General features: G+C 41.2%; 8 protein-coding genes across 9 annotated transcripts in view; 4 read left to right on the top strand and 4 right to left on the bottom strand.

Moving 5' to 3' along the window:
- Positions 1 to 464: 464 nt before the first annotated feature.
- Positions 465 to 8,585, bottom strand: hb (zinc finger protein hunchback). 2 transcript variants are annotated; one of them, XM_018098008.2, is made up of 2 exons: positions 7,918 to 8,585; positions 465 to 3,542 (listed from the first exon to the last, which is right to left on the bottom strand). In XM_018098008.2, the coding sequence occupies exon 2, from the start codon at positions 3,526 to 3,528 to the stop codon at positions 1,072 to 1,074; it is 2,457 nt and encodes an 818-aa protein (XP_017953497.1). In that variant the 5' UTR covers positions 3,529 to 3,542; positions 7,918 to 8,585; the 3' UTR covers positions 465 to 1,071. The 2 variants fall into 2 exon arrangements, with proteins under 2 accessions (XP_017953497.1, XP_089115488.1); XM_089259362.1 differs by lacking the exon at positions 7,918 to 8,585 and adding an exon at positions 3,840 to 4,107.
- Positions 8,586 to 21,391: 12,806 nt separating this feature from the next.
- LOC108660378 (sterol O-acyltransferase 1) lies at positions 21,392 to 23,533 on the top strand. Its single transcript, XM_018113753.3, has 2 exons — positions 21,392 to 22,341; positions 22,403 to 23,533. The coding sequence occupies exons 1-2, from the start codon at positions 21,651 to 21,653 to the stop codon at positions 23,425 to 23,427; spliced, it is 1,716 nt and encodes a 571-aa protein (XP_017969242.1). The 5' UTR covers positions 21,392 to 21,650; the 3' UTR covers positions 23,428 to 23,533.
- On the bottom strand, positions 23,466 to 24,247 carry Cks85A (Cyclin-dependent kinase subunit 85A). The gene is made up of 2 exons (XM_018113754.3): positions 24,044 to 24,247; positions 23,466 to 23,982 (listed from the first exon to the last, which is right to left on the bottom strand). The coding sequence occupies exons 1-2, from the start codon at positions 24,100 to 24,102 to the stop codon at positions 23,760 to 23,762; spliced, it is 282 nt and encodes a 93-aa protein (XP_017969243.1). The 5' UTR covers positions 24,103 to 24,247; the 3' UTR covers positions 23,466 to 23,759.
- Positions 24,248 to 24,412: 165 nt separating this feature from the next.
- Det (baculoviral IAP repeat containing deterin) lies at positions 24,413 to 25,221 on the top strand. The gene is made up of 3 exons (XM_018100998.3): positions 24,413 to 24,721; positions 24,787 to 24,966; positions 25,033 to 25,221. The coding sequence occupies exons 1-3, from the start codon at positions 24,590 to 24,592 to the stop codon at positions 25,162 to 25,164; spliced, it is 444 nt and encodes a 147-aa protein (XP_017956487.1). The 5' UTR covers positions 24,413 to 24,589; the 3' UTR covers positions 25,165 to 25,221.
- Positions 25,222 to 25,281: 60 nt separating this feature from the next.
- Smug (Single-strand-selective monofunctional uracil-DNA glycosylase) lies at positions 25,282 to 26,371 on the top strand. Its single transcript, XM_018098202.3, has 2 exons — positions 25,282 to 25,723; positions 25,781 to 26,371. Exons 1-2 carry the CDS (start codon positions 25,433 to 25,435, stop codon positions 26,315 to 26,317), a joined length of 828 nt encoding a protein of 275 aa, XP_017953691.1. The 5' UTR covers positions 25,282 to 25,432; the 3' UTR covers positions 26,318 to 26,371.
- An 874-nt stretch (positions 26,372 to 27,245) lies between these two features.
- LOC108660360 (tRNA-specific adenosine-34 deaminase catalytic subunit ADAT2) lies at positions 27,246 to 28,040 on the top strand. The gene has a single exon (XM_018113730.3). It carries the CDS (start codon positions 27,370 to 27,372, stop codon positions 27,850 to 27,852), a length of 483 nt encoding a protein of 160 aa, XP_017969219.1. The 5' UTR covers positions 27,246 to 27,369; the 3' UTR covers positions 27,853 to 28,040.
- Positions 27,930 to 81,695, bottom strand: Mur89F (Mucin related 89F). Its single transcript, XM_089256473.1, has 5 exons — positions 81,432 to 81,695; positions 66,488 to 66,550; positions 46,864 to 47,027; positions 28,666 to 34,784; positions 27,930 to 28,598 (listed from the first exon to the last, which is right to left on the bottom strand). The coding sequence occupies exons 3-5, from the start codon at positions 46,994 to 46,996 to the stop codon at positions 28,311 to 28,313; spliced, it is 6,540 nt and encodes a 2,179-aa protein (XP_089112599.1). The 5' UTR covers positions 46,997 to 47,027; positions 66,488 to 66,550; positions 81,432 to 81,695; the 3' UTR covers positions 27,930 to 28,310.
- Positions 81,696 to 113,302: 31,607 nt separating this feature from the next.
- Positions 113,303 to 121,896, bottom strand: part of beat-IIb (beaten path IIb) — a 16,502-nt gene continuing 7,908 nt past the window's right edge. The window contains exons 2-6 of the mRNA XM_089256474.1: positions 121,058 to 121,272; positions 120,807 to 120,942; positions 119,553 to 119,686; positions 114,198 to 114,486; positions 113,303 to 114,046 (exon numbers count right to left, since the gene is read on the bottom strand). Of these exons, the coding sequence (XP_089112600.1) occupies positions 113,886 to 114,046; positions 114,198 to 114,486; positions 119,553 to 119,686; positions 120,807 to 120,942; positions 121,058 to 121,272 (935 nt within the window). The 3' untranslated portion in view covers positions 113,303 to 113,885. The remainder of the gene's footprint in view (positions 114,047 to 114,197; positions 114,487 to 119,552; positions 119,687 to 120,806; positions 120,943 to 121,057; positions 121,273 to 121,896) is intronic.

Genomic DNA, 121,896 nt, shown 5'->3' with positions numbered 1-121,896 from the left:
GCCGCTGATATCTGGCATCGATCATGAAACGTATATATGAATTTCTTTATATCGCATATTATTCTTTATTATATATATTACATAAAAACGTTTGGGAAACTCTATTTATTTATATTTTACTATACAGGTGTTTCTTCACACTGGGATTGTATATTACAAAGTCACTCAAATATTGTGACCTTGATTTACATTTACAGCTAGAAAATAATTAAACTTGAATTTTGATCCATTTGCTCAGATTGCGCATAATATTTTGTAAATATTTACTTATACAATACACTTAATATATCTATGTTTATTCAATTTAAAAATCGTGGGCATTTACACATTTTTGTCGAAAATGTCGAATTGTAAAATCTCTAGATTTGTACTTCTTTTTGATCGATATCAAAAATATTGTCATTATGCCGAATGAGTTGGACTTAAAATAATAAAGAATGGAAGAAAAACATAAAAACTTTAAATTATTCTTGAAAAAATGTTTGTTTATTGTGGCTTGACTTAAGATTGAAATTAGGCTAACAAAATACTGCAATATCAATGAAAAGAGAGCACTCGCTTATTTTTCTTCTTTTTTTTTTAAGACTAAACATTTATTTTGTAATGAAAATATAATAGTTATACACTAATCGCTGCTGTGTAACTGTGACTTTGGACTGATTGCTTACGAATTAAGTTAAGTTAATGTCGACTTAAACTAGGAATTTTTAAACCTTTTTCACGGTTTTTGTTCGGTTTGTGACGTTAGTTTTAGAGTGGGTTTGCTTTCGTTCGCTGGAAACTGAAAACTGAAAGGATACAGAGAGTAGAGAGAGGCTAGCAGAGAGTGGGGATAGTTACTACATAGTTGCATTAGATCTACTGTTAGAGCTAGACACGAATCTATGGGGCTCTGGGCTTAGGTCTAGAGTTAGTTGATAGCGTTTTGGCGCATTTTTGGCTTATGTACAATTCTCGACAACAAAATGAAAACTAAAATTACGAATATATACAATTTTGGACAACGAAATATGTTAATAATAATAAAAATATCTAATAACAATATTGTGGGCCGCCGGCGCTGGGAGGCTCTTAGGAGTGCGCATTGCGGGCCATGTGCACGAAGAGGCCGACGGGTCCGTCGCACTTCTCGCCGCACATGTTGCACTTGAAGACGTCGTCGCAGCTGTGATACCCCATGTGGATTGTGTAGAGCACAGCGTCCTTGAAGTAAATATCACAATACTTGCACTCGTATATGGCCGGAGCGCTGCTGCCCGTGGACGTGGCTGTGGAGGAGCTCGATACGGTGGCGGAGGTGGCAACGGCGGCAGCTGGAGCGGCATTGCTGCTGCTGCTGGCATTCGAGCTGTTGCCGGAGCTGGAGGCCGTGGAGCTGGCGCTCGTGTTGGCCTGCGGCACACGGCCCGTTTCCATGGACTCATCCGCGGAGCTGGCACCAGAGCAGGGATCATCCGCCAGCTGCTTGTTGGCGCTGCTGCCGGCAATGGGCGACGAGGCCGTGGGCAGAACACTGGGCGGCAGTTTCAGTTGCTGTTCCGGCGATGACATCGCGGCCGACTTCAGCTGCAGCAGCGTGTCCAGCTTGAGGACACGACCCTTGCGGCGGGAGGTGCTGCTGCTGCTGATCAGCGGTGTGTCATCGTCCTTCAGCTTCAGATTAATGGCCATGTGGTTGCTGTGGGGCTGAGGCTCCTCCTTGACCGGAGTGCCCTGTGAGAGATCCATGGCAGAGTCCACGGACTTGCGCTCGAAATCATCGTCATGCTCATCCTCCTCATTGTCGCTGTGCGTTGGCAATTGCTGTTGCTGCTGCTGCTGCTGTTGCTGTTGGTGCTGTTGCTGTTGTTGCTGCTGCAGCTGATCACGCATGCGCGGCGACAACTGTGCCAGAACTGCTGCCTGCTGCTGGGCAGCGAGCATCTGCAGATTGAGATTCCAGTAGGGGAAGAAGGCCATGTTGCGGTTCTGCTGAAGCAGGCTGGCCAATGGCGGCAGCAGCGCGCTGGACAGGCTGGGCGCCTGCTCAACGCTGGCCACGCTCTTGGCCGGCGACGGTGGGGAGACGGGCGCCACAGCTGCTGGTGCGGATGTTGCGGCTGCTGCTGCTGCTGCCGATGGGATGGGAAATCCTTGGAGCGCTGCGGATAGCTGAGATGTTGCGCTTGGTGGCAGCACAGGCTGTTGCGGCTGCTGCTGCTGCTGCTGCTGCTGTGGTTGGGGCTGCAACTGTTGCTGCTGGTGCTGCTGTTGCTGTTGCTGGGAGGCAGCTGATGCGGCATTGCTCCGCTTGCTGGAACCGCCACAGCTGGAGCTGCTGCCCGAGAAGGACTTGCTCTTGGGTCCGCGCCGTGTGCCATAGACATCGATGACCAGCGAGGGATTGGGCGTGCCATCCTCGTCCAGCACCATGCCGGGCTTGTGGCCATACTTGCGCAGATGCAGCTTGAAGCTGTGACAGTATTTGGTGGCATAGTCGCAGTCGGCACAGCGATACTGATAGACTGAGCTGTGCGACTTCCGGTGGGAGTTCAGCATGGACTTGTTGACGCAGGTGTAGCTGCACTTGTCGCACTGGAACGGCTTTTGGTTCTTGTGCTTGCGAATGTGGTACTCCAGATGATGCTTGAACTCCGTCACAAAGGGGCACTTGGCGCACTGCAGTATCTTGTCGGGCTTCATGTGGGTGCGCGTGTGCGCCCAGAAGTCCACCTTGGTGATGGCCACGACGCCGCACGTCTTGCACTTGTAGTTCTTCATCTTGCCGTGCGAGTTGTAGATGGGCATGCGTATGTTGCTGTCGTCGTCCTCGGACTCGGCCATGTACTTCATGTCCTCGCTCGAGTTCGACATCAGATCGTGCTCCTTCTCGGGCTCCACGCTCGATTGCTGCGACTTGGCCGGCGACTTGGGCGGCGTCACGTCCATTGGCGGCGTCAGCGCCTGCAGCTTGTCGCCGGTCTGTAGGGTCGTTCCCACCGCCGTGGGCAGGGCTGTGGGCGTGGGCTGTGGACTGGGCCGCATGCTGCTGGCATAGTAGTGCTGCATGGGATTGGGCAGACCCGGCGGCGTCAGCGGATTGAAGCCGCCCAGTGTGAGATGGTGATGCTGCTGCTGCTGATGCTGCGCCGCCTGAAAGTGTTGCTGGTATTGCTGCTGCTGCAACAATTGCTGCTGGAGTGTGCTATCGAAATGCTGTAGGCTGTTCTGATCATTGTTGCTCGGCGACGGCGTCATGGCAGCCGCACACATCGTATCCATTGGCTGTTGATGCTGCTGCTGCTGGTGCTGGTGCTGTTGCTGTTGCTTGAGGTACTGTTCCAGCTGAGTGCCAGGCGCATTGGGTGAGGGCAACGGCGATTGCCTTGGGCTGCTCGCTCCGCTGTTGCTGTTGTTGCCATTGTCGTGATGGTGACTGTGGTGATGCGACATCGGCTCCTGCTTGATGTTGGCGGCAAACATGCTGCTGTACCAGGCATTGTGCTGCTCGTAGTTGGGCGCCGCGGTGCTCGTCTCCCAGTTAGGCATGTTGCTGGTCACGGCTGCAAATGAAGGAACAAAGAGCACACGGTTAAGATTGTAATTTGAATGTCTGGCCAGTGCGCCTGCGTCGAGTTTTTTATGCTTTTTGTCTCGATTCCTTTTTTCTTGTTTTTTGCTTTTGTTTGCCTTTTTTCCAAGTGTTTTTATTTTTGCCACCCCTAAGCCGAGAGTGCCACCCTGCTGCCAGGAGAGAGCGCGTAGCGGGGTGGCAATTTGAGTGAGTTTTGCAGAGGACAAAATGGCTGGTGAGGCGGACGGGTGTGGGGTATGGGATATCCTTGGGTAATTGGTCTCACCTAGCGCTGCTCGTGCTGCGGATATTCGTGTTATATATTCCAATTATTGCGTGATTTGTGATTGTGCTGCAGTTGATCTGGAGCGGATGCTGTGCGTCTGGTCGCTGGACAAGCAAATTTGTGACTGACTGTCGAATTGCAAATGGTCGTTGCTTATATTTGGGCCAGGTAGGCGACACACGCGTCAAGGGATTAGATGGGAAAAAGGTGAGCGAAAGTCAGGTATCGGGTCGCGGAGTCGCGAGTCGCGCACTCGCCTCAACTTCTTGATCCATTCAAACTGGATTAGAGCGGCAACAAAAACAAAAGCGGAAAAATGCAAACACGAGAAAAAAGAAGAAAATTACGCGCATTGGATTTGGATGATCCGGGCCGCGAAACTTAAGCTATGCAGATTAGAACACAAAACGCAACGAGTTTTCCCCTCGCACACGGCACGCAGTGGATTAAAGTTAATCAGCGCGAGCAGCCAGGAGCGAGCATCGAGGATTGGATTAGAAGATTAGAAGGCGCAGCCTGCACCGACGAATTTCGCGTTTAATAATAAAAAGCAAAAGGATTTAAGTTAATTGTCCGCACTACGCGGTATATGGTTGAGTAACTGTATATATAACTGAATATACAGATATCCGTATAGTCAGGCATACTTGGCGAATATATTTATATAAATCTGAACAGCCCACAGCTGGCGAATTTGTCAGCTTAGACGATTATCACTATTAAACGGTGCATTTTAGTTTGCAATTTGTTATCATGGAAAGCACATAAATTTCCTTTTAATAGCAATTAAATTATTGTTATTTATACAAGTTTATTTTAATGAGATATTTTTGAAAAGCTGCACGCGAAATTTCACTGTATTTCGTTAAATTTCTATAAAAAGTTCGACAAAGCGATCATAGAACGCAAATAGAATTCCCAAACGCGAATGCAGAGGAAAAAAATTAAACAAAAATCTAAATCAACAATTGCATACAATGGTATTATACGGATTCTATGAATTCAACTCAATGCAATTCGCTTTTTGCAATAAAAAAAAATAAAGAAACTTAAAAACTTATTATGAGATCGGAGAAAAAAGCAAGAATCTTATATATATTAACAAATTCTTTTATAAATCTGTAAACTTTATAAATATTCTAATCCAAAAATAGTCAAATTTATATAAATTTTTTTTTTTAATTTTTTAGCCCACAAACTGGTAAAAAATGTATTTGTAAATAAATTTTACAAACAGAAAGCTAGACTTTGCAGAATTTATATTTATTTAGAACCTTTTTTCAGCTAATATGAAGAAAGCATTCAATAAATCGAAAGAGAAACCTATTTTTATGGATTCATAGAAATTGATATTTAAAGTGAAATAATATTTGTATATAAATATCAAATATTTCATACCAGATTTATTTTTTGCTTTTCTATGCTTTGTTAAGAGCTCTCTATTTTTGCCTCAATTTTTTGTGGTTTTTGTTTAAGGGTTTACTTTGATTTGCGTAGTTTTGAAATATACCCAATAAATTTTCTATATATTTTTTTGATTTTCCTTTTTGTTATTTTCATTTTTCCTATTGCAATTTCACTGCAGTTGCCGCATTTTTGGCCAATTGTTTGTGCTTTTAAGTAAATATTATTAAAAACGCAAAACGTCAGCAGCAGTCGGCTCTTGGTAATGGCAACGCAGCAGGGGCGGCAGTGGGTGATGACATGGTAATTGGGATTGGAGAGTGGGGATCGAGCTGGCTGCTAAAATATCTACAATACTTATGCATAATTGATGGTACAGGAAATTTGGCGCTGCAAAAGTTCTCTAGCAAAACAACAAAAGCAATATATATATATATATATTGTATAATGTGCTTAGCATATTTATTTAATTTAGCTAGTGATATTTTTAAGAACCCAAATTAATTGGCTTGTCAGTGCAACAGAAACAAAGAGGGAGGGGCAGAGAGAGGGAGAGGGGGGAGAGTGAAAAGCTTACGGGTTGTCTACTTTTTTGCACATCCAACAACAACGAAAAGAACAACAATAACAAAGGCAAAAACTAAAGGCCAAGTGTAAAATTAATATTATGCCGGCTACATGCCATGCAGGAGCATCAGCAGGAGCGGGCAAAGAGCAGGCACGAGCAGGGGGACTTACAAGGGTGGCGGGGTGCTGGGCAACGAGTGCGAAATGCAACGCAACCGAAACTGCAAAGTAAAGTAAACATGTGCTAGTCGTTTGGCCAACCCCCCTGCCGCCTGCCTTCTGGTCCCGCCTTTGCACACCCCTCGCCCCACACACACCCATAGTCGCTCCGCACACGAACCACAACCACAGACACCGCCCCCTTTGGAAAAATATCATGAAAATGGCAAAAATGGAAAATTCAGACGCAGAAAATGCGCCACAAAAAATGTTTTTGTTGTAAATGTGCAGCGGCAGGAGATGGACCAGGGGAAGTGAGCTGGCAGCGGTGGGGAAACTGCAGCGTTTGTCGATGAATGTGCATTATAAAAAATTATTTATATATTTAGTTGTTTAGTTTTTGTTGTAAAAGGCAATTTTTATTATGCATGAGTAAATAGATGTTTAAGCACAGAAACTGCATGGAAAATAGTCGAGGAAAAGCATTTTCAATGCCAAACGTAAAGCGTAAATTGTCAAAAGCAAAAAATTTATCATCTATTCGGTTCTTCGCTGTTCTATTGTCAGCAAACATTAAAAATATGCCAAAGCAGCTGACAATCATTTTTGCAAATAGTTGCCAAGAAAACAACACAAAAAAGAAAAGAATAACAAAAATAAATAAATATAAAATAGCTAAAAAGAAAGCAAAAAAGAAAACATTTCTTTCAGTTTTCATTCGTGCAGTGAGAACTATTTTGATATGCACTTTTGGCAGGCTCTAACAAAATGGACATTAAAAAATTGCACCGTTGACTTTGAATTATAGTTGAGTGTCTAAAATTAAATATTAAAAAATAAAAAGAAGAAATGTGAAAAGGCGAATATCAAAAGAAATTGCTAAAAAGCCAGAGGACGGCGCGAAAGAAAGGCGGGCAAAAAATACAACATGCAGTCGGACATGTAAACAAATAAAATTAGCTGCCAGGCAACGAACGAGCGAACAGGGGGCGATGCTGCGCTGGCCGGGGAGCGCCGGGCAGTGTCGGGGTGTGTGTGTGGGGGGCACCCGGTGGGGCGGTGGAGCGGCGATGGGGTGAGGCCTGGCAAACTGCACGGGCAAAAAACAAGTTCGCCAGATCGGCTAAAAGCCAGACAGATTTTGAAATATTGTTTTAGAATTTTTGCTGTTGCATTTTTAGCAAGCGATATGTAAGCAAATGCATGTGTGTGTGTGTGAGTGAGTGTGCCTGTGTGTCAGTGTGTGTGTGCTTGTGTGTTTGTCTTTAAGGTTAGACACAAAAAGAAGCGTTCGACAACAACAGAAACAATCAAGCGAAGAAAGCATTCGAAGACAGATTGCGTTTTATTACTAAGGGTATTCCCTTAAGTAGTTTACTAAATAATAATTTTAAGCTTAGCTAAACTAAAGCCAAAAGCATGTCTTTTTATGTTTTCTTATTAAAAACTAAACAAAATTATTTTAAAGTAATTTGTTTACCTTAAGTTCCCACTTTCAATTTATGTATATATATTAAATATAATAAAAATCAAGCTACACCACTTAACTACAAATCTAAAGCTAAATCAAAGGGAATATTTAAACATATAAAAATTTAAGTATATACTTATAACATTCGCATCACTTTTATTCGCTTAGATGTTATTTAGTATGCCCATTAAATTTGTTAAATCGAGCTTTATGTTTATCTGAATGCCTCAACATTTTGCGATTTGTGCTATTCCCTCGAAATACTATGCACTATTTAAAGGCGTTCGATTGTTTTTGTTTATTTCTTTAATCACTGCACCGTTGCTGTGCGGAGTGCACTTTGCTCTCTAACTGTAAGCCTATTACTATTGCTCTTGATTTATGTATGTATGTGCTGCCTTACCGCCTGCTGAGCACGCAAAATTTTGAAGGTTAACTGAGAGATAATAATAATAGTGGAAAGTGATATTTACATACCTTGGGCGACTGTGGGCAAATCTCAAAAAGTTTTGGTCCGAAACGGGAATCGGGAACAGGAGCAGCGGCTGCTGCTGCTGCTGCTTCTTTTTCTGCTGCTGGCGTGGAAGCTCTCGCGCTCTCTACACTTGACCGCGGCACCGTTAAATCAAACAAAACGGCGATAAAAGTGCGTGCGAAACAAAAACCGCGCACAGCACACAGGCGCACGTTCACACACACACGCACACGCACACGGAGTCGCAGGAGTGTTGGTGTGTGGTGGCTGCTCCTTTTTGGTCGTTTTTATCTCTTTTTTTGGTCTTTGCTTTTTAGCTTTTTTGTGCGAAGTTCGCGCATGTGCGAAAAAAAACTCTTCTGAAGGCTGGCCAATAATTTGTAAATTGTTTACGAACGTTTAATAATTGCTTGCGGCTGGACTTGACACAATCACTGGCAGTTGATTTGCTATGTAGTTTTTTATAGTGTTTTTTGTTGTTGTTTTTTTTTTTTTTTCGGGGGGTTTTTTATTTAGAGCTACTGTGTTTTTGGTTTCGCTTTCGTTTTAGTTGAGACACTCGTCGTCCTTTTTGAGATTGCTGATGGTTGCTCCAGAGCGACGTTCGGCTTATGCGAGGCACTGAGCACGACTGACACGGATTCCTGCTCAACTAGCACTAGTCATAGCTGAAAATCTCCGCATAGTGCACAGCTCTGGTCCAAAAGCCACTCAAATGCAAAAGAAACAAATGTCAAAAATGCACGAACAAAACCAAAAACACACGCACACACAAAATACTCACACACCAACACAACACACACAAACAGAAACAGAAACACACTCACACAAACGCACACGCACAGCGGGCCGTGCCGAGAGCCAGAGAGCGGAATATGCTCGAAAGAGCGAACTCAATTACAACGGTACAAGCAAAAACGCACTCAAATCGGCTGCTGGCTGTAACAGACTCAATGGCTCTGAGTGCTAACAGCCCCGTCCCCATAGACGGCGTGCATTGACTGGTCGCTGCCTCCCCAAGTGCTCTCTCTGTCTCTCACCGTCTCTGTTTCTCTCTCATCCTGCCCGCTCGCTGTCCCTCTCGCGCTCCCTCTCCGTATGCTTCTTCGGCGAGCGCACTCTCTTCGTCCTGATGCACGCGTCTAATACGCATCCTTTGGCTACGCGCTGCATTGCATTGTGCTGCAGCTCGCAATTGCAGCTGTCGTTTATTTTTGCCAAAATTCGCTTCACTATTGATTATCGATTTTCGGTCATTTTCGTCGGCCTTTGACCGCTGTTACATGGAGCTCCATGGAGCTCTCCTCCCCTGCACATATAGGTGGGGGCGGTCGGCTGCTGGACTTCCAGCTTAAAGCCAACTAAACAATGCTGATAGAAAGTAACATGCAAGCAATAATAAAGCATGTCATGGAGCTTGTTGATGCGACGCATCAAGTGTTGTACTTTCGCTTTCAAAGGGCAGCTAGAAGATTGTGCGCCATTGAAACTGAGATGATTGAGAGGAAATTAAAAAATGGCAATAGATAACTTGAATTATGGCCTCTTCTTTATATATATTTACTTTGACTTGCACCGAAATCTATTACCAAATCGAAAAATACATCGATATGGGAGGTGTACTACATCTCTTTAATACGTTAAATTGCCTAAATTCAATATATGTCGAATAATTTTAACAACAAATTTCATGTGAGCCTTGTAAATGACATTTGCAATTTGTTGGCAATATTTACAAAACAAACGATGTTCGAAAATGCAAACAAAGCGCGAACAGTATGCAAATGCATATGCAGAGCACACGCGCAGGACATGGCAGGACGCTGGCTGCGAGGCAGTGGCTGAACAGGTAGTTCGAGCAGAAGCAGGAGACGCGGCAGGCAGCCAGGCCTCGCATCATTGACGCTGTCAACCGGATTAGAAGTGCAACCGGACTTTGTACGCGGATTTGCGAGCACTGAAGAAAGGATTAAAGGTGCTGCTACCTGGACCGGCCGCTGCGTTCATTAATCCCGCGCTCTGCGAGCAAGCCGCGGCTGCCGGGAAACTAGAGCAGCAGCGACAGCAGTGGTCCAGAGCCAGAGATTTAAAAGTGATTTAAAAGTTGCAGTGGGCGACTGCATAATCCAACATTACGCACCGTGTTGCAGGATCAGGATCAGTGACTTTGATCCTGATCCGAGTGTTGATCATGTGATTAGCGCTGCTTAAGGCGGGCGCGGGCGGGTGTGTGGAGCCGCTGATCCGCAAGTTATGTAAAGTTGTCGCAAAGCCAACACAAATGTTCCTTAAGCCGCACTCCTCAGTCCTTAGTCCTTAGACTGCAAGTTCGCACATGTTCAGCGGCAACGCGTCACGCTTGACCTTTTAATTGATGATCGTGATAATAACTGTCATCTAATTTGGCCCGAGCACTAAGCTCAAGTGCTCTATGAAAATGATACGCTGGCTTGCCCTCAACCATTGTTCAGCCAATGTCAACAGACATCCTTGAGATTGAGCCTTAACATCCTTAGTCCTGCTTTGTTCCTCAGTGGTTGCGGTGGTGCTAGTGGTGGTGGCTCGGGATCAAGATCTCATATGCAAATGCGAATCTTGCGGTTGGCTGAGTTTCAATTGATGTGCCCATGCCCAGAATTCCACACCCCAAAACGCTTATTTCAGACCTCATTAGTTTTGTTTGCATTTGGCGCACTTTTCAGCTGACCTCATCGAACGGTTCCTCGAGTTTTTAAGCTGATTTCATGCCATGGATGATGTGGCATTTTCTTTTAGATTTTTTTTCTTTCTTTCGGTTTTGCCTGCCTGTATGTGGTTTCTTTTTATGCTCCTTAATCATAATTAGTTTTTCAGTCTTGTATAGTTTTCTTTTTCCAAGTGCTACTGGACAAGCTAATTGAGATGCGATTGCTTGGTTGTGCGGGATATATAGAGAATATCCTTGAAATGCTGATTGAATTATCTAAAGAAGTATAATTGGAAGATTTATAGCTCATATTTTGATATGACTTTTTATATAATATTGAGTTTTATTTCAAAAAGGAATATACTTTTCGTATAGTCTTCAAATTTTTACCCATTACTTGCATAAATATAACAATCATATTCTAAGCTATGCCAGAAATCCGAATGTTTACATTGTAAATGTCTGAAAATTGCATCGAAATAAATCAAATGGCAAAGTGCGCGCCAGAGATACGCCCACTTGGGTGAGAGGTGCTTCGTTGGATTCGCAGAAATGTTATGCTAAACAGCGGGCACGGCGACACATCCGTAAATCCTTTTTTAGCATGAAAAACCGAAGGATTAAAAAAGGAAACTAGAGCACCAGCGACCCAGATAGACACAAACCCGACAACACAAACAGAAACTGAAACTGCAGCAGAAACAGATAGAAAAACATGAGCATGGCGAAATAGTTGCTCTAATTTTGATTGTTTGTCCTAATGGCTACGCCGTAAAAGTAGCTGAAAAGCAACAAAAGCGTGAAGGACAACGCGAACATTGGTGCAGGACAATTGCCCGCTTCGGTGGCTTGGTGGCCGGGTCCGTGCTGTGTTTATGATTCCCACATCTCAGCAGTTAGATGATGCTTTCACATAGTTTGCATGCACCCAGGCATACCGTACCAGGTAATCAGCTACGGCCAATGGCTTAACAATGAAACTCACTGGAAAATCACGAGAAAGTTCCTCTGGACGGGCAGGCGTTGACGCCTCGAAGTAAGTACAACTCGAGCATCTACTGCACTGAAGGCTCATTAGACTGCTCTAGTTATGATTGTCCAAGGACTCGGCGGCACCGCGGCGACTGTGAGAGACAGAGAGTGAGTGCGAGACAAAAAAGGCCGTGATCGTACTTCCGCGTAATGTTGTTTTTTAGAGCCGTGCACAAACCATAAAACATTTAGTTTTTTATGGCCAGGACAAAGCAGGTAGTCCGATCTGATCCCAGGACTCTGGCTGTTTTGCGGATGCGGCTGCTGTTTTTTGTCCCTTAACCCTTTCACCATTAACAAAAAAGATCTTACCAATCTCTTCCTTTCTCTTTCCCACCGTGTCCTTGCCAAATTCCTGCGAAACTGTCTACGCTATATATATTTGTGTGTGTGTGTGTGTTTTTTTTTGTTTCTAGCTAATGCCGCTCGCTTTGTGTTCTTTATGATGCGTCGGTTGTGTTTTTTATGACACCCATTGTTCCTCAGCTCGCAGGGCGAAAGACTCGCACTTCCTCAACCCTTTGGCGAAAGTTCTTGGCCTGTTTGCCCGAACGGGTTAAATGCAAAGTCTGTGCATTTTTTATGAGCGCTTTCAAACACCGTCCACCGTTCCACGAATTCAGTATCCGATCATTAGCCATGCCAAAGGGTTAAGTTCGATGGGTTTCATTTTACGATTGCCCTAAAAATACTCGTAAAATGAAATGAATTGCACTGCATTTACGATTGACAAAACTGGAAAATCGGTTGCCCGAGAAAACTTTTTCACTAGACTATAATAAAAAATGGGAAAATTATGTTTTTTAATATTTAAAATATTTATTTAAATATTTTATTATTATTATTATTATTATTTATTTTTATGTTTGCAAATGGTTTATTAAAATATAATAATAATATGCTTAAAAGATAATTTAAATTTTTAAATACATTAAATACATTGTTTCCAATATTGTTTCATATTATTAAACATGGTTTCAACTTTTTTTTTTTTAACTTAGGATAATTTCTATATAATTCAAAAATTGAATAAATATTGAGGAGACTTTATAATACTCATTTATTTATTTATTAGGGTTTAAAATAAATAAAAATAAAGACTAGCTTAAGAATTGCAAAAAAAATAGCGAACTGTTTTTTGCTCTTAAGAGGAAAAGAAACCTAAGCAAAATTTTATTTGAACAATAGCTAAAATCAGAGGGACATAAATGGGAAAGGGTCGACTGTTATTTATCTTGGGAGTCGAAGACTGTCTCGTTTTGTTCATTTTATAATCAATTACACAATTCGGTAAATATAAAAAAATATTTGTTTTTATATTGTTTTGGATGCTCTAGTTTAATGAAACATGAAGAATAAATGAAATCTCATATATGTATAAGTACATAGCTATATGTTATATAATGTGCAAAAAATTCCAGTCTTTAAATCTTTCAGACGTCCGTTATATAATCGCTGTGGTACCACAAATCATTTTACTTCAGTATTGACACAACGGCCCGACTCCCTATTCGAGTGACCATTGGGTTACATTTGTAATGCGTCTGATATGAACACCACTAAGTCCGCCTTGAATGTCGTTGTCGGCGCATTAGAATCCAAATGCATTCAACAATGGCCAGCACAATTGTAGACTGAATTCGAGTCCGTTGTGCCAAATCCCGAGCTTAGACAATTGGCAATTTGAAATAAGCGCCAAAATGTGCTGAATCTCACCCCGAATATATCCTCAAATTCTGACCATCGCCATCTAATCAGGGCGGCCGGGCAGTTACACATTTTCACACTTTCGTGAACCCTGCGGTGCGGCGACGCCAACACAGAGCCAAATGCGGATCGAGCTAGAGCTAGAGCGAGAGCGGTGCCAGGGGTTGGGCAACGGCTATTGGCCGCAGCTGAAGTTGACCCCTTGTCAACGTCCAGCAGAGGTTAAAATTAATGCGAAAACTGTGAATGTGTCACAAAAATTGCGTGAATATTCGGGGTCACGCATAAGACGCAGCTTCAAGAAGGCAGCCCGTGCTGCCCGAGCTGCCCGAGCTGCATAGGGGTGGCCAGGGTCAGGACCCCGGGCAGGGGCTGCAATTTTCAAATTTATTGCTACACAAACAGCAATGCTCTAAATTGTAACGATTTCGATTCGCACACACACACAGTCGAGCTGTAAAAAAGGATTTTCTATCCCATTGTTTTGCATGTAGAGAAATGGCTTTCGAGGATCGTGGGACTACGGCTGCGGCTGACCCCTCGCCCCTAGCTTGACCTTTTTTCGTCTTGATTCAAAATAGTTGGGACATTTAAATAATTATTCATTGCCTCGATGGCGGCATTCAGTCCACAATGGTCATCAGCGATTTCAGTGTTTCCATTGCAAATGGCATTTAATTGTTGACCCCGGCAGCAGCGTATCCATCGTCCAGTTTATGACCAAAATGTAACGAATTTTTGCCTAAAATCAAATTAAAATTCTGCAGCTGCTTTAGGCTGCACAGAAACTACTTTTCTAACGGACTTTATCAGAGTTAGAGTTTAGAGTATACAAATTATTGGGCGACTTTTTGCACTCATTTTCCGAATGGGGAAAATTTATATAAATTATACAGTTTCCTGTTGTACGCTTTCTTTGCATGATTAGCTTTTAATTAAATAGGTTAAAACTATCCAAAATAAACATTTGCTTTATTCACTATGTGCGGGTAGTTTTATAAGATAGATTAAAAGAAAATTACCTTAAATGTGACTAAAAATAAAATAGTATACAAATAAAATAAAATGATATTAAAAAAAAATATATACAAATATGAGTAACTCTAAATTAAAATATCCTCATACTATATATGCATATATGTCCAAATATATGAGCTTATAATACTGTAGAGCTATGAAAATAATCCAAATTTTCTTCCTATAGAAAAATTAATGGCTAATTTATTTCATATTTCTTAATTTTCTTAAATAAAACCTATTGGTCTCTATTTCTATCTCTATCTCTATACTTGTTTCTATCCCTATCTCTATCTCTATCCATCTATCTCTATCTCTCTCTGTGTGTCTCTTTCTTTCTCAGTCTCTGGTTCTTTGTTTATCCTCTTCTCACTTTCACCCAATCAAAGTAAAGCTTTAAACATGATTGTATATTTGTATAGAGATTTTAAAATATTTTAATAAAATTTTCTTATAAAAACATACTTATCTCAAGTATATATGTACATATATGTATATCTTGATGTATATAAATATACATAAAGATTTAAGTACACAACAAAAATATACATTAATTCGTAAGTGCACAGCAGCAACCTGAAGATCAAAAAGATTAGCTTAATGGCCAGGCAGCTGGGCTCCTGCACCTACATTTACTTTACTGCCACCTCCCCCTCGTCCTCCTCCTACTTCTCCTCCTGCTCCACTACCTCGTTTAGCCAGGACTGTAACAATATGTCGCTAATGGGAAATGTCGGCGGCCATTTTGTGCCAAAAACAAAGCCGGAAAACACAAACGAAGTGCGAATAAAAAATTGAACTGCTTACGAAAAGTAGACGGGCGGCCTATCAGATGCAAAGCCCATGCCAAAAAGGATGAATTAGACATGCCTCCCCAGCTTGTTGCGCCAGCAACAAAGGTATTAGACGTAAGTCAGGCACAACAAAGACAGCATATTTTATTCCTTAAGGTGTGCAAATGCCAGCAGCAACGAATGCTGAATACTCTACATGGAAAATAATATAAATATGTGAGTGATATATTTGTGATAGATCTACTAATATTTCGCCGTGATAGATAGAAATAAAAATTATAATGACGTTTTATATTATTTTATTATTTTTAGCTTCGATATATCATTGTCTATTCTTTACGCATATACGTAATTTCTTTTAGATATTCAACTTCTCAGATGATTCCTTTCAGATACCCTAACGCCAACACGCCCACATGTGGAATTGGCTGTTTAGTTTCGTATGTTGCTTGGTGAGTTATTGGGAGCTGGAACTCCCCGTTATGCCATGAGTATAAACACCACTGTCATTTATTTTCGTATTATCATAATGAGTACTCGTATATTTTTATGTGAATCTCTTGCTTTTTGCACCAAGCACTCACTACCCCTCGCACATGTGTCACACACACATGCACAAGTTTCTGTAAGTGTCTGTGTATCTGTGTGAGTGTGTAAAAAAAGACGAAGATAAGCAAAAATAAAAGTGAAATACAAAAACAGCACTCGCCATCGCCATCGCCTTCGCCTTCGCATTCACATTCGTTTCTTGTTAAATTATCGCCCAAGACAGCAGCCACCCTCTCCAGTCTAGGGCTGGCTATTTATGCTGCCAGCAACCACCCCCACAAGCACTCACACACACGCACGTACACACCCACTCACACGTAAAGCATACGAATCGCTGCCAGCCCATTTACTTTCTTTTTTTCGAAATAGTTCGTTATGGGTTTCTTTTTGCTTGCCCATGCAGGGTAGAAAATTCAACTGAAAATTATTTTCCTTTGGCCCTTAGATCTGAGAGAAGCTGAAAATATTAGCAGCAAACCCCATTAGGCAAACAACTCAAGTTTGCCTAGCAAATATTATAATTGATCATCGTTGACTCTGATACCTTCTATGTATGCTTTCAATTTGAAGATAGAGGTATTTGTGGAAATATAATTTATATGATTTATATTTATTCCTCACTCCTCACTCTTCTACTTATGGATACAATTGACTATTCTAGTCTTGTCAACTCAATTCCTTTTCGATAATTCCCCTCTATTACTGAGCTTATCATTTCTTATTTTTAAATCCCATAAACTACTTCAATACAGTTACATTCGCCTCTCGTTATGCTGTTTAAATAATTTGTGACTTGTAAAAAAATATTTGAATTGTGGAAGCGTTTTGTTTGAACAACTGATAAAGTGCTAAAAACACATTGGCACTTGTTTGCCATTGCGGTCATTGTACTTTTTGCGATTTTCTATTCTATGGAAATTTTCGGGTAAATACAAAAAAGTCAACATTCACAATTAGTGATTGTGGTCGATTTTCCATTGCAAGAGAACTTTTCGTCAGAGACAAAGCATATCGCTGCTAGTTTCTAATAAATATATGAAATTCGCTGCCAGTTTCAGTATTTACATATGAATATTAGTTTAGTTTGGCAGAAGAATTAAAAAAAAAAAGAAAATGAATTTAATATGTATCAAAATAAAAAACAAATAAAATAAATACTTTCTTATTAAATTATATTTTTAATTATTTATAAATATTTTCGCGCATAAAGTAGTAAAGTGTAATTATTTATTAAAAATATTATATTATAAATATTTTTATTTTTTATTGTTGTATGTATTGAAATTTTATTTAATATTTCATAAATATTATTTATGTATATATTTATTTATTTATTCAAATCTTTGTTCAGGTTATTCTGAAACCTTTTTAGTTGATGGATATCGTCTATTGAAAACATTTCACTGTATTTATGTCCACTCTTCATCGAATATTGCTCTACTTTATTCTCTATATAGTACATATACTTCTGGGCCCCATCAAAAAAACCATCTCAAACATTCCACACACTCGCATTTGCTAACAGCAGCCAATAACATTTTATGGCGCACGCCATTGCTATGTGCCACACACTCAAACACACACACACACGCACACATACAGCGATCAGCGAGTGAAAAAAGAGAAAAACTGGCAGAAAAACTAATTCCACATAATGGCCAATCTACATAAAAAAATCGCTCGACATGGAAACCAAAAATCGATGAGCGGAATGGCAGTGGAGTAGTAATAGCAAAAAAAAAGAAGGAGAAAGAGAAGAAGACAAAAAAAAATACAACAACAACAAGAGCAACAACTGCGACTGAGTCACAAAAATACCACCCCGCATAAATTTGCAAATAATGAAATGGTAAAAAAAATGCACGCACAAACAGAAATACGCACATATATATCCACACACACACACACACACACACACACACACACACATAGACAGACAGACGTGCACGGTTCACCAAGGGGCGACTAAAGCGAATAAAGTTCCAAATCATGAAGCATACAAAATGAAAATCCACCCTCGAAAAAAGTTGCCCCGTTTTTTCCTTTTTTTTCATTTTGGGGGAAAAAAGAAAGCAAAAAGTATTGTAATGTGTGTGTGTGTGGGATGCGTCTGTGTGTGTGGGTGTGGGTGGGTGGTTGGTTACTTGGTTGCTTGTTTCGCTTTCGCTTTGTTTGCAAAACAATCAAAAGCGAACGATTCGTCTCCACTCTTCGCCAGCCGCCTGGCCTCCCCATCCCTCGCTCCGTTGCCAGCTCGACTGGCTGCTTCTATTACTCCTGGTCGGTAGAGCGTGGTCCTTGGAGCACATGGCCGGCGTTGGCCGCGACATTTGTCGTTGTTGGCGACATTAAATGTAGCTAGAAGTTGTTTGTATTGTACATTATATGAGATATACCCTGTAAAAGGTAAACAAAGCGGGAATCTTAACACTTAAAGCAAACATTGTCTCAAGCATTGTGCGAGGTATTGTCGATTCGTCCTCCTCCTTCATTTTCGCTGCCTTTTCTGTTCGCTTCTGGCCAACGCAAAACCAATTTCAAGCATATTTTTATGAGCACTGTGAGCCGCCGTTGGCGACATGGACGCGCTCGAGGAAGGAGCAGCTTTATTTTATTTTTTAGACGAGCACCAAGACCACTGCCAGACCCTAATAACGTTTGTCGAACTGGAGGAGCTGCCAACTCTGGGAGACCTATGTAGGTAATTCTGCTTGGATTGCTGTCCAATTGGAAACGTTCGCACTGAGGGGAATTGTTGCAGTGGGAAGTTCTTAAAATTGATGAAGATATTAAAATATATAAATATCTAATATAAATACAAATATATAATTAAAGTAAGAGTTAGGAGACTGCAAGGAATATTTATATTAATTTTATATATTTTTTTTTAATATTTTTGTTTATATTTTTATGTACCAAATAATTTCCCTTTAATTCTTTAAATATTTTCTCTATATAAGTATGAATTTAATATATTTCTGTGTATTATTTATTTTTACATATTAGCAATTTGTATATATGTATGTATACATTTTTTTTATTATTAATTAATTTTTTTTTTATGTGTAAAATAATTTTCAGCATCAGAAGGGATTTTTTCTAAATTATTATTATTATTATTTTTTTTTTTTATGGACTAGCAACATTCACAATATTTTTAACCATATAATATAGTTCACATTATAAATTAAATCAATATATTTAAAGTTACTGCAATTGGATCTTAAAATGGTCTCATGCTATTATGAAATTCAAAATAAATAAATTTGTGTAAAATACACAAGTGAATAATTAGCTGAGCGTGCTTAACAAAGGCTTTGAATGATGCTCTATATATGTATCTTAATAGTAATACATAGTTTCATTTCAAAATTAGGAGCTGTACGAGACTTTTCTCTTAATATTTTCTGCTGCTTTTTATGTGCCTTTTTAGTAAATTACAAAACTGCGCCATTTTTTCGGGCATTCTATTCGCACAGGACACAAAACTGTGTGCCTATAAATCAACAACAGAAATACAGCGGAAATGGCACACTCAGTGTATGTATGTATGTGAGAGGAAGAGAGAGAGAGCGAGAGCGAGCTGTGGGACAATTTTCAACGTTGCTCCCGAAAATATGCAACATTTTTTATATGTTTCTGCTTCACAAAGTTTTGCGTCATAAAATTTTTTTTGCTGCGGCTGCCACTTTTGTGTTGTGTTGTGGCTTTATGTGTATATATGGGTGTGTGTGTGTGTGCTTTTTATGACCCAATATGGCCGCCAAGCGCGGCGTACGTGTTTCGTTCAGTCCCAGCTTCTGCGATTGTGTGGGTTTATGAATTATATAGATTTTTATACGGTCGCATATTATTTTTGTTTCTATTTTCTTTATTTTATTTTTTTTGCCCTTCCTTACTATCTCTTCCAGCATGCCGTTCTCTTTTTTTTCTCGAGCAATAAAAATGTCTTTTTATATGCGGCACTATCTGGCAGATCACCCTGCATAATGTTGGCCCGTTTTTGTTTCTGTTTATGAATATTTGCTGGGCCTGAGCTTGACTTTTATGTTTTACTGGGCTGAGCTACCAAGCTGGCATTTCATTATGCCAATATTCGTATATAGAATATATATGTTTTACTTGTACGCTTTGTGCGCTCTTCTCTTCTGCCGTTTGCCTATTGCGCGCTGCTTTTGTCATTTTTGCATTAATTTCATATTTTGTGTGTGCGCTGGGCTGCCGCGCTGCTGTTTATTCCGCATAAATAATAAATATTTTTGGTTATTGCGTCTGCACAGCATTAATATTATTTTGCACACAAGCGCACACAAGCGCACACATACACACACACACACATTTACACTCACACATATACGTTAACATCCTGCATCGTGTGCGGCAGTCGGGACAACGCATTGCCGTGAGCTTTAATTTCGGCTCATTTTTCGTTATCAAAACATTAGGCCTATGCGCATGTATTTGTTGTTTTTTTATTCTCACACATAAATATTTGCAATTAAATATACGAAACACACACACACACATTTACGCGCCACACAATAAACAGGTCGATAGATTTCAATAGAGCCCAGGCGTTGGCCACTAGCAAAATATCCAAATACTGTTTATATTTGATTTAGCCAACAAATTTCATGCTTATCCAAATTTTCAAGCATTTTAATTAAAAATAGCAAGGTATATTCGAAATTTGTAAATCGTAGTACATTGGGATATTTTTGAAAGCAAAATATGTCAAAATTAATATAAAACTAAAGCAAACTTCAAAATGAAACACGCAACTGGCGCCGTCGGTTTTAATTATTATATATTACATATAACAATATAGTAAAAATAATAAAAAACAAAATATTGTATTTCCTAAATGCGCTAATTTAGACAAGAAATAATTATATAGGCACTTTGCTATTTTTAAATAGTCAGCTAATATCAATTATATGTACATACAATGTGTATGTATGTATAATAAATAGCAAATGACTTAAAGATTTGCAAATCTGATTTTCCAACTGGACTTTTAATTCAACAGTGAAAATCCTTTAAAAATATCCCTTTGGGTAATTTGCTGCATTTGATAATTTAGACAACAACCTTCTAAATAAACAAGACACTGGGCACAAATTCAGCAAATTAGACACAAAATATGCTCAAGTTCAAAATTATTATCAAATTATTCGTACGTACATACATACATACATATGTATACCCTTTATTGTTTGCCATACTTACATATTACATTTCGTAATCCGCTGTGGAAATCACAGCGCGGCGCGTCATATTGTATTATACACACACGTATCTATACATTTGCATACATTCATATGTATGTATGCAAGCCAGCGTACATACATATTTCTGTCTGTTTGGGTGTACGATGGCGAGTGCTAGTGCACCCGGGCCAATGAACAATGGTGTTATCAATAACATAGACCCACATGTGTTTCTCGTAAGACGGACGGGCGGCCGATTGATTAAGCTTCAAGTGCCGTTGACAGCTAATCGGGTCGCATAAGGCGCGAGCAATCAAATTAGTGTCTCAATTGTAATGTACTTAGCAAAACTATTTCAGCAACAACAGTGTACTTTGCTCAGAGCGCAAGATAGAACGAGAGAGAAAGAGAGAGTACGAGAAGAGAGAGGCGCGCCAAGCTTGCTTTGCTGGGCGATAGAGGAGGCGTAGCGCCGCGACGCTTTGTGCTTCTCAGTGCAATCGCACCCTCATTAACTATGCCTCTGGCTGTTGGGCAAATGCGCCGTTATCATTTCATGCATTTGACAACAGCAGCCAAAAGCAACTGAGCCTCGGAGCTCTCGGCACATTGTTCAAATAGCTTCTCACGCAGACGGTTTGCTATAGCACAGCATAGGTCATTGCAAAGTACTGATAAATACACAGTGCACAACGCGAAATAGACAACACATTTAGTTTTTTTGTTTATTTTTTTTCGCCATGGCTGAGGAGTCGAGGACAGTCGGGCAGTCCTCCACGGAGGGATGCGTCGATCAGCTACAGTTCTTGCGCGACAAACTGCAAAAGTTTCAGAGCAAAATTATGGGCGATTTCGAGCAGCGTCTGTCCTGCATGATAGAGGACGTCATGCAGGACGTGCGGCAACAGGAGCTGCGCGCGCAGGAGTTCCGCCAGTTCGACACCTCGCGGGGCAGGGCCAATCACGCAAGCGCCACTTGGCACAATCGCCAGCAGCAGGCGTTTGCGACAGCAGCGGAAAATGACGTCAGGGACTGCCCAAATGGTCGGGTGCATGCCCAAAATGGGACAACGCCAAAACAAGAGCAGCAGCAGCAGCAGCAGCAGCGACAAGATCGAACGCAACGACGTCAATTACCCGACAAGGTGTTCGTGGCGCGCGAATCATATTTGACAGCGCTGCTGCAGGTGGAGCACATGCGCACCATCTACCACATATTCTCAATCATTCTGGTCATGTTTCTATTGAACGTCATCTTCTATGACTACTTTGTCGAGGGCCGCATCAATTTGGGCCTCGGCACGTTTCGCACGGGGCTGAAGCGTCTGCACTGGGTGCTGGGCGCCTGGCTGCTGGAGCATGTCTTTGTGCTGGCGCTCTACTATGCATTCCAAGGCTGGGCACTGGTCCGTGCCAAGCTGCAGTCACACAGTGAGTCTCGAAAGTATTTCGTCGAAGCCAAACTCGAATAAGAATTTCAATTTCCTTTCAGAATCGCTGCAGCGCTTCTGGTCGCACAGCTGCCTCATCCTATATATCAGCGCTCAGTTCGTCTTCGGGTATGTGTCCACCTCGCTGTGCCTGAAGTTTCAGCTGCCCTTCATCAGTGCCTGTGTGCTGCTCCTGGAGAGCACGCGGCTGCTGATGAAAATGCACGCATATGTTAGACACAATGCGGCCCGGGTGCTGCAGGGCAAACAGAAGACGGACGACGATGGCGAGCTGAAGGAGGCGCGTCCCTATTTGCCGCCCCTGCGCTGCTACGTATACTTTCTGTTTGCGCCCACCCTAATCTACAGGGACACCTACCCACGCACGAAGCAGATACGCTGGAAGTTCGCGCTCGCCCGCCTCATGGAGGTCGTTGCCATTGCCTTTTTCTATGCCTCCATACACGAGCGCCACATTCGCGAGTACTTTGGCCAGTTTGGCAAGGAGCCACTGGGGCCCTCTCAGCTGATCGTCAAGATCTTTGGCATGATGCTGCCGAGCGCTGTAATCCTCTTGTGTGGCTTCTATATGATTCTCCACTCGTGGCTGAACTTTACGGCGGAGCTGCTGCGGTTCGGGGATCGCATGTTCTACAAGGACTGGTGGACGTCGCACACCTACGATGGATACTATCGCAACTGGAACGTGGTGGTGCACGACTGGCTGTACGAGTACGTCTATAGGGATCTGTATACCTACGTTTTCAAGGGCTCCAAAGTGATCGCCTCTCTGCTGGTGTTCATGATATCGGCGCTGGTGCACGAGCAGGTGCTGGGATTCGGGCTGCAATTGTTCTTCCCCGTCATGTTTATGTTCTTCGGTGTGCTGGGTGTCGCGTTGGTCTTCCTGATGCGCAGCGCACCCAAGACCCTGGGCAATATTTGCGTCTGGTTTACTCTCATTATCGGCAACGGCACCATGATCTCTCTCTATTCCATGGAGTATTATGCGAAACGGAATTGTGACCTGCGCTACGAGCGCTGGACGGACTACATAACACCTGCGATGTGGCGTTGCTACCATTAGCAAAAAAACTCCTTTTTTTTTTAAATCGAATGTTAGTCTTACTACTTGTAATTTGTACACATGGCGTACGTTTCGTATATTAGGTAAATAAACTTAGGGAAAAATTCGTGAAAGGCTTTCAAATTTGTGTTTGACTGAATGGCCACAAAGAACTTAAGGCTATAATTGTAACAATGTATTAACCTACTGTAAACATATTTTACATCAAGGTGACTGATGATTAACTCCAATCTTATTGAATACTGTCTAACATTAACATAATGCTCGCTACCAACTCTACTAGCCTCTGCCTCTGGCTCGTCCTTGTCTGCGTCTTCATCTCGTTGTTCCAACTAGACGCAAACATTGACATTATTGGCTGTAGTTGGTTGCGAAGCGGATGTCTCGTCCTCGACGTGTTTGCGACGGAATAGGATAACATGCGGCTCGGGCGCATGCATCATGTAATGTACCCAGCCGGGACTCTGTTGAACTCCAAGGTTACGCCATTCCGTCTCTGTCATTAAATGCGATTTAGGGACATGCTTGGCCAAGTCGGGCGGCAGAATTACGTGCCTGAAAGCGAAAGGCTGAATGGTGAATAAATGTTATTAATTATTATCTATGAGATCCTTACCTATACTCATATTTGTCGTCAAAATATTTTTCGGAATATTGAATTTGATCTGCGGGCATGATAAATAATATTTATTTATTATTTGGGATAATAAATCTCGCTTTTCGTGGCGGCTTAACGATAAATGTTGAGCACTGAAAATGTCAGTGTTGAAAATTGTGCTAGCTTTATAGAATATGATTTCTTGGCAGTTGAACGAACTGTGTGGTTCATTTAAATTCAAATAAAAAAACGTATTACTGCTAATGTACATAACTATCATAAAAATCGTAGGGCAATGTTAAATTATTTAATAAAAAAAGGATTTTTCGGACATTTTGATATTTAGCTTAAACGATATATAATAAGCAACACAAATGTAAAGTTTTTGTACTCATTTGGTACGGTTATAAATGATTCATTTTGGAACTGCTTTATGATGTTATGTTAACAGAAAATTGCAGAGTTGTAACAGCGACGCGCTACGCTTGGCATTGTTTGCTATTTTGTTTTGTTGTGCGCACAAATAATTTCAAATTGTTTATTGTAATTGGAGCAGACTAAATAATGGATGCAACAAGTATATTGGACGATGCCAAGCTGGAAGCATTCCGTGAGTTAAACTTACTAGAAAAGCATCGAGTTGAGAGTTTTAAGGATTGGCCCTTTTCATCAAAGTCCACATGCAGCATTGACAAGGCAAGCGAGTTGTGAATATATTGGTATCATACAGTTTTTAATTATTTATTCCAACTACTGTGTAGATGGCCGAAGCGGGGTTTTACTGGACGGGCACCACGCGTGAAAATGATACCGCCACTTGCTTCGTGTGCGCCAAAACCTTAGATGGCTGGGAGGCCGAAGACGACCCTTGGAAGGAGCATCTGAAGCATGCCCCACAATGTGAGTTCGTTAAAATGGGTTGCGCTGAAAAGGATTTAACTGTAAGTAAAGAGACGGTGCAAGTAGCTAAAAATATTTGCTATTGAAATGCATTTATTTACTTTCAGGTGGAGCAATTTTTGAACATTTTTGGAACTGTTGTTAAGACGAATATTTCAAAGAATATTAAGGATTTTAAAACTAAATTTGTGAAAGATAATGAGGCCAAGCTGAAGAGCTTCACGCATAATCAATCATAGTTTCAATTTTAATATACATATTTAATAAATTACTTATCGTTTTTTTGAATCGTGAAATTTGCATTTCTGCCGCTCATATCTTAGCAGTGCGCTGTTAAAAGTCTACCAGGTGGCAACTCTTCAAAAAGTTAGTACTATATTTTGCATTATACGAATCGTTTTCTGCACAAATGCATTTTGAAGTTTGTTTATTACAAGCATTTATCCGACAAGTGTTCGGTGATCGCAAAGAATTGCTATTAATGAAAAGGGCGAGAAATTACGCATCATGTTGAAACGCAAGCTCGATAGGCAAACGAAGGCTCTTGATCTAAGGAAAACTGAATCATCAGCTTTGGATTCAATACCGACAATCGACCAACAATTTTATGCCTTCGAGTGCAAGTTAAATGAAGAACTAGGGCATCTGGTATTGCCAAAGGAGATTTCTTGTGTTTACAATCCCGTCGAGTATGCGTCGTCCTTACATTGCGCGTACCTAAAAAAGTATTTAAGTGGAACCAAAAATGTTGTATTTATTGGCATAAATCCTGGTCCAAAGGGGATGTGCCAGACAGGCGTAAGATGTCTTAATATACATAAATATGTAAACACATGTATATAATATTATTTGTAGATACCTTTCGGCAACGTTGGCACCGTCATTAAGAAGATGCAACTCTCGGGTGTAGTGCAGCAGCCGCCCTTGTTGCACGATAAACGACCTGTTACAGGTTTAGATTACAGAACTGAGGAGCAGAGTGGATTACGTTTGTGGAATCTATTTGAGGAATTGGCTGGCAGCTTGGATATATTTTTTCAACAATGCTTTGTCCACAACTTATGTCCTTTGGCCTTCTTTGATGAAAAAGGTGGGAATGTAACACCTGACCACCTGAAGGGCGATTATAAGACGTTGATACGAGACAAGTGCTTGATGACATTAGATAAGCAGCTCGAGCTGTTGCGGCCACAATTCATTGTGGCTATTGGATCGTGGGTTGAAATAGAGCTCAAAAAGAGATCGTCTTATTGTAAATCAAGCGCAACAGTGATTCGTTTAAAACATCCAAGTATGCGTGTGCCCAACAATACAAAGTGGTCAGAAGAGGCGAAAGCATTGCTGGAGGAAAAAGATCTAATCAAATACATATGTAATAAGCCAGAAGGCTAAATAGTGTTAAGTGAAGAAACGGAAGCTCATCTAAATATGTATATATGTACATATTAATATATGAAGAAGAAAGTGTAGCGATAACATTGTGAGTCACAAAATAATACATACGAGAACTGACAGAGTTTTTGCTCATCGTAATAATAAAATCTTATATCAAATATAATAGTTTGGCGTGTATATCCTCAAAGTATTTGTTCTAAATTTGTCCTCTAAGTCTGTGATCTGTCAGGCACTTCACTTCACTTTACGGCACTGCACAATTGACCCCAACCAGGCCTGAGCGACTGAAGAAATGCTGCAGCTGCTGCCCTTTAAATAGGGCGACATTCCTTCAGGCACTCACTCTCACTCTGCTGCTTTAAGCACTCTAGCTTCTTCGTTAGCTTCGTAAGAATCGTTGCAGCCGAGCTCTAAGTGACCAATGAGCACACTCTCTGCTGCTTTAAGCACTTTTTCTTCGTGTTACTTACATTTATTTACCAAATGATACATATGGACAACTTAGATGATCTCCAATTCATAGTCTCTTGCTATCTGGCTATTCCATGCCATACTCATTTTAAAGGATGGGACCCATTATGCCCAGTTCTTTTCGTTTCTGTCGCTCTCTTCTCTATCGAATGTATACACACATGTACATATGTATGTGTGCTGGCACAGGCAGCAACTTACAAGAATATGAACTGTTCGTAAAGAGCTGCCATTTCTTCTCTTTTGAAAGAAGACTATACCAAACCATATGAACATTTTCTATACATGAGATGGTGACGTGCTAAAAGATAACTACTTCTCGACGAGCATGCACACACTCGCACTTGTGTACGAAATGATAGCTGTCTATGTTTGGTTGAATGGTTAGTGTATTAACAGAATTGAATATATTTGAATCACGGCCAGTGCTGCCACACTGTTGCCGTTGAGTTGCCAATCACATCGTGACTGTGAACAGCTGATTTTTGCTTGTTATTTTTTTGCTTGCCTGCGTCGTGGCGTCGTAGTCAGTTCTGTTTTTGTTAGTCTGCGAATAAACTGCAATATTTCCATGCCAAATGGCCGCGTTTATGGAGGATGCTCTTGTGGAAGCGAGGCGGGCACGTGACGCAGGCGAGGTTCCCGTTGGTTGTGTGTTTGTGCACAATGACAAGGTAATAGCACGTGGCGGGAACGAAGTGAATGTACATCGGAATGCAACACGTCATGCGGAGTTCATATGCATCGATGCCACCTTGGCGTACTGCCGTGAGAAGCGTTTGCCAGCACGCCAGGTGTTCAGTGAGATTAGCGTTGTGGTTACTGTGGAGCCCTGCATCATGTGCTCTGCCGCTTTGCACACACTCGCCGTCAAGGAGATCATCTATGGCTGCGAGAATGATCGATTCGGTGGCAAGACAGTGATAGACGTTGCCGCCGTGGTTGGCCAACAGATCAACATAACGGGCGGTGTGCGAGCGGATGAGGCAATGGCCTTACTAAAGGACTTCTACAAGGGCGAAAATCCGGCAGCACCACCCGTCGCAAAGAAGAGGAAATGACTGGATCTCAGTTGAAAGGCGAGAAGAGAAAAGAACAAGCACCGTAGTCACCTTAAGCTTCAGCTTATGTAAAACCGTTTTGTATATGTTTTAATTTATTGTAAACTTTAAGCATAGAGTCTAAGCTAATTATGGCGTTCAGAACGTTACATTTAATATAAATACAATTACTGCATGAAGAGCAACAAGATGTGCATATAGTCGAAGGCTGTGCCAATGCAACTCTTACAGGAAATCAAAAAAATTATTTTATGTCATTCAAATTGCACCATCACCAGAAAATGTTATTGTTAACCCTTGTGAGACTTATTGGTATTGCACTAAAACCTAAGCTAGTCTTTTGGCACGTCATTTGCTGCGCAGGCTGCCTCGGATCGGGGAGCGTGCGGAGCAAACAATTGCGATTGCCTTTTACAATTTCTACATTAATGCTATCGATTTATTAAAATGTATATGTTTTAGATGGGCAGATTGCGACGTCTGTGGCCGATGTTGACCCACTCCAGAGGCACACTGTTGCCCACGTTGTATGAGGCTGGATTGCAGCTGTTTAGCTTTTTAGCTGGCTCGCAGCGACGGCTCACATTCCAATAGGCGAAGCCTTGGGGACAGCGATATATCTGTCCCTCGATGTGGCCTGTTTGCTGCGAGTAGCCGCACTTCACGAAGACTTGGCTGCATTCATCCTGGTTCAGTGCAAAGTGTCCCTCCTCCGGACAAAGAGGCTCTGTCGAATGAATTGGCACCTAAACGGAGACAAATTTGGGTGGGTTAGTAAAACTGTGCGATTTGCCATATCTAACAGATACTTGCCATGTTTAGTGGTTCCACGGCCTCATCAAACAGCTGTGTACGTGACGATCCCTTGTTGTAACAGGTGTCATTGGGTTCTGGCTTGCCGCAGCGACATGATGCCTCCTGATAGACGGTACCATTGGGACATTGGAACAATACAATATTCAGATTCGAGTCAGAGTTCTCATTGCACTGGTAGAATACGCCGCATTGCTTGGAGTGTCGACGGAAGCCGGACGGGCAGACAAACAAACTTTGCTCCTCAGTGGTTGTTGGGCAGGGAGCACTTGAATTGTTGGATACCTCAGGCTTTGGTTTCTCTTGCTGTTCTGTGGTTGTCTCCATTGGCCTACTTGTAGTAGTTGTATCCGTTGGCTTAGTGGTTGTTGTATCCACTGGCTTAGTTGTAGTTGTATCCTCCGGTTTATTTGTAGTATCCACTGGCCTAGCTGTAGTTGTATCCGTTGGCTTAGTGGTTGTTGTATCCACTGGCTTAGTTGTAGTTGTATCCTCCGGCTTATTTGTAGTATCCATTGGCTTAGTTGTAGTTGTGTCCGTTGGCTTAGTGGTTGTTGTATCCACTGGCTTAGATGTAGTTGTGTCCTCCGGTTTATTTGTAGTTGTGTCCATTGGCTTACTTGTAGTTGTGGTGCTGTCTGAGCTGGTGGTGGTCTCTGGCTTACTTGTTGTCTCTGGCACCATGGTGGTGGTTGTCATTTCAGTCCATGGTGTTGTTATTTCAGTCGGTTTTGTTGTTGAAGTCGTGCTGCCTGAAGAGCAATTGCCGGACACCTGATCGGCGTAGTTACATGTGTCCAGAGATGTGTCCCAGACCGTGCCCTTCGGACAACGGAACTTATATACTTGATAGGTATTCTTGTTCTTGGTGCAGCGATAGTAAATGCTGCAGTCCTCTGGATCAGCGTGGAAGCCTTCAGCTGGACACGTAAAGTTCACTGGCGGAGCCTGAGTAGTAGTTGGAGGATAGCCTGGCACTGATCCAGTTGTTTCTGGATACGTTTCTGTGGTTGGATAATCGGTGGGCTTTGTTGGGATATCCGTTGGCTTCTCCGTGTAATCAGTGGGCTTTGTTGGGGGTCCAGTCGGTTTCGTTGGAGAATCTGTTGGTTTCGTAACTATTTCCGTTGTTGGCTTCGTTGGTGGCTCTGTTGTTGGCTTTGTTGGCGATTCTGTTGGTGGTTCTGTTGTTGGCTTTGTTGGTGGTTCTGTTGTTGGTTTTGTTGGTGGCTCTGTCGTTGGCTTTGTTGGCGGTTCTGTTGTTGGTTTTGTTGGTGGCTCTGTTGTTGGTTTTGTTGGTGGCTCTGTCGTTGGCTTTGTTGGCGGTTCTGTTGGTGGTTCTGTTGTTGGCTTTGTTGGTGGTTCTGTTGTTGGTTTTGTTGGTGGCTCTGTTGTTGGCTTCGTTGGTGGTTCTGTTGTAGGTTTCGTTGGTCGATCTGAAGTAGTAATTTCGGTAGTTGTCACGGTTGGATTTGTTGTTGTTGGAGCTTCAGTTTGGCCTGAACAGCCAGGGACATTCTGCGCATGATCACAGGTTTGGATATCTGCATTCCAGCCCGTATTCTTGGCGCACATAAATTCATGCTTCGTGTAGGAGTCTCCTGTTTTCTGACACCTGTAAAACTTTCGGCAATTGTTAGGATCAGGCATGAAGCCTTCGCCCTTACACTCGGTGCCAGGTGGCAAATTGGGCACCATGGTTGTAGTTTCGGGCACCATCGTTGTGGTTGGCGATTGCGTGGGAGTGCTCCACGATGTCGTGGGCTGACTTTCAGTTGAGGTTGGTCTGGGTGTTGTCGTAGTCCATAGTGTCGTTGGAGGTTGATATGTTGTTGTTGGCTCAGCTGGAGTACTTGTGGGCTGGTTGGTTGTAGGTTGGTTGGTTGTGGTCTGCCTATCCGTTGTTGATTCTGTGGCTGGCTCAGTTGGACGATTTGTCGTAGTTGGCTCCGTGGTGGTAGGCGAAATAGTTGTCGGACCCTCAGTGGTATTGTCACATGGACCCTTATCGGACTCAGTTGTAGCATTGCCAGGGCCATCTTCTGGCTTTGGATTGCACATATTCAAGTCGTGATTGCAGGTTTGTAGGTCCTGGTCCCAAACTGTGCCCGCCGCACAATGGAAAGCCACCTGGCTAAAGCCGCCCTTACCATTGCTGATGCAACGATAGAATTTCGCACAATTGTCTGGATCACCAATGAAGCCCTCAGATGTACACTTCACATTAGTAGTTGGGCTCGTTGGCTTTTGCGTAACCGGCCTTTCGGTAGTTGGTTTTTGGGTTGAGGGTTTCGCCGTTGTAGTGATCGGTTGTTGTGTTGGTCTTTGGGTTGGTTTTTGTGTTGTGGGCTTTACAGTGGAGGGTTTTGGTGTGCTTGGGGATTGCGATGAGCCCTGATTAGGTGTAGTGGGTGGGATTGGCCGTTGAGTGCTGACGCTACTGCCACAATTTTTATCTTTGACGGCCCAGGCATGATTACAAGCTTCGATCTGGGCGTCCCACACAGTTCCGGGCGGGCACGAAAAGGCCACCGTATAGAAACCACCTCTATCGTTGTCCACACAGCGATAGAACTTGGCACAGTCTTCATCATCGCCTAGAAATTGACCATTAACATTACAAGTACCAGAGGGCTTTGGCGACGGGGTGGAGCTAGAGCTACTTGAGCTAGAGCTACTTGAGCTAGATGTTGTAGAGCTGATATTGTTGCTAGATTGAGAGCTTGTAGATGTCGTTTGCTCTGTGGAGCTGCTGCTTGAAGACGATGATGTAGAGGATTGGTTATTGCTGCTATTGATGACCCGCTTGCATTTAAGGCTCTGCATGTCAATCTGCGATGGATGGTTGCAGCTGTTGGCCTCGGGATGCCAAAGGGTATTCGATGGGCAAGTAAATGATACTTTCATAAATCCGCCCTTTCCGTTGTCAACGCATCGATAGAATTTCGAACAGTTTTCCTTGTCGTCTAAGAAGGTTTCCTCACTCTCACATTTCTCTGCTGGCTTGAATGGTTTCTGCGTTGTTGTTGTGGTTGGTTCCTGGTTGGATGATCCTTGATTCGAAGACGATTCTTGATTAGAGGAGGAGCCTTGATTAGAAGATGATCCTTGGTTAGAGGATTGATTTGAGGATGATCCCTGATTAGAAGATGAGCCTTGATTCGAGGATGATCCCTGATTTGAAGATGAGCCTTGGTTGGATGAAGAGCCTTGATTCGATGACGGGCCTTGATTAGAGGAGGAGCCTTGATTGGAAGATGATCCTTGGTTAGAGGATTGATTTGAGGATGATCCCTGATTAGAAGATGAGCCTTGATTCGAGGATGATCCCTGATTTGAAGATGAGCCTTGATTTGATGAAGATCCTTGATTGGTGGACGATCCTTGATTTGATGAAGATCCTTGATTAGAAGACGATCCTTGATTAGAGGAAGAACCCTGATTCGAGGATGATCCTTGATTGGAAGATGATCCTTGATTGGAAGATGATCCCTGATTAGAAGATGAGCTTTGATTTGATGAAGATCCCTGATTAGAAGATGATTCTTGGTTGGATGATGATCCCTGATTAGAGGAAGAACCTTGATTGGATGAAGAGCCCTGATTAGATGATGATCCTTGATTGGAGGATGATCCCTGATTAGAAGATGAGCTTTGACTTGATGAAGATCCTTGATTAGAAGACGCTCCTTGGTTGGATGATGATCCCTGATTAGATGACGATCCTTGATTGGATGAAGAGCCTTGATTAGAGGATGATCCTTCATTGGAGGATGATCCCTGATTAGAAGATGAGCTTTGACTTGATGAAGATCCTTGATTAGAAGACGATCCTTGGTTGGATGATGATCCCTGATTAGATGACGATCCTTGATTGGATGAAGAGCCTTGATTAGAGGATGATCCTTGGTTGGAGGATGATCCTTGATTGGATGAAGATCCTTGATTCGACGAGGAGCTTTGATTTGATGACGAGCTTTGATTGGAAGATGATCCTTGATTAGACGACGATCCTTGATTGGAAGACGAGCCTTGATTGGATGAAGATCCTTGATTCGATGAGGAGCTTTGATTTGATGAGGAACTTTGATTAGAAGATGATCCTTGATTGGACGACGATCCCTGATTGGAAGACGAGCCTTGATTTGTTGCACTTCCTGTACCACTTGCCATAGCTTTGCATTCTTCCTTCTGTACATCAGTTGGATGGTTGCAGCCCTTTGATTCGGGATCCCAAACAGTGCCCGGTGCACAATCGAAAGCAATCTTATCAAATCCACCATTTCCATTGTCGACGCAGCGATAGAAGCGCGCACAGTCCTTTTTGTCAGGTAAATATGTTTCGGAGTGCTCGCACTGTCCGTCAGGATTTGAAGGTTTACTTGTTGTCGAGTTTGAAGAGCTCGAGTTGGATGTGGACGATTGGTTGCCAGAGTTTGAAGAAGATGAAGAGCTTTGATTGCTGCTCTGATTAGAGGACTGATTGCTGGAGTTTGACGATGAAGATGAGCCTTGATTGCTGCTCGACGAGCCTTGCTGACTGCTGCTTGACGATGATCCTTGCTGGTTGCTAGATTGATTGTTGTTATTACTGTTGTTTGAGCCGGAACTAGAGCTGCTTGATTGATTGTTTCCGTTGGATTGCTGGCTGGATGTGCTGTTGCCAGCTTGACTATTCCCGCTGCTGGAGGAGCCAGATTGTATGTTGCATTGTTTCTTCTGATCTTCGCTAGGCAGAACGCAGACCTTCTCCTCTTGACCCCAAACAGTGCCAGGACCACATGTAAATGGCACCACTTCTAGATTACCATCAATATCCTTGCGACATCTGTAGAACTTGGCGCAATCCTTTTGATCGGGTATATAGGTGTTCTCGTCCTCGCATTCGCTTGGTGCAGGCGTGTTTGTCTGATTGGATTGGTTGCTGGAGCCACTGCTCGACTGATTGTTCGATGAGCTCTGGTTGCTCTGGTTGCTCTGGTTGTTGCTGGCAGACTGGTTACTGCTGGAGCTTTGATTTTCGTTATTGTTGGAGCTTTGGCTGCTGGCATTTTGACTGTTGTTGGCGTTCTGGTTGCCGCTTGAAGACTGGTTGTTGCCAGAGTTTTGGTTATTACTGGACGATTGGTTGCTGCCAGAGTTTTGATTCGAAGAACCCGAGCTGGACTGTTGAGTGCTACTGCTCCAACTTTCTGTGCTGCTGGAAGACTGATTGCTGTTCGACGATTGTTGGTTGCTGCTCGATGTGGATGACTCCTGGTTGGAGCTTGAGCTCGATTGATTCGAGGAATTGTTGGATGAGCTCGAGCTATTGGACGAGGAAGACATTGAGGAGCTCGTCGAGGAGCTTTGTTGACTGCTGGACGAAGATGACGATGAGGTGGTATTCTGATAGCTCGATTGGGAGGACTGTGTCGAAGTTTGCTCATCGCTGAGAGGATCGGCCTGGTTGCGGCAGCCGCCATTGGCACGAACTTTGACTATATGGTTGCAGGACTGCAGAGACTCATCCCAGGCAGTTCCGTCCGAACAGCGAAAGCCAATTTTATTATAGCCGCGTCCATTGGAGATGCAGCGATAGAACACGGTGCAGTCAATGGGATCACTCATAAATCCATCATCCTCGCACGACACTCCCCCCTCCTCAGCGGCCGAGCGCAAAGATGATGAGCTCGAAAAGGATATGACTGAAACACCACTCAGGCCTGTCAGTCCATAATTTGTGGGCAACTGATTTGCAGTCGCATAGGTGTGCAGCTGCAAGGCGGCGGCGGGTGTTACGGCGCTATTAAGCATCGCATTATGTCCATTCTGGTTATTGACGAGCCCATCAAACGGCAGCTGGCTGTCAGCCTCCTCGCCGACATCGATTTCGTTCATGTACGGCTCGCACTCCCCGCGTCCGGCCAGCATCGGAGGCAGACACAGTTGGAGGGTGCGCGAGAAGACCGTGCCCTCCTTGCAGGCGAACATGTACGGTTTGATGTAATGCTCGGAACGCTTCTCGCAGCGGTAGTAGATGCGGCAGTCGTAGTCATCGGGAAAGAGGCCCTCCTCCGGGCAATAGAAGGCAACATCGTCGGGGGCACTGCGTCCACGGGCTGACGAAGATGGAATGTCTGCAATAAAAGTCAAGCGATATACTCGTTTGTAAGCTGGATTTAGTTGGGGGCCATTGCGATTAAGCATATAAATTAATATTGTCACGCCCAACGGCACTGGCGTAGTGCATTTCAGTCAAATGTTTGTCAAAGGATACATACGTTATACACATACATATATGTATGTGTATAGAGGATATGTGCTGGCAATTCAGAACCGGCCGCTGGAACAAACCATTCAACTGAAACTTCCTGTCACAAATGCCCCGCCTGAATATATTTTGCTCAATTTCATCTGACATTTTGCGCTCGACCCTCCCTCTCTCTCTCTCTCTTGGAGCGGGATTTTTCGCGTTGTCAAAATAAAATTGATAATTTATTGTCATTCAATGGGTGTGCTATTTTTTTTTTTTTAATATGTATTTGGAATCTGCTTCTTCTTATAGCGCTGCTGTCGCGCATTCCAATAAATTTAAATGCATTTATGGCCCTTACAGCGGAACAAATTCATTTCGAAAATGAATTGTGTATGTTTTTTTTTTTATTCACGTACCCACAGCTCCATTGGCCGCAACAATGTTTTTTTCTATTTTTTTTTTCTTTTTTGCCGACATGCCTTATAAACCAAATTGTTGTTGCGGCATGCAAATCTGGCAAAAACATTGTAAACGCGCGTCTAAAAATTAGACCCAACAGGGATTGGCATAAATTTGCATCAGTCACTATGCGATTTTCATTGGAGCCATGTAAGCCAAAGCCAATGCTTTATGGCCTGACGGCGTGCCCTCAGCCATACAGGTCCATTTACTCTGCCAAAATTGCCAAAATCCAAGGCCCATAAAACTTAATTATGGCAAATGTATGGAGCTCACTACTCCAGCTCAAAGAAATTGCCGGGTTTTTTTCGGGCCTTTTGAGAGAGGTGGATAAAAAAAAAACGCTATAGCTACGGCTCAGTAAAAAATTAGAAATGATTTGCCCAACTCCAAGTACAAATCGTATTATAAAAGTGCAGGCAAATATTGAAGTAAACCAATATGCCATATAAGTCAAGTTCCTTAATTGCTAGCTTGAGTCATGTCTTGGTCAACAGAATTCATTTGGCTATAACCGAGTGAGCTTTACTTTACCGATTTGAATAATGTAGCCTAGACCTGGTTCTGTCTATTTACCCAGTTATCCAAGATCCTGCCTCGAATCGCCTTTGCATAATATATTTTAATAAAACCCAATTGATTTGAAGAGCGTGTTGACTGCTTTTGGAAATGCATAAAATTCAAGTAATTCAACAAATCCCATAAGCCACTTTACATAGAAACATAATATCCAATTTTAATGGAAATATTATAATATGCAGAGGGACCCCGAGGAGCGTCGCTCCCATTACTCTCGGTCGCACTCGGCGCGCATGGCTTTCGCAGAGTCTAAATTGACCGTTTTGTGATTTTAATTATATATGATGTTTACTTTAGAACTTATGCAAAATGAAATAAAAGGAGCGACCGCAAACTTATATGGCGCCCAGCAGGCGACAGGCGTAACGGGTCCCAGGCCACAGGCTGACCGCACAGCATGTCCGCAAATAGTTTTGGATACGCCATGTTCCGGGACGAGGCCGGGCACTGTCAAAATCTAAGTGTGTGTGTGTGTGAGTGTGTGTGCTAGTGCCGTTGTGTGTTGCGTTAAAATTTCAATTTGCAGCATTAAAGCACATTATGGCATAGTAAATGTAGTTATTAAAGCTTAAACTATACTCGCCGTTGGCTTATACGAGCCGGCACTTGATACTCTGCCAGAGGGTAATACAATTTGTCATGCCATGTGTGTGTATGCTACACTATACTACAGTGTAGTGCACTCGTAATCTGTAGACATTTGCCTCTCGGTTGGTTTTATGTAGTGCAAGATAGACCACATCATAATTGTCTCTATATATCTATATGATCGTTCGATGCATGCTGCTTAGTATTTTTATATTTTTTTTAGTCTTCTGCCACTATGGCATATATCTTTAATCTAAATATTAATTGAAATGCTTCATCTAGCTAAGCATGAAAATTTATTCGGGTCTTTCTCCGTTTTGTTTTGTTTATTTGGGTTGTTAAGCATAGCTTTGGTGTGCGAAAATTCTAGCCCCACATTTTAGGCAAATGGCAAATAGTAATTAAAATTGCTCCCTTCTTTTAATAATTAAATATTTATCGAGCTGTTGTGATGCTTTGAAGATAGAGGAAGCAATAGGAATAATGTTTCGAGAATTTAAATTTAAGAAGCAAGCAAGAGAAATAAATAGAGACAGAGAGACAGTGATAGAGACAGCGAGAGAGAGAGAGAGAGAGTGAGACAGAGAGACAGAGACAGCGAGAGAGAGAGAGTAAGAGACAGAGGGACAGAGAGACAGAGACAGAGACAGAGACAGAGACAGAGACAGAGACAGAGACAGAGACAGAGACAGAGACAGAGACAGAGAAAGAGACAGCGAGAGAGAGACAGAGTAAGAGACAGAGAGACAGAGACAGAGAGAGAGATAGAGAGAGAGACGGAGACAGAGACAGAGACAGAGACAGAGACAGAGACAGAGACAGAGACAGAGACAGAGAGATATGTATACGTAAGAAGAGATTAGCTACAAGAACTTATTTATATGTATTATAACCCACTTGGAAAACGTTCTATAGCTATCTATAGCTTTACATAGCTTTACTTCATAAAAGATATGAAAAATAGTTGTTTAAAAATTCTGTTGTGCATATAATTGGTTATTATCCAAGGCGAGCTCCGTGACAAGCCTGAGCCGCGATTTGATTACTTTGGCTTGCAAGCCGACTACAGACTAATATAATAAAGCAGCTCATCCTATTCTCTTTTTGTGTAAATGCCAACGTAGACAAAATAAAAGAATTCAGATGTCAGTTTTCATTTTGCCTTGTGCATTGCATTCCGGCGAGTTGGAAGCTATTTTCGCTTTGTACAAGTAGTTGCATGTTGTAAATATGATATTTGGAATTTTGAGCTGCTGTCCAAGTTTGTCGCTCCCATGGCATCTGCTACTACGACTACTATTCCTGCTTCTGCTGCTGCTCCTGGGCTTGGTATAATTTCATTTGCGTCTGGTGGCATTTTGTCGCTAACTTTATGTTGAGCAACGTACGTGTGCGGCCAGGATGGCGTCAACAGTTTTACGGCGGGACAAAGAGAGGCAAAGAGTGAAGAGTGAATGAGAGAAAGATATGGGGAAACAGAGATGGAGTGAGATAGAGAAAGAAAGTAAAAAAGAGGTAGGGACAAATTCTTTCTCTATGCCCCATTCATAAAGATTTTGATCTACAAAAGAAGTCGTTCAATATTCATATATACATATGCATATATAGAATTTTACAATAATATTAATTATAAAGAAGAGTACTCCAAATACTTTATTTTATTTATATTCAAGTCAAAGAAATCTGTATGAGTTCTTCTGGGGCATCGCAGCTGCCACAGAGTATCCGCTAGTCGTATATATTGTTGACTTGATTACCTAAGCTGGCTCTCAGTTTTGTTTTTGTATTTTTTTCTGGTTCTCTCAGAAGTGTGTCTTTGGCTCGGCATTAGATGCGGCAAATGACCAGAGCCAGAAGAAATTCAATTTATTATGCAGCTTGACTTTTTTCTGACATTCTGGGCGAGATGACAGTGCGCCTGATGCTGTGACAGTTGCTCCGCATAAAGCCTGGCATGGAAAGGGCACACAGTACGCTAATTCCAACAGCTGGCCTTGTTGAAGATTCCGTTTGCTGTTTGCAGCCCTTTGCCCTCCGCTTGCCCTGCTGCGATTATAGATTTTGGTATGCGATGCGGCAGCTGCGTTTGAATTTCGCGCTGCGCTGCGCTCGAACAGCTTTTAATATTGGAAATGTCCTTGAAAACATTGCAATGACCAGTGCACCGAATCCGAATCCGACAACATTACTCATACGCAGCGTGTGACAACGTTGCCTGCCTGACGGCCGGGTCTCTTGTGCCAACATCCTCATTGGCATGCATTATTCATTTTTCGAGATAAACTCGGTAGGAAATTGCCGACAGCTGCCATAAAAGATATTTAATATTGAACTACGTTTTGTCGCACATTTAAATGGAAATTATATTTGACTTGGCAGCAATTAATTTGAGTTTCAACAACTTAAGAGCTTCAGTGCTTGTCATGTCAACTAAGTAGTTGAGATGGCACGGAACGCCTGCCTGCCCTACTTTCATGGCTGCCTGCCAGCCCGGCTGCTGGTAAATGAAACATAAAGCGCTTTTAGTTAGAATCACGTTCGTCTCAATTAAACTACATTAAATTCAATTAACAAGCAGCAGGAGGCAGCTGCGCAAAATATAAGCAACACTCCCATTACGGTTAGAGGCGTGGCCTCGCCCTGGGATGCCAAAGATCTTTGTGTGCGAGCGACCTGACCCACTATAACTGCCAATGGAGCCAGTGACATTGTCTCTCTATAGGTCGGGTCTACGACGTCTACGTTACAATTGACTTTCATTACTTCTTACAATCATGTTGCATTATTGAGCGTTGTCACATTGGACAGGCCCGTTGAGATGAGGGAACGAGTCGACGACTCGAAGAGTCGATGACTCAACGGCTGCGTGCTGCACGACGCGTTAGTTCGTTCGTGTAATTAAGTTTAATATTTAATTTAATTGCATATTGTAGACATACAGTTACAGCAACTACAACAACTATAGCAACTACAACAGAGCAAATGAGTCATAAAAGGACACGAGCACGCTCCGAGACATTGCCTGGCTCAAAATTATAATGAAAGCCGGAAGCGCAAAGGCTTTCAGACAAAGTTGAGAGTATCGTCGCCTTAGCCACACCCACAACAACCAATTGCCCAGCTGGCAAAGGTGAAGGCGAAAGTCCAGGAATCGCTTATAGCCAGCGTCCTCTGTTCGTGACTTCTTAGCTCCAGCAGAGCTGCCACATACATACATACATACATACATACATACATACACACATACACACATACATATACGTATGCGTTGTCTAGCGCTTAGTTACTTTATTTTATGTTGACCTCTTTCGGCTGCATTATTATCATTGGAGTTGTGCCTGACCTGCTTATGGCCAGTTACTTTATGTTCTTGGCATGGGATTATGGCATGTTAGCAGTCAGTTTGTGTCTGGGCCTTTGGGCGTGTTCACTGTATTAAACAAGTTGTTCTTGGCCATCTAATGAATTGCGTTCGCAACCCAATTTGCCAGCTCAGCTAATGATGTATAGCCACATGGCTGCTCCTTATGCAATAATAATCAGGCTCTTTAGCTTTCGACTCGAATCGATTCATAAACATCAAAGTTTATGTTTTCTATAGATAATCAAGCGATTTTTGTTTGCGGCGAAAACTAACACAGGCATTAAATAAATGTTTTCCGAAATATATTATTCATATATTTTGATAAAAACGTATTATTTATGCTTTATATCTACAATATATATATATATATTCTATTCAAGCTGTTGCTTGTGCAGAAATTAACAGACGCGTATATAAATCAATAATTGAATAAATATTATATTAAAATTTTAGCAAATTAATAGAAAGACATAATTTAGCAAATATTAAAAAAATATAAATATGTATATGTGTTTTAAAAATTATTTGTATGAAGTAATTTAGCACATAATTTTAGCAAATATTTAAGATAAATATTTTAATAAATAATAAATAAATAAATAGATACAAAATTTTAGTAAAAAACTGAAAAAATATTTTAAACAAATATTTATAATCAGTAAAAAAAAAAATTAAAATAAATCGTTTATAAATATTTTATATAAATATTTCAGTAAATATTATAAAGAAAAAAAAAACCTTTCAGAAAATATGTAAAAATAAATATCTAAATAAATAAATAAATATGTTAATAAATGTGTTTGAAACATAATTTAATAAATATTTTTAAATTGTATTAAAAAATATATGAAATAAATAATAAAAGATTTATTTCAAATATTTTTAATGATGTATTAATGTTTTTTTTTTGTTTTCAAATATTTTTCAATACAATATACAAATTTTTGTTAAAATAAGTATTAAACACATTCATTGACATTTATTTTTATATCTACTATAAGTATTGCTTGATATATGGTTTAAGTTTGAGCGAAATCTATGTCAATCCGCAAAATATAAATAAACTAAATACATATTTAAAAAAATGAAAATATATTAGGTCAAATTATCAATTGTTTTTTGGTTATTCAATTATTTTTAATCTATATATCTATATATAAATATCATATATAAATATTTTATTTATTTTTCAAACGCAATTCACTTGAAATTGAGTTTATAGCTCTTCGTTTATTGAAGTCTTAATTTGATTGAAAACTAAAGTAACTGAGGCGCTTTAATTAAAAAGTTTCAATCTCCGCATATTTACATACTTTGCTGCACCAAAAATGTGTCAACTTTTTTGTAAACCGCATTAGATATTGATTAGATGCTGCAGTCTACTTGGCTATGCCCAATGATACAGTTATATTTCATTGGGTTCGAGCAAAGTTGCCCATTTCTCAGTGCAGCGTCAATAGCCGGCAGTTATTGGGCGTGAAAAGTTAGATATTTGCATGTTTGAGTATACCTCGCCATTAAGTAACAATCCCAACAATGAGTGAGTGCGAGTGAGTGTGTGTGTGTGTGAGTGAGTGAGTGACTGCTAGTGTGTGTGGGTGTGTGTGTGTGTGTGTGGAAGGCAGCGGGAGTCTGTGTACAGCCCACGGGATTCAATTAATTTCATTTGTAGTGCGGCGCAACGAAACGCTGCAAGCGATTACTAAACACACACACACACACGCGCACACAGAGACATAGGAAGCACACACACACACACACACCGACACACCCTGACTAGCGCAAAGTTGTACTTACAATATTTTCAATTAAGCTGCAACAATACCACAAGAATAATAACAATTACAGCAGCAACAGCAACAATTTTATACAATGCAGAACATATATGTATATGTGTATGTTTTAGTGTGTGTATGTGTACAGCAACTGCACAAACTCCCATGCCACGCCCAGTCACTTTCCAATCTACTCTCAGCCAGGCCATAGAACGCTAAACCAATCTTAAGAACGGGTGAAGGCTGAAGGAGGCGTGGGGGAGAGAAGCTGGGGCTGGGATCTCACAGGTTGCGTCTATTGTGTTACGCCGTATGCCTGAGATACGGTTGATAACAGTTAGAGCAACTGCCCGAGTAACTGGAGATGTGCATTGTGACAGAGCTCTGGCAGCTAACGATGTGGCGGCGCCTTCATAATTAACACTGCCTGGCGCACCTGGAGGAACAATCGCCGTAAAGCAGGCTCATGGCATCCATAAGCAGTTAACATATTAACGTAACTAGGGCAACTGGGTCAAGTTAATACCTAACAATGATTCGATTTCGTCGAAATTGAAAATTGATTAAGCTACTGGCTCTTACTATTGCTGCAGCACTGATGTCTCTATTATTTAGATAATCGGCTCAGCTTAAGCCTTGTTAATTCCATATTCAAAATGCCCCAGCGCCTATTATTCAATTATATTTGCGTGCAGAGTCCTGTGCATTGTTAAGTTCACCAGCTTGCTAAGGTCAATAGCATTGTGTTTATCATCATAAATTAACAATTGTGCAGACACGCCTCAGGTGTGCAACACCTTTGCAAGATTTGAAACAAAAGCTTGACCTAAGGCCACGGAAGCACTTAGGCGGACGGCGCACTGCACAAGAGCACAGGACAGCGGAGCGGAATAGATGGGAATAGAATATGCATCGCTGCACTAAGGTCTTCTCTAAGGCCATGTAATTTACCTAACTTCAGCAGCTGCTATAAAAAAGAGACAAGACAAAGGCAAAAACAAGCTCAAACTGCAATTCAGACTCGCGTCCTCAAGTGGAAGTTATGCACGTGTTAATTATTTATAGGAGTATCAGTTGAAATGCAACTGGAGAGCTGCGGAGCTGGAATACCAGAGAGCTGCCCATACGAAGCTATCGCGCTGCAAATACCTGAACACAGAATGCCAGAGCTGCTGGCCAGAGTTCTCTGGAATAAATTATACAAATTATTATTTAGTCAGGCAGCTGCCTAGCAGCTCTCGCACTCTCGCACTCTCGCACTCTCACACTCTGGGCGAGGCTAGCCGATCCGGTTAAGGCAAAAGTTATGCGCAGACAAATCGCTTATTTAGATTAGAGCTGACAGCTGCGCAGCCGCAGAGGCAGCTGGAAGAGCAGGGGCAGCGGCCACTGGCTGCAATCTCGATTTACAGTCGGTTCGCTTAACGATTTGCTTGTTGCATTGGCGTCAAAGTTGTGCCAACAAGATTGTTAGCAGGACTCGGGGCGTTGCTGTAATGCCAACTAAATGTCTAGTTAAGTTAAGCGCAGCTGCTGCTGCTGCTGCGTGTCTATCTTGGCCTTTTGGCGTGCGATCATTTTCAATTAGCCGCTCACAGTCAGCCGCATAAGTAATGCTCCCTGTTAAATTTACGCCTGCCTGAGGCGCACAAATTACCGCTCAAGCCCCATGCTAATAAAATGATGTGTAAGACGGTGGCTGTGGCCAGCTGCGATCGCGCATGATTGATGACAGCTCATATGGGCTGGGCTAAGTGGCACTTAAGGATTATTAAATGGACTCGAAACGTGAAACGAGACAGTTTTTCCACTGACTTTGTGCATTTGTCATAATAAAATTAGCATTTGGCTGTCGCCGAACTGAGCTGCCTGGGGCGAAAGTCTGCAGACAAGGATTTCCTGGCAACTGCCTAGAGAGAGCTGCAACACTTATCAGCGTGTTGACAGCCATCACTAGGAGGGAAGTGGAAAGTGGCAAGGGCAACAACAACAGCACAGGCCCGATGACAATTTTTGCAATTTCTAATTTGCCTTTCACCCACTTGTTTCATGTGCCACTGCAGATTTCATTCCATTGATTGCGATGCGCAGTGGCACGAGGCAAAACAGTGTATTGCTGCAGCTGTTGCTGCTGCTGCTCCTGCTGCTCCTGCTGTTGTTGCTCCTTTTGCTTCAGTGTTTGCCCCAGGGAACTGTCTGTCTGCGCTGTGGCTCGTTTGCCAGGGCGCGGACGTTTGCCCAGCTGAATACCACACAACATGCAAAGGAGCAACGATAGTTGGCTATATTATTATTGAAATGACTAATTCAATTTGAGCTCCCATGGGCCAGCCCACAAGTGGGTGTGGCAGCATTTAAGCCGACTATCGCATTTCGCTTAGCTGACAAACAACGAGATGTTGACTTTTTGCTGAGTGGGCCAAACTAAATTCAAATCACGTACGGTGTCCATTGCCATTTTTTCGTTTCTTTTTCTGTTTTTTTTTTCTTTTTTCTTTTTTTGCTGACCAATTTCACGCAGCTGCAACAAATCAAAAAGCAAGCAGCAAATCGAGAGTCGAGGCGAGTCGAGCGCCGTCACAGACGGCGTCCGAGAGAAGTGCTAAATAAATTGAAAAATTCTAAATTTTAATAAAAATTGTCGCAATATGGCTATGAAATTGCCATGAGCTGCGGGCCATCGTCAGCCAGGAACAGCAACTGGCAATGGTAGAGGCAACGGCAGCCGGCAGCCGGCAGCGGCAGAGATGGCCATCCCATGGCATATCCATGGCAATCACGTGATCCGCATTCGTTGCATCGCAAATTCATTTTGTATGCCAGCTCATGAAATTAATAAGAGTATATTGGTTTTCTGCAGACGGGCTATTCTATGAATTCTATGAACGAAGATGTACAGGCGTGGCAAATCGGCAATGAGTATATACATCAATTTTAATATATGTATATTAAATTAAGCGAGTATATTAGATTACTAAAGCTAGAGTTGTTTAGATTTTAAGTAAACTGTGCAAGGATGCAATGTATGTGCAAGAGGGCGTGGCAAATCGCCAGGGACTATGTGTATATAAATTATATGATAGGTGTGAGTCAATTAATAAGCATAAGCGCGCATTTTAATAGATTTTAAAGATTTTTGTTGAAATGACATCCAAATAATTTTAGTTAAAATCTAAACATATCTTTCTAGAGAGCAAATTTTAATCAAAATACTGTCAAGTGCCTATAGTTCGAAATGGCAGAGGGTTGTGTTTTTTCAACTTAAACAGAAATCCAAATTATCGAGAACGAGTTTTTTTTTTCCAAGGGCATAAAAGTTTGTTCACAATCTTTAGCGATTTTGGGTTTGGCGAGTTACAAATTACCGAAACTCGACTGTGCCATTGATAAATATATGATGAAATGTTTACTTCATACTTCAGCTAATCTTAATATATTTTTAACAATTATAATATATATCATTATATCTACATATGTATATGTCTTTCATTTTGAAAAATAAAGGAATATTGACTAATTTTCTATAGAGAAGTTAGCTCACATGAGTATCATGCAGTCGGCTATGCCCGATTGCAAAGTACCTCACTGTTGCTTTTTTTGATGCTAGGCGAGCATCGATTGATATGTATTTGTCAGTATGTTAGTATGAGCGAATTCTGAAAGGTTTTTTTTTCAGTTTTTTTCTGCTAAATGTTTTTATTGGTATTTCATACCCTCTAATCGAAAAACATAATCGATACAATTGGGCGTGTTTGAGAAGGGTATTTGCCTCCGCAATTGCATTTAATATATAAATGATAGTAGAAGTAGCTTTATCTTAATAGGGTGAATGCTCATCTTCTGCAGTTATAGCTAGGCTTTAATAGCTTTTAACCGAGAAGATATTTGCTTAATGCCAATAATTGAGTTCTGCCTATCCTGTACAGGATATCAACTAGTTGCCATAGCTTGCATTGAGGCTTTGGCTGTGGTTGATGCGGTTGAGTGTCGAGACGAAGGATTTAGTTTGTCGCCATTGAATCGGCCGCGTAAGCCCTGCTGGCATTCCCTGTGTGATTTTGTCACTCATATTTCAATGGCAGTTCAGTTTATGGTCCCTTTTTTCTCGATTTGTTGTGTTGCTCACTGTGTAAATTGCTTAAATGCGCTTCATATTTATTGCATATTTCAATTTAATTTTAATTGATGCGATGTTGACACATATTTCAAATTTATGAAGTGCTTAAACTAGTCGAGGAATGCGCTTAAACTAAAAAATAAAAATTAAAAATTATGTACATATATTAAATTGACAAAATCAATATTCCACAAATGACATGATATAGATTATTAATATACGGACAGAGCACGTACATACAGAGCATAGAGCAGCAAAAAACCAGCCAGAGATCTGGGAAATTTCTTTTCAGTGGGGTCGTGCGTATAGCATAAAAATGATAATAATTGGGGCAAAAACAATCGCAACATTTTATAAACTGTATTCAACGGCAACAACACATTTTTTTTCCTCGCACAATTTTAACATTTTAATTAATAATATTTCGCATGCGTTTATATCCTCTGGCCACAAAGGACATTGTGCACTTGTTTGGCAATATGATTTTGACAGATAATTAGTTTTCGCACAATATGCCGCTGGAAACACTTTGATAGCTCGAATAAATGCATTTTTGCATGCGCCTTTCGACCTAACAATACAAAAATATGTCTATCTCGATATGGATTCAGGTATATCATATCAGGACTATGGGCAGTGCTTGGTTAGATATATGAAAAATGCTCCTGTTCTTATATTTTGAATAAAATTTGATTAGAGCTACAGTTAAGCCTAGTTTATCATATCAGGACTATAGACCTGACATATTTTATATGGTCAGTGCTTGAATAGATATAGCAAAAGATCTACAGTTGTACCTTAAATCAAATCTGTTTCCGTCCAGCTAAGTTTTGAAGCGATTTTAGGCTGGAAAATAATATATGGTTCATAGCACCCTTTCTTGAATTTCGAATCAAATTTGATTAGAGGTCTCGTTCAGCTAAGTTTTTAAGCCACTTTAGGTTTAGGTTCTTTCATGTTTTCAGTCAAGAATTGATTAGAGTTTCAGTCAAGCTGTGTTTTTGATTCCGTAAGTGAACTTACATAACATTTCTATATAATATATGAATATGTTGAGAAGTAATCAGGTTATATTTACCTCGAGCTATGGCGGCGCCAATGCAAGCCCCCAGCAGCAGCAATCGGCAGAGCCAGCGAATTTCCGTCGTCGTCGTCGTCGTCCTCGTCGCCATTTTGTCGAGCTGCGAGAATGGCGTCATCTTTGGCGCCATTGCGTTTTATGTTGCCAAAATGTCACAACAACTGCAAAAGGCAAAGAATAGGAAGTGTTGAAATAACTGTCTGTATATATATACAATATATGTGTGTGTGTGTGTGTAATATGCAACAATACGTAACGCGTTTGATTCGAATTGCGCAAACAGCTGTGCGTTGAGTGAAAGAACTATGCAAAACATTAACTTTCAATTAGAGGGCGAGGCAGTCCACAACCATCCTCTGGCTATTTTGCGCATCATAAATTCCAAATCAATTTTCCTAATTAGCAAATGTCGCTGGCAATCAAGGATGCTCCACCAGAGCTTTGCCTGGCAGCGAGCTGGAGCACTTTGAAGACGCCGCAGTTAAATGAATTACGCCACGTGGCGCACTAGCCGAGCCGGGAAGCCGTTTCATAGGGAGCACTCGCAGGACCCATGTGCAGCACTTACTAGGACCGGTTCGCTGCTCCGCGTTCCGCTAACACAAGCTCCCGGCTCGTCGGTCATTTTGACGCCTCCCGTTTCGCTTTCATTTCCACAATTTGCACGCGCACTTCCTTTGGTCGCTTGGCTTTTGTTTTGGCCCCAAAGCCCGTTTAATAAGTTAATTGTAACTGCGCTGCACTTTTGCCGCTTTTGAATTTATGATTAGCCGCGGCCAAGGATGACGATGATGTGGGCTTAGCTGTCCGTTCCGAGTGCTTAACGCGGCTCATAGTTGGACTTCTTTTGAGGCGGCTTACAGTTATTATTATTTCTTTTTTTTTTTTTTTTGCTTGCCTGCTCTTCTTCTTCTACTTGGGCGTTTTGTAAGTTAAAGCCAGAGCACGCGGTTCGCATAAATGTCAACTGAGGTCCTGCTGCGTTTTATGAACTCGACTTTTATGCATTTCTAGCGCTTCCCTTTGGATAGCATTGCCATAGGAATGCCGGGCAGGCGAAGGAGCTGCTCCTGCCCCGCCTCCTCGTCATCATTATTGTCGTCTGCGTTTTTCCTGGCGGCTCTCTGCTGCTCCTGCTGCTGACTGACTGACTGTGCGTCAACTTCGTAATAATGGCTTGCCGCTCCTAGCCCCTTTTCCTGCTGCCAGTACAAAGTTTCAATACCACACAGTGGGTTCGATTATGGCTCGGGCATATTGATTAACTGCAATTCGTATAGTCGTGCTGGACAGTTTTTGGAACAACCACAATTGAATAGTTTCAATTAATTTGTAATAGTTTTCATATTTCATTGGAGTTTGCGTGAGTGCGAGGGTTGTTCGGCCCACTGTCGTCTCATTTATAGTTACTTGACACGGCAGCTGTAGCTGTAGCTGTAGCTGTAGCTGCAACTGCAACTGCAAGCTGGAAAGATTCTATTAACCTAAGAAATTACGAGAAATGAAAACTTATTACGAGAAGTCATTAAGATTCAAAGAATTAAAAACTTCAAAAGTAAAAAGTGGAAATGAGGCTGGGCCGAAGGCAGAGCCAAAGCCAAAGCATCATCGCTAACAGCGCAGCCATACAAACTGTTGTCGCTCTTAAAGAGAAGCCAGGCCCTGCGCCCCAGTCAATGGCAGTGCGCTTTGCTTTCAAGTTTTAACTACTTGACGGCAGAAAGGAAGGTCATAATTGTTAATGGGATTTTTGTTTAAACGTATAAGTGCAGCCGCAGCTACACTGAACCAAACGAAAACCAACAAAAAAAAAAAAAAAAAGTGCACAATTCTATTTTTATTATTTCCTGCCTCCTGCAAAAGTTGTAATTTGATTAAAAATTCGGCGAGTAAGTTTGATTAAAAAACTTTTGCTTTGACAATTATTAAATGCTGCATATTAAATCATTTGAAAGGGCTAGCTTAATGGCTGGCCATTAAGCCAGGCAAATCGAATGAGTGCAATCAGTCCGCATCGAATCGAATTGAATCAAATCGAATCGAATCGAGTCATTATTGCCACTCTTATCAATGTTTCCTGTCACTTTTCGGTAACTTTGTGAGCCCTGTTCCGATGTCAGCGACAACAACAACAACAGCAACAACAACAACTCAAAGGCTAGCAGTTAACGTTTTTCATATTGCCTCGGCATTTTCATCAGCCATTTGCCGACTCATTAAGCGACACCTCCACCCCTCCCCCCTTCCTGCCCTGTCGTTGACGGTTGGACTGCATTTTAAAAACGTCATTGGCAATTCGGTTTTACATGCTTTTAATTGACGTCGTCATGCAATGCAATTCAATTTATTCTGCACACCGTTAATAGTAATTTATACTGATGCAGGAGGCGGTACACACTTCCACAGATCGAAGTATGCACGATTCCGGCCATGACTTGAATGTGAGCAACACCTGCGTGCACCTGTTCACGGCAAACACGCTGCTCCTGCCTCTGCTCCCACTGCTGCCCCAGCTCCTGCTCCTGCTCCTGCTCCTGCACGTACGTGTGAGTACATGCAACAGACAGATGGTTGGCTGGCTTGCTCGCATTTAAGTCAAACACTGCCGTGCAACATGTCGTATGCGTAACGTGAGCTCAACTTCTCCAGCCTGGCGCATGAGTTATAGTTCTCGAGTCAAACGAACAAAAGTTTGCAATTAAAAACGCGCCATGAGTGCAGAATGCAACCTAAAATTGCTAAGCAACAATGATAATTATCGGAAATATCTGAAATTCCCAAACCAAATGCAAATGGAATGCTTAATAGGCATTTACACGAATGCCTTTCGATTGGCTTCAGTTCCTAATTTGAATGAATTCAGTAGCCGTTTCACACCTCATCTCAATGCTGTTCCATACTTTCGCAGTTGTTGTTGCAATTTCGTCTCAGTCGGTTAACTGGAATCGCTGCCAGGCGAATAAAAAACCTGTTTCTGGCTTAAATAGCGGCTAATAGCCACTTATTGCTTATATAATTTAATGGAGCACTCAGTTGGCATCTGACGAGGCTTTAAGGTCGCGTGCCCGACTCGAGTTGAATGACTTTTTGCACGAAAAGAAACACAACAGCAACAATTATAACAAATCAAATACAAGTGATGGAAAAAATATGAATCAAATTTTAGAGATTTCGGTAGACGACTGCAATTTCAATGGAAATTAAAAATCACAGCATGCATAAAACTGCGGCCTAGCAAATTTTAATTAAAGAGCCCGCTAGCCCTCGACCCTCAGTCCTCGGACGTCGGCGCGTCGCTGATGTTGATTTTGATGTCAAATCTAGATTGTTCATTTTGCCAAATATTAATTGACTTTTCATGGCTGGCACGAAACATCATTAACACAAATATAATTACGTGACAATTTGATGATTCGCCTTTTTGCCATGCACTAATCAAAAAGCAAAATTAATTACGCCGGTCCGAAACGGACCGCTGAACCACCCACCCACCCATCCACCCGAGGGATCAATCAGCAAACAGACCAAAAGGTAAACAATAAAAAGCTGGAGAGCCGGCGAGCAAATCCCGGCGATGTTTAAACAAACACAGAACATCCAACACGAGAAAAAAAAAAGGTTCGCCCATGCTGCGGGTTAACTTTGAAAAATGAAAGTCCACTTGGGTCGCCGAGCCGCTGAGCCAAGCAGCGTCACATTTTTCAATGGCCAAATAATAAAGCCCACAATGTCAGCTGGGAGTTATAATCTGTTTGCCGCTTTTTCATTGCCGCCATTTGGTCATTTGCTTGGCCGTGAGGTCCTGTGACCTGTGTCCTTTTCATTTATTTTTTCGCGTCCTGCCTGGCTAAATGAAACGTAAATTTGCAGCAATTACGCGGGTAAATATGCATTTAAATAAATTTGCATACAATTATTTACTGCGCCAAAATCTAATCAAATTTATCAAATTGCGCTGCGTTTGCTTTATATTTTGTTGTTTTCGCTTTTCGCTAATCATCTTTTCCAATGACAAGCTCAAATGAAATTTTTAATAACTCCAACCAACGACCAGACTGCTACGGCCATATACAAATATATATATATATTTATATGAGTGTATATATAGAGAGTCCGCCTCGTTTTGGTAATAAGCCAAAATGTTTTATGTGGCATCTCGTTTATCAACTCCCCGATATGCATATAAGCGCATCCACTTTGCTTTGTTCACATCGCTCGCTTTGTGCTGGGCTGCCTGGGCTCTGTGATAAATGACCCACTAAAAGCGGCGCTAAATATTGATAAGCGCTTTATATGTATGTAAGTATATAACTAGGGCTTTTGTTTCGGAAATATATAATAACTATATGTGTATGTAAATATATGCTATTTTAATTGCTGGTTTGAATTAAAAATCAATTTATGCTATTTGTAATATAAATTAATTAAAACTGTTTATAAATATGAATATAAACATAATAATAATTATTATTATTTTAGTTTAATGAGTTCAACTCATGGAGAATCATTATTAAAAATCCGTCAATATTTTATTTGTGGCCTCTGTGTAAATTTGATATATTGGAATCATTAGTATATATGTATATATGTATGTTATAATAAGCGACCTACATTGGTAAAGAGATTTCCAATTAGTTTGAAATTAGTATTTATTTTCATTCGCTTGATCGCTGGTGAACCAAATTCTAAACAGATTTTCAGGCATGAACATACAATATACAATACATACAATAAGTGCAAACATGCGTTCAAATAGTGCATAAAATTCGAGAGAGTGAATCAAATATATAATTAGAAAAGGAGCCCTGAAATTGATGGTTGCTTAGTGTCCCGTTGAGGGCTAATCCGACCCTGGGTAGATGCACGATGACTCTTAGAATTTTAGCGATACGTTAAGAGACGAATGCTGCGCCTAACACACTGGGAATACCTAAAATAACTATGAAGATTTTTACATATGCAGCAATAGATATATTTGATTTAAGGTTTGAATCTATATACAAATCTAGATTCAGAAGGCTAAGGAGTAATGAAAATCTAAATACCACGAACAGTTACGTATTCATTACCCTCTCTCCCTCTCTCTCTATCCCTCTCTCTATCTCTCTATTTATCTCCCTCTCTCAATTTCTGTCTCTCTCTCTCCCTCACTGTTCGATATTATCAAACTAAGCACCACATCAATTACGTCTTTATGAAAAGAGTCTGAGACAAGTGTATTCACTCCCGCTCTCACTTCCGCTCTTTCTCTCATTCTCGTTCTCTTCTCAATATTCGTTGCTATCAAACTAAACAGCAAAGCAGTTACATCTTCAATAAGACAAGTGTATTCACTCTCTCTCTCTCACTCTCCCTCTCTCTCTCTCTCTCTCTCTCTCTCTCTCACTCTCCCTCTCTCTATCTCTCCCTCCCACACTATTCGTTGATATTGCACTCGCGTAGGCAATTCCTTAAACTAATTTGGACAGTCATCTTTTGAGCCTCGCTTGTCTCTATAAATAATATTCGCATTTAAGAGAAGCTCATCGCAGCTTGAGCAGGCTAAACATGTGCCTAATTTTAAATAAACATTAACATTTGCTAGATTTTCATTGTTTCGTTTCTCTTTATTTTCTGTCCCGGATTTTTGCATATTTTTTTCTGCAGCGAATTAAAAGGCACATAGCTTTGCTGCAGATAAGCCACTCGAAGATTTACGACTCAGTCAGAGACGAGCTCTTCTTATTTTGTTGCTGTCTATTTTTTTTTGCTATCGCCAGAGCGGAATTCTCAAAAATTCACGAGCTAAACTAAACGGGATGAAGTAAGAGCTCGTTTGAAGGCGGCGGGCCGGGACGGGCACGGCAGAAGGTTGGATGTGGGACGCTTGGACGGGGAGTAGAGCGAATAAACAACGCACGAGATTTTCAACGATTTGGAGTGACAAATCCGGCACGATTTGGAGCTGTCCGTGTGTCGGGCAGACGCAACTTTGTCGCAGATTTATATGCGATGTCAGTGGAAACGGTTTATCACTTTGGCCTAGGCCTGTTCGTACCTTTTGCAGATTAGAGGCCACCAGAAGGCGGGGCGAGCTGGGCACGATTGCTAACCCAATTTCGGGCCCAACTCGAGCTGTGCCAAAGGTTGAATATTTCTGTAGAAAATTCCCCGTAGATTTAGTGCAATTTCATTTACTTTTGTCTTGGCATTTAGTGAGATTTGTTGGGTAGTCGAGGCTGAGCTCACAGGTCTGGCTGGCATTGTCAGGGATAAGGTAACATTTCAATACAATATACAATATTGCCTGGCCTTTTCCTTTTCCCTTTTCCTCCCGAGATTCCTGTCTGCTTAAATATAACATTCATCTAAATATATAATAATTTTCCCAAGTTGTCGCCCAGACAACATGCAAATCAGCTCCTAAGCAGCTTTCCACTTATTTGTCAGTTATTTATTGCACATTTCGAAGAATTTCCCGCAATTCGAATCAATATTTGTGTTTATTTTCTTTAGAGAAATTCGAAAATGTTCATCTGGTTTTAATTTTTGAATAATGATCTAATGAATAACAAATGTGAACAGTCGGTGCGACAGTTCAATGCTAAATTTCGACTGAAGTCATTTGCAATCGATTTCGTTTAGCTGCGCAGACAGAGAACTGGGGGCTCTACGAAGGCCCCCCTTGTTGCCGTAGATCCCAAATCAGCGCCAATTGGTGTTAATTATGAGCTGCTTTAATTGTATCAACTAGAGATGAGTTGATTTTCATATTTATATTTATTTAATTATCTCTTCTTGGCTTCCATTCACTCACTGCTGCGACTGCTGCTGCTGGCTGTTGGGAAAGAATTACAAAGAAACCTTTTTGATGTCAATCATTCAGGCGCTTAAAGAGCTGTCAGGCCCGTCTATGTCTAATAAGACGCCGTTTGGTGGCGCCGTCAAAGGAATTTAAATTAGCCAAGGCAACTCTCGGTGTCGATGCAGTCGCAGGAGTCGACTCCTGCTCGCACTTGGCGCTCTCTGCTAATGAATCATGATGCCATTATTTTATGTATTTTGTTTTCTCTCGTTTCGGTTTTCTGTTTCATTATTTTACGGGCTACGCAGCGATCCTGGTGTAATAAGCGTAAAACTTTTTGGCAGCGCAAATTTTTGGTTTTCTTTCAACTTTTTGTTATTTTTTTTGGTGCCTTGGCGCCGCGCCGAGTTTTCTGTTCAGCATTTCAACCAATTAGTTGGCAGTTTGTTGGCTTGTTTCATTGCCGCTGATTGACAGCAGTGCTTTTTTCTTCTTTCTGTTTCTTTGGCATACCTTTTCCGGTGATGAGGGATGACCCGAGTCATCTAAGCCAAACGCCGGCATCTGGCGGCCTGGGCGTGACTCTTAGCTATTTTGTTGCCTTGTCTGCCATGAGTAGCTCCACTTTCAAATTGGCCAATTTAATGCCGAACACCTTGCTCGCACGCCCCCACACGCACCTGCACACAGACGTGCCCACGCCCACACTCACGCTCTCGCTCACGCCCACGCCCAGGCAATTGTCATTTGAAGTTGAGCTGTCAAACTCTCACCACATCCAGCAGTTTGTGTGTGTGTGTGTGTGCGGCAGACACACTCAAGACGTTGCCCGCCCGAGTAACTATGGCAAACACTTGAGCTGCCTTTGACTTTCTTAAATTCTCAATAGCTCATGTCCTTTTTAAGCGCCTGTTCTCCTCTCTTTGCCATTTTGATGATTTGCGTCGCTCGATCCCTCTTCATTTGCCTCTATTAGTCCTGCTAGAAGAGAGAGAACGTCTTTTTCTCCTGCCTCCAGGATATGTTCAAGTGTTTCGCTTTCATCATCATATGGCCAACTTCCCCACACACAATTTGCGTTTTCAATTTGGAATTTTGAAATGCTTCGTAAGACGATTTGCATTATGTGCTGCGCTTGCCGCTCAGACTTGCATTCGGCTGATTACTTGGCATAAACTAGCATACAAATTGGATCTTAATGTTGCGAGTTACTTCAAGCGCAATTCAATTAATTGCGGCTTAGTTTTATCTCGGGCACGGCACTAAAATGTGACGGAATTTATATTGGAAGCACTGCCGGATGCTGAGTTATTTCCTGTGTCACCTTCAATTAGGGCCAATCACTCATATGCCGCGGACAAGAAGTCAAAATGGCCATGTCCTGTTGGGTCCTTCCTTTGATTTGTTTAGTTTGGCAATCTTACACAGCTCGCCGCACGGCAACCAAGTGGATTAGGCGTGCTAATGACAGCTCCGGACAAATAAAATGGTGTCCTGTTTTTATGGCCACCCCCACTCGCTCTCCCCGCACCAGAGTCAGAGGGAGCTCTGGCAACAGCACAATAGCAACAAGCCAGCAGCAGGCGACAGCTTTTTGTCAAAATTGACATTACGTATGCGTGCGGCGTGCGGCGTGCGGGCATCGGCAGCGTCTGCTGACGGTCCATAAGAATATATTGACATAGCCGTGTGCTGTGGCCCCGTCCGGCGTCTGTCCTCGTCTGACGTGTGCTGCTGGTACAACGGTGCGTATGATTTTTATAAATGCCGTGTCGTTGTCGAAACAGGAAGCTCACGAAATCGATCGACATTTGCGCTCTTTGTTCTGTCTACCTTCACATAGCTCCGTATGCCATGAAAGCTATAAAAGCACATGATTTTTTTTTCGCTCTCATGTGTGCGAGTATGCGAGAGTGTGTGTGTGTGTGTAGGTGTGCTTTGCATGGCATGATGATTCGCAGTGAAATCAATTGCTATAAATTTGTACGGCTTCTATTTTCTTTTTTGAGTCGACTTCTGTCCCTCAGTCGCCCCACTGAGCGCAATCAATCGAGGCTCCCTCACGCCCAACTTTTCCTTCGGGTCGCCGTGCGCTGAGCTTTTCGATGCGTATTATATATAAATAGAGCGAAACTGATTTGTCAGGGTCATACAAAATATTTGCTGTGTCGATTTACACAATAATAAACAGGCATATTTTTCTATTTGTGAGATGTTGCTGTTGTTGTTGTTCACAAACTCTCTGCACGTAGCGGATATATGTTGCTTTGTTGCCGTTGTTATTATTCGCATTCTTGGAGTATGTGTCGAGGCTTACGTTCACGAATTGTCTTGCATGCAGGACAAAGTTATATGACGTGACAGATTTTGTTGACAACAATCAAATGCTCTCAATTATGTAAGTTGATTATATTTGCAGACAAAAAGTAGTCAAACTTGTTGAAAGTTTGTCGAAAGGTGTTGGCCGCTGCTGAGAGAGAGAGAGAGAGACAGAGAGAGAGAGAGAGAGAGAGAGAGAGAGAGAGAGAGAGAAAGTTGACCAAGACTTGGCAAACTAACTTTAATATTTCCACCTCAATGCGAAACGAGGCAGCTTCAGCCACAATATTATTGCAATTTTTTTAAGCAATATTTTTGGATTTAATCTGCGCATTGTTTATTTTTAAAGGGTATCTGCAGTTGAGACAGCACTGGCTTGGTAAGCACGTGCGCAATCTGCCTTGGTCATGATGATGATAAGAAGAAAAAGAAGAAGAAGATGGATAAAAAAAGGCAGTCACACAAACAACAATGTGAAGCCAAGTGAAATTGCAATATGTTCCCTGGACTGGAGAGGAGCTGCTGGGGGTCTCGGCGCACAGGAAAAACAGCTCAGATCTTGCAGTTATGTTTAGAAAACTTTTCAGGCACGAATGGCCCGCAGCAACACGTTCCAGTTGCTCTGTTGAAATTTGCACGCAGCTTGTCTGTCAGACGGCGGGGGGGGGGGGGGGGGGGGGGGGGGGGCTGGACTGAGTGGTAAATGTGGGCGCTGGCTGCACTGTTTTTGCTGCCATATTTCAGCACCCTTGAGGTGTGAAGTAAACACACACACTCACACACACACGCACACATACTGTCTGTGTGTAGCTTTAAGTTTGAGGCTGCACTCGAGTCGGTCGAGCAGAGTATATCAAATGTTTACTTGCCAACTGCCTCTTGGACATGTCCATTTGAATGCTAACTAGATAAAATAGTTTTCGAAATATTTGTTTCTTTTTATTTGTGGCTTTGTTTATTTATTTATTTTTTTGCTTTTAAATTTTAAATTGAAATATATGAATTTTACATGGTATACAAATAATTAACAATCAACAATTGAATAAAAAAAGGGAATTTCTCTGACTTTGTTAGTTTTAATTAAAAAAGCTTGTAATCCTATTCGCATCTGAGCTGTGGATCGAATTGTTTTCTATTTCATTTTGGCAAATATGTAAATGTTTACATAGATATCGAGAGCAAGAAATGCACACACACACACACACACACGCACACACACACTGCCACGAATATATATTGCACTTTTGCTGTTTACATTGTTTCGTATTTAATATACGTTTTCAATTGAGGCAAAATCTTATTAGAAATTATTTCCCTTCATTAAATATTTGTTTATTGCTGCTGTGTGTGCGTGTGTGTGTGTGTGTGTGTGTGCTGCCATTGTGTGCTACATAAAAGAGTTGAACCAGACCAAAACAGTTTGACCCGACAACCGTCTGGTCAACGTATATTGTTTGTATTCCTTGTAAGCCCTAAATATACGAAAAGTATTGTTGTTGTAGTTGTGCGTGTGCTGGGCATACATGGCGTATGCGTGTTGTTGATACAGTTGATTGGCTTAACGGCGTGACCAGTTTTGTCACACAATAATTGTCTATTTTCTCACTATTTGCACGAGCCCAACAAGCAGCTCGCCCCCCTCCCTCGTTGCCCCCCTCCCCACCCCCATTGATGACAGAGACAAAAGGACAATAAACTATTTGTCTTGATGCCTTAGTTGATTAAGTCACAGCTTAAACGAGTCGAAATGAAATTGTCTTGAGGTCGGCTAGATAATACATTGAAATGGAGTCGAGTGTTCGCCTCTTTAATGAGAGTTTCAAGAGTTTTCTGTAAATTTCACATTTGAAAAGCAATAAATTCGATGCATATGCTACCTCGAATGGTTTTTTCCACAAACTGCAGTTCAATTTGCATTCAGGCTTCACATTTTTCCGTTTTTTTTTGGCTGCTCTTCTGTTTGCATGTTGTTTATGAAGTGTTTGAAATTCGACGTTCCTCCATGCCTTTTTTGTTTGTCTTTCATGTTAATGGACTTTACGCTCCCCCAGACATGAGCCATGCCAGCTAGACGCAGTGCAGCCCAGCGAATTCAATGCATCGCCATACAAACATCCATGGCGCGCTATATAGACTCTGCCTGCGTTTGCAGCTGACGCCGTTTTAGTTTGACTGCGACTGGGGCTAGAGCTTGTCATCGACTCTCCACGGAAAGTGGGGGGTGCGCATCATTTTTTAGTGAGAAACGTTTTGGCTGCGAGCCTGCCACAAATTGCAATTAGTTTAGCCTTACTTTCCTTCTTTTTTTCTCTCTCTTTCAATAGCTCCCCGAGCCATGTGTGTGCGACTAATATTAATAACCAAGTGGCAGCTGACGAAATATTTGCATACAATTGAAGACATGGCGGCAATGTGTGATATATCTCTGTGAGAGAGTGAGAGAGTGTGCGTGTGTGTGTGTGTGCGACGTGCGCGTCATGGCTATAAAGACAGAGCGCACATAATCATAAATAAAATACAGCACATCGCCACGCACTCACACACACACGCACACGCACACACACGCACATGCCACATGCTGCACGACAATTATTTGTGTTGCTGCAACACGCCAAATAAACATTTTTGTTGCCTGACTGGGGCTGGGGCCGAGACGAAAGCCATCATAAAAATGAAATACAAGGCAATATGGCTTGTTAAACATGTGCGCTGGCTGCTCTGGCAGCACTTGTCAGCAGTATTTTAATATGTATTGCCCCCCGTGCACCAAAAAGTTGCATATTAAATGCGCGCTCATAAGTAGGCAACGAGTCTCGTTTATTTATTTCGTTTTCATCTCACAGCTCGACCTCGCCTCTCACCTGCCCAAACGCAGAGCTGTCGAATAAATGATTTTCGCAATACATGAAAAGTAATCAAAGCTCTGTTGGAGCTGCCCGCCGTTGTGTGGCTGTTGAATGTGCACGCATATATATATATATATATTTAATATAGAAATTTTGGTGTGCCACTAAATTTCCTTATGGCATTTGAATTGTAAGTTTTCAGAGAATGCTCTACAAAAAATATATAATAAATATATATATATAATTAAAATACGTTTAGTTGATTTTGTTAATCTTGGAGCCCTGTTTAAATCTAGCAAGCAAATGAGATCTGAGCAAACATATCAATGCACAACTCTATATTTCAGATTCCTCAATATATTTCTATTTCCATTCCATATACAATTTGCTGTATAAGCTAGCCTTACGCCAGAGTAGGTAAATCAAAAGCATATTCACTCGTTCCGCTCATTATGGATTATTAATTTCACACACACGCACACTCGCTCACATGTATGTATGTATGCATGTGACGTATAATAAGTTGCCGGCAGCTGTTGGGGTCTCGGCAGCGCTTTAAGCAGGCAACTTTATACCAAATATGGGCTAATAAATCACACATGTGTACAACAACTATAACAACAATATCAACAGCAGCGAATAGCGACAACAACAACCGTATGAAATAATAACAAAACTTTTGCCATATCCTTTGCTATGCATATTTTGGCCCGCATTCGGTGCGCCCCAGTGGCTCTGACAAGCAAACGTTGATCACGCCCATCTGGCGCACTAATGAAATTCCTTTGGCCCCATCGCTGCCAACTTTTAATATCGAGCTGCAAAAGGCAGTTGCTAACGTAAACAAACATCACTGGCACGCCCACAGTTTTTAATTAAGGCCACGTAAGTCGAGCTCATTAAAAACTTGACTGGTCAGCCAATCGCAGTATATTTTTTTTCCTTCTGTTTTTTCCCCCCCGTTTGCATGCATCGCGCTTATCAAAGCTTGCAATTTAATTTCAGCCCAATATGTCGTTGTCGCTGTCATCGTTCGTGATGTCACCGCATCATAATGTCGAACGACCCTCAATACGCATTGAACAGACCCACACACAAACACAAACACAAACCCACCTGCCCACACGCTGCCATTCTCTCTCTATACACGCACTCGCGGCTCGTTTGAAAAATATCGCTTTATTATAATGGCTATCTGGCAAACAGCGCCATATGCAGTCCCATTGCACCGGCAACGGCTATGCAATCCGCACAACATGTTGACAACGCACACAGTCCTGGCCATGTCCTGAGGCGTAAACGAGCCACGAACAGTAAACAAATGGCCAGCGAACTGCTGCATCAACTGAATGTAACTGAATACATGCATGCAAACTATATATATATATGTGTGTGTGTGTGTGTGTGTGTGTGTGTGTGTGTGTGGGTGTTTCTAACAAGGTACCGTTCATATATATTTATTCACATATTACACAATCTTTTTTTTTTTTTTTCATAATAAAAATTTTTGCTGAAAATAATGTTTTCCGCTCGGTTCTGAAAAATGTTTTTATACGAAAATTGAAATTTGTTTAATACAGGGTTTTTAAATTTAGCAAAGCTCTAAATGAAAATTTGATATATATTTTCTAAATATGCATAAATCCAGAATCTAGAGAGCGAAAACATTTCATTATGTGATTTGCAGTTTCATTAAATTCATGATATTTTCGAGCTTAATAAAAATTTGGTTTTCCCACTAAGTGAAATATCATCAAATAATGAGTAAATGAAAATGGAGTAGTATATAAAATTTCAGCAAAGAGTTAGTAAAGTCTCGATCTGTTCACAATTTTTGTAGAATATTAGAATGTGCTGTTAATCTAAAGTTTTTTTATGACTTTCTTTTATTATATATATTTGAATCTAAAGCTTTGTTGTCTCTCATGCATATATGCCTTTAGTATTCAGAATAACCGCTGTAGCTTGTTTAGGGGATTTTCCCCTGGCAGGCGCGCGTGTCCCGCTGCCACTCTGAATGTATTCATGGCTGACTGTTGCCAAAAATAAAATCAAGTATAAGGGAAACCGGCAAAATTGTTCATGGCTGTTGGAACAACAATTGGCAGCTCGAGGTGGGCTGGTGGGTGGTGGTAGGTGTGTGGTGTGCGGTGTGTGGTGCATCCAAACAATTTGTTTTCGTTATTCTCACGCAGGCAAATAACGCTTCAATAAATAATAACATGGCGCCAATCATTCCATCTCTGTCACTCGCGCTGCTGTCGCTCTGTCTCTGTCTGTCACCATCTAAGTTGTGTAAACATTTTATAAAGCGCAATCGTGCAGAATAAATTGTATTTATTTATACAGTTATACCCTGTGCGTATTATGAATTAATAATACGGCTTGGATTATTATTATATAGAGGCAAAAAATATATAAAAATAAATTAAACTATATTGCAGAATGTTTGAAATAATTGCAGGATATCCTTATGTCATGCATATCTGCTGCAGCATAGATTCATGTATTTAGAAAACATTACGTCTTCAATTCTGTTGACACAATCAGTCTTATTAATTTCCTTTGGAGTAATTGTGAGTGATAATTTATTTTTGCATGAAAGCGTTTCAGCTTTAATGTCTATGGAAGGGCTGACTTGAAGGCTGAATAGCTAACGGACTTATTGCTTCATTTAATTGGCAATTGGCATTAAAACAGAGACAGAGACGTCAATCAAAATGATTGCATGAACTGCCGTGTGATGTCATCTGTGATCTGATGCGCTGTAGCTGAGTTGCAATTGACAAATTTGCATAGGCAACTAAATGAAAATAATGCAAATTTAATACCATTAAATTAATATGAAACTTGGTCAGCAATTTGTAATTTGCAAAGTGTAGCCAAAGAGCTAAACATTAAAGCAGATTTTTGAACGTCATTGAGATACTTATGAGACAGAGAAATTGAGAGAGAGATAAAGAGAGAGAGAGAGAGAGAGAGAGAGAAACAGAGTGAGAGAAGGATAGAGATAGAGAGAGAATGCTCTTGCTAATTGTCCACATAAATACTTATTTATTTATATATTTTATTTTATTTTTATATTTTTTTAAATAATGAGTAATTTTACAATGGTAATTATTTATTTTATTTTTATTTTTAAAATTTTAAAAGTAAATTTATAAAAATAAACCATTTAATAAAAGAAATCTTTAATAATATTTTATTTATTTATTTTTTTGGGAATATATAGAATGTTAATTTATAAATGTAAACCATTTAATATTTATTTTAAATTAATTTTATTTTATGTTACTTTATTTTTTCATTAATATGAAATGTCAAATTATAAATGTAAATAAGACGGAGCATCGTTAGATAGTATTTAATTAAATATTAAGTAATATACTTGGGTACCTAATCTTATCTATCTAGGCATATCTATTCATATTTCAAATTATTCCCACAAATAGCGGATAATCGCTATCACTATTTTAATTACATTCCAAAAATAAATGATTCATCCCTCACAATTATCAAATTCATTGAATTTTTGTTGCAACTGCAATCAGCTCAATGTGCGCTGAACTAGTTTGGTTTATTTGGCTAATATTTTGGCAGACTTTAAGATTAATTTCATGAAATAAACAGAGTTTGTGCAACAGTGTTTACACGTACGTACATGCACATGCGCATGCATGCATGTGCATGTGCTTGTGCTTGTGTTTGTGTTTGTGTTAAGGGCTTATTGTAACTGTGAATGTGAAAGGACAACAACTGTGCAGTTGAACGGACTAACCGCGGGTACTGCAATAACCACAACAAATGCAACAATAACAACAACAGCAACAACATCAGCAACAGCAACAACAACAGTGGCCACAGACACAACCGAAAAACAAAAGGCCTGGCCAACAGAGTAAATACATATACAACGATGTGGTGTATGGGTGTGTGTGTGTGTGTATTTACGCGTGTGTGCGCCTGTGCCCAGCAGATGCGTCAAAATGAACGGAAATTGGCTTAAAAATGACAACAGCATTGTGACAACAGCAACAACAACAACAACAACGCCAACAATGAGATCAGCAAATATCAAATGACAACATTTTGTTGCTGTTGCTGCACGTGGGCAGTTTCATAAGTTGTAATACGCAGATAATTAAAGTAAATCGAATAAAACATTGCACTTAAATTATTAAAGCAGCAGTAAACAAATGCATGGCAGAAATGTAAATATAGCCAGGTGGCCCATGCTCAACTTAGATATATGTATGTATGTACATAAATATGTGTAAATATATTGAATGTTATTGCATTGCCGTTACAGTGCGTACTTTTAGTTTGCACCTTTGAAATATGCGTAATTTATTCGCTGACAGTTTTAGAGTTTTTCTCTTGTTGCTGTTTGGTGGTGCAAGTGGTGGTGCATTGACTTTTGCACATTATGAGCTTAAAATTGATACGGCGTATGCGTGATGCTGCTGCTGCTGCTGCTGCCGCTGCTATAACGTATGTTGGCCGTTTTCCGCTGCGCACTATTTGGGGTCCTTTGAGCCATGTGCCTGGGTTTCGTTTTTCCTGTGGGCATCATTTGCACAAAAATTGCAAATGCTGCCGCCAACGGGCGCTGGACAACAAAAACCATGTGCGGACAAAAAGTTAACTGGCATTTTAGTTTTTCAGCTGGTTTTCAATTGTCAAACAAGCATGCTTTAAAACTGACATTTTCAATCTTTTCCTTTTTTTTCCCAGCTTGTCTATTGATCAAGTGCTTGTACACATGATATCAGTGCTCGCTCATAGAGCTTGATGTCTGTGCTTAACTCAATTGTTTGAACTCAGTCGCAGTTGTTAGTTATTAAAAGTGACTTTTAGCCAGAGGCTCTGCAGTGTTGTCGACTCTGTCAGTTAGGAAATTGAATTTCCATTTTGTTTGTGCACCATAGTCTATAACAATTCAATCAAAACTCAACTGAATTTATTGTATACAGTTTATGGTATTATGTATTTGTTATACAGTTTATGGTTTTATGGTGATTTAATCTTTTTTCTCCGAACACAAGCTACATATAATAGTAGATATGTTTTGGCTTAATTTGCGTATGTCAACTGTGGAAATTGCCTTCAGCGTTCCCAGAAATTTTATTTAAATTTATATATATTTATATATATATTTTATAATTTTAATTTCAGTTTTTATTGTTTCTATTTTTACTTGCATTTTTTTTTTATTTTTTGTTTATAAAATCATTTACCTTTGATTCATTTTTGCTATATTTAAAAATTTATGGGTATTTAATCTAGGGGTTCCTAGTTACAATTTCTTAGTGCCAGCAAACATTGATGAATATGTATGCATATAATTCATGTATTTTATGTGAAAATATATGAATAAACTGTACAAATGGAAACACATAAATACAAAAAAAATAATACTTGAAATTCTTAAATAATTCTTTAAATAATTAAAATATTTTCATTATTATATTTTGAATGGTTCAGGAATTTCAGATTTTTATTATTATTTTAACCTAAATTAAAATTAATATTCTTAGTATTCTTCCGGCAAACTCAGGTTTAACTTGAAATACAATCTACATAGTAGTATATCTTTCTAGTATGTCTGCATACCTACAAATTATATATTAACGATTTCATATGAGAGACTTAATAAAAAATTCTGTGCTCTCCACATTAATATATTTCAGATTGTATTTGAGAGATTTTTAAATAATTCTCTGTTTTTCAAATATTGCATTTTAAATATTTTATTCAGGAGAAAAAATCCTTTGGCAGTGCTGCCAGCCTGGCAAGGCTATGACCCAGCGTATGCCAGCAGTGGGTGCGTTTGCTCGCATGCTCCACACGCAAGCCGAGTATTTTGCCAGTTCCGCGTTGTCGCTGGTTTTCCTGTTTGCCAGTGACTTGTTGATTTTACAACTTTTCAATTGAACGAGCTGCAGCGTACGAGTCAGCAAATGTTTGCCAAGCGCAGCAGCAGCAGCAGCAGCAGCAGCAGCAGCAGGAGTTGGAGCAGCAGGAGCAGGCGGGGATAAATTTATTTTCAATTATGCATGAAAAATGTCGAGCAGTGGAAAATCGTAGTCGTTATGCTTATGCTCGGCGCACGCAGCACGGCTGAGAGTATCAGAATGCAACTTAAGTTGCAACGCAAACAAACGCCAGCGACATATCGCAATTTTGACAACCATGCATCAAAATATCTGTGCTATGTCCCCAGCTAACCATTTCGCCATATCCGAGACCCCATCTACATATATATTTACTTATATATATGTACATATATGTGTGTATGCCAGCCAACTGGCATGCGACTTCAAAGGATTGCAAATCAAGCAAGGCACGTACTTGAGCTGGAATTGAAAACTCCATGGGATATCGCCCGCTGCAGGAGGCAGCAGACGGTGCAAACAGCCAGTGGGCGGGCCAGACCGGCGAGGGGTGCTCCGTCAGTTTAGGTAGCGAAAATGGAAACGCAAATAATATTGAGTGTGGCGACGACTTTGCCCTCTTTGTCGCCTCGCGCTACCACTGGAGAGACTGTTATTGTGTTTGCCCTAAAAATAACCAGAAATTGCTTGGGTCTAGATTTGTTTACACAAAGGCGTTGCAAAATTGGCAAAAATGGTCGAGAAGCTAAACAAAATAAATAAATAATATAGCGGGCGTTCACTCGTTTGCTCCAAGGCAATGGATTGCTCGTTCCCATTGACAGGCGGCGTCAGTTGTCAGTACTTTTCTTGTGGTTGATGCAAGTGTCGCCCGTTGTTATTGTTGTTGTTGTTGTCAACAACTTTTTGGCAGCGTCTGACACTTGACACTTAATGTGCATCATTGCGCAGCTGACAACTTCAAGCTATTTCCGTGCTGCTGCCAGCAGCCAAGCAGCCAAGCAGCCAAACAGCCAAACAGCCAACCCACCTCACCCACCCCAACACAGCAGAAGGAGCACTTTGTTGTGCTCTCCAAAGTCGGAGCAGCTTCCTCTCTGCTCTCGCTGCTGTCATTTCAAAGCGAAAGTTTTGCATGGCCATAGAAAAAATCAAATAACAAATTGCAGCCGCAGCTGTGGAGTGGGTGAGTGGGTGAGTGGGTGAGCGCGGTGCACTCTCTGACATTTTTATGAGCAGCTGCAAAAGATTTTCGTCGTTCGCTTCTATTGCTCTTGTCTGCTTGTTTTCCACCAAAAATTTGTTGTGCGTGAAAAGTTGTGCGTTCATATTCTGTCTGTTGTTGATATTGTGGTGGGCAACGGCAACGGCAACGGCAACGGCAAAGGCGAGGCGAGACGAGGCTGGGCAGAAAGACGCGATATATCATTTGGCCACAGCTCGATCAATGCCAATCGAATTGTTGCCCGCAAAGTTTCCTGGCCAAGGACCTGGCCACCAGAGGTGTGCGCTGCAGTTGGCGGTGCAGCCAGCCACTCAGAAGGCAAAACAGCTGTTGGTAATTTACTGCCTCGCGGCCGAAAAGAAGGCGCGTCTTTCAAAAACTTTGCGCTGCGCTATGGGCAACATTTTGGCTCCTCTCGCCAACTTTCAATTAAGCTTAAAAGGACACAAGTTTGCAGTGCGCCCTACGGCCGGCAGCCTTCTGCTGGCATATTTCAATAAGTTTTCAAACTCAGGCCCGTGCACTAAAACAACATAATTCATACTTAACTCACCGAAACAGTTTCCTGGCAACAGGGGCGTGGCAAGTAGGCGGCTGGACTGCTGCTGCAAGTGCGCTGTAAAAAAGGCAAAGAGGGAAATAAAATTGCATTAGCTGGGCATAGATTTTATTGTGACTGTGTGTGTGTGTGTGTGTGTGTGTTGGTGTGTATGAGCTGCCAAAGATTTTGGGACTGCTCATAAAATGAAATGAAATTTATGTACAGTTGCAAAGTTGTGCTGCTGCAAAAGTGCGCGGCATAAAACTTTCAAAAGCAGCCAGGATGCGGCTAAACATGCGGCGCGGGGGGGTGTGCTGGTAGGGGCGATGAGGTGGGTGCATCCTGACAGCAGCGCGTAATTCAAAATTCGAGTGGCAGTCGCTGGCAGCGGCTAAACCAAAGCCAGGATGCGCTCTGTGGCAACAAACGCGACTTCCGTGTTGCGGCGAGCTCGCAACGGAGCCGAAAGCCAAAACCGAGAACTGCGAACTGCCAACTGCGAACTGCGAACTAAGAGAGGAGTTTGGCCAGCCAAGTGGGCAATCTGTTTACGCCTATTTTGACTTCACTCTTTTGCCAGTTGCAATTTGATTTGGGCCAACACCAAAACACACTCACACACACACCCACACGCACACACAGGCAGAGCACCCACTCCAGAGCACTCGCTGCGGTTGCGTTAAAAATATCTTTTCATTTAGAAATTTGCCGCAGGCCAGAGCTCACTGTCTTAGGCAGCAGCTGGCCGCATTGACAGTTTCCCACTCCCATTGTTGTTGCTTTAAATTCGTTATAGACCTTGGCCAGCTCGAGCTTAAGTGTGCCTCGCGGCTAAGGCTGAGCGCGGCGCAAACTCTTGAAATCGGCTTTGATGCGTTTTTCCAATTAAGTTATTGGAATCTTGGTTAAGAATTTCAACTGTGGTTTCGGCATCGGCATCGGCATCGGCATCGACGTCGTCCTCGACCTCTGCCTCAAAGGTTGGGCGCTTGCCGCCGATACCTATCACAGAATCGATTTTGCTCTAGCTACAGAGCAAACGATTTTAATTGAATTTGCGCAAGAGCAGCTGGCAAATATGCTGTGGTGTCTGTCTGTGGCGTTGCTCTCAATTAAATCGTAAGTAACTGACGATTAATATGATAAATCGAACATGCTACTCAAACTAATTGCAATACAAAGTACTTGAGCCGCTCGATTGTAGTTGCTGTAAACAATCTGATGAATATTAAATAACCTTAAAGATTACTAGTAAAATGCATATTAAGTAATGCAAATATCAGATAGAAATTTTATCGAGTAAATTCATCTATTATAATAAATATACAAAGAAAGTTATTCATAAATTCTTGTTTTATGCCAAAGTCTGAGAGACGTTCCAATTAAAGTTCATGGAGTCTATTGTCCATCCAAATGGCAAACTAATTGCTTTAAGTGCAGCTGTGCGATGGCTAACTGCAAGTTTGCCAGCTCTTGTTAAATTCCTAAACATTACACACAGGAGTATTAAATCAGTTGACAGCTCTGTGTGGGGTAAATATCAAGGAGTTGATAATATGAGCAAAGAAACCAGTTGGTTGATGCTGAAAAATCTAATTGGCCAACTTTTGTTTATCGATGGACAAAACTGCAGGACGTATCGACACTCACAGAGAGAGAGAGAGAGAGAGAGTGAGAAAGAGAGGCACTCGGAGACAATCAGAGACATTGAGACACACCCAAGTTGGCATTGTAATTACGGTTATTGCATATCCATGCAATCGAAAAAATGCTGTCGTCCTTTTTGGCCAGCTTGTTTTGGCCTGCCATCTGTGCTGTGTGCCGAAAAAGACGAAAAATTGAAATACGAAAATGCCTTACACTTGGGCCAGACAGTTGGCTAAGCGACACACACACACACACACACTCGCACACACATAGAGCCAATGGGACGTGCATATCTCTGGCATTGCCGGCATGCCAGTGCGCCGAAGTATGCAACCTTTTATAATCACAGCTATGTAGAAGCCGAGATTATCCCGTAAGGAGCCCAGGGCAAGGCGCACAAGTGGACAAGTAAAGAGCATAAAAGAAATATGAAAGCCAAGGAGACATATGATAGAAAATTTCAAATATTTACTGCATTTATATATAAATATTTAAAAGAAATATATGTATATCTACTCAAATTTATATAAATCTGTATGTATGTATGTGCCACCAAATTAAGCAAGTTGTCAACTTCTTTCTCTGGCTTTCTAGCTGCACTCGAGATCAACTATCGGACTGGCCTCGGCTAGGGAAGCCAATTGCCCAACAACGCCCACCCGCCCGCCCGCCCACCTCTCCATTGGCATCGCACACCTCTTTGCGGCATCCAGGCCACAAAAGTATGTGATTGGGGTAAAATATGTTGCCAGTTATGCGACTGCTCTCTCAATGTGGGTATGAATGAATGTATATAAATATCTGTGCACCGGGGGGTGAGTGGGGCTGTGGCTAGCAGGGGCAGCAGCATATGACAGCCAGACAGGCAGTCAGAAATGTGCGTTGGGTCAGGCGAGGCCTTGCTGTTGTTGCTTTATACTTTTATTTTTATTTTTATTTTTTTTTATTTCTGTTTTGCAATCATAAATATTTCATACGCAATTTCATAAGATTGGACGAGGGGCCTATCCTTTATAGTAAATCAAAGTGGCTTTAAAAATTTTATGCTCCGTCTGGACATAAAAATTTCATATTGACAAATACACAAACAGCACACACACACACACACACTCACACACACAGCCACACACACTTGAGCACATTTTGCTAGTCTGAAAGTTATATTTGTATTGTTGCATTCTCAAATAATTTACTTTTGCATGGCTCTTGTGCAATTTGATTTTAATTCAATTAGAGCATTTCGCAACAGAATTTTCCTGGAAAAACTCCATGTCTACATTAGTTTACCCACTTATTTCATGCGTGAGGATGTCAACAAGCTCGTTAACTGCAGTTGATAAGAGTTTCACTCAAATCTATTTGCCATTGTCTGTGCCAGTAGATATATGTACATAATATGTATGTATGTATGTATGCATGTGTGTGTGTGTCACACTATTATTGCTCAAGCACATTTACTCCAGCGTTTAGATCGCTTCGTTTACACATTTTTCAACGCATTTTCACCAACATACATCACTGCTAGTTGCTGTTGGCTTTTTGCTTTTATTCGCCTCGTGTATTGCTGCTGTAAGACAAAGGCAAAACAACGTTTGTATGTGTTGTCAAGATGACAGAACGTTTTGCCAACGTATAAGTAGCCTGACGACGAGCACACTCCCTCCCTACTGGCACTCCATATCCTTCACATGCTTGAAACGCCCTGTCATTTGCACTACAGCAAACCGAAGCAGCCATAGAGCCTCTGCTCAACATGATGCAAGAGCAGTGTGGGTAATCACACTAGCTGCGAATTCTATACGGACTCTGTTGTGCTCATTTAACACTGGAGCACAAATAAGATTCTCAAAACGCTATTGACAATCCCAAGCAAGTGCTTTCGTCTCATAACGCAGTCGTACATGTGAATTGTTCTTCTGCAATTATTGGATTTACGAAATATCCAAGAATCTATTTGTATTATGTAATTCTAAGAAATTTATTTCTGCTATGAAATGTAATGAGTTTACTTTTATTTTTATTTTTTTCTCAATGTCCATTGGCCTTGAATTAAAAATTGTAAAAGTGTTTGTCTATTGAAGCTGTAAAATAATTACGCTCTCTTTTAAACAACCTTGGCTTGTATATAGAGTATTCGAAATATGAAGGGAAATAAATATCCTTTGACTCCCCATGCACTTTACTTAATTCAAATATTTATCGATTTATTATTTTTATTTAACTTAGGCTGATATTTATTCATGAATTATTATTGTTTCTGTACAATGATATTATCTAACAGAAGAAATTTTAATCTTGAATTATTATATAAACTGCTTCAACTATGCCGCATCTACGTTTATCGTTTATTTTCAACATTTTTAATATCTTCGGCATTTCTTGATGGACTTTAATGAAAATGTTTATATTATGCTGCCGACTGAAATTAAATGGAAAAGGCAGTAAAGCAAGCCTTTTCATTTCCAGTATTTGCAATTCAGTCTAAATTTGATTGGATTTTTCATAATGCTATATACACGTTCAATCAATACAAATATTCTATGTAGAGACGGAAATGAAGGCAAGTTAATTGCAGCAGAGCTGCTTTGTCCTAGGCCCCTTCATTAGACATTGCCCAGTTATTTGCTTCATTCATTCTCAGTATTTTCTACACTTTCTCCAATTAAGAATGGATGTGACCGACTAGGAGATACCATGAACCAGGAGCTAATTGAATTCCCAGTTTATAAAAAGTTGATTAATGAAAACAAGATTGCCTTGCTTACGATAAAATAACAGAGACATTTGAAGACTCGATATACAGGCGAGCGAATATGACTAAGACTCTTTCCACATTTCCTTTTAACTTTAATACTCAATCTCGCCTATTTTTAAAGCGTGTAAAGAGTCTTACCATGGCAAACATATTTCTACAAATTTCTAATTTCCATTTAAAATCGTCTTCTTCGTATTTTTGCTCTTGAATTTATTCATTTTTTTTTTATAAAAATAATTCTTGCTCTAATTCTGAGTCTTTTCATTTTAGTTTACGGCTCTAAGCTGCATACACTCTTGATCTTTAATGTCATTTAAGTTATAAATTCTAAGCATAGAGAAAATTTCGTAAAATATATCAACGGCTGAGAAAACAAAGCTTATTCCATATGCAAATAGCAGGCAAAGGGCGAGCATTGAGAGTGGTGTGAAGAGCTTTAAATAATTGTTAAATGTGCAATTTTGTTACGCTTGGCACAGAGAATAAATTCGAAATGCAACTATTTAATAAGCATCAAGATGACCAGCCATAAATAATCCATGCTGCATTTACAACTTATCCAATGGGCCGGGTCTAAGTTAAAGCTTTTAATTGCTTTGTTGTTTTTCGTACGATGCTGCATGCCAGAGGAGTTTCGGCTCGACTCCCATGCATGCATGTGCATGCTAATACATATACATATACATATGCATATACATACATAAGCACATACATTATTATTCAGTCCAAAAATGCAAAAACAATACCAAAACGGAAGTGTCAGTGGCTGGTACACTGTCTACTCAAGTGAGCTACCAGAAGAAATGAAAAAACAAAAAAACAGCAAAACAAAAACAACAGCAACAACAACAAGCTGTTATGCTATGCTCCCAAGCTCCAACACATACCCACGTGGTTGATGTACAGCACAATGCAGCAGCGAGCGAGTCGCATTCTGCTCAAGCGTTTATGCGGATCCTCTACTGCATGGCCCAACTGGAGGCTGTTGTTGTTGTTGTTGTTGTTGCTGTTGTTGTTATGAATACGATGTGCCTCGTTTTGTGCTGATGAAGGGCTTGGGGGAGGGGAGGCGGCGGTGCAGCGTGGCTGTGTGTGTGTCGGGGGGTGGGGCATGGGTTAAGCTGCCGGCAGGCTTGTGCAAGCGCCGGCTGAGCCATACAACTTATTTATGTTGGCTGCGTTGCGGCAAGTCCGTTCCTCTGCACAGTTGTCTGGCCCATTGTCCGGCCGTCTGACTGATTTGCATCTTCTGTGCATGCCTACTTACATACTGATGCATATATACTGCAGCAATATGCACACACGCACCCACACACACACACACCCACATACACACACACATACATACACGCATGCAGCAATTATTGCACTTATAAAATTCTGCTCCTTGCAGAGCAGACTCCCAGTGTGTGTGTGTGTGTGTGTCGCTTCTTTTTGGTCTGGTTTTTGGCAAGGCTCGTTGGCCTGCCTAGCCACCCACAGCCACCAGCACTGACAATTATCGTTGAAAGTGCCGCCACCACCATCATCAGCCACCCCCTCTTTGCGGCTGTCCTTTGAGCGGGTCATAATTCCTAAAATGTTTTGACTTGCACTCGCCCTTTATGCTGATTTACTGGCTGTTGCGGTTTTGTGACAAATCTGTTTTGCTCACTTGATGTGATTCCCTCACACCCCCAGACCGCTCCGCTTCTGCTGTTACTGCTGTGGCTTAAAGTTGCCCCAAAAAGTTTCGTTATTTCGAGCAATTTAGTTTTGTATTTATACACGCTGCGGCCTAGTCATTAGGCATAAATCAGACGACGCAACATATATACATACATATATGTTAGCTTGAGTGCAAAACTCATTAAATCACGCAATGTTCGGGGCGTGCCCAAAGTTTAAAGGGCGTTTACGCATAGATTAGGACAAGGCGTTACGCCCTTGAGCCTGTATAGCTTTTTAATGGGCTTGAGCTTATAATGCATGTATTATCCCATATATGTATATATATACCGAATGAATTATAAATAGTAAATCTGATTGCGCTAGCTCCTCGCACAGAGTTTAAATCTCATGCATTTAATTCAATTTTCGCCTGCCCCAGCTGCAGCTGGAGCTTTGGCTCATTATAATCGTGGCCCCAACAACAGTCGCAAGATGGTCAAACAATAAAAAGCGACCTAATTGCCTTGGCTACGCAGTCATTTGCTAATTTATCGTCTTGCAACCTGATGAAGCTCATGCCCAGGCAGCCAAGCAGCTAGTTACAAGACTGCGGCTGGGACATGGGCCCGGGGCCAGCACGTAGCCTCAGCGGCGGCTCAAGGTCGTCGCTGTGGTCGTTATCGTCGCTGTTCCAATAATAAATTTATGCCTTTTGTTTTTCTTGTACCCTATAGCAGAGGGTATGTTGCTTTTGTGCAGTGTGTTGTGCTTACTTACATGCGTAAGTATGTAGGTCCATTAACACTATCTATCTTTCTCTATCTTGTTCCACAATATCACTGATGACTGATCACTGATATTATTTATACATATTCTGCTTTTGCTTAGGCTATATAATATTGTTGCTTAAATTTATGTTCATACTGGCAATCAATCTGTTAACATCATAGTTTTATTTTAAATAAAAAATATAAATGAAAATAAATAAAAATTAAATTAAAAGGAAAAATAATTAAAAAATAAGAATAAAATAAAAATACTATAGAAAATAAGCAAATAATTACTTTCGTAAAATTAAAGATTTAAATTAAATTAAATAACTTCCCAATTTTCAATGGGTTCAGGGTATACAAATTAAAACGAAACAAAAAATGTTGAATGAAAACTATATAAAGCAAAATTAACACCAATAAGCATAAATAAAAAACAATATATAATATATATATATATATAAAATTATTAAAAAAAAATATATATATGTTATAATTGAACATGAAATAAAAAAAATTAGTTATAAAAAAAAAATGAATAAACATAAAATGTTAAAAAATATTAATAGATATTAATTAATAATATATGTTAATTTTATTTTTTATAAATATTATATTAAATTTTTTTTTCTTATTTTTTACATTTTATGTGTATTAATTTTTTAGTTTAGCTGCCTCGATTATGTAAAATTATCCACATAAAATATTTCTGAATCAGAACATATAGACTCTACAGATAAATGCAAATGAAATTCCCACTATATCCATATGAAACTTTTTTTATATATTTCCCTAAAGGAGCAACAGCTCAGTTCACTTTTAAGTCGACCAAGTCTCTCCATACTAGATTACCACTACCGCAAGCGCAACTTGTTGTTCTTGTTGTTGTTGCCTGGGACATAGACTGAAAAAGAAGTTATAAAAGTGGACTGCGCGCCTGGCCAGGGTGTTAATTCAAGTAAATTGCTGCAGGGTAATTGTCGTAGTAAATGTGCGCGTGCATCTGTGTGCGTGTGTGTGTTTATCTGTGGTCGATGGCCACTCCAGGAGCAATGGTCCAATGGGCTACAATGTGTCTCATTTGGGTACCAAAGAAGCATGCAATTTGCCGGCATTACGGCTGCAACAGGACCAAATCATAGCCGTGGGCATCATTCTGTTCCGTGCCTAAGTCATTGTGAGCTGAATTCGAGCGAGGGAGGCGTGGCATGAGCATGGGCATGGGCATGGACATGGGTGGCTAGATAGAGGCCGAGCAGGCAGAGTTTGTGGTTTCAGCCCGTAGTCATAATTGTGGTTTTGGCTTGCAATGCAACAGCTACTGCCAATGCCACTCCTGCCACTCCTGCCACTCCTGCTGCTGTTCTGTTACTTGTGCACTTTAAGCCAACAAGTATTTACACATCGTTAAGTTTGAATTACGCCAACAGTGAATGTATTGAGTGGAAGCTTCAACTTACTTCTCAAACGCTCGTCTCACTGAAGGACAAGCTGAGCGAGCGAGCGAGCGGCTGACCAAGCTCCTACTTAACCTCCTTGGCTCCACAGCTGGCCCAGGCATTCTTGGCATATTCGTTCTGTTGTGAACCCGCAAATTTTATGAGCCATGCCCTTGCATATTCTTAGCCAATTTAAAGCGCTTTTAAATCCCATAGTTTCGCATTGATGTCTTTTATATGATTTCATTTTTTACTCGACTTTTTATTATATATAGCATATATATTTATATATGTATGTATATATATATATACGTTTTTTAATAATATTTTTCTCTGACCCTTTCAGCTTTCTGTGTGTGTGTGTGTGTGCAAGCATTGGAATTTGCGGCATCTGCGGCCTGTTGTTCCGGCTGTTGCCGTCGCTTTCGCTGCCGCTGTCTCTGCCTCTGCCTCTGTCGTTGCCATTGCCGTTGTCGTTGCCGTGGTCATTCCGGCTGTTCCGGCTGTTGATTCACTAGTTACATACTCGAATATGCGTTTTATTATGTCAACATTGGGTCATTGTTCATCTGATGCTGGTCATATCATAACGCTTTTCTGCTGTTTTTCTGCTATTTGTTTGATTTCTCTTCCTCCTTTTTCTTTTTTTTTTCTCTCTCTTTTTGGCCCTTTGTGCGGCTTTTGGTTTTGATATATTTGTTATGCTGACCATAAGCTCTGTGTAATAAATTTGCCCAGTTTTGAGCTGGTAATTGTCAGGCAAATGGACCAAATCCTGATTATAAGATTACGCTTTTGGCAGTAATTTGGGTTATTCACTCATTATTGACGTGAGGAGCCCAGAAAGAAAGCCAAGAAATAGAAACTCATTTTGCCTTTAAATACTCGCAATTTCCTTGTATGAAATCTATGGCGCTCACACGTTGCCAATGGCATTCATAACCTTTATTTATATGCGTCATGCCGGAAATTACATTGCTACCAAATCTAGGCAAAGACAATGCCTTTAGTCGCTGCGGTGACTCACGCCAGTTGACGCCAATGTTGGGCACAATGGACTGTGACAGGACAGTTCAACTTTATCTGAATGCCGCATCCATTGGCAAAGCTGCAAGTAACTAACGCCCATTGGCCCGGCCTGTCAATTGGCAGTCTCTGTTCGATAGCTGTGGAATAAGTAGCTGAATGCAAACGAGCAGAAGGGCCTGCAGGAGATAACTTAAATGTCATGCTTACATCTCACAAAACAAATCTGCCACTCGTACTCTGTAATAGATTAAAGTCTTTTAGCTACATACATATATACGAGCCCAGTCGAGTCGAGTCGACTGGCGCTGGCAATGGGCTGACATTGTCACAGCGCTCTGTCGGCTATGGGCCAACAGTGGCTACTACATTCAATGTCCGCCCAAATGAAATTGAAGAAAATTGCATTTGCACGAGAGACAATTTCGAAACAATTGCAAAACTGTCTGACAAGCTACCTGTGATGCTGCCAAACAGTTTAGCAGGTAATGCCTTATATCGATATCGTTCTATGTCCACCTTCGTATTGGAGAAAGAGACAGAGACAGAGACAGACACAGAGAAAGAGACAGAGAGAAAAAGACACTGAAAAGAGTCACCGTTCGTGTTTGGCAGGCAGTTTGATGCAGTTAGTTGACTATTGACTGCCAGGCCAACTCCCAACTCGAGATATCGCGTCAGTTGCAGGAATCGCATGCATTGAGCACTGAGAGTTTTTGGCACAATTCAGCCATTTGGCGCAGCGAGCGCTTCCCAAGCCGGATTCATTGACCAGGAGCACTGCCATCAGCCTTCAGACACTGGCTGGCAGGCAGGCAGGCAGCGCCCTGTCCAAGCGTGGCTATAATTTTGTTAAAGGCAAACGTTGCAATGCCTGCAAAGTGGAACATGCTGCCAATGGCCAATATTCCAGCCCAGCCCAGTCGATGGCATTGCACTTTTTGGTCAATGCCCGAAATTGGCATACGTACCACACATATGTGCGATGTGTATGCGATCTATGCATCTATGCATGCATGCATATATACGCAGATGCATAGCTGCCCGGCCAGAATGTGTTGGCAAAGCGGCTTAAATGGGCCCAGACAGCTAAGCGCTGGGCCGATGGCTAAAACGGCAAGTCAACTGCATAATTGCTTAATTTGCTCCCTGAGTTGCTATCGGCCGCATTCATAAGTTGCCGGCGATGGCTTTAGTTACCGTTACGGCACATGAGCCAAGCCGGCCTCAACGTTCGGCTCAGTTCAGTTCAACTGGCTCGCATTGGGGCATTGCTGGCATCAATGGGAAATTGGTTGTCTCTTCAGTGTCGCATTTGGTGCAACAATTTTGTAGATTTCCCCAACCGGCTGGCCAACCGCCTGAGCTACTACTGCAAATTTGTACAATGACAAGACGAGGTCCTGGCACGTAGCAAACACGTAGCGGAACAATCGAACAAACATTGACAGCCCAAATCCAGATTGGGTCGAGCAGCAGCAGCCAACCTTTCGGGTTAGCCAAATTGTCAGGCATGTCTTCCCAACAACAACTTAAGACCTATTCGAAGAAGAAGAAGAAGACGACGACGGGACACGTGTTTAGCTCGTGCAGAGTCGCCCTTGTGTGCTGTCAAGTCGCCGTTGTTATTAGATAAGGGACGGACCAGTGGCCAAGCTTACGGCTTGGCCTACACCTGTTGCCAATTGTTGGGCTATCTGCCTTTGTTGTTGCCATCAACAGCAGCAGCAGCAGCAACAGCAGCAGCAGCAGCAGTTCATGTTTATGGCTTTTTGCCTCTGGCTGGCCCCGTCTATTGGGGCCCCTTCAAGGGGTCTGAGTACAGGATTTGTTCAGTTTGTTTTAAATAAATTTTACACGGAAGCTTTTATGTAGATTTTATGGTAATTGGTTAGCTGCTACTACCTTCGACTTGTTGCTGTTGTTGTTGTTGTTGTTGTTGTGGCTCGCACCGACAAGTGCCCCGAGCTGCCTCTGCTTAGCCACAAGCCGCACTTGGCTTTAAGTAGCAGCGGCAAAACGGTAACAGCATCAACGAATTGCGCTGATTCACGCTCTGAGTATGTCGAGAAATCGCACAAGAATTACATGATCAGAAGTTATTTCATTATATTTTGTTGCGAGCTCACGAGGTGTGGCCCAAAAGCCAACGCTCGACTTTCTCCATTCTCTGTGGGGCTAGACGGCGCACAGCTGTGCGATACAAATATGAGATACAGATGTGAGCTAAGAAGCTTTGTTAGCTAATCGCTTGCATCACTTGACCATCGCGTGTCAGCTGGCCATCTTTTCTATCGAGTTCAAGTTGAAGTTTAATTGAATAATTTGCAAACAAAGTTGCCAAAGGCCAACAGCCAGCCGGAGTGCATTGCATATTTGTATTTGCAGCAGCAATTTGATTGTTGTTGTTCGTTTGTTTGTTCGCCTATTAGAGCCCCGCACGACTCGTTGGATTGTTGTTGCCCCAGTGTGCGTAATTGCGCACTCTTTAGATAAACTACTCTGTAAATAAGCCGCTTCGGCACATTCATATGTTTATTTTTGGCAGCGAGTGCCTCGAATTTGAGATGGGGAGAAAGCTTCTCATACAAATTTGTGAATGCCTGACACAAATATGTATGTGTTTGTATGTGTTTATGACTGAGTACTGTCTGTGGCTGTGGCAGTGGCTGTGGGCTTTGTTCTTGATTGATTGAGCCGAGCTAATTAAAGCCGCAGCTATGATATCACACCGAAATTCCCAATACAATGACCGCAAATTGTTGCATTTTTGTAGGCAGAGCTTTTTCTTTTTCTTTTAATTGGCTCACAGCTGCTGCTGCCTTCTGCAAGTTCTTTGGGCCAGGCCGGAGCCAATTAATTTGCATAAAACAGAAAATATGCAAATGCCAGCGCCAATAGACCCAGAAACAAGAGCTGCCCACTTGACTGGCACAAATCATGTTTACACATGAGCAGCAGCCTGGGTCCGAGCTCCGACCGAAGCAAATTCTTTCCAGCACTGCCCAAAAAGCACCCACACTCTGCGGTTGGCGGTGCTTGTGCTTATTGGCAGATAATTGACATATAAAATTAGCATAATTTTTACACCAGCCAAGTGACAAGTGAGCAGTTTCGGTCCGAGCTCAACGGACCAGCGGACCAGCGGACCGATGGACCCATCGCCCGTTGATAGCCATCGGAATACGTAATGACCAAATCGTATAGGAATCATTTCACTTTTTCCGTTTGCTTATGGCGTGAGGCCCATACTATTAATATATTAAATTGCTGTCCGGAATTTAAATTAATAAATTAGGGTTCTCGTTCTGAGCGAGGGGCCGTTGCCATAACGGAAAGTAAAGAAAGTGTCTGTGTGTGTGTGTGTGTGTGTGTGGCAATTAATGCGTGTGAACTTGGCGATGAATAAGTCAAGGCCCATGCGGCGTATGGGTAATCTAAGCACTCACACACATTATCCAGTAAATACTTTAATGAAAGGCTCGGGCTGCTCTCAAATATCTCACTTGCCCAAACTCTGGCGTTTATTAATTTAATAATGCCTCAAGCGGGCGTAAATTGGGGGCGGCGGCGGCTTTCTTGACGCTCCCAAAACTCAAATTAAACAGATGAAGCTCATAAACGTGAGCCAACTGGGAGCCAGACAGCCGGCAGGGGAGCGTTCGAGTGTGCAGGTGGGCCGGGGGAATTCACCTGTGCACGCCTCATCGCCTGCGTCATATTAAACTGCCGATGGGCAGAGCCCGACAAAAGGATAACGCGCCCATTTCAAATCCGTCAAGGACCCACAGCGCCACGCCTCCCGAGTGATTTATGGGCGGCACTGAGTGGCTACCGCGTGGCAGCCAACGCGCACATACATAGTTGCCTCGGCCACTAGACAAAGCGTCGAGGACATGCATAAATCGGCGCGAATGTCAAACGAGCTGTCAACATTGTTGCCGTCGCGCAACTTCCAGTGCCGCGCTGTCAATGTTGTCCTGCGACAAACAATTTAATTTATGAAAATCGTTGAAAACTAAAGCAGAATGCCAAGCAAATTGACAAAAGCGAACAGCGGACAGCGGAGAGTGGACAGCGGACAGAGCAGAGCTGCGCAGCACAAGAAACCTGCAAAAAGAATCAGAGACAGCTACGAGCGAGAGACAGAGGCGGAGGCGGAGGCGGAGACGAAGTGGCACAGGAAGGGTAACGTTAAGAAAAAAAGTTTCTACAATGCTGTCGGCGCAGAAATCCTTCAATTGAAGTGCAGATATATATGTATATAAAGATATATATATATATATATATATATCGCTTTTTTTACATTTGACACTTGAGTGCCTCTGCCGCTGCCGCAGCCAGTGGCTCTGCTTTTGGTAGGACAGTTTGCGCAACGAATCAAATTTAAATTTCTTGATTGTCTAGTCGAGTGGCAGTCCAAACTCGGAGACTGAAACATTGAGTTCTGCAGATCCCTTTGCGATTTGCGCATAATAATAATTTGAACGACGCGTCGACGTGCCCGGAATTGTTGACTGGTCACTGCCGATGATGACTGCCCCCCCCACAACCCCTTGCACGCCTTGCACGCCTTGCACTCCTAGCTATTCCCAGCCGCTCTCTGCTCGCATCGCCTCCTGTTAAAAATCATCGCAAGGGCCAAATGTCGCGCGGGCTAAGTGACTGATGGACTGCTGCCCACTGACAGGGATAGAGACTGGAGAGTGAAGAGTGGAGAGTGGTGCGGGTATCGTCGCATCCATAGCGGTTGTTATCTGCGTTCGCTGTCAGCTCCAATCCATGCTGTTAAATGGAGCAAAAAGTGTTGCCCGAACAATGGTGTCAATTAAACATTACATTGTTGTTCCTTCCACTATGATGGACTAAGGGATGCAGATGCCCATGATTCCTCTGGGTCACAGCGCAGCGAACCCTCGATTTTAAATGCCTGCAAGTTTTCTATTTCTTTTACGTTCTTCTTGTTTTCTTCTTCTTCTTTTTCATCTTCTTTTTTTGTGTCTTCCTGTTACCAAATTGACTTCAACTTGTGCGTGTCTTGGACTGCTCAGCAATAAAAGTCTATTAAAGCGCTGTAGTTTAATGGCTTTGTTTGGCTCTCAGCTACATTTTGGACTTTGAGGTTTGCCTGCCCTACCCGCCTCCCTCTCCCTCTCCCTCTCCCTTTCCCTCTCTGCCTTCCCTATATCTCTTGCGCTGGCCGTTTTGATTGAGCTGCGAGTGCTGACTTACAGCCCTTTCGGTTTTTACAGCGCGCAGCAGCCCTCTAACTGGGTCCTTTTTTATGGCGCCGGCCGCGCTGATGAAGGCTTTAGAGTGACATAAAATGAGATAAATGCCGCTGCGAGGGGCTAGACTCACTAGGCTAGACGCACAACTGGACCTTTTAGTGGCAGTGGAAGGGCTGCCTCGTTTTCATTTCACTTCAGTTCAGTTAATGTGGCAAGTGCTTATTTATAGGTGTATGTGTGTGTGTGTGTGTGTGAATTTGATGACACTTAAAGCAGCACAAATTCTGTGAAAGCTTTTGCATAACTTAATCAATTAGGCACAAATTTGCCAGCAATTAAATTTTCTCTCTTTGAAAGCAATATATTATACATGAACTGTAAACTTCTTTGTAAATTTGGCTTGTATTAATTAAAGGCCCATCATTTCATTTCACTCACCGATAGAATTATTTATAATCTAATTGATTAATCTCTTAAGATCTGCAATTTCTCAACACTTTTCACACTTTGCACACAAAATTCGCAAGTCGCTTTACACTTCAAGCATATATATATATATGTATGTATGTATGTATATATCTGTTTGCTTCTGGGCTTGGTTTATTTCGCACACTGCACAGACGCGCTACACATATCCTGCCGCAGGATAACCGCGCACAAATCCAGACCTCAACTGGAACGGCGCACGCGTGACCGAGATGAGAGTTTGCTGAATGGCGGCAGGGCGACGTTCTTATATACCCTCGTGTCCCTTGCTTGGCGCGAATTTCTTTTGGCCGCTGCGGCCGCTGCGGCCGCTGCGGCCGCTGCTAATGATGACTGATAATGCCCATGATGATGATGATAATGATGTTCTTGTAGCGACAGCGGCTGCGACTGCGCAGCCGGCGCAACTCTTTCTCAACTGAGACGTTCGCGATTTTCGCTGCTCTCCATACAGTTCTGAGCAAAAGCCCTGCGTCGCTGCCAGCGTCGCTGTCGGCAGCGTTACGTTGCGACGTCGACGTCGCATAAATTGTAAGCGAGCCTCTGCTTCTAAAGGGGTATTCTCAAGACGCTGACGTCGCTGCCGCGGCTTGTCTTTACGAATTACGCTTACGGCTCTCGCTCGCTCTATCTCTGTCTCTTTCTCTCTTTCTCTCTCTCAGCGTTTCTGGTTTCTGCCGGCTGCTTCTTTGGCCAAAAGCGGGCAAAAAAGTTCTTCTTGTTGGTCAACAGTGTTGGCTTTTTTGGCGCTGTCTTTGCGTTTCTTGATTGGTCAACCAGCGCAGCTCCACTTGACTGCGACTGGGATTGCCCTCAGCTGTGTTTGTTTAGCCTGACTTTGCGTCAATTCGCAGTTACTCATTTCGCTTTGGCTTTTGTTTTGCTCTCGGCCGGCCTGATTTATGGCGGAAAATTATTGTTTTTTTTTTTTTGTTATTGTTATTGTTCGCGTAACGTACGGCTCGTCGGCGGCTCGGGCGATGCAACATGTGATTCATGTGCCTTAATTAGATGAACATAAAGCGCTTGGTGTTAAAACCGCCGAGGCCTAAATTTGGCCGGGGTTCGTTGAACCAGCCCCCCGCTCCTAGAGCTCTGAGAGCGCTGTCTTCTGGAAATCGCTCGAGCCTTGCGGAAACTCAATTTGGCCTATCGCCGATGAACGTGCAACGATTTGCGCTAGTCCCTTCAAATTGAAATCCTCGACAACGATTTACCCATAAACATGGAGATAAAAAAATAAATAAAGCAGAGAGTCGGGACTCTGTGTGAAATTAATTCCAACTGCTCTGACAGGCACTCTCATTTGGAGCCGTCAGTTCATCGAAGAACTTCCCCGGTTATTTATTCGCCGAATATTTGAATTCTCTTTTATCTGCGCTGAGCACAGATATTTCATTTTCAAAGTCTACCATGTCATAAACACCCCGCCTAGAGACACGAAATTTCAATATTACTGTGATTATATAGGCTGGCATGGGGGCGTGCAGCGGCCTATCTGTGCGTATCTTTGTATTTGTGTAGCTCAAGCCAAAGTCTGTGGCACAGGTGCCGGCTGTGGCCAATGCTGTTGCTTCTGTTGTTGTTGCTGCTGCTGTTTTGGCTCTTTACGCGCGAACGTGATTTGCATTTGTAAGTAGCCAAGACAGCTCGCACACAGATATGCGTGTGGGCTGTATACGTATGTGTGTGTGTGTGAATGTGTGTGTGAGTGTGTGTGTGTTACACAAATGCTAAAATAATAAATTGTTTCAAATTATTGGCACTTTGGCACTGATCAAATAAATGTGTCTTGGTAATAACAATAATAATGCGACAAGAACAACACATCGACACATCGACATCGACCCCGTCAGCAAAGCTTAGTTCACGTCTGTCTGCCAACATTTGAAAAACAGACAGAAAAAAATGCGAGCCATAAAAATATGATTATGATTTTCAATAATCACACGCATTAAATTATCATAATGCGCACATTTTCAATATTTCCACGCGTCAGTCAGCGCCACAGCATTTTCCAGTTTTCCCACATTCCCCCATTAGGCCCGCCTGTGGCTCTGCACAGATTTTGCATTAGCGCCATTGTTGCTTTTTCAAATTTGAGACTGCGCCCCATGGGGCTACAGACTTTTTTTTGATTATTTTTATTAATATTATTTTAGCCCGGCTATTTTGTGCGGCAAATAATAATTTGGCCAACGAAAACAATTTGTGCGGAATTTATTTTTATTCATCCTCTCGGGTATATTATAATATTTATTATAATACAATATATGGAAAATTTGCATGTTAAATGCACTTGACAGTGATTCTCGACAATTATTGGACATTCACGAGCAAAATCAAATAAACCAACTGCGTAATACTCGCTCATTGAATATTATGAGCCTTCAATAATTTGATAGAATTTCAGCTGGGAAAAGGAAGCTGATAAAAAGTTAAAAAAATTGAAGTGATTTAAAATAGATGAATGAATGATTTATAATTATAAATAATCTTATTATTCAGAATTAAACTTTAACCATTTTATATAGATATAATATGAAGGATCTATTTATAATTTAGGTTAGTTAAAATTCGACTTAAACAAATTCAATTATCGTATTTTAATTTTTACATCAATGCAACTCGAATTAAACTGAGAAACTCGAATTCATTATGTATACACAAATTTTAATTACCTATTTTTAATTACGATTTCAAAATGATTTTAAAATATGTTATTAAATTACATTTTAAATGAGAGTGAGATTTGATCACTTTACAGAGAAAAGTCTCATAAAAGATTTATAATTTATTTATAATTGATTTTATTTTATCATAAATCGTAGCCCATTTCTGTGTTTATTTAGTAAAATATGAAACAAATTTCATTTTGTTTCTGCTCTGGCTCCCCAGTTTAGTTTAAAGACAATCCCATATGCATTGAAGCATGTCAACACATTTTATTTTCATACCAATTGCTCGAATTAGCTTACGGACTTAAAGGAAATGTCGCTGTGGCTCTGTCGGCTGGTAAGCTTTATTTATGTCGTATGAGCCAGGCCGGTCGAAGTGGAGCACCTTAAATGAATAAATTAACCTAAATTAAAAGCAAAGCAAAAAAAAAAAAGGGGGAAAAGCAACCGCAACATGGTAACCCCATATAGCCCGCCAATAAACATTTCAATTTTAAGCGATAACAATTAACTGAAGTAAATATTACAAATGTGTGTAAGCTTTCTAAGAAAGCAGAACTTCTGGATGAGTCACGATTGCTGGGTTTCTTGGGATTGCTGCCGAATGCTGAGACTTGTGTAATCAGGAAAACATGTTGTGGCATGACAGATACCCTCTCTCTCTCTCTGTATGTGTGTGTGTGCTTATCACAACAAATTAAATTGCAAAATTTATTCTAGATACAGTTAAGTAAATTTCGGTGTTTGACTTGGGCCTGGGATCACTTGAGGCCTGTCTGTCCAGATAAGCAGGCATATCAAAAAATATTCAGCCAAACACTTAGCTTAACGGTCGCAATGAGTTCGAGCCTCGGCTCCAGGGCCTTGACACACACACACAGAGACACACAGATCATGGGAATTGTTGAGCATGGCGTTGGTCACACTGTTCGATTCGGTTTCAACTGGCTGTCAGAACTTTCACCGTGGGCCTCTTAAAGCGCATGCTGATGAGGACGACGACGATGACGATGACGGCAGCCAATAGAAAGTTCTCCCCAAATTAATTATTATTGAGAAATTACCAAACCACTGCGAGCCAACAGAAGCGAAAACATAAACAAAAGCGAGAAACAACAAAAAGTCATTCGCACACATATACATATGGGTATAAGTATATGTATGTACATATATAGATGTTCAAGACAGACCATTAAAACTAAATCCAGTGCAAAAACTTGCCCCGGCCGCGACGAATGCTGAATTTTTTATAAACTTGTCGAAGACGTGTCGCATTACTCTTTCGCCTTGTTATTGTTATAATCTGTTGATTTTTGTTGTTTTTGTTGTTTTTTTCGTGTACGCACACCCTGCCCAAATTTTGTGCCACTGACCGACAATTTGGCGGCTTGGCGAATGGGTTACTATGGCAAACAATTGAAATACCGGCAGCAGTTATTGTTTTTGCTTATTGTATATTGTGTATGGCTTATTGTTTATTGTTTTTTCTCATTGGATTGTTTACCATGTGTAAGACAGCACTTGTGTGGGTACTCGTATGACGACGCCTGGGCTCTTGAACTTGAGCAGCATCAACTGTAAAAACCGGTTAGCCCCACGAAAGCCAGCTGGCGTTGCAATTAAAAACTTAACTAAAGCGATTTGGCGGCTTTGTTTTCGACCATTGGCCCAAAATGGTCAAGTCGATTCGAAATTGTAGATTGACGGCGCTCCAAACAGACAGACACAAAAATTTATTGCCTGAGAAAAGTATATTTCACGCGATCTCTGTAAGGCGATTGATGTATTTCCCTTAGCTGTAGAGATTTTATCACCTGTATTTATCAAGAAAATACACAGAAAGACTTTCAAATAGTTCTAGACTTAAGTTTTTTAATTTGCAGACAAACTGTATAAGGCAACAGCTATGAAATTTATTGAGTTGTCTTAATATTGGGTCAGCTCAAGAGAACTAATATTATTATATACAATATAAAATAAATATACATATAAGGTTTATTCGCTCTCATTTGCTTTGTTGAAAGCTTGAAATAAAACAAATTTAATTAAAAACAATTCTTTGCAAAACAAATAAAAAAAAAAAAAAAAAAAAAAACAGGGTAAAAAAAATACAAAAAAAAAAATAGATTAAATGAAAACAAAATAAATAAATAAATTTAATAAAAATAATAAATAAATAAATTAGTAAAATGAAATAAATAAATAAATTAAATGAAAATAATAAATAAAAAAAATAGGCATATTACCGAATTATATAATTCCATAAAAAATAACAGAAATAAAGTCAACAAACGAGCAACAAATATTTTTATTTTCTTACATTTCATCAGAGTTGAGTAATAAATGCATCATTAAAATTTAAACAAACATTGCATAATATAAAATAAAATTAAATACATATATTTACATCGTATTCTACTTGATTAAAACTCATTATTTATTGACCTCCACCAGATGGCAGGTTATATAAAATTCGACCTGAGTTTGCTTTTGATGTTGTGCTAATTTGAGCTCTTATAAATCAGAGTTAGATAGTGAGAACATGTGAGCTGGCCAAGTCGTGGCTCTGCGATTCTTATCAAGCGCTGTCTCAGCGACAGCTTCCCAGAAGAAGGCCAGTAGCTGCTGGGCTAAACTATGCCGCTCCAGAAACAGATGCGAGATGGCGTAGAGCTGATACGAACTAGCGCGAACTTTCGCAAGATGTGCTTAGGAAAGGTGATAGAGGTGAGCAAGTGTGTGCGTGTGTGTGTGTATGAAAGTAGGTTTCTGTGTGTGGGTTGCTACACAGCTGGAATATATTTAAGTTGGCCCAAACGGCAAGAACATCAATTGAAAAATTGCTCAGCGCTCAGCGTGGCTGCCGACTTGTGGCATAATTAATGGGCATAAAAAATGATTAGACATTTATGCTAATTAAGAGCGCAGGTGATTTTGTTACTTTGCTTGCTTTTACTCAGCAATTTATGCACAATAAAATTTGCATTTAAAGCGCTTCCCTGTTTTTTCTCCCCGCCCGTTGCAGATGCTGTTTACTTTTACTTTTCGATGAGTTATTGTTGGCATAGAAAATTGAAATGTATCTTGCCATAAGTTGGCTGTGAATCACGAGCGCGACTGACAGCATTTATTGGCAGAATCACAAGCAGCGTCTACTTAAAGTAAATTGCCATAATTTGAGCAACATAATCAAGGCGTTTGCCCATGCTCGGATCTAAATATAGACACAAAGGACGCTAAAATACCAATTATAATTGTTGGGTGTGTGTGTGTGTGTAAGAGGCCAAGTTACAGATCTAGCAAGCGCATTAGCTGCGCTGCAGCCGGAGACGAGGCAACGGCGACGATGATGACGAGAAGGAATGCCAAAGGACAATTAGCGTTGACCAGGCTGTTGATGGGCAGTCGGATGCCAAACGATGAGACGGTGTGACAGAGAGCGGAACAGTCAGCAGGCCAGGCCAGTCCAGGCAAGTCAAGCAGCCAAGCAAACACCCAGTCAACCTAGGAGACAGACAGCGTTTGGTTAAAGATCAAAGACCATAAAAGGCGCAGTCGGAGCAACAGTTGTAGCTAAATTTAGAGAACTCGTCCCACTGCTGCACTGCTGCACTGCCCCCGGCCCCGTCCGGTGTGGACAAGGGCGAAAGGAAGCTGCTGCAGTAGTCATAGACTGTCATACTTAGCTGCGGACTGTTGAGCTGCCCGTCTGGAGGACTGTTGAGAAGTGTCGACGAGTGCTCAGACAAAGTGTTTGTGGCATTTCCGCACTGCGGGCCAACTGAATTAGCCATATTGCAGCCGCTGCCATATAATTAGATGAAATCATTACGTTTTCATTTGCTGCCCTTTTTGATTTCATTATATTGTATTTTACTGCCCGATGCCAATGACGTTGCCATCGGCTTAAGGCTGCCTTTTTATGGCACACACACACACACACGCACACAGAAGAATTTCTATCTATCAGATGAATGAAATTGCCACCAAAATGTGAAACGACATAGGTGCGTGAGCAAATTCTTTGTCGTAAAATTATAAATGATGCACATTAAATTTATATCTTATGTAGTTATCAGCGTACGACAGAGTCGGGCGGGTTATGATTATTGTTGTTTATGCTGGCTGCTTGGCCAGTGCGATGGCTGCAGATGGGATTTTTAATGCGACGGACAGACACTTTATTTCTTATAAAAGCCCAAGAATAATGACTGTCTGCGGCCAGTCGAAGTCATATAAGCTCTTTTAATAGAGAAGCACTCATCGTTTATTTTGAAGCTTGAGTTCAAACGGTAGCCAAATTGTGAGGTAGTCAAGTTTGTTGACATTTCGCAGATAATTTGGATGAAAATGCTGGAATCGAAAGGGCAAATACAAGTTGCCTAAATTGGTAAATTTGTAATAAAAAAAAAGAACAAAACAAAGACTGATGTATACTTTTTTCTGCAGTGAAAAGAGTGTATTGGTTTTGTACTGTGGGTGGGAAAAGAGATAAATATATATGTAGGATATTTTATTATTGCATTAAGAGACAATATGACAATTTTCTCTTAATTATAAACTATGATGAGTTGCACAATAAATGTCTAAAATTTATATCATATTATATAGATTCATTTTAGCTATACTAAAGTTTATTAATTAATTTAACGCGAAACGTGATCTTTCCAGGCGATCAACTATTTATTCTCCAACATCATCGGCTACTCTCAGCCACACAACTGTTCCGTACGACGGCTACATCACGACTTTTCTTCTTCTAAGAACGACTCTGGATCTAGTTCAAAGGTCGCGTTCACCCCGAGCTCTACTCTGCGGTTCATCTGTAAGGGATGACGTAACTTTAAGGAATCCCACATATGTATCTTTATTTTTTATGCCAACCATAGACGTGGTAAATGAAATGATTATTAATTTATCTATTACGTCATTAATTATTATGTGAGCTACCTGAATGGACCTCTATAGAACAAAAGTTATATCTACGATAGATATCCAAAATTTATCATTGATGTTGCTGCAGAGAAGCTTTTGAGATTGGCTAAAAAGGATTCACCTGTTCACATGACGGCGAAGGGGTATTGTGCAGTAAGTAACACCCTTCTGCAACGTTCCCCCCTTACTTACACAAATGTATATTTTATGTATTTTATGGGCTTATCTACACCTTTTTCTGTGCATATTTCTTAAGCGTTGCGTTTATGTGCTGTATTTGATGTCTTAACATGACATATTGAAGATGTGCTGATAAAAGCCAATATATATTTTACAGAATGGAATTAAAAGCGAGTCAGCTGTGTGAGTGGTGCTAGTAAACAATTTTATCTAATGCCTATTAAACAACAATTCAACGACATATCACTACAAGCTCTACCCCCAAACGCATCCGCCACAGATATAGAAACAGAATATACTAAACCCATCACACTCTGCGCCCGGCTTCATTTGATTTTAATCACAATATTGAAATAATAAACAAATGCAAATTATAAATAAAGAGTAATTTTATTTAAAAACAAAAACAAAATCTCAAATTAGTTTAAAAACTTTGTTCATTAATGCAAAAGGTTTCATTTCCGTGAAACGCACGATTCCAGCAGAGCAGTAATTGGCCAAAGCACATTACCATAACTCCATATGAGCTGTGACTTTCCAAACGTAATATGTGTAAACACATTCGCTTGAGTGTGTGGAATGAACTAGCCAGGCTCACACTTACACTCACTCACACACACACATATGCCTATGTCAACCCTTTCTCAATGCGAGCGAGCATCGCGTGAAGTGGAAATTTGTAGCATGGGGCAAATTATTACTTAATTAGCTTTTCACTTTAAAATGTCCGCGTGGATTGCGTGCGGAGGCCTGTTGGAGCAATACTTTTTCAAATGTTCGCCGTGGAGCTGTTGTAATACATTAAATTAAATCATATTAAATGTGACGTGCCCACAGCTCTAGACCATAAATAGAAATTATGACACATTTCGAGTGGACACGGAAGCCATCTGAAGTTTAGGGGCTGGCTTATTAATTAGAGCAAATGCGTGCGGTTTTGGATTGTGGTTACGCGCGCACACACACACACACATGCAGTCACACACACGCACACAGTGAGAGATTCATAATCCACTAACTCATACAATCGCACATCACGTGCGCGTTAATGTGCGCCAGTTTATTTCAAATATATTGTTGATAATTATTTGCATGTCACGCATACGCAGCGTTGTCTTCCTGCTGTGGCACTTCAATTTAATGTTATTCATTGTCCTTGCCACTCGCATTCATTTCATTAAAAATCATGCCATCTGTTGTGGCTGTTTATGTTTTTATATTTCCCCCCATTCCTCCCATCCGCCCATCCGCCCATCCATATTCCGTCATACTTGGGCTCTGCTCACCTGTCGCATTTTATATTATTTTTTGCCCATTAGCCGCTCTCAGCCCAGCTCATTGGCCATGCTCTTTGAACTGTCAGCATAACCGTTAATTTGGTTTCTTATTTTCGCCATGCTGGAAATGTGTTAATTAAACTCGCATCGGCTGGGATGAGTGGAGCAAGCCATATATACTAAATAGGAGCTCACATGGAATGCTTTGCAGCATAGATAGCAGCGTTGGGCTTAAGCTCACTTAGACGGGCATTTCAAATAGTTTTCAGCACTCGACAATAGTTCATGAATTGCAGCCATGCTGCTGCTGATGTCATAGAAATGATTGATTAATCCATTCGCCGAGTGCTGAGGGCCTTCAGAGTATGATAACGTCGGTGTGCACATGCAGGCAAGCCTTTGTCAGTTTTATTTTAATTTAATGACATCATTTTCCATGGACATGCGACAGCTCTGAACAGCAGAGACGGCCGACCGCCCACCCGTTAATAATGTTGTCATTTATATTTCCCAACTACAACAGTTTTCCTCTCTTTATATTTTTATTATTGTTGTCATTATTCATTATCCTTAACTGTTTGCTTGCGCTGCCCTAGGCTCGCTGCTCTGCACTCACTCACAAATGGCCCGTATTGCTTGCTCTGAAATGCTTGAAATACTTATTTAATTTTTTTATTTTCCATTCGTCCCTTAAATGTTAAATTATGCATATACATACATAAAAGAGGAGCGTGTGGTTGTGCAAATGAAATATTTTTAAAGAGGCCGGCATATTAAGTGAGCCATTATCATTAGTTATGACCGTGTAAGCTCGCCCCTCTCCATACATAATACGCATACATATATATTCATATATGTATTTAAATGATGTGGACACAAGGATAATGCGATAATATCGCTGATGACGAAATCAAATGTTGCTTAATATCATATTTGTTATGCTAGCCGTACATTTCATTGATGCCATATTCATTTGACTGTTGGATTAAACGAAATTGTGCGAGCAGCACGTTTAATAAAAAGAATTAAAGCACTTTTACGGTTGTTTGAGTTGAGCAGAAAGAATAAACCACTTTTTAACAATATAAATCGATAGCTGCTTTTGCATTCAGTAAAGTATTTATTACTATTGTTCAGGCATGAACATATGAATATACGATGATCGTATACATGCCTCCGACGCACTCAGCGACTAGCAGGTAGCGCGCTGTGAAGAGATAAGGGCCACATGTACGGACTGCATAAATAGACAAATGAAGACCAACCCTTGCAACCCCAGAGTCAGATTACGAAGGAGACGAGCGCTGAGCCTTACAAACTCAGCGATAGGATAAGAATAGCTAATAGACCAACGCGGAGTCTTACACACTCAGCGATAAGATAAGAATATGTAATAGCCCAATGCTGAGCCTTACACACTCAGCAATAGATACATTAGATTTAAGGGTTGAAATTATACATGAGTCTGGGTATATAAACCCAGGCTCAGAATAATAAAGATCAATACGAACTAAACACCATCATAGTCAAGTGTATTCATTCAACTATTATTATTATTATTATAATATTATGTAATTATTTTATTTAAGTTTAATATGTTCAATATAACTAAAGAAATCTCAAAGTTTTATTGCCTTTAGTTGTTATAGTTGTCATCAAAGAGAGTCAATTCGCTTCTTCTGTTTGTTAAATATTTATTAAATAATATAATATTAAATATTATTTATATGTGTATAGAAAATTCATTTCATTTTCACTCCATTGCATATGAATTTGGTTCTCGCTATGGATCTCATCTTGATCAAGCTAAGCCGATGCTTATCGTTTTAGCTTCGTAAGAAATGAACCATCGTTCGGCTGGGACAGCTGCTCGTGTGGCTACAGCGTGAGAGATTGATTGTGTGTTTAGCCGATGATCTACAGCTATAGAGTAATAGAGCACTCACTCTTCAACAACTCGAAGAGCAGCGATAGCATCTTGTGCACAATCTGCGTGAGTTAACAACCCAATAGCCTCTGCCCGTAGTCGCAGCCACAGCTCGAAAGAGGCGGCACCTACACTGATCGCACTAACATCTCAGCTACTGGAAATACACATACACACACACTGATAGCTAACTTACTGATAGCCTCGCTACAACTACTTTCACTTTTGATCCAATGAATGTAAAGATCTATATTAAGAGAAAAATATGAAATGGACTCTTACAATACTTAATATAGGGCTGCTTATATTCGACGGACTTATCTGAAAGCCCTACAGTTCTACCTATATTCGATCTACCTATGTATTTACTTATTTATTTATTTATTTATTTATTTATTTATTTATTTATTTTTTTTAATCAAATAGAAACTCAGTTCTCGTTATGTTAATGACAATAATCAATTTATTTGGGCTCTTCCGAATGTGATCACTATAATCTCTTAAATGTGCATATTGTGCCCGTCTTTGTTGCCAAATGGACAGCCCAGTAAAATACACATATAGCCAGAGTCCCACTAACTCCTTCTCGCACCCGATATTAATTCGTTTATAGCAGTGGATCCATTAGCTTTCAACATATTTTAAATTCAAAAGAAATTATTGAGATGCCTTCCTTGAAATTCATAAAAATATTTATATTCCTACAAAAGGGAAACATTTCTACAATTGATAATCAGAATTCAATAGTAAATTTTTATATTTTATAAATCCGTGCTATGGATAAGGTCGTCATCGGTTCTCTGCAATATGCCAGTTCTCACATAAACGCGTAAATATGTATGTATCTCAGCGTAAATGCTATAAGCCCTTACGCTCTTCTTGCTGGCTCCCGCTGTCAGCGATGCATTAAATACTTAACCAAGTTTAATGCATAAGCGAGCATTCAATTGCTGATGCTTTCGACTGAATTCACTCACTTGAACTGCATACAGTCATATATGTGTGTGTATGTATGTATGCCAGCTCGCTGGGAGCCCCTGCGGCTGCCTAATTGGATATTGACTCGGTGAAATACTTTCACATGCTGTCAAAACAGTCGAGTCATTCAATAAAATGTTGCCCTGCTTGCCGTGTTTAAGCAAAATGTTTGCCTTAATATATTCACAATACTTATTATTACAATTAATTTGCATATGTGCTACGCTAATTGCTTGCGTTGTTATTTTCGACTTATATACGATGACATTTTGGCCTTAAATAAAATGCAATCTCTCGGAGAGCATACGCTGACAAAGGCCCATAAACAATTGAAATGTATTATATGGGATGCTTATGCGGGCATGTCTGTACATGTCTGTGTGTGTGTGTGCATTTTGTTTACAAATGTGCACACCTTGTGCTATATGTATTCGCACTCGTTTATCAAGTGCTAAAGTTGTTAAGCAGCATTTTAATTTTTTAACAGTTTTCGCTTGGAATGCATAACAAAAATATTTGTAAGGGTGCCCAAAAAAAAGCGAGAGACAAACAACAAAAGGGCTGCCAGCGAGTGAATACCGTTGGATATGTGCGTGTATGTGTGTGTGTGTGTGTGATGTGCATTTGTGGCTTTTTGTTTGGGTTCGTTGCTCGACGTTTAAGTGCAGAGCTAAGTGTCCTCCGGGAGTCCCAGTTACAGTTGCTCACTTCAGCGCCGGGAAGTTGTTTTGTTGATGTTGTTGTTGTTGTTGTTGTTGTTGTGATGAATGACGCTGCATTCGGTCGAGTTTTTTGTGCCTGAAATGGTGCCATTTACAAGACACAAACATTTGCAGCAACAACGGCAACAAGAACATGAAGCAACTAAAACATAAAGTGACCCTAATGGATTGTCCAGGGCGGCAGGAATTAGTTTGTTGTGTCTGCGACAGACGTGAATTTTGCCCGGCATCAGCCAAGATACAGAGAGGGGCAGATAATGGGGGACTGCGGAATGGCCATTGTTATTGCTGAGGCGTATAACCTTTGACTGAGTGCGCATTAATTCAAATCAAATTAAAGGAGCAGCGCCCAAAAACAAATGTCGACCATTTAAATGAGCTATTGTCAGTTTAAAGTCACATCTATTGCACACACACACACACACAAGCAGTCAGATTTATGTGGAGCACTTTGGCCAAGACATTTAACACCTGCAGCCCCACAGACGGCGACTATCATCTGCTGCGTCCAATCAGATTTTTCAACAACAGCATCAACTAAAACGCACATCAAAATAATTTATGATGCACATCAGCTGGCCAAAGCCAAAGCCAAAGCTATAGATGAGGCGCTGCTGTTGCGTGTATATCCTGAGCAACACCTAGGCACGTGAGTGTGTGTGCGTGTGCACCTGCACGCTAGTGTCCAGCTACGCTGTCCGCTTTGTGGCCATAATGCTCAGCCATAAGTTTTGCTCTGCAAAAACATAAACAAGCTAAATCAAGTCAAATGCGCTAATAAATCTCAAAAGCGTTCACGTCGACGTCGTCGACTAGCTAAACCTTGTTGGAGTGTCGATATGGTTGTTGTTGCTCTAGTTGTTAGTATGCAAATGACAGGGATTGTCAAAGTCGTAGCTGGAGGAGCAGCAGGAGCTTGGGGCGCATGCATAGCATTTCCATATGCCTGATATTAAGAATCACAGCAATTTGAGTTGATTTATGCTGGCTTTTGGTGCATGAGCTCGAGTATCTAATTGACGATTGAGCTAAAATGAAAGATCTACTAATTGCTAGGCAGCCTAAGTAGCGGTAGCAGGAGGAGCAGGAGCAGCCGTTGCACTGCTAATTGAAATGTGCACGCATAATTAAATCTCGACCAAATCTAATTGCTGTCAGCGCCACCCACTGCGGAATCCCAATCGATTTGCAGTCAGCTTGAGCTGCCGCCGTTGCCGCCATCGTAACAGTTGCCGAGCTTTGTTATTCTTGGCGCTGCGGCTACGCAAGCAGCTCGTTAGCAGCAGCAGCAGAGGCAGTGGCAGTGGCAACAATGCGACAGCTGCTTAAGCCATATTGACAATCCCAAAGTTGTGTAATCCGTTGGCAGCCGTCGTAGCCACCAGCAGAGAATACAGACAACACAAGCAGCAGCAGCAGCGGAAGCGGAGGCGAGGGAAGGGGTCGGGACGATGGCAATCCGATTTGCATGGCAACTAGCCGAGACTTGGCGCAGGACTTAAGTTCAGCTGAGGGCAGCGATATATTTAGCCAGTATTTGCATTTATTCGTCTTATGTCTTTAAGTTTTCAGTGCCCAGCCATGCCCCAATAACTGTATCTATATGCACTCGAGCCTCGCCGCACGCAAATGGGGCTAAGATAACAGTGAACCGCAATTCCCATTCATTCTCGAAAATTTGTTTGTTTGCGCTGCGCTGCGCTGCGTATCCGCCCCGATATTTGTTTGTCAAGTGTTTGTTTTCGTTTTTGTTGTCGCTTTTATGATAACTGGGCGTTATTTGCATAATTTTGCAGTTAACACTTGAGCGGCGAGAGGAGCGCGCACAAATATCTAAGAGATGCAAGCATTCAACATCTCTCTATATATAAATATATATATTCGGGTTTTTTTTGACAGAGCGCCACAGAACATTATGGCACGCCCCGCACCTGCGAGCCCTCTTCTCACGGGCAGCTGCTTGTGAAATTCTCGCACGTCTCACGCACGTCGAGTGCTCACATAAATTCATCATTTTATTTAAAATTTCACATTCGCTGACAATTTCATAGCCTACCAACTGGCAGCCCAATTCTTTTGTTCCGCTTCAAGACCGGACTACGGCTGTCCGTGTCTGGCTGTGGGCTGCCGGACTGATGGACCTGTCCGTGTGTCCATTGTTTTATGTGCACATAAAAATATTTGCACAGTTTCTTTTGCTCTGTTAATGTAGAATGTACAATGCTTGATGTGACAAGCTCCGCTGGCGCACCGCAGCACCGCAGCACCACAGCACCGCAGCACCACGGCAGACGTGGGTGAGAGTTGTTGCCAGGAGCCTTGGCACTCGCCCACTGCATTCTGATGCCGTATCACGCCAGATGTGGGTCAGTAAAACGCGCTACGAAACCCGAATCCCAAACTGAAACCGAAACTGAAACCGAATCAAGTGTCACACCTGCTGTTTGGCCGGGCTACGTCTGTCCGCCTGTCCGTCTCTGGCTGAAAGTTTGAATAAATGTTATAAATACATACAATAAAAATGTTATTTACACGTTTTTGAAAAGAGAAAGTCCAGAATGTCGTCGGCAAATCTGAAACGTGATTTCATTTAAATTTAAGTAGTTCTGCAGTTGTTTTACTTTTTGGTCTTTTACAGATGTATACACATACATATATATAAAATATGTATATATTTGTTTTTTGGCTCTTTCCTTTCGCTCCATTTATGGGCGCGACATTAATGCGTTGTCTTCTGGGTGCTGAAATTCGTGCAATTTATTTTCGAGATTTTGAATGAATGTTTTTTATATGATTCTGCTGCCATTCTTTTAATGGGCAAATGAGTCGGGCAATACGACAAGTTTTATGTGCAATTTGTGTTTCGCTTATGATAATTTGCGGAACGTGTGTTACATTTGGCATCATTTTAGGTTTCTTGAGCTTTTCGCAAAGTTCTCATGCAGTTCTGCGTTGGGTGCGTGAGATTTGGGTTAGATAAATATGGGAGGATAGCCAAAATGTGAATTTCGGGTTATTCCTAAAACACTAAACGTTTTCTTTTCGCACGTCAAATTTCTATGATTAAACTGTGAAATTAAACAAAATCCACATTAACCCAAATGGCACCCAAGAAACGTATAAACGTATTGACACACGGCCAAAGAGTTGACTGAACTCTGTGTGATCATTTGCATATGAAGCACATTCATCACACACTCGGAAATGAATTTCGAATTTCGACAATCTTGCATTCAAATTGGGCTATTGGCCAAGGCCGAGAAATCGTAAAGATTCTGACTCAGCTTGAGGGCTTTGTTAATCCGATTTAACGACATCATAAACTTAATTACTCTAATGAAATATTACCTTAAATATCTGAGTGAAGCTCTCAATGGAAATAAAAATAATAAATAAAATATATATTTTTAATATTTCTATCAGCGAGATTTATTTAAGTCTAAAGTAAAATATAATTGTGTGCAGTGCCTGAAATTTCAATTAAGGCTTTAATATAGATTAACTTAACTTAAATGTGTATTAACTAACGCACTAATCTTATGTGCAGTTGCAAAGCAAATTATGTAGTGATAGTAAAGCATTTAAGCACATAAAACAGAAAATTAATTTATAAATAAATTACTGCATTAATAAATTTACTTCTGTGTTAGTTGCTGACATAATTTAAAATGTGCTTTAGATAAAGCCTTGGACTTTGTTCAATAAATGTATTTAGTACATTAGCAAAAGGTAAGGTATTAGTATTTCAGATTCAAAGGATTTAATATACTTCGTTTTTGAGTTGCCTTCTGGAATCAATTTTTGGTTTTAGTTCGTTTTTTTAAGAGAAAAGATCTGGGTGGCATTGAAAGATTTGTGGTTTAATTAGAAGAATTGGAGTTGATTTAATGAGACGCTTTTAAGTTTAAAGTCATGTATGAAAATTATTTCTGCCATGATTCTCCAGAGTAGTTTAAGCATAGATCACTATTTCTTTTTATATGTTCCATCGGGAGATGTTCGCTCATTCCGTATTGCTCTGCCGTAGTCCACGAGTTAGAAGATAACCCAAATTGCAATTTTTTTCATTGAACATTTGCCATTATTTCATTGCCTGAAGTCCTTTGTCGCTCTGGCTTAACAAAAATTGTGATTTAGAAATAAATCTTGATAACTATAAATAAATAATAAATAAATGATTTCATTACAAATAATCGTATTAGTCAAAAACTAGAGTATTTATATATATTTTACGTTTTTTATTAGCCTGGCTAAGCTGCATTCCTTCGGTGCAGGTAAGAGCACATTGATGTACATTCTGCCTAACTATAAGTAAATATCTAAAAAATAATCCCACCGGCTAGCCAATCGCTCAACTTTTTTATATTGAATTGAAATTAAAATGAAATAAATTACGTAATTAGTATAGTAAAAAATTAACAAATATCTCTTTTTTAAATATTTTTGTTTTAATATGCAGTACCTATCAAAAAAACTTATCGTAGAAAAAGTACAACAAATATTGTAAAAAATATTAAATGTATTTTTGTAATTTAATATAAAGAAGTCAAATGAAGCGGAATTCATTCAACTCATATAATAAATTATAATTAATGCTAAAAATGTATTATTTATAATACTAAAATGTATTTTAATTGCCAACGGACTAAAATTTATAGTACATTTTGATCAGATTTGGCTTGGCAGCTCGCACTTGTTGCGACAAGTGCGCTGACTGTGTTTTCAGTTTTCAGTTTCGATTTCAAGGTTGAATGCAACTTATGGACATCCTGCTACAAATAACTCGATGTCGCTGCTGTGTCGCTGCTGCACACACTTAATGTGGATGGTGGGGCGTCAGATGTGGGTAATTTATGCCTGGCTAGCGACCGCACATAAGCTGACAGGAGGCGGACAGGCGAGGCGATTGACAACATGACATTTAAAATGCGCCACTGGCCGGCAGCGATTCACAGCAGTTGGCATTAAAATATGACAGCAGGAGCAACAAAAAACTAGCGCCGATTTAAACAAATACAGAACGAGAGAAGAGCAAGAAAACAAAAAGGGAACAGAGCGGGGAGGAGGAGGGGTACAGAAAAAAAAAAAAAACATCAGCTACGTGCGCTGCATTTCAATTGGGCTATCAGAACGATACGCCGACCGGGCCAAGACCCACACACGAACGGGGCTTAGAGCAGCATTTGGCAGGCTCTGGCACGTGTTCCTGCCTGACTAAGCGTCTGTTTCTAACTGTCAGAGCAGACAGAGTGACGTCGGCCCAGAGTGATGGCCCTGCACTGCGGAGCTGCAGCGTAATGCAAGCGGCAAACGTTTCAACCTGCCGCCGTGCCACAAACACGGTCACAGTTATTACCTTGACGAAGGTGTGAATCAAATGAAGTTACTAATGTGTCGCCGTGTCCCGCACTTGACAGCTGACGGAGCCGAGGCGTGGGCCGATTATTCACTTGGAGCTGTGCTCTCAATTGGTTAACAACCAAAATTAACTCCGCTCTGCGCATAAATGCTGTCTAAACGTTGAGAGACACGATTCAAACGGTGTCTTGTCTTGATGGACTCGTCGCGTATTCCCAGCTCGTCCGCAAGAATTAGAGCAAAAGCTGACATGCAAATGCCTTGATACTCTAGCTGAAGACGAGGAAAAGAGTACATGCTTCTTCGGCTCGAGGAAACTTGTTTGAGAAAATTTTCTTTCTTATACTTGGCATCGTTGGATTGTAGTACATAATACGTACACAATATACAATATATCTAGTGTGCATATTTTTTTTTTATTTTATATATTTTTTAAATACATTCAAAAGTCTTAAATACTAAATTATAAAAAAAGATAAAAATTATATAAATAAATAAAGAATAATATAGAAATAAAGAATAGAAAAATAAAATAAACAAATAAATAAAATAATAATAAATAAAAGAATAATAATAAAATAAATAAATAAATAAAAATATATAAAATATATTCAAAATTCTTAAATACAAAAATATATATATAACTAAAATTTATATAAATAAAAAAAAAAATAATATAGAAATCAAAAAATAGATAAACAAAATAAACAAATAAATAAAAATATATCAAATATTTTTCCAATACTTAAATACAAAAATATATATAAAACAAAAAATTTATAAATAAATAAATAATAATATAGAAATAAAAAAATAGATAAACAAAGTAAACAAATAAATAAAATAAATAAAATTATAAATAAATAAAAATAAATAAACAGTCTTCGAGATTTACTGAACTTTGTGAAAAAAGGAAATACCTGATATGATTTTATGTACTCATACATTTATTTTATATTTAATTCTTTATATCCAAAAGAATTCCAAATTTTTTTAGTTGACTTGTAAAAAAAATTTTAAATAATAAAAAAATAAATAAATAAATACATAATTCGCAAAAATAAATTCAGAAATAAAAATAAATAAGAAACAAAAACAAGTAATAGAAATATATATATAAAGAATAAATAAAAAAATCTAGAATCCAGAATACTCTTATTATAATCAACTGTTTGGAAAAGTAAATCGTATATAAACTGAGCCTCAACTCAGTCAATAGAGGTCTGAGCGTTCCCACAGTTAGCGAGAGAGAAAGACAACAAAAGTCGACGACTAGAGTTCGTAATCGAGCTCATAGCAGATCGACAACAAATTGATTATGCTCAAGAGTCTTCTATTCAAAATAAAGACAGTGAATAATATATGTTCTGTCAATATAATTAGGCTATAATTAGGCTGTTATGTGTCGTGCTTCTGGAGATTTTTAGCCAGCTTGGGTATTTTTTTTTTTTTTTTTGATATGAGACAATAATATCTTTTGTCCATTTTTAAAGTAGAGGGGTAAGTGTACGATCTAACTGATATTTTCTAAACCAGCGGGCAGAACATTAGCTGCTTAATATATAATTTTACACAGTATTAATTGAATATATAGAATATATAAAATATATAATTATATCATTTCTTCTTGTAAAGGGCATTGAAATGTTCTGTTCCACAGTTAAGTTCAGTGCTGCTAAAATTTCTTTGGCGCTCATTCAAATTGGACTCTACAGCAGCCTCAAGCAGAGCGGAGAACACACACACATACACACACACCCAAGTAAAGTCGCCGTCGTCATTTTACATGAAACTGTTCAAGTTTCTCCAGGCGTCGCGCCTCGCCATTGAAATGCAAGCGGCGTGCGTGCAAAGTTATTATTGAAACAATAAGTGAGTGTATGTGCGCATACTTATGGAATGCGAGCATGGAGCCTGGCCAGCGGATTGTAAACAGTTGACGGCATTGACTTGTTAGTCTTATTTATGGCAGTTGAGTGTGTGGATACTTTAAGTGCTTCATTAAATGCACATTTCACGTGCAAACTTAATACGAAGCTCGCTGGCTGCAGTTATTGCCGCCGGCTGCTGTTGACAGACCTCGTTGCAGGCCGCGCCTGGACAGCCAACGTCCACTATGTCACTAATTACGAACTGATGTTTAGTTGTTGGCCGTAGACGCTGTGGCGCCAATGACAAAGTCCACTGACGGCTGCGATGCTCACTAATCCATTACCAGCGTCATTAATCTAATAAGTTGCTGTTGTTGTTGGTGTGACTGTTGTTGCTGTTGCTGTTGCCTTTACTGTGGCTGTTGCTGTTGACATTGCTGTCGCCGGTGGCACCACGACAGCCTCGTCGATTCGTGCTTCACTTTACCTACACATGTCGGCGACATGGTTCACGTGCAATACATCGATGGCAGGCCCTGCCGTAGGCTATCAACTTGGCATCGGCTATCTATCCTTGATTTACACATTTGCTCGGGCATAAATACAGCTCGTTGCTAACTTCCAGGCATTCGATGTGCAACATTACGCACCGGGCAAAGTGCAAAGTTGCTTGGCATTTACTTTGAATTAATAAAGTTTCTGCCAAAACTAACTTGGCCAACTGCGTGGGTGTGTGTGTGTGGTCACAAATTGCATTTCTTGCTTCGATAAACATGCTAATGCTGATTGCAAATATTCTACACAAACACGCAACAATTTCGCACAACAAACAAAACATTTGAGTTACTAATCCGTTGCAGAATTCAAACAACTCTCAGCAGAATTCATTCGAGCTGTTTGCCTGTGTTTTCCAACCAAATATTTTGTCGCCAAAGGCATTCCTTTAATTTAGTTTTAGATTCAACATTTTCTTTCACACGCACACACACACACAGAGAGAGCCAGGCATTTCTACTTATATAAATGAATACATTTTTATACGTAAATCCGAGTTGGTTTTTGCCACTCGTCGTTGCCATTGCTCGCTGGGCTGGCTTTGTTTGGTTTTTGGGCTAAAAGTTGTTCATGGCAAACTTCTGGCCAGGCGGCAAAACAAAGGCGCAAATTGCAGTTGCAATTTTTGGTGGTTACTGCAGCAAATACATGAACATCTAAATATAAATATATATACAAACTTATTATATATATATATCTAGATATCTGTGTAGTTTCCGCAGCGGGCTACGTAAAATTGAAGCATTTCCGCTGTATTTACAAGCAAAAACAACAACGAATTTTCGTAGCCGTTTCTTTACCAACTTTTGTTGGTAGTTGTCGCTGTTGGTAGTTTGTGAAAAGTTTCAGTGCTTGGCTCACGACTCAAGCCTGAAGTCTCGATTTCTTTGATGAAGACAAAGCAAAAACAAAATTGAGAGAAAAAAAAAAGTAAAAATTATATTCCTGCGGCGAACGGCGCCTTGTCCACTGGCAGGACATTTCCTACTTTCAGGCAAGCGCCCCTATCCAAAAAACAGCAAAAACAACAACAACAACTCGAAAACAATTACAGCAACTAATAAAGAAACATTTAAAAAGCAAAAGTTTGTTCCATAACTGTGGGGTTTACCGAGTGCTGCTGGGTCGAGCTGTTGTTTCGACACACTTTAAGGACTCGCAGACCCAACCAAGCTCCTCCCATTCGGAGAGTTTTCGATCTCGCTGGCAGTACATGAATAAGCAATTACAAACTTGTTATTAAAACGATTATGCAAAATGTTTTTGGATGCCTGCAACGCCAAATTGAAATGAGAGTGGACTGTTGTGTTGGCCAGTGTAGTTTAGCTGCAGCGGCGAGATAGTTTCCAGCCCGCCCGTTGCCCGGGGCGTATACGTAATATTTGGAGTGCAGAGCCACGGCGAATCGTGTCATTGTTACCCTTTGCCAGCGCCGAGCTGAGCAAATGAAACCAAAACGCAAACCGCTGCCGGTAAACTAAAGTGCGCAGGCTAACTACGCTTCAGTTGTCCATCTGCCTAACCGCAGCGACCGCTGCTCAATTTCAATTTGGTTGCCGTCGGCCAAATGCACGCAACCTTGTGCTATTTGCCCACACACACACACACACACACACACAGACAGTCAGAGCTTAGTTGAGACTTTCCTGATGCCTACGCAGGAGCGCGCTGTGCGCACTGTGCGCACTGAGCAGCTTGTTGAGCCCCGCTGCCACTTGGTTTATTTTAATTAGTGTAAAAAAATACAGAGCCAGCGCACGCAATGGAGTGGCCCACTTTGCTCACAGCCGCAGGTTGTCCGCTCGGCCGGCCACTGACTGAGCTGCTTTGTCAAGCGGGCCGAGGCTGCGCTGCAACAAAGATGTGCAGTCGAGCATGAAAGAAGGCGAATGCACAACGCCCTGCCTGGCTCTACCACTGGCTTCTAATGGGCCGCACGGAATTGACTTGGCCGGGTCCAGGCACGGCAGAGCAGGGCAGGGCAGGGCATGCCGTAGTCCTATTGTCGTAATGAGCACACCGCAATTTGTGTCGTATGCTTTTGCCGCTGCGGGCCGTTTGCCATTCATTTGGCAAAAACAACAATTAAATGTTTTCGTAATGGCCATCATCGTCATGGCTCCCAGAGCTGTCTCCCTGGCCAACAATTTTACTATTGTTTTTGGGCATTTTATTGTTGTTGTTGCTGTTGCTGCTGTTGATTCTGCTCCACTGCTGCTAGGAAAATAATTGGTGTGCAAATATGTAGCTAAATTACAACATTTTGTATTTACTTTAGCTGGCCAAGCCAACGGACGACGGCCAACTGTGAAGTGGCTGCCCAGTCAAGGCTAACGTCATCCGAGCACCAGCGTCCGTCCGTCCGGCCGATGGCACAATTTAAGAAAAATCTGCATGCGCCATAAATTCGTGGGCAAATCTCTTAAGTTACAGCTGAAAAGAGCTTTGCCCTGTGCTCGCTGTCTGCCCTCGCATTCATAAACACTCACAAGCACTTACTGTTCGCACTCGCATGCAACACATGAGATCCCCATGCGGCACTCTCGGAGCTCGGCGCTCGGCGCTCAGCGCTCGACGAGCGCAATTTGGTTTATTTCCGGCGTAAAATAAACTTTCAAGGATAAGCAAACTTTTGGCTGTTGCCGTTACTGATGCTCCTGCTCCTGCTACTCCTCCTGCTGTTGCCGCTGCATCCTTAAGCAAATTTTATAAAATAATATTTTAGTGGCGCCCTGGGCAATATGTGAAGTCGTGATGCACACATCCGCCTTCCCGGCCGGCTCTCGTCTCGGCCCTCGGCCCTCGGCACTCGTCATATTTGGAAAAGCCTCTACTATTTGCATATACCTTCCGTTCAAAGCTCAATTTATGCAATCCGCATACTCTTCTTTTTTTTTTCAATTTTTTGTTGGCCCTTGTTCCAGTTCTTGTACTATTAATAATAAAATTTTGTGGCTGGCAATATTTTTGAAGCGTTGCTAAAATATTTGTGAAACCTCTGCGCAGCTAAAGTAATTAAAAGCCACTGCAAAAAGCTAAAAATCATTTTTGTTTACATGGCCCCATGGGCCAGCAGCGAGCTATTGCAATTTACGAGTGTTTTGCATATTCAGATACTCGTACGATTCAGCCAGGGAGCATGTTTTGAAGATGAAATGCAGATAGAAAACAAACAGAAAACATAGAAAAAACATTTTTTTATAAATTGGTCATTTTAAGATATTTTTCTATTGCATAAGCGATTTGCTTACCATATCAGCGCTTAGTTCTAGAGAGCTGCGAAAAAAGGATAGAATTGGATAATAATATCTGACTTTATCAGCAATGTGTACTTTGTGTGTGTATGTTAATTTTTTTGCTACTATTATTATTTTTTATTTTTAATCAAGTTGCAATCCCAAGTAAATTCTTATTAGGTTTCTAGATAACACAAGTTTTATATTGATTAAATAAAATTTATTGTATAATATATTTTTTTTATTAAATAAAATTTATTGCATTTTTTTTTATCTCAACTATGATTTCAGATAGAAGCTATATATATTTAGAAGCTATATATATATATTTAGTATTTATTTATTTAGTATTTAATAAGTAGTTCGATTCTTTTATTGACTATATTTAATATTTAAATAATATATATAAAAAAGTATTTATTTTTATTTATTTTTTTTTTTTGCTGCTTACAAATTGTTTATTTTCAATTTAATAATAATAAAAAAGCTAAGCTCAATAAAATATGCTCCGATCCTAAAATGAGCACAGAAAATCTTTAAATTATTATTTTTTATTTCATTACTTTGCTCAAATTGTTGGGTCATTCCTAACAATTCTTATTATATATATAATATATATTTACTCTTATTATATATATATATTATTTTTCAACAAATTAGAAATTATTTTTATTTATTTATTAATATATATTAAATCAACATGTATTCTCTTTTAATATATATGTTCTCTGGAACCTATTATATATTTTCTTAAGTTTGACTTACTCAATTAATTTATTATTCACTATCAATATTTGCTCTTCAATCATTGCCTAGCTGTATTTAAGTAAATAATATTATATTTATCGCCACGCATATATGAAAATCAATTTTCATGCTAATCACAATTGGAGTTCTATCAATGCGACTGCTGTGCTACCTTCGGCTATTACAAGCCTCGCCCTGGATAGGCACTCTACGCAATGGTATTCAGCATTGGAAGGCTGTTGTCATCTGCAGCTCGCACGAGCAGCATTCCATTAGCTTTGCGGTCGATGATTGAGCCCCTTCTGGGGCTGGAGCTGCTGTTGCCTGAGATCTGTGCAGAAATTCATGGCATACAATGCCAAGTAGATGTCGCAGCAGCACATTTATCCAAAATGGAATGGGCTCCATTGAAATGCCTTTGCTAATGAAGTGTGATTGAAATTTTGTTAATTTGCTCAAGTGCTCGGCTAAGGCTTAACAGCCACAGTAGGCGTGCGTCTGCGTGCGTGTGCGTGTGTGTGTGTGTGTGCTTGTCGGACGACTTGCGGAATATCTCATTTACATAATGTTTGACACTTTCCTTGGAATATACAAATTTGTTGCCAACATGAATGCTGAGATAATTTGTAAAAGGTATGCAAAGGTTTTCGCATGAATGATGTTGCCTAGACGTTTGACGAGAGCCCCAAACTTGTTCTCTTTACACATATGTATATAGAGTCCTTTATCCACATGTATATTTATACATTGCTCTGGTTTCCTTAAACCCTGTCTATTTACAAAAATACTTGTCATAAGTTTCACTTATTTTTCTTCTTCTTCTCTCTCTCTCTTCTGCAACATCTAACATGAGCTTTGTCCTTGTGCTGATTGACTGTCCTGAAATGCTTTGTTTCAAATTTATTAACTCAAATGTAATTATGTTAAGGACTCGACTTGAACGAGTTTGGCCTTGGGGCATTTTAGACTGTCGGCTCGGAGCTGCAGCACTTCCCACAGCACATTTGGCTTTACACATTCTTAGCAAATTCAATTTGACTTTGCTCTATTACGCAATTTCGGTTTGGTTTGGTCACAATAGCCCTCGGCTACAGAGATTCTAATCGAATAAAATGCGTAAATAGAATTAAAGAGAAAAAACCATAAAGCAGAAGCATGGGAAAGATAAAGCACGTAAAGTGTGCAAAGTACACTAATGTTTTCATGTTGTTAAAAATAATATGAAAAAGAATTCAGGGCAGAAGATCAAAAAAATATTTCGTATATGTGTATGTATATATGTATGTATGTGTCTTTTTTATGGGGCAAGCTGAAAGGTAAATAAAAACAATTACGGTGTAAAAATACGCTAAGAACTACAGAAATATATAACTATATACTCGCATCCAAAGGAGCAGGACAATAGAGTGCGCCGGACCCACACAAGTGGCGGAAATAAAGTTGTTGTTCTTGTTGATGTTGTTGTTGTTGCTGTTGTTGTCGCTGTTGGCCTTAGACCATGTCCTTGCGGCTGAATTTAGTGCAGCTAACCAGCAGGAAGCGACTCCTGTGTGCCTGCGAATTTTTTGCAAGCCCAGCTGCTGCTGCTGCTGGCCAGACTTCAAATTTATAGGCAACGGAAAAGCGACCAAATAAAATAACATTGACAATTGGAAATTTAATTTAAAACTCTTAACAATACAATTGATTTAGGGTTGACTTGAAATCGTTCCTCCACCGAATTGCCGCTGGCTACTCGGACTGCTCTGCTTTCCTCCTGCTCCTGCTCCTCCTACCCATAATAAATTGCAGTGGCATTAAGCCGCTGCACATCCGACGCAGCCAAAGACAAAGAGTGTGAGAGAGAGAGAGAGAGAGAGGAGGGCGGGGAGTAACCACCACTGCGGAACCTGCAGTCATAGGTTAGTTGTTTCCATTTCCCATTCCCGCCAACGCGCTTAACAAACATGACCAGGTCATGACGTGCCCAGAGTGCAAAAGTGTGTGTGTGTGTGTGTGTTTGCCAGCTGAACGTGTTTTGGTATGGTGCCTGCGGCTGAAGGTCCTTGGAATGTGCCGCGAAGCACTGCAGCTACTGTTACTTTCGTGGAATGCTTAATTCATGTGTGCAAATGCGGTTCAAACGTTTATGATGTGGCTGCTCCTCCTGCTGCTTCTGCTTCTCCTGCTGCTTCTGCTCTGCTGCTGCAGCCGCCATCATCATTGTCATTGTCGCTTGCATTGTTTGCCTCGCCGTCACATGGCGTATGCGTAATGAGCTTTTGTCCTCTACCGTGCCGTATGTGTTTTTGGGCGTGGGCATTTGTCTCAAAATTAGGTATTCCGGCTAAAGAGGCTGCCGTGCGATAAATCAACGTGACTGCAACTCTCCCGCTCTCTGAGAGCTCTTTCCACTGCTAATTAAAACTTAAGGTCAGCACACATAAATATCTCATCAGGTGTCTTCATTATGACGGGCACTCAACATAAATTTACTTTTTGCGAAGTGTTGACATCAATCTGAGCAAGTTTTAAAATTAGCATTATCAAAATGTGCTGGATGATTTTCTGGATTTCTGTGAAGGTGCAAGAAATCATTATGAAACAGATTTCGGTGTTTTCGTTTGGATTGAAGATCCTTCAATCAGAGAATTGCTCAAAAGGGAGATTGCAACAGGAGTCGCAACCTGAAGCTTTTCATATAAGACGTAGACTAAAAACCGCAGTCAACAGTATGGGTATTCCTAGCGAGTTTAATCGAACGAGAGTTGTTCGTGCAGGAAGCTATTTAAACTAGTCTGTGCTCTAAATCCAATCTGGACCTACGGCTCCCAAGTGTGGTGAAACGTTTGAGATAGCAACATAGATATTGCCCAGATATTGCAGATATTGCAGAGAGTGACCACCAGCGACCAGGGCATCGTGGTATGCTCGAAAGGAGTACAGACGGATAGATCTAAGCACCAGTCACCAGTCAGGGAGACAACAGCGGAGCAGATGAGCAAATACTTGATCAAGCCACATTGCTCCCTAACAGAGTTCACAAATGGTGAGCGGAAACACAGAGAGCAAACGATTCCCTTGATTCTTTAACGAGATCATCCGCGTGCGATGGGAAGTATTTTATTTCGGTCGGCTTTTCGCCGATCGTTTGTGCATTGATATTTATTGCTGTGCCTACTAAAACTAACACTTTAATTCCAGAATTCTGTGTATGCATGTTTATTTGAACGTGAAGACCATATGCATTGAGTTTTTTTTAAGTATTTGCTCATCCACGGACCCTCAATGGACAGCCGATGTTTCTTTAAGCTCTCTCTAGGCGATGTTTGTTCAAAGAGCGTCACACGAATAGTTAAACTCAAGGCACACAATAGGAATTAAAAACGAGAAGAACCGAAGTTCTTTGCTCGGAGCCAAAGCGAGAGGTTATGATAGATTTTGCGAGCAGAGAGTTAAGGATAAAGCAGCGAATAGCTAAGGCCGAGCTATTCTCACTAATTATATTGTGTAAGCTCTTACAATATTGTCCAGCTTATAAAAAAAAAACATTAAGAAAGTCTCATTTGTAAGAAAAAATTCTGCTCAATGCTCTTCGATCACATCCATATCTCAACTCAACTCATAGAGCCATTCAAGACCGATGAGGGGGAGAGGGTTGTCGTTGGTTTGCTGTCTGTTTTGCTCTTTGTATATATTGCATTTAATGAAATGAACAAATTGCGTTTCCTAATTTATTACAATATTTGTTATTATTGGGCATCTGCATAAAATGAAATTAAATGCAATTACGACTGCAAATATATATGCAAATGATATCAAATTATATGAAAGCGTAAATTGAGTTTATTACACCAAAATATTTCAGTGTTTAATATCTGAATGGCCCTATTGAACTACATTGCTGTGTGTGTGTGTGTGTGTGTGTGTGTGAGTGTATTTATAGTGTTTAATAATAATGCAGCGCTGCGCTTTGTAATTGTGTTGTTGCGGCTATCGTTAGATATCAATATTTAATAAAAAGAGAGTTTAATTTGGTTAGATAATTAGGTAGAGCTGGAATTTTTGGTAGTGAAATTCATTTGCTAAAATGGGCTTATGAATTACGAGTGTATTATTAAAATTTCGCTTCGCCCTCGATGGCTGCTCATTTATATTATTTTATGCCGTTTTTAATACAAAGTATACAGTTATATTGCAATGATCCATAAATTGATTGAGTTTACCGCGCGGCTTCAGTAAAAAAACTCGAAAAAAAAGAAAAAAAAGCCCGCATTATGATATTAAAATAAAATTTGATGCATAAATATGTTTATTTCATTTTGATTGCTATTTGCCGGTTGTTGCACTAACGAACCGCCATTGTTGCCGCGCACAAGCGCACCACCCAGACCCACCCAACCACACACTCATACACCCATTTATATCTGTATAATATATTTATGTTTGTACATTGACAGACAGTGGAACAAACTTACCTAGCCGCGATGTTAATGACGATTTGTCAGCAGATTGCACGTAGCTATCCCGAACAATAATATCCAATATATGTAAATTTCGTGCAAAAATTTCATTTGCCAAAATCAGCAAATGACATTATGTATGTGTGTATATTAATATAGAGAGGTTTTTCTACTAGAACGAAAGTTAAAGTGTTTGATAACATAAAATATTCATGGCATGCAATATAAATTGTGCGTGGGCTCGCCAATTGTTCAGACGACCAGAAATAAATGCGTTTTAAGCGCTAACGAAGCAATTGTGCTCGCAGCTCGGATGGCACAAAAACTTTGCACGGGGGGAACAACTTCGAACTGATATAGTCGAAGCTAGACGGCATTAAAAGTCGAAACTTAAATGCTCATGACATGGCCCCAAGTTTCATCGGTCATCAAATGTGGCTGCACACATTTTCATTTCCTTTTTTAAGAGCCCGGCCGGAGAGCTTCATTCTGACTAGTTGATAATAGAGAAACAGAGTGAGAGAGAGAGAGAGAGAGAGAGAGAGAGGGAGGCAGAGTGAGTGCGAGTGAAGCTGTGGCATGCAGTGATTATAGCAATTAATTTTGCTAGCTTTAGCTTGATTTCTGCCTAGGCTAGAGTAATTTAATTGTGTATTGCTGTGGCGCTTTTATGTCTTCAGCTTGCAGCTGTTTAGCTTATGCGCATCGACTAGGCTTCAGTTAATTAATTAATTTTTGATTAACTAAAACTGCTCCCATATTGAATATCAAATATATAAAAGCACATTTTTAATGCTTTTCATAATTATTTTCAGCTTTTGATGAAAAAATAGCATTAATATAAAATAAAATAGCGTGCGCGTTTTGCACGCGTTTCGCACGCGTTTTGTGCGCGTTTTTTGCGGTTTGCTCTGCAGTGGTATAAAAGTGAAGCATACTCTTAGGCGCAGTTAATAAAAATGTTCGTTAAATAAAATTGTAGTAGCATTTAAAATTGTGGCTAGAGATGAAAATGTTGCCGCTGAACATTTTTATCATTCCGGCCAGATTCGTACGCTCCCGTCGAACCGCTTGGCTCTACAATTTGCGGGCGTTTGCACTAATGTGCAATTAAAATCAAATGTATTTACTATATACACAGAGACTATATATACAATATGTGTGTGAGTGAGTGTCTATGTGTGTGTTTGGCTGGGGCATTTAAGCGCTGCACTTTGCGAAAAAGTCATTAAAAGATAAAATCACAAAATCAATTAGCCAGAAACTTTAGCTGCCTGTGCCTGTGCCTGTGCCTAGGCCTGTGCCTGGGTCTGCGCCTCTGTTGCAGTGCTGGGGCCCTGTGAGGTGCTGCGAGCGGAGCCTGGGCGCCGGCCAGCCTGCCCATAAATTGCAACACTTTTATCGCCGTCCCCGGGTTCGGCTGATGTTGTCCTTGTGTCCGGGTGCCGCCTATATTTGTTGTTGCTGCTCCTCGCTGCCCGCTGCTCGCTGCTTTGGACGATTGCGTTGCACAGTTGCAGCTTCCGATTTCCGTTTCCGTTTTGCGGTGCCGCCTTGTAGCTGCCTCGCTGTTTGGTTTTTATTTGCCGCGCGCTCGGCTGCTTGCATAAGTGGGCAAGATTCAGTCTTTCGCCTTGGCTTCGCCGTGGTGTCCGTGCAGTCCGTGGTGTCCGTAGTGGATATTTGCTTTTTGGCAAACGCAGTTTTTTCATTACTTTCGACTGGCCCGCGGCCAAGTAGCCGCCCTGGCAAATGGCAAATGGCAAATGGTGAATGGTAAATGGTAAATGGCAAATGCATTTTCTGCCTCTGTGTGCTCTAACGGGCTGAGGGCTGGCTGGCTGGCCACGAAGTGCGTTCGGTTCGTTTTCTTCTCTGCTTTGGCACTGGCCACGCCCTTAAGCAAATATATATCGCAATTTGAAATATGCTTAAGCAATTGAAACGAAGAAAATGATTTATGCAACAGCATTAAATCGAATATCTCTGCACTCCAAAAAGCGGAGCGTGCCTGATATACGGCCAAATGATGAGTCCATTGCCAAGAATAGAGCCAGAGCAGAAAAAATGGATTCTCAATGCGGTTGCACAATACGCTCAGATTTGGCAATTAAAATGTTGTTTAATTGGAATTTGAGTGAGTGAGTGAGTGGAGAGATGGGTAGGAAGGAATGGTGGGTAGAGGGGTAGAAAGTTGGATGTAGAGTTAAAGACGAGGTAGCGAGGAGAAGGAGTGAGCCCGAGGAATAGAATGAGAGATAGAGCAACAGAGCGAGGGAGTGAGAGTGAGCGAGTGAGACTAGGGGAGGGAGAGTGAGACAGTGAGAGAGAGAGATATAGACAGAAAATGAAAAAGAAACCATATAACATATCAAAAGAAATATACCTATTCATTAGGCTCGCAATTCTTATTGTATCATATTAAAAAAAAAAAAAAAACTGATTATTAATTTTCATTTTTTTTTTTTTTAATTTGTGCTAGATATAAAATCGAAGTTCAATGGTGTTTTAAAAATATTTTTAAATTAATAAAGTCTATTTTTTCTCCTAAAGACAAAGACAAATTTGGTAACTCGTCAAAGTGTGATGAAAGAAAAAAAGATACTGAGTATATTATTAAAAATAAAACTTAAGTAAGCATTGAAAATCCATGGAATAATAAATATAAAAATTGAAGCACTCTTAATCCAAAGAAATTAAAAAACTGTCCTCGATAATTTCCTTTAGCAAAATACATACATATATCATAAATAAAATGCATAATAAAACTTACCAGTGTTATATAGTGAGACAAGAGATAAGTTGATTGATACCACGCATATACATCAAATAATTTATTTTATTTGTTTTTTTTCAATAGGTATTTACTGCAGCAAATAATTCTAGGAAAATCCCCAATATTTAATGAACTTGCACATGCTTTATCGAATATCTATGCTGTTTTATTTCAAATGCAATATCTCATTTGTACAATATTTAAATTGTGTGTGAGAGTGTGTGTGTGTGTGTTTTTATCGATATAGTATATACTTATAATATAAAGTTGATATTGAAAGTGCTATTGCAGCTGTTTTCCTTTTTTAATGGAGTTAAATGCAATCGAAATTATAATTTATGCAATATTTAATGCATCATTAAATAATCCATTAATTAACAATTAGCCGTGTTTGCTCCTCTACACGTCCATTCGTCTCTTTGCGTGAATATATATTTGCGGCGGTGCTAATGCACGTGCAGTTGGCTTACATCATAAAACAAATATTTACAAAACTGTATTATTTCATCTGAATGTGTAATTTATAAAGTATTACGAATGGGGCTTTTATTTTTTGCTTTTTGGTTTTAATTTTCTGCGTGAGTTGCGGGGGGGGATGGGATGGGGAGAGGCTAAGCTTAAAACGATTGGCTACACATCGAAGCCATTATCTATGCTATACACATTGCATGTTCAAGCCGTGCTCTACTCAGTAATTGTTGCTAAAATGTAATCAATTTTGCATTTAACTGCCGCTTGTTATCATCCCAAACATGGGGATTATGGGGATTAGGCAGCACACGAAGAGGCTGCTGTAGCTGTAGCCCTGCCAGCCTCTGCCGGCTGCCGATGTGTAGAAATAGGTTTCCAAGAAATTCTGCAGACCCGAGCCGGATGAGAGAGTAACTGCAATAGGAAATTGAATGCGTTTGCAAAACAAATGTGAAAGGTGTTTTAGTTTCATTTTCAGTTTCGGTTTCGGTTTCAGTTTCGGCTTAGGTTTAAGTCTTGGTTTTCGTTTCAGTTGCATGTTGTGTTTGTTGTGGTTGTGGCTTACCTCTTGCCGGCACCGGATCCTTTTGCGGCGTACCCAATTCAATTTCCGTGTACTCCTGATATAAATCACCAATTTGAGCCGTGCAGCGCAGCATCAGGCCTCCGCCAGTGGGAGGAAGTCCGGGCCCCAAAGCATTTGTCACGTGCGCATTGCGAGCTCGCCCCTGAGCCTTGCCATTGGCATTCGCGGCGGCCACAAAGTGCACCGACTGCAATTGCAGTCGAAGGCTCAGCCTGGATGCTATTAGGTTATCAATCGTGCGAATGTATTGTGTTTCCTCTGTGGCCACCTATCGACGAGAGAGAGAGAGGGAGACAGAGAGAGAGAGAGTGTGTGCATTGAGTCAGTGATGAGTTAATTGCGAGTCCATCAGCAGCTGCTCGTTGAGTGCCGAGCTAACGAAATAACTAACTACCATATGCATATCAAATACATAAGACTCGAAGTATGTTTTAAATTATTCATAGCTCTACAGCTAGCTTCGTGAATGTAAGTGTGTGTGTGTGTGTGTGTGTGTGTGTGGGTGTGCGGCTGAAACTGATTTTGCTTTCCGCTTCCGCTTGGCAAACTAAAAATATATTTGCCGAGTGCTGCAAAAAAGTTACTCTCCGATATGTGGGCAGCCCCATGCGAGTACATCGCACGAATATGAATGGCAATTTGTCGTCAGCGGGGGTTATTATAAGCATGCTGCACTTGCGGCGTCGAGTGGGGCACAGAGAGTGTGCTGACTGTGCACTGCGACGGCGGAGCAAGTGCGATACCAGTGGCAACAAAAGCTGCTACCAATGGGCAACGGGCAACGGGCAACGGGCAATGGGCAATGGGCAATGGGTAGACGTCGGCAATGGGACAACTTGCGCTGGAAGGAAGCGGATGCTGAGAATGAACGGACATGGCATGCCATATTTTTGTTTTTGTTGCCGTTTCTGCCTCTGTTTGTTGGCTTTTAAAAACAGTTTTCAATGTTACAACAGCAACAGTGGCAGCATCAAAATCAACACCAGCACCAACAGCAACAGCAGCAGCAACAGCAACAGAAACAGCAGCATCACTCATACGCCCTGTTCGCTCTTTTCGCCTTTGCAGATGTCCGACAGTTTGTTTGAGTGTCTGCCGTTCAAGGTTGTTTGTTTGCTTGTTGTTGCTGCTGCCCGTTGGTTGTTAACGCAACAGCAATGCAAACTGTTTACACTTAGTCTTTGAGTTACTGAGCCACTGCAACGGCAACGGCAACGGCAACGGCAATGGTAAAGGCAGCAGTAGCAGCAGCCAGCAGCAAGGGCAACCGAGGCAACATTTACCATATGACTATTCGTACGTCTGTCCGCCCGTCCGCCCGTCTGTCTGTCGGGCTGCCACTCGCACTGTGTGCATTTAAAAATTTCATTTCCTTCGTGACAGCAACAGCAGTGCCTAAGCCCCAGTGTTCCCCAAAAAGCCGTAGCTCAGCCTTCTCCTGCTCGGCCATGTGCATGGGCGTGTGCATATTCATTTCAGCCCTTAGCTTAGCTTTCCGTTTCATTTGCGAGAGATGCTCTGGCCGCGCGACTGGGGCACATCATTTCCGTTTGGCGCATCTTTACGCACCGGGCGAAAAGAAAATCCCGTTAACTGTATTGTGCCCGGTTTTTAGTTGCAAATGCCCATTGTTGTTAGCAGCAGGAAGTGCAGGCGCCATTTTCCAAATGGTTGTGTTGCCATTTCCGTTTGCTGCATGTCCTGCCCGACAGTCCAAGGGGCCCACAATCCTCGCCCACCTCCCCCCACCCCAGCGAGCCGCTGGCAATTTAAATACAATAAATGCGCATTTCGTTTCCACTCACAAACTCATTTGAGCGCCATTTACTTATGCATGTATTTGGCGCTGTTTAGTGCCCTGAAAAGGTGTACGACATTGAAGGCAACGTGCCCGCCCCGCATTAGGGTCGCCGCGCAGCACACACACAGCTGATCGACTACGCCATACCCTGTGCGCGGCAAACTACAGTCAAATGGGAAAACTTTTAGCTGTGTGTGTGTGTGGACAGCACGCAGAGGACTTTAGCGGGTTCGAGCAGGTATTTGGTATCTCACTTAGAGGAACATCTGAATAGCATAGTTGCTTTGGGCGTGGCCCGCTGCTCTCAGGCAAACTCTCGCACACCCACAACATTAAAAAGCAAAATCGCTTTATTGTTGTGCGTGTCGTTGTCGATGTCGTTGTCGATGTTGTTGTTGTTGTTGTCGATGTTTGTTGTTTTTGTTTGCTGCTGTGCGCTTTTAACCCTTTTTACGGCACACACACACACACACACACACACACACCAGCACAGACATTTTATTTTTCTGCTTGTACGTTTTTTGGCTTAACTTTATATTTGAATTTTATTTTTATTTTCATGCTGGCAAAGGCGCAGCGACATAAAAAGCCATTTTTAGTTAACTCGCTTTTCTTTGCCTCTCTCTCTCTCACTCTCTCAGCTCTCTGCTGTCTCGCTCGCACAGCTTGGGGAATTTAATGCCGCGTAATTTACGAGAAACTCTTAAGACGGCAAGCGCTTTAATTAAGCATGTGGCTGAGGCAGCGACCCAAAAGTGTAAATACCCTCATATTTCTTGTGATTTACCTTTATGGCATCGGCACCCCCAGCCAGGGGCCCCAGAGATATCTGGCGAGCCCCAAGCCCCCCAATACGTTCGGTTGGCCAATTAAATAAATGTTTGGCATTTGCTTGCGTCAACATTTTGCACTTGAATTGTTTTCAAGCCAAATTCACTTTTTGCTCCCAGAAACTGTATATATGTGTGTGTGAGTGTGTTTTGTGTTTGCGTGGCACAATTATGATGGCTGCCTATTAATATTGGCCGGGGCCACACAACACGTTCATTTGCAGCCGAAATGCTTATGCTAATTGTGCGAGAATGGAGAATGGAGTACGGTCTTCCTAGATATACGTAGATATAGTGTGGAGGAGTTCTTCAAGGCAAAGGTCTTGAATAGCGGCGAACTGTTTTCCATTCGGCAGCATGTGCTCTCGATTCATTAATCACAGACACTTAAAGCTGTTGCTCAGCTTTAATTATGTGCTTATGGCATTTACACTAGTTCCACTGGGCGGCATCTGAAGTAAATAATTTATCAAATAATCGATTGGCGCACAAATCCCACTGTCGAACGGCCACTTGTCTCGGTCGGCAAACTCCCCGAAAGTCTCGACAGCTCTAATCCCAACTAATTCCCATGATTCACCAAAAAATTTCATTTTCAGCTACTTTTCCATTAATATGACAAAAACTTTTTAACAAATTATGTTAGTCGCTAAGCCGGCAGCCGGCTGGATGGGTGGATGGGCGGATGGGTGGATGGCTGCCTTCGCCTGGGTCAACATGTGGCTCTCGTTTCGCTTTGAATACGAATTAGAGATAAGACAGGGAAAGAAAGTGGAAGAAAAGAGAAACAAACGGCAAATCGTATTGCAATTATATATGTATATTCTATCCCATAAAGCTCCTTAAAGCCGAAGCTGCTTTTGCGATATTATATACAATATATTGTATTTGCCTGTTTGCAGGTGGCTTTAAGCTGTCATTAGTTATTTGTGCCACGCTAGTATGGATGGATTACACTAACGAACGTCTAGGGCTGCCATTTAAAGCAGCCAGCCAGCAGCCAGATCATAATTCAATATCTGAGACGCATCTCCATTCGGCGGCAATTGCCTGGCCAATGCCAGCAGAATGAATGGAATTTCGTGTGGTTCGTGTTGTTGTTGGCTGTCTGCGCCAACATAAACACCACAGACATAAAATTTTATATGGCACGCCGAGTCAGACAGACGGACACACGCACACACACACACACACACACACACACACATGTGCACACTAAAGCAGCGCACTTTTGTCTCGGTTTTTGTCATTAGTTGGTTGACTGAAAGTGGAAGGAAGCAAGCGACATCTAGATAAAATGCTCAACGGCCTGCATGGGAGCGCGTATGTGTGCTCTGTGTACGTGTGTGTGTGTGTGTGTGTGTGTGTGAGTCCCGAAAAGTAGACAACAGCGAGCGACAGATACAAAACGGCAGGATAAGACACACAGATCGGGAAGGATGCCAGTGCCACTCCCACTCCCATTGCCAGTGCACGTTATGTCTGATGATGTGGGTAGACATAATATAAAAATTTATGAAGCGTTTAATAAGTTTTCTTTTGCAGGCAGTTGGCAGAGCAATGGGACAGTGGGACAGTGGGACAGTGGGATAGACGACAATCGAATGCTCGCCGCGTACGCTCTCCGTGTGGGCGTGTCAGCTGAAAAGTGTTGTCTCGTAAATTCATTTAAAGGCAGCGTCCGGCTCATCCGATTTGTCGGACTCTGTCCGGGCAATTTCTGTGCAGAAGTTGAACGTAATTTATTTTATGTCGTGGCTATGATTAATAACAGCAATGCGACAAAGAAAAAGGTTAGCCAGTCCTGCGGTCAAATTGGGATACAGAAATATATAAAGCATTCGCTTTTTAAAAGGCAACGGCACCGCCCTGCATCTGGCTGGAGGGTGCGACCTGAGCCAGTTTCCATATCCATTTACATTTACATTTCCATTTCCATTTCATTGTTGATTTATGCAACTGATTAGCGCCCAGTCGCAAAATTGATGCAAACATGAAAATGCCGCCAAATGACTAATGATGTCCTCTCCGGGCGTAGGCATGCATATGACTTGGCCTCTGTGACCCAAGTGACTTGTTTGCTTTCGCTTCTGTTTACCATTTTCCATATTCCATTTCTATTTGCCATTTGCCATTTGCCATTTGCCATTTTCCACTTTCCACTCTCATTTGCTTTCTTCCGTAATGATAAATGACAGAGGCGAAATCGCACAATCAAATCAAAGCGCGTAACCCTTTTCTACGTTTATTGACTTAGTCCCGTAAGTCACAATGTGTATGTGTGTGTGCGTGTATGGGACTCTTCTTATTTAGCTCTGAGCCAAAAATTTTAATTAAGTAAGGCTTTCATATCCATAAATAAACGACAAATTCCAGGGCGCATATCGCTTGAGATTAAACACAATCCCCCGCTCCACGGCCCCCGCTGCAGCCTATCACATGTGCTGGAAATGAGTTTAGGGCTCAGCAAGTGGCTTTTCTAATTATAAAGGATTTACGTTCCCATTTGCGAAGCCAACGCCGTTTAATTAGCCTCCCACCCCCACCCCGCCCTTCTGTTTTATCATACAAATAACTCATCACAATATGCCGCTGCAAGCCTATGCGGAGAGGCGCGGCGAGACGGAGCTGGGGACAGTGAGTTGTGCGGCTCCGTTGTCATACATAGAACAACTCCCGGGTCCCTCATAAAATTGCACTTACCGGCATGTGGTTGAGTGTGAAGCGTAGCTCGGCGCGGGGTCTCGATGGCAACGTGCTGCAATTGGCGCGCAAGACATCGCCGGGCTCGTAGCGCGTCTGTTCCGTAAAGAGCTGAGGTCGTTTTTCCGGGAATTCTGCAGCAGATTCAGAGAAGAAAATCGGTTAATGTGTGGTTGTGTGTTTCCCTTTTAATTTGGGATATTTGATGTACTAAAAATAAATCAAGCTACTGCTCCAGAAATGAAGTTAACAGAAAACATAATGAATCATTTTTTTTTCTCTTTATATATGTTGGCCCTTTCCTTTGCCATATTTTTCTCAAACACAGCTGATAATGAGTTATGGGCCTTAGATGTGCTGGATATGATCATTTAAGAAAATGAAAAGAGTATATTGGTTAAAGCTAGAGGCGGGAATTGGGGAGAATATATGTATGTACTTGTTGGTACTTTCGTCTGAACTATGCTCTGATAACAAGCTAAGATATTTTGCTGCAGATACACACACTAAATGAAATTAGGTACACATATATATTTGTTGTGTTCACGTTGAAAGAGATATATCCATATAGAAGAGAGAATTGGAAACAAGAGCCTCATGGAATAACTTACAAAGCTTTTGTCTACAAAACAGAACTGATGAAAGTTAAAAAAAATATAACAGAGTCTGAAAAAAGCAATGTGATTAAAACCAAACCCGTATAAATGATTTCTTTTCAAAAATTCGTTTATTTGAACCTACATTACGAATAAGTAAAATATCAGCAAATACCGATTAAGCCCGTATAAATGAGTTCTCTTCAAAAAAATATTAAGTTGAACATTACGAATATGTCAAATATCAGCATGTCAATAAAATCCCCTAATAATTCGAAATTTATTTTATTTTATTTTTTTTGTTCGATAATTCGTAATATTTAAAGAGTCCCTCGAGGTTCGCAATATCGAAAGTCGACTGTATCCAGCAATATTTATCAGCACTCGACCTTCACTCTCCAACAAGCTCAAGCTCAACTGATTATCAATCAGCTATGTAAGGCAACGTGAGATGAGCTCAATATAAGAGACTCGAATATGCTCGATGGAGAGCACATGCCTAGGTCTCTTTAATTGCTGATGCTTGCTGAAGAAGAAGAAGGTCAGGCGCTTGAATATGACGAGGCTGTGGCTGGTTGAGTGCGCTGTTGTGGTTGAGGCATAACACGGGAATGGTGGGGCTGGTGGGTCGTTATCGTTTCGTATGGATGGTACTCACCTACAACTTGCATTTGGGCATAGGCGGTGGCCGTCGAGTAGAGCGGTGCATCGGCAGTCACCTCGCAGCTGAAGTTGCCAGAGAGGCCGAAGCTGACGTTCCGTATGAGCACCAGGGTGGCGTTGGAGCTGCTTTCCTGCAATAATATCAGTGTTTAATTGGATTGGCCAAGTGGGAACGAGCGAAAGTGCGGATGAGGATGGGGGATGGGGGATGGGCGATGGTTGAGGGTGGAGGTGTGTCCAACATACGTCCACTTTGATGCCGGGATACTGAAAGACCTTCGTGTGGGGATATTCGCCGGGCGTGAAGCGATAAAACTCCAACTGGCCGCGATAAAACTTAATCGAATAGAGCGGTGCACCATCCAGCTGATACTCGCAGCGCAGGGCCACCGACTGGCCGCGTCGCACCGCCGGCGGCTCGACGAGCAGATTGACATTGCGCAGCGTCGCCTGGGCGGCATCTGGAAATGAGCGAGAGGACAAGCTTTATGAGATTTATTATTCAAATTGATGCAGCGTGCATGAGAGTGCCATAAGCGGCAGGGAACTGGCAGTCGGCAGCCCCGTTAGCCGGCAGTCAAACTGTCAGAGGTGAAGCCCACCAAGCCGCCAGTTGTCAGGGCGCCGGCAGCCCCAGCCAAGCTGAAGGACCTGCGCCTGCTTGTGCTGCTACGTGGCAGCAATTTGCATACACGGCAGGAAGCGGGGCCGTAAAACAATATTGATACGTCGCGACAGACAAACAGCGGCCTCATCCAACCGCACTTCGGGCCAAGCCACAACATCGTCAACGCTCTGCTTTTTATGGGCATTGGGCTGCATAAAATGCACGGATTAAAATATATTCTGCGATTCGCGAATGCAGACGATGTCGCCTGGCTGCACCTGCAGCAAGCAGCAAGCAGCGAGCCCTTTAAAGTCACGCAGATGGCTTCAAGTGCTGACTGTGGCCATCTGACTCTTGCCATCTGACATCTAATCAATGACGACTTCGACAAGCACACACGGCCAGTCAGCTTGCCAGTTTCCAAGTTTGCCAGTTTTCCAGTTTGCCAGTTCGACTACATCAAAAAGCAATTTTCCAT

This window comes from Drosophila navojoa, chromosome 2, assembly GCF_054131105.1.
Source record: "Drosophila navojoa isolate 15081-1374.11 chromosome 2, UAZ_NAV_1.0, whole genome shotgun sequence".
Taxonomy (NCBI): domain Eukaryota; kingdom Metazoa; phylum Arthropoda; class Insecta; order Diptera; family Drosophilidae; genus Drosophila; species Drosophila navojoa.
Note: the sequence above shows the minus strand (reverse complement) of the source record. Positions and strands in the feature narration are given on the sequence as shown.

Bases quoted from the DNA above. Each gene is read 5' to 3' on its own strand.
- LOC108660360 (XM_018113730.3), top strand. From the start codon at position 27,370: ATGGCCGCGTTTATGGAGGATGCTCTTGTGGAAGCGAGGCGGGCACGT.
- Mur89F (XM_089256473.1), bottom strand. From the start codon at position 46,996: ATGGCGCCAAAGATGACGCCATTCTCGCAGCTCGACAAAATGGCGACG. The intron at 34,785-46,863 runs GTAAATATAACC...CTTTTATTGCAG, and splicing joins TGGCGCCGCCATAGCTCGAG to ACATTCCATCTTCGTCAGCC. The intron at 28,599-28,665 runs GCAAGTATCTGT...GTCTCCGTTTAG, and splicing joins CCGTGGAACCACTAAACATG to GTGCCAATTCATTCGACAGA.
- LOC108660378 (XM_018113753.3), top strand. From the start codon at position 21,651: ATGGCTGAGGAGTCGAGGACAGTCGGGCAGTCCTCCACGGAGGGATGC. The intron at 22,342-22,402 runs GTGAGTCTCGAA...ATTTCCTTTCAG, and splicing joins TGCCAAGCTGCAGTCACACA to AATCGCTGCAGCGCTTCTGG.
- Det (XM_018100998.3), top strand. From the start codon at position 24,590: ATGGATGCAACAAGTATATTGGACGATGCCAAGCTGGAAGCATTCCGT. The intron at 24,722-24,786 runs GCAAGCGAGTTG...ACTACTGTGTAG, and splicing joins CCACATGCAGCATTGACAAG to ATGGCCGAAGCGGGGTTTTA. The intron at 24,967-25,032 runs GTAAGTAAAGAG...ATTTACTTTCAG, and splicing joins GCGCTGAAAAGGATTTAACT to GTGGAGCAATTTTTGAACAT.
- Cks85A (XM_018113754.3), bottom strand. From the start codon at position 24,102: ATGCCCGCAGATCAAATTCAATATTCCGAAAAATATTTTGACGACAAA. The intron at 23,983-24,043 runs GTAAGGATCTCA...TTTCGCTTTCAG, and splicing joins GACGACAAATATGAGTATAG to GCACGTAATTCTGCCGCCCG.
- Smug (XM_018098202.3), top strand. From the start codon at position 25,433: ATGTTGAAACGCAAGCTCGATAGGCAAACGAAGGCTCTTGATCTAAGG. The intron at 25,724-25,780 runs GTAAGATGTCTT...TATTATTTGTAG, and splicing joins AGGGGATGTGCCAGACAGGC to ATACCTTTCGGCAACGTTGG.
- hb (XM_018098008.2), bottom strand. From the start codon at position 3,528: ATGCCTAACTGGGAGACGAGCACCGCGGCGCCCAACTACGAGCAGCAC.